Source organism: Athene noctua, chromosome 7 (genome assembly GCF_965140245.1).
Source record: "Athene noctua chromosome 7, bAthNoc1.hap1.1, whole genome shotgun sequence".
Classification (NCBI taxonomy): domain Eukaryota; kingdom Metazoa; phylum Chordata; class Aves; order Strigiformes; family Strigidae; genus Athene; species Athene noctua.
This window is the reverse complement of record NC_134043.1, coordinates 35233753-35375136: the sequence shown is the minus strand read 5'-3', so window position 1 is coordinate 35375136 and position 141384 is coordinate 35233753. Positions and strand designations below refer to the sequence as shown.

Sequence of the window (141384 nt, the reverse complement as noted above, 5' to 3'; positions counted from 1 at the left end):
AAAAACTAAATCTTAAAACACCTTCCCCCCCCGCCTCCCATCTTCCCAGGCTCAGCTTTGCTCCCCATTTCTCTGCCTCCTCCCCTTCAATGCCACAGGGGGATGGGGAATGGGGGTTACAGTCAGTTCATCGCATGTTGTCTCTGCTGCTCCTTCTTCCTCAGGGGGAGGACTCCTCACACTCTTCCCCTGCCCCAGCAGAGTCCTTCCCACGGCACTGCAGTTCTTCACGAACCGCTCTGACGCGGGTCCCTCCCACAGGGTGCCGCGTGGGGTCACAAGTCCTGACAGCAACCCTGCCCCAGGGTGGGCTCCTCTCTCCACGGGGCCACAGGTCCTGCCAGGAGCCTGCTCCAGTGTGGGTTTCCCGTGGGGTCACAGCCTCCTCCGGACATCCACCTGCTCTGCCGTGGGGCCCTCCCCGGGCTGCAGGTGGGCATCTGCTCCCCCGTGGGCCTCCCTGGGTGCCGGCACAGCTGCCTCGCCATGGGCTGCCCCACGGCCTGCAGGGGAGCCTCTGCTCCGGGCCTGGAGCACCTCCTGCCCCTCCTGCTTCACAGGCCTTGGGGTCTGCAGGGCTGGTTCTCTCACGTATTCTCTCACCTCTCTGGCTGCAATTGCTGTTGTGCAGTAACTTTTTCCTCTTCTTAAATATGTTACCACAGAGACGCTACCACCATCACTGACGGGCTCGGCCTTGGCCAGCGGTGGGTCCGTCTCGGAGCCGGCCGGCACTGGCTCGGTCAGACATGGGGGAAGGAAGTTCTAGCAGCTTCTCACAGATCCACCCCTGTAGGCCCCCCACTACCAAAAACCTTGACACGCAAACCCAATCTGTGATTTAAAGAAATCCTTCTATGCGTTCATTCAACATTTGGTTGAAATCTTTGCAGCCAACTCTCTGCCAACCTACATCAAACATACATAAACAAACTTCTCTTAGATGCCCTTTTCCAACAGAAACCAGACCACTGAAGATCATCATTTGCTACTGGTTTTACTCCTCGGGTTCAGTAACTTACACAAGCATCCTTCTAAGTACCAGCAAAGAGGCAAATGGCATTTTTATTTATGCAAACACTGACAAGTCCCTCTTCCCATTTTTAGTATTACAGTTGCTCTAGACGTTTGAATCAGGCTTGAACGATTTTGAAAGAGTTACACAACTTGGGAATTGAAATCAAAAGCACAAACCAAACATGATGACAATATTTAGTATTTTGGAGCCATAGTATGATGTAAGGAACTACTGGGAAAATTTAAAATGAATATAGTTCCTTTGCTGAACTTTGTCCAGGATACTGACATCACTGCCAAAACCAAAAAATATAGGAGGTTATTTGAGAAGCAAATAGGACCATAAGGAAAATGTATGAATTTCACCATAGCAAGACTCTGATTAATTCCAGTCACCACTCACAAGCTACGGTCAATGTATTTTCCCTTAATTTCTCAGACTGTCTCCTGTTCTTAAGGAATGTGATTGAAAATTGTAGGAGAATAGATCTTGAAAATGTTTTACCCACACAAATATGTGTAAGCTACATATTTGCTATATGCCTGCAGTCAGATTTCTTAAAATAAGTGTTCCTTTAGGTGTTTACCCTCCTTATTGCTTTATAAGGGTGGCAGAGCCCTAAGTGCACTTCAGCAGTGTTGGTTGGTTGGGCTTACTTTTTTTTTTTTTTGGCTTAGACTTCAGAGTTTTGAATCTATATTTCTTCAGCTAATTGGGATGGAGGGGCGGTGTTGATGTCAGAATGAGGATCATTTAAACTATACACAAATTTAATTTGAAGGCATATACATATTTCAGCATAAATAAGATTTATTCCCTAAGCAATTGCCCACACAGATTCTCATCTATGTGATTAAAAGCTATTCTATGTTGACCTTCAAGATAGAAAAGAGCTATTTAAAGAGTGAGGAGAGAGACTAACAATTCTTTGCACAACTCTGCATCAACAGGTAAAGGAAATTAATGCAACAATCTAACTCTAAACAGCAATACCTGAAAAAAACAAGGAACTGCTATAGTTCCTAGGTAACCAGCAAGGACTGTCTGAGCCTCAGGTCAGAGCTTTAATATGCTTCTTGTTATTTGATAGCTAGTCTTAATATAGTTAGAAGAGTCTGAAACAGATGAAGGCTGGCTTTATATCAGGACAGGATTGATAAAACTGATTATTTCTATGGAGCAGGCACAAAGACATGGCAGGTATGAAAAAGGTCTTGGAAATAATGAAAATAATTAATTTTTCTCTACATTGAACCACAAAAACCTTTTCACACAGAGCATGTGAAATTTAGCGTGGTTCAGAATGAAACATGGGCTTTGAGAGGAAAAATAGAAGATAAATCATTTGGTTACCCTGGAAGTCTAAAACTACCTTTTACAGAAACTTGAGAACATAGCTGAATCTTCTTGCAACACAGGATAGGAGAGATTTTTCGCAAGGTCCTTTCCACATCATCTCTTCCAGCTGAAGCAATAGCCATAAAGAAGGCTATATTAGAGTTCCCCATATTGGGTAGGTGGTTTCTCAGTGTGGGTCCAACAACACAACAGACACATGAGGCTCCTTACAAGTTCCCAGCCTCTGATGGCACTGTGGCTTCCCAGCGGGCAGCCACTGGGACCACAAGATGGTGCATCGTCCAAGCATCCAGAAAGGACATACACTGATCAGAGGATAAAACAAAACAGGCCCAAGGGAAGAGGAGAGCTGTTTGGGGTACATAGATGCTCTGCATGACAGAGCCAAGAGAGATAGTAATGCTCAAAAGGGATTTGGTGCCAGAACAGCTCACGAAGGAAAGAACAGGACCATTAATGAGATGGCTTTGCAGTCTGGAACATGATATACTGCAACAGTGGGTTGGAGGAGGAGAAGATGATGTGGTTGATGCTACTTATCTTTAGTTCTTCAGATACAAAGATACCACAGGGCAGGTGGTGGCAGCATTGTTTGAAATAATCAAACCCCACATCTGTAGCACTCACACACACAAAATTATATTAGCATATATACTAACACAAGAAATTTCATATTTCCACCATGAAATGCGCAGTACTATAGATTTATATAAAGGTTCTCTGCATTTTTTTTACTTATTTCAAATTACATCTTCAGCTCTTGGTGTGCAAGAGCATCACAACACACTCTTCAGTCACACAGACTTTGTGATGGGTGCTGAAGAGCATGGCTTCTCTCCAAGGTAAGGCAAAGGACTACATTTTTAAGGGAACCAACAAAACTAATTTAAATATGAGAACATTCTGAGGAAGTCATATATACAGATCATCATCTTTATAAACGATTGAAAGGAAGAAAAAAACCCCCTCAAATCTGACAGAATGTCATAGTGTGAGAAGTTAATAGAAAAACAGCATGAGATAACCCTGAATCTCCATATTAGCAATTCTCTTCAGGTGATTTTCTCAGTCCAGTAACTCTGCCAAGGCAAACAAGGAAAATGGTACAACATAAAACAGTTACAGGTGTCTAGTTTTGCTCCTGGGCACACGCAAGCAGCACAGCCGCAGCTGACACCCCTTCACCAGTCATATGCTTCATCTGATGTCACAGATGGACTCCAAGCTGGCAAAGGAGGAAAAAAACCCCTCCCAAAGTCATGCTCTGCCATGCATCGATCAGCACAAGAGCCAGAAGAGCCACAGGGGGACTTGACTGTGCAAGAAGCCCCAGCCAAGCTGCTGCTCCCATTCTGTGGTTGAGGGCTCGGCCCGTGGCCGCTGCTTGCCCTCAGTGGGAAGTTAAAATGACGGAGTGGGAAGAAACAGGAAGGTTTTGCATTATGCTGTTATTTGTGGTGCCAGCAACAGCCAAAACAGATTAGTCGGTGTCCAAATTCATGAGCACGTGCTTCAGAGCCAGCTTCCCAGTTGTTCACCATTTATCTACCCCTCATCTCCTCCTAAGAGAGCATTAACTGTTTCAAAACTTAAGTAAGTCACCCTCAAATTATTTATCTCAATTTCAGTTAAACGGAGTATTCCTGGTATGGCTGGTTTCCCCAAGAGCACAACGAAATTTTTGTGTAAATATCCACCTGTCTCCACAACCAAGTTAACAAAATATTTGTGAAAAAATGGCATTTAGAGCAGTCATTAAAGACAACATCCCATAATGATGATGAATTTTTGGAGTATGTACAGATATTGCTGCAGTTTCATGCCAATGAATGGCAATAATAATCTACTCTTCTGGGTAGACGACACAATCTCCTAAATATGAGGAGGTTGGGGCTCTGTGAAAAATTGCTTTAATGCTTTTTAAAAAATTTCTAAAGTATGTTTCCCACATTGAGTAGGACACTAGTACTGAAAAATATTTCTTTAGAAAAAGCTTAACGCAAATCCACCGAATATTGTACATATTTTAGAATATTTAATTATCAGACTGTGTCTTTAATTACATGCAACCACAGAAGGGAATTTTTGAGTTTGGAATGCTAAAGACAGGTTGAGAAAGAAGAAAAATGGTATCAATGAGGGGAAAAAAAAAAAAGAAGAAATGGATAGAAAACACTGTGGAACAGAAACCCTCCCTTTTTTCAACCTTACATATGAAAGCTTCTACTGAGTTTTACAAAATTGAATTTATAGTGCAATAAAAAGGCATTTCTAATTTAATTAAAGTTGTTCATGAGAGCAGTGAGTGCTGGGCGGAAAGAAGCTGTAGATGGAGAGTTTAAAAAAAACAACAGACACTTGTGGGTAACAAAAAAGAAAGAGCAAGAGACAGTGAGAAAGTAATACATGAATAGAAGAAAAGAGCACATTTCTCCTTTTCAGAGGGAGAGGATGTAAGAAGCAGCAGCAGCAAAAAAACAGCAGAGAACTTACTGGAGAAGAATAAAGTCTGATAGGTGAGGGGGGAAAGCACAAACTGCAGAGACTACTTGCTGAAAGCGTAGAAAATCAGAATGAAAAAGAATTCCAAATATAGATGAATTTAATACATTGTTCTTTGATATTAATTTCTGAAGAATTAAATTTGATACTTCCATTAATGGAAAATAGATACTTAAAAAGTTACACCACAGTGTGAGGTAAAGAAAAAAGATACAAGTCAAGAAAAGCTAGAAAGATCACGGATACACAGAATTATGGGATATGCACATCCACAATATCTAGCTGTGAATAATCTTCTATGTAAATAAATCCTTCGCTGCCTTATTCTATCAAATTACCTTTACCTAAAAATATTACTCAATGAAAGAAATGTTCCTATAGTATTAAAATACAGAGGGATTTTTCTACATGAAAGTTTCTAGGAATTTGTGTCTCATCTGGCAAACAGAAGCTAGTACGAAACATAAAAGGATGATGATTTGCCAAAGTTCAAACAAAATAACATAAACACTTTAGGATGCTTAGAAGACATGAGTGCATATGAAGGTTGATGGCAAGAGAGAGTACATTGCTCCTGGGCCTCTTAGGAGACCATCACTGTGAATAAAGCTATTTATATTTGTTTACACATAAACTAATTGAAAATAACACATTTCCTTCCGTAAGAGTGACAAACTAAATGTATATTTAAACCGCATTGGTAATGATAACTATAAACAATCGGAAAAGAAATGCTTCATAGCACAGCCCTATCTTATGGAAGTATTTACTATTACATATTGCAATTAAAAAAGCATATTCTTAGAGGCTACAGTACTAAACTATACAGCTTATTTCAATTCTAAGTGGAAAATTGTTTTTAAGTATGAATATGTCTGAATTGATCATAGGCAAGAGAACTAAATTTCCTATTCCAAGTTAACGTCCATTAAAGCCGCACTGAATCGGATTATATAGGTACAGTTCATATTAACATCTGACTATATAGTTAGTATAGGCTCCTTTCTAAGAAATGAGCAGTGGAGCACATTGAGCTAAATTTGGTGTCAAATATGTAAGCAAATTTATTTAAGCTTTCATCACAGGTCAAAGAGAAAGATATCTTATGTTTATAATAGTGTAGTTTTTCACTGAAACACAATGAAAGACCTTGACAGGACATTTTAAGCTTCAGGCTTTCAAACTTATTGTATTATAGTAGACAGATTTTTTTTTTAATTTTTTTTTTTTTTTTTTTTTTTTTTTAACATGAAGAAGACTCTTTTCTGTTTCAGGACTGGTTGGTTTTGGTCTTTTAACCTTCCTCAGAAGCAGCAGAAAGTGACTGATGCCGGGGTCAGGATGCTTGGAGATTTGCACTGACTTAGAAAGCAACATTAAGAATCCCCTCGGGAGCTCAGGTAGTGCATCATATTGACTTGTATAGGGACATATATTGATTTTTGCCCTCTGGGACTGGAAATACATTTCTTGTGCTATCGGACAAGTCACCTGCAAAATCTTCAACTTTTTCAGCATGGTGAGTAGCTCACCTGCTTAGACCACCCTAAGACATCTCACTTAATTAGTGAGGACATTATGGTGCTGATGAGCAGTGATCTTTTGTTTCTGTAGCCTATGTGCTGATGTTCTAGAAGAGAAATACCTGACATAAACAAATATTTATGATTTACACTAATACCAAGTGAAACGCCTGTCATACCACAGACCAGACTAAGTGATCTCACGAAGTAAAAGTTTACTTCACAGATTTCCTATGTAGCGCATTTAGGCTTGGTATGAATCACTCCATGAGTGAAGAGAGAAACTAATGTTAAACTAACCACAAAGATGTCCCCCAGCATTGCTTTATCCTATTCGTATTGCAGATACATGATAAGCAAATCTCACATTTGGAGAACACTGTATTTGAAGCCTCTCTATATTTGGCACATACAGATATTTTCTATCTTGTTAAACATTGAGTATGAACTCCATATCTGTCTGCTTACAGGCAACGTTTAAGTTTATATAGAATCAGTATGCAATATCTTTAATAAAAATTATAGTGTTTTTATAATAAAAAGCATTATAGTATAAGAAGTGGAAGAGTCACTTTCAGAACATGAGTGTTTAGATGCTGCACTTACAACAGAATCCCTAAGTAGAGGGAACATTATATAGATGTGTATATATATATACACACTTCACTATAGACTTCAACTGAGGCAAAAATCACATTAGCCTTACAACATAGTTCATATTTGTCGCTTTTGTAATGAACCCTTTAGGAAAGCCTTCCTGTGTTTTTAGTTTGGGCTGTTACTTCTTCTTTCTAAAAACCCCTGGGAAGAAGTTCAACGAGGAACGAGAACAATTGTTGATACCATCTCATTCCAGGTCTGTCACACACAGTTCACACACATTCAGGGCTCAGATTAGCCTAGTCCGTTTTAAATAGCAGATAATTAATAAAAATTAAGCATCATAAATTACATTTCATCCAAAAGGCTCTTAAAATGCTTTATGGGCTCTACACACAGATCACTCCATCAGTCACCGAAAGCAAGTACCTCTGGGATGAAATGCAACAACTGTTCCACGGGGCATGGCAGAGGAGAGGAAGTGAGGAATACCAGCACATCGAATTGCAATTGCAGGGGGAATTTAGGTAGGAAGAATGCAATTACTCCGTTTGGAGCCTGGCCAGACCATGGGGGTTAACATCTTATAAAGAGCCCTATGAGAATTTTAACAACCCCTAGTGCTCAGGACCTTTAATTTATATTAGCCCTCAGGAGCAAGGCTAACAGCTCGGCTCAACTGGTTTCATATGCCGCTACAGGAAGCGGGCAAAAATCAACTTCTAGTTGTTCCCTGCGGTTTCCACCCAACTACTGAGCAGGTTAATACTACTTAGTCTGCAATATCTGATGAAAATGCAGCAGAAGGCAATATGATTGAAAGCTGCCCTGAATCACAGCAATTCTTACCGATCTTTCAAAAGCCATACAGGAATAAAATGTTTCCTACTCCAGCAAGTCCTAGGTCCTCATAAAGCAAGAGTTCAATATTGTCTCAGCAGGTATAACAATAAATCAATAAAGATGCACAGATAGGAAGGTAGCATCAGAAATTCCTATTCCCTCTCCAATCTCTGAGAAAGAGCAGGAAACTAAAGCATGTGTACAGATCAGTTTCTGTCATATATGAAGCAAGCAGTTGTCACCAACTATGCTTACTAATATTTCTTATGTTAGTAGATATATGTGTGTGCATTTTACTTCTTTTTACTTAAGTAAGACTGAAAATTAAAGGCAACAATGAAAGTAAGAAAGATGAGCAGGTAGGAAGAAATATAAGCATGCAGCTCATCTTTTTTTCCACTGTCACCTTTAAGCAATAAAAAAAAATGTAGACTTGCTTCCAAGTTTCCTTCATCCAAAATAAAATACCAAGTGAGGCTATAATGGAGCATAGCTTTTCACTCCCATTGAACTGAAAGCATTTGGAGCAAATTCCAAGAGACTGCCAAATACTCTTTGAAATTGTTTACATTATGTATCCATACCCTACAGAAGTATCTTATTTCTTCAACTAGGTTACACACAATTTAGAGCCATTTTACATTTTTACCATAGTCTAATGTAACGTACCACAGATATTTTTATTTCATTGTTTTAAACTTCTGAATGTCCACAGGGGTGCCTTTTATTTGCCTTTGGCTAATTTATTTTGTTCACATTGGATATGCATAATAATAAAAGTATCATGGTATTCTATATGATTTTCTCTTAAAGACCCTTATTTGTTCCATGTTATAACCAGATTTACTCGTTAGGATGCAAGAAATTGTGAAAGAAGAAACAATGTAAGGCTTCTCCAAATCCAGCAAAGCGAAGCATTTTGGGTTGTAAATATTCCTTGGCCACAGCAGAGATGCTGTATATCATACGGACAATGCTACCGCTGCAGGAGCTTTGTGATTTATGCTAATGAGAAAAGCCACCTTGACGAACAGAAAACAAAGGACAGAATAGTTCAGCGCTGATGCAGATTTTGAACATTAGGTTTAAGTTTCACAGGAAATACCGAAGACCAGTGGTTACAGGAATCTCACAACGCTGGTACGTATCTGGGAGTCTTCACTGGCGAGATGTCAGTCAGAGGCACAAATCACTTACGAGTGATTTGTACCATGCAGTTTTATCCCAGGTCTTATCAGCTCACCCGCGTGCTCTAGAAGAGCGGATGGTCCCTGCCTTTTAAAAAGGATTCACAGACCAGTACTTTAACTACAAAGACACCCCTGAAAAAGCACATCATTCAGTCTTCCATCTAAGACCATCGTGCAAGAGTGCTCCATACCTGTAAGGGAGAACTTGTCTTGGTACAAGTTTATGTTTAAGCATGTCTCAGCACTGGATTTGGTGTGATCCTCTCCTCCTCCCCAAGCAGTTCTGGTACTTTTTTCAAGGGCTAAGCAAATGTTTAGGAGCTTAATTTTCCACTGACTTTCAAAATAATCTTTTCCGAGTCCTTAAGAACTGGATTTTGAAAAGCATTTAGGCACATGCAGTTTTCACATGTGTTCATCCCTCACTCACATCTGAACATTTAGGAAATCCCCAGCACTGGTTTAGAATCTGCATGTCCTTACTATGTTCAAAGATGACCAAAACCAACAGTGCAAGGTCTTTGAAAGGCCATAAAAGGTAGAAACTCATACTTCATGACCTTAGAACTTGTGACGGAAGACACAGACCTGCTCTGTTTGAAGGTCTGAGTTCATTCTATGGAAACTGATCCGAATAAGTAGAGTACTTTTAGGGATAATGTGTGTCTTTTTGACCATGTAAAGAAGCAGTCTAAGTTACAAACTCATTTCTTGTCCATACCTGCTATGTGGAGATCATTTCAGCTTGCTGGCAAATAAGAGCCAAATGCAGTGACTCGAAGAAGTGGATTTATTCCTTTTATAACAATCACACTGTGCAAATTATCACGTCCATAAATTAATCTCATGCTTTTACTTTTTACTTGACTAAGCAGCATCACAGGCCACGGAGCAAATTTTGTCCTCCTGATTACTAGAAGTGCTGTCCCCCTCCAACACCTCTAAGGAGGAGACCTGTGCTCACATGTATTGCTTTCAAGCTATTTGTGCCTCACCTTAAATACAGATAATTCTACACAAGTAAAGAAAATGCTACACAGGTAAAGACAAAATACAAAACCCCTATGCAGACAACTCCAGGTTGGATTCAGGAGGAGTTCCAATTAGGCTTCCATGCAGAAGACAGCTAATAAGTGTTCCTATGATCAGGAAATGGATCTTTAAAATAAAACCGATTAGAAAATGTAGCCAAACTCACTCTGGCTGAAGAGGCTTAAACTGTAGAAATATTTATGCTGTTGAAACACAAGTAAAATGTTTTTCAGACAAAACAAAAAAAAGAGCATTTGTGTGATTTGCAAGGTCAGCACTGTTAATTTATAGCACGACCATGGCACACTGAGGACCCTTTTTGTATTTCTTTAAATACATACTATCATACAGATGCAGCGCACTGCATCACGTATGCACAATAATTTGAACAACACAGACAGTTTCATCTAGTTGTTTGCTATGACATATTAAAAAAAAAAATAAAACCCAGCAGTTTTTTAAGTTTATGGAGGAAAGGTGAGGAAAAACAAGGACTGTATTTTGCCCCATTGGTTAAAGTGAACAAAAGTGGTCATGTATCTTAACACCTGGGAAAAGTCAGGGCATGCACAGCTGGCCGCGAGCTGGTCACACATTCCTGAGGTTACAATTACGACCAGTGTTCTCAAACCAGGCTCATTGACAAGCAGTTGCAGATGGCCAAAACGCTTATGTATGGAAATAGCTTTACTCAGCAAAATCTTAGAAAAATAACGTATCAATAGGAACACTTGTATATGTAGATATAGCACTTTCTCAGTGATGTTTTCTTCACTTAGCCCACAGGTCACGTCATATAAACTGAAAACAGGAAATCTTTTGTGTTGCACATCATATATATCATTTGGTACCAGCATATCGTTTTCCCCAACAAGTAGACTTCCAATGTAGTTAAAGTGGGGAAACACTATCAGCCTGTTAGGTTCTGTTCCCAGATTTTCTAAGAGTCAGCTACATGGCCAATCCTCTTTTCAATATGTCACTTTAATGAGGGGGCAAATGGGCATAATATGAATCTCATTTTAGTTTATAACTTCATGTTTCTGACACTTGGATAAACAGCAATGAACACTGTAAGGTATTTTATAATCTCCGTAAGTAACATGAGAAAAAAATGTACTCAAGTTTTCTCTCTTCAGTAATGACATTTAAAAAAAAATACACTTACATGAAACTTCTCTGATGCTTCCTGAAACAATCAAAATTCAAACATGGTAAAAACTGAAAAATGCCCTGTTTAGATATGAGAATATAAAATAAAAGTTTTAGTTATTTGCAAAACAATCCTTGCAAGATAATTCTTTAATGATGGCGTGATCACATGATTGGGTGACATGTTTTGTGATGCTGAAAACATGGACACTTAATATAGCAGAAAGGACAACAGTTTAATAACGGTTAAAATACAAGAGGGAAAAGATATTTAAGCACAACATATAATATGGTCTTAATGATTAGTTTTCAAACTCCTGGGTATTTGGCAAAATCTATACCAGAAATCATACAGTAGAAATTATCAGACTTCAGACCAATGTGGCCAGAGCCAGCAATCAGGGCAGAAATATCAACGGATACTTTGAACTAGGGCACTGATGTCTATTTGCACCACTAAGCGAACCCTTTTTCATAAGAAAAGAACTAATATCTTTTCCAAAACAGAATACGCAAAAATTGAATCAAGGTGTGATTATAAACATTTTAATTGCAAAATTTTCTCAATAAAAAACACAGTAGAAGAACAAATATACAAGAGTGTTGCTCATGCCTGCTATACCCTGAGCAAGAGCCCTGTTACTGTGCTTAGTACAGACCAACAGATGAACATCTTTATGCACATGATCGGCAAGACCAAAAGGTCACTATGGTTTTAATTTACTATTTGCTCTAAAACTTGTATCTTAAACTGACTTTCAATGCGTTTTTCAAATATTAAACATACTTGAAGTCAACAAATCACAGGTTACATTACAAGTCACCCAATTAGCTCCTATGAATACCAGCCCAAAGTAGACAAGACCTCTCCAGAGCTTCTGGCTCTTCATTTTATTGGGCCTTACACTATACTCCTTGAGACAGAGAAATCTTCCTCTATGAAGATTAGGGAATTTTGCCAGGGTAAAGAGTGCAGGAGCAGACCTATTGTACAGCAGCAATCATAATCTTAAAACTATTAATGTTTGCACACAACACTTCAACTCATTAAAAATATTTGTAAATAAAATAACAAATGTGGTTCCCAATTTGGCAGGTTAGCATTTGTGAATACGCCTAGGTCTCTTGAAAGAGAATTAGTCACAAGGTAAATTTAAACTTGCATATTCCATTCTGTATATTGAGCTTTTCAAAGATTATTTTATTCAGCTTGTAACTACCAGTACAAATGCTGATTCTAAATATATCTGCTGAACTCTAAATGACTTCTGTTTATAGAAATAGGACATAACAAGCTATTAAATCTTCCTTACAACAAACTGTGCTATGCCAAAATACTTGCTTCAGATTTTTGAGCTACAGTTAAAAGACTTAGACCAGCAACCAGAAGAAAACTGGCAAGACGGTTGTTATTGCAATGTATTTTATCATTTAAGCTCTCCTTAGATGGACTTGATTTTAGTTTTACTAATTCTGCATCCACACAGATTTAAAAAAAAATAAATTCATTACTTTACATGATTAGAGAATTCTACAGAACACCATTGCGTCCAAATACATTCAGAAGAAACGAGATACAATAATAATGAGAAACTGCATAACTTTTGATGATTCAGAGCAGTATAGAGTCAGAAATTATACAGTCCTGAGGACTCCATAAGGAGTTCATAATAAGGCAAGAATAAACTGCACCTACCCATTAACCATTAGGTTCATGCTCATCATAGTAAAAGTGCAACGGTATAAGATGAATTGCAGGGTTCAGGGTTTTTTTCCCCATGTAAACACTGCATCTGGCTCAAAGCTCAAAGCTGACTGAGCTGCTTCTTCAGTTTCCATAATTTAAATGTGGTTGGTGCACTGTTAAGTGTTTTCAGGCTCTAAGTGAAACTTACTAATAGTATAAAATACCACTATTCTAAAAGGCCAGTATCCATTTTATTGCTGTTCTAGTTGATGCATAATCACATTTATTTGCAGACATAGACCAAAATTGGAATTTCAAATTCACACATTTCCTAAAGGAGTTGGCAGCATTTTCAGTTGCTCAAAGGTCATTGTAAACAAAGCACAGACAGTATGGCTCTCCTAAATGGCAACAGGATCTTGACCAAGCAGTTTTGGAAAAGGGGACTTTAAAGCTAAATGTAAAGCTTTAAATGCAACAATTAAGAAAATGTTCTGTAACAGAGTAGGCTACCTTGTGAGAGAAGTAACTGTATGAATTCCTCTGATGAAGGAACTACACGTATATAGTTTCACACATCTTAATAACTATTAACAGGTTCTTGTTCCAAATTACACACACCTAAGCTGTCAGGGAACGTCAGGAATGTTAACTGACTAAATATTAGTCAAACTCTGCCTGCCTAAGTGAAGAACAACAGAAATCCAACAGCACATTGCTTTGAAATAAACTACTTCCTACTAGTGAGTTTTGACCAAGTCCGACAAGAATTATACCTACATTTGCTCCTCACAGCTGAAACTATTTGCCTTTCAGCAACTACTTCACATGAAATAAACTGAAATTATTTCAAAAAGAATTTGTGGCATATTCCCGCAAGAACTTTCTTTTCCATTTTCTTGAAGTGAGATGAGGGAATCTTTTAAAGATACTTAACAAACACAGGAGGGTTTCTCCCCTCTCCCTCTTTGTTTTTAAATTGAGAAAATAAATTATCTTACCTTTCATCAGGAACACTATCTCTGATTTATCTACCATAAACAGGTACCAGGCTACAAGAACAAGGAAAGAAATAACCTCTTTGCTATTTTATATCAACTTAGATAATTTTACCTGACTAAACATCTTTAAATTCCTCCACAAATAGACTGTCCTGACATTCGAAATAAGGTAGAACCTTGGTTCTACCAATGCAATTTTATTACTGCAATGACCTGACAAGTGAACACTCATATAAATGCCTCATACAGCATTCTTCTGTCAAAAGGCTTATTCCTCGTGAATATTGTAATTTAAACAGGCATTTTAAGTGCTGAAGCAAAAAATATCGGTGATCTAAAATATCTAAAAAATGTAATGATTCAACTAATGCTGAGTTACTCCATGCATGAATGAACAATTTGACCTGGGCTTGAATACAGTATTTTAATAATGCAGCTGCCATATTCATTGGTCTCTACATTTCCTGAAAACTAATCTGCCAAACAAGTTATACAGTATTAATCTTCTGTGCTTCCGTTCTTGGAGTGCTGAGTTAGTAATGCTCCACAATTGCACGTTATTTCATTGAAATGCTACATTTTTGAGAACAGTCACAGATACTAAGACATACATTTTCCAGTTGAAGAACTACTACTGACACCTTTGAGCATATGAGTGACAGGTACAGGTTTCTAGGAAACTTCAGGTCAATTTTGGCACTAATTTTTAAATATTTTGAAATACTCACTTGGGTTTTTTTCCTAGGTACACTTCCAAGAGGCTGTCAGAACCATAGCTGTTCTTTACTTCTAAACCTTAGTAGCACAACACATTTGTCATAAGAAATACAGAAAGTGAACTAAGATTAAAATTATTCTCACATTAAAAAATCCATGCACTAAAGAAGAATCTCTTCTGTTCCACCTGATTGGTACTGCCTCAATATGCAGTGCTGGACCTGAGTGAGCATGCTCTGGCAAAACTTCACCTATATACCAACCAACTTCATAGGGAGTTCATATGAAAAGTGTGTTAGCCTGGAACCTTAAGAGCAATTTTTTTCCCCTCCCCTTATGAATACGGCTTGTTTCATTTCAGGGTGAAATTACAAATACAGAAATAACCTTTGAGCAAATTCAAAGTCAGGGTCGCTTTGGCTGAGTAATTCTGCCCAATGAAACAATCAATAAAATTACTGGTGTGCAAAAAGGCTTACGATGGGTTAACAAAAGACTACAACAACTTTGGATGAACATTTACAACCTCAGATACAAAAGTGATTAAAAAAAAAAAAGTAATAATTCTGTAACTGCAAATGACAGCAGCATTACAGTCAATATTTAATCATGATATTGTGAGAATGTTCAGTAGTGGAAGACAGGATTAACATATTGCTTTAAAACATTCCATTACTTTCTGCATCTGTTTACTGATAATAAAAGAAACAGCTGTTCTAAATGTAACATTAACAGGTGTAAACTGTTCATTTGAGATTTTAAAACAATAATTCTCCTCCATTTCCTCCTTAGCTATTTTAAAATGACATTATGAACACTCCTCCTATTAGCTTACACAATTAACTCGTAATGTTTAACCTCTCCGCATGTCCGCAAAACGTATACATGTGGAGTTAGCTTCCTTCTCATTTTGTGCAAAAGGCTCTGTTCTTCTGCACTGCACATCCTGAACTAATGCACCAGATGTGTCCCATAAAATGGTTGGTCACACTATTCAGCAGCTTTCCTTTAGCAACTGTTCTATATCAAATTTACTGTAAAAAAGCATTGTAATTACGAAGTAACACTGTATCAAATTCACAGACCTAATATCTCACTATGTTCAGTTAAACTATGAATGATAATTGAGCTTGAAATTGTATATTTACTTTAAATAAGTCCTCCAAATCATCTGCAACAATGTGTGCTTAATTCGAAGCCATTAACAAAAGATTTAACATTTCCACATTTATACTCTCCGTAATTTCAGATATGATACTCTGTACTTAGAGAGAGAGGAAAAAAAAATAAAAGCTACTTCTGGTAGCTTTCCATTTGCAAAATTAAATGGATGTACCTTAAGGTTCTTACAATTGCTAACCCAGCCGGTTAAATGCTGGGTACAAAAGAAAGGAAAGCATTCAAGAATCCTTCAATATTGCTTTTGCAACCAAAAAACTAATTCAGAATTATAAATTTGTTTAACAAAACCAAGCCCCTCTATCAAGCCAATACTAGACCTACTTTACCGAAGATAAAACAAGTTCTGAAGACCAAATATTCCAACCCTTTCAAAAACCTAAAAAGTTGCTTTTTGATGCTTACTTTCATTAAAGTAATACCAATATGTAGGGAAAAAAAAAACAACAACAACCAACCAACCCACAAATTAAACCACTTGCATAAATTGAGACTGAGGAATGAGTACTTGTATAACTGAATAGAGCGTTGCTTGGAAGTATTGATTCTAGTCCTAGATATTTTAAATATTCCATATTAGAATATGGAAAACCAGAAGAACCCATTTTAACAAATCACAAATTACATCAGATTTTACTGTTGCCAGTGACTGCTAAGTGCTCCTGAAGTAAGTTAAGCATTCCTCTGGTTTTGCTATTATTCTCTAAACTGCTACTATTCATACTAAAGGAAGAAAAAAATCCTCAAAACCACTCCAAATCCTTCCACAAATACACAGTTCTCGACTGAAAGGAAACAGGAACTTCATTATTAAGATTCCTAATACATTCAGAAAAGAAACATGTAAAAGGCACTACCTTCACTTCATGTTTATATTCATATTTATATGCAGAGAAATTTTTTGTTTTCAATGAGATTTTCCTATCTTTTAAAAAGAAAATTGATATTCAATGTTTTCCTCTTAAAATAATATGCAACTTTTCAGGATTTGAGGGAGGTGAACACCTGAACTGCAAATACATCACCAGAACTGAACCCATCCAAACCAGCTGTACAAGTGATCCTCTGAATAATGCAAAGCTATGTACCACCAGAAGGGCTTTTAAGTTTTATTATGAGATCACACTTTACTCTGGAAAGCTCCTGATTATCACTTCGGGAACCCTGCTACCTGCACTAGGCTAACATGCACACCATGGAAAGCATCATAAGCAATAACTGACCTGCTGGTGACTGAAGGAAGGAACGATGCTCGGTCGTGGTCAACCTCAGACCTGCCTACCCATCATTTAGTGGTCAAACTTGTACAACAACAAAATGCCAGCAGAGGGCAGTGCAAATACTAGAAGTCCCCCAAAATGCCCCAACCTGGCCACTCGTGGTGCAAACAGCTGCGTGGGTCCACGGTGAGGGGTACAACGATGTGGCAGTCTGCTTGCTCACTGCTGGGCCATGCACTTGCCAGGTCCTGCCCCTCTGCTTCTTCCTCTGAGGTAAGAGGTAAAGCACAACAATAACACGCCTACTCATTGTTAGAAAACACATTTTAGGTTTTCTTCTTCCTCTCAGACAGCCCATACAGCTATAAGGACAAGCAGCCTTCAGGTGCTCTCAGAGTCTCGTAGGGTTCATTACTTAACGAAACACCTGAGCGGCACCAGGTGGTGATGCAACGGCAGTAAGTTGATGCACCTTCCTTTTCAAGAGCCATTGAACCAAGTGCACCATTTAACTTCTTTTAAACTTGTAAATCTAGGACTGGTGTACTTTTATTGTTTAAAAAAGGAACAGAAAATGGATGCATCACCAGAAGCATCAGTAAGAGCATCTCTAGACACAGCAAGCAACATTTCCTTCTGTCCACACTGGATAAAGTGAGACCCACCCTACCAGAAGCCATCTCCCATCAACACAGTACCAGAGCAACTCACAGTCTCAACTTGCACGCCCAACCACGCTCACCAAGGTGAGGAGACACCCAGACTTACAGCTCTGAAGCTATGCTACAGCCCTCGCTGCTGGCACCCAGCCACATGACAATCTCCAGTATCCCACAGAGACAGGAAACAAACTGTACATACGTGTACCTAAGGAAGAAATCCACAGCAGCTCTCCAACGTAAAGGACAGCAAACCTAGCCAGAGGGAAGGAAGGAGGGAAGGGAGTAGGGAAGACCCAGCTCCCAACTGCCTAACGTGGTGCACCTGCACCCACAGCAATGCCTGACACTAATTTGCTTCCATAGCAAACTACGCCCACCTCGGCACCCACGAATACCAATTTACCAATCATTTTTATCCTCAACCAAGGGCCTGAATACCTGCTTGTCCTCTGCAATGGTACTATTATATGAAAGCACTTGATGCTGTCTCCAGTCTTATAAAAGATAATAGCGTCTGCTCCGGTATAATTAGGATACAGCTATTTTACCTTTTGGAAAAGAACTAGCAATTATTAATCTGATTAAATACTACACATAATATTCCCAACTGACTGAAGTTGGTGCTAATATTCATTTAAGTTCCAGCAAACTTAGTCTGGAGATAAAATTTTATTCTCCAGCTTGCCTTTGGCTTTTCTCACTGTAATGGCTCCTCTCTAAACTCTCACAGTTTGTATCCAAACAAGAATAAAAATAAACAAACCGCAAGGCTGGGATCTTGTTTCCCCCTTGGAGCCAAGAGTCACGTCTCCTTCCTGTGTCTCCATCCACCTTCTCACTTCCATTCTAAAAATTCACATCTTCTGCACCGAGTGACATTTACAGCCAGCTTTCCAGTGACATTCTCATCTTGTGCCTTGCTCACCAGTTAAGTTTGGAAAGACATCCTGCTTGTGCCCTCTGATCATCCCTGCTCTTTATGAAAAGGATAAATTTACTTTAATGGCATAAAAAAATAAATGATTACTTTTCAGTTTAGACTTTATACGTTGTCATGTATTGCTCTGATGCGATTTCTTAACTTAGTTCACCAGTTCAGCATTGTTTAATACAGAACAACAGATCAGCAGTTTACATTTTCAGACTGTACTTTTGTTTGTCTGGTCCGATACTCCTGCCCACAAACTAGCTTGCACTCAGGTCTTTCAGCAACCTTCAACCTAGCAGCCACAGAAATGCAACAAAGCTAGATTATCCCACCACATTTTCATAGTGCCAAGATTTGCAACAACAGAACAACTGGGGATGGACAGGAATTTTCAGGTGATCTTTCTTGAAACTTTGAAAACATGCTCTTTCAGAGACATTGCATCTGCTACGCACAGAAGGCAGAACAGGGTAGCTTTACAGAAGTAGGCTACTACTTGAAATAGAGGAGTAAACATTACATGCTGGTAGAAGGAGAATGAATGAGTTGACCAGAATCAGGAGCTCTCTGTAAAGCAGGCCCTAGGTATGCCACATTGTCCCTGCATGAGGACAGTTTATGCTTCCCATCCCCAAACAGTTTGTGTACAGCACTGCACCCACACACAGGTACTGGCATCTGCTTTCTGTGCTAACCTGTGCTCCTGTGACTCTGACCCTTTCAACTTCCAAGTCATTGATCAGTTTTTGCTGATTTAAAGTTTTAAGAGCACACTATACTTTTAAGAATCACACTTTCCTAAGTGTGTAATAAAACTTTTTGGAGACTGGACACTAGGACTTCGATATTCATTTATGTGAGTGAACGTTTTCCAAACAGAAATACAAGATCATGAAAGTGTAACTGTAGTAACTGCATATGGCAATGCCACATTTAAATACCTACAGCTCTCTGGCATTCCTTTGAAAATTAGCATCTCATGTCCTTAGTACAATAAACTTTGCCAGGCTGTGTTGAAAGCAACTTCTAACCACATCTAAAAAAATTTGACATATTGGTGTTTTCTAAACCTGCAGCAAGTAAGAAAAGCATCAAACCAGTTGAGAACATATCTTTAATAAATTCTTTTAAAAAAATAGTCATGAATTGTTTCTCTATAATATTTATTTCCAATTTTCAAGCAGCATTTGGATTTAAATTAAAAAAAGTCTCTAGGAGGTGAACATACGATAACGAAAAGTCATTATACAAAAGCTTTGCACAAAACATACTGAAATTACAGATCAAAATTAAGCAAGAGAAATATGATCCCAAACAAAATGTTCCATTTACTGAATAATTTCCGTGGAGTTGTGCTTGTCAACTTCTGGAATATCTGTCAAGTGATGAAAAAAAGGGCGACCATGAACACAGCCTTTATTTTCCTTTCCAAGCTGTTGCTTCATCCTGTAAATTGTGTTTTCTACATCTTCTTCTGACAAATGTAAGGGCAGCTGCCGAGCTAAACGTACTGCTTCTCCCTGTGGAAAGGAAAAACAAAAACAAACCTCCAATAGTTTTAAAGTACCACTTTTTAACACATTAAGGGGGCTACCAGAAAGCAGGAGTTAAGCACTCGACTGTTTAAAGGTTACTCTTCTCTTTTCTGCTGATCAGTATTTTGAAATCCAGAAACCCAAATGTAACTCTTATCTTATTGGTCATTTCATAACACTTCTACAGTAGTCACACACAGTCTCCTGGTCATGTTTGCACTCTTTTTCTTTTAAGGTCCACTTTTGAAGATGCTTTTTGTTTCTGATTATCTTATTTCCTATTGGCACCACTATCTGCTGAAGATGTTTACCAGTTCACAAGAAACATTCTAACCACAAACTTCAGAACTAACACAAACAAAGTCAACAGTCATCAAAACAAAGTTTTAAAAATACTATAGTGACATTTTAGATTAATGTTGTATTAACATTAACATTACAACCAGTTACCTCACAATACTAGAAAGCAGAAATGACTGCTAAACACAATTACTGAAGCACCCATCCTCAAAGAATCAAGCAACTCCAAAAAGAAGTTGTCAGGTTTTTTGTTTCCTCCTCAAAGATGGCCTTGTCCTGCTACTGACTTCTCTTCTGTACTGTAGTAATGTTGCCTAGACAGAAATGGATGTAGCATAGAATCTCCCTTCACACTGTACAAACCTGAAGCAGTGTTCATAAACATTTTAATCTGAATCTTCTCATTCTGTGTGTCTGGGATTTTTTTCCCACTCTTCCAAGTGGAAAAGAGGTCACTGTGGACTATTCCCTCCCTAGGAAGGCTGCTTCTTTAACCATTACCCTATTCTTTCTTCTGGGTCTAGCAAAAGACCCAGACACGTTTATATTTGTATGTATATTTATCTCTATGTATAATCAACTCCATCCCACTCAATCTGACTGTTGAGTACTTTTAAGTAGAGCAAATAAAGCTTCTGCTTCCAAACCAAGTTACAAAGCATTCTTGTCTCAACACTTAACTCATCCCTTCTTTAAGCTTCTTTCACGAGTACACAAGAATGGTTCAGTAGTACACAACAGAATCACTCACTCCAAAGGCAGCTGTAAACTTACTGCTCCAAAAAGACAGGGAAAGATTTGTGTAATAAATGTTTAAAAGATAAACCACATATTATGTGTAAATGCCTAGGTCCCACTTTGAAGTAGCCCAATTCAGGAAAGCATGTTAGCAAATGCTTAAGGAGAGACTTAACATGTATTTGGGTAACCTATTTGAACAGAGATCTTAAGAACTGGGATTAAATACAGCATTAGTGAAACATCTAGACAAGAAGTGATAGAAAACTACTATTGTTAGTTACTCCAGCTTTAACTTGTCCCATGTATATTAGTTGTCTCTCATTCATGTCCATTACTGTTTCTAGATGGACAATTTTATCTATTTGCATATCAAATATTAACAAGAGTCATTCCAGTTCCAACTGTTGCAAAAGTAACTTCTGTAGGAAAATAAAGATTCTTTTACTCAGGTACTGTATTTCTGGCAACCAATAATGCTGGCTGCTTGTGAAAAACACAGTTTTCTCTCTGTCAGTGCGCTGCAGAACTTTGTTGCTACTGCCTTGAACAGAGTGGACTTACAAGATTGTTGGTTGTCAGTTATGTGCTTACTTTAACTGCAGAAGTTATTGTTGTTAACTAAATACAAGCATTTGCAGAGGCATATGGGGTTCACCCTATGTGAGACTTCATTTTTTTACTTCAATGTCTTAATTCCAGCGACAGCTTGCTTTTCTGGCAAAAGTTTCCATTTGTCTATCTCTGAGCTTTCTTTGAATGAATCATAGGAATTTTTTTTCTTTAAGTGGAAATGGTGTGCCTTCTGATTTACATGAGAATAAGCTTCAATTAATGCCTGTTTTTCATAACTATTACCTTAAATAATTTTATAGCTTCTTCATAGATTTATTTATAAAGGATTTAAATCTTGATGAGTGTTCTGGATTTGACTGCCTTCTAGACTTTGTAAGGCAATTTTATGGCAGTTCTGTATTCTAACATGGAGAAACGCCTTTCAAGTCTGAAAACTGCCTGTATAGAAACACTTTGTGAACATCAGCTTTCAGCATGTATTATATCACATTGGACAACTGGTTTTGGATACGTCTGATTGGAGTATTTTGGTAAGCAATGCAGAAACCATACATTTCAGAGAGGATATGACATTCTTCTCAAAAGAAACTTCTGTTTAGAACAGAACTACATTAATTAAAACAGAAAGCTGAACAAAGATTTTCAAGCTGCTTAAGAATTTATTGTAAGCTTAGCTGACAATACTTAAAAGCAAACTTCTGTCTTACCTCCAAATAATTGATTACTTTGAGAGGCCTACATTCATATACTTCCTTTGCATCTTCATTAACTACTGCATTCAGAACTTCTTTCAAATCAGAAATACCATAATATGGCAGACAATTTGCCATTCCTTCTATTTCCATATGACTTTCTGTAGCTGAAGCACCTGAAAATACGAAAAAACCCCAGTAACTTATACACCGCTTTGATTTCTGTTCTGGAGCAATTCAGAGAAAATTAAACATGTAAAATCACTTAAATTAGTCTCACAAATTCAATACAGTTAGGAAAGTTTTTTTGCTCCTCCCTTGGAGTGAAAAGCATTTATTCTTCCAATGTTTCATTATGATTATGTGTGCCTAGTCACATCACAAATGTCTCAGCTTATTTTAATTCAAATCTTAGCTGGCACAGCTTAAATGCTTAAAACATTGTGTACCATTCCCAGTCTTGAGCACAGCTTTAATTAAAGCTTCTATGGCTTTAATCAAACATACATGAAATTAAAGTAGAAGTTAGTAATAAAATACAGTTTAGTTTGAAAAAAATTAAAACAGAGGGCACTATTTCCTATGTAATTGGTTTAAACGTCTGTAGAGTTCAAATGTTACCATAACAAATTCAGCTTCTACTGAAATAAAAAGCATTTTTTTCTCCTAACACGGCAGAGGAGGAACTCAAGCCCATGAAACTAAGGGCTCTGTGACAGACTTCATACTATCATTCATATGACACCACTGCTGCAGCAGGTACCACTCTGATAAGGAAGGACAAATAAAACATTTAAACAACCTTCCAAACAAATCCCTATTCAATCTTTGAGGTGTAAGAGATTTCACTTCTTATTCACACACACTACTTTCAAAAAATTTGAATGAAGCTGCTACTGTACAGCTAACTTTTCTTCCACTGCTGGTCAGAAGCAAGCTCTCTAGGGGCCAGGCTCACATGCTCTTGTGCAGTCCTTCAGACCTGCTTCTCTCATTCATGTTGGACACACAGAAATCTCAGCCCAGCCTGCATGGTACCTTTAGTTCTTAGACTTGTAGTGGAGGAAAAGGGAAGAGCTTCACAAGGAGAGCATGGAAGAATGCAATTCATAATGAAAGTAAATCCACTCTTGTGTAATGGCCCCAGGTAGGATAAATTACATTCAGCCTGAGCCATGGTTTCTGCAAAGTCCAAAAAGCTAGAGAGAAATAGATTGCTACAAAGTGGATTAAACTACAAACTGTGATAAGGGATCATTTATCAGTTCCTAATCTAAACAACATGAAAGATTTCAGAAGTGAGAGGAAAACATATATGCAATATAAGTCACAACAATGTACTTTCATTTGCTAGTAGAATGAAGCTGTTAACCATGACCAGGGATTGTTTATGTAACAGTCATTAAATAAAAGCACAGATGAACAGGACGACTGCAGGTTGAAAATTTTTCTAAATATGTGTGTGTCACCAGATGAATAATGCTGTTGGCCTTTTTAAGCTTCATGGCAAGAGATACTTTGACCAGAGTGGGAATTTGATATAGGGAACACCCCCTACCCCAAAAAGTCACATAACCTCCTTCAGCTACACATTTAACACTGCTATAAATTTGAAACTTTATTTCCTTTTTCACACCGCATTGCCTTCCTTCTCTTTTTCAAGCTGTCTTTCCCTAATCATGGCCAGCAAAAACAGACATATTTTTTATGTACTGCTGTAAGCCTGTGATCAGATTCAGCTTAAAGCAGAATGTTAAACTATCTGAAAGTTCGCCAGTTATTAAAGGTGAGATAAGATGATGCACTATGCCAATATTTCCCCATGGGAAAGGCTGCCAGTAAGAGACAGGAGCAAAAGATGAAGTCTGTTTTTAATCTCCTTCAGCTCTTTTAATTTTTTTCTCAATTCTGCTGTAATGAAAGACTAGATTTGAGTAACTGTTCCAGCTCATTTGATGCTGCTGCTTTCTCTCTAAAGTGAAAACTTAGTCTGTTTGACAACCTTTCAATAATTACCTCTCTATATGCTACCAAAAACAGGACACAAAATTTTGTTGAAGTTCCAAGTGTTAAGATTTCCAGTTAAAAAACTTGTATTTCCAGTTCTATCCTCTTAAAATTTCATGACAGTCAGATTCTGGATTTGCAAAATGTGTCTTTTTTTTTTTTCCCCCCCAATCCAGTAAACCAATCATACATGCTTGCTAATGAGACTGCTAATGCCTGAAACTCTTTGGTTTTACCAACAGCAACCTGTCTGCAAATTTTGACAGCCAAATTTGACTTCACCATACTGCTCATTAATTTGAAAGTCAAAGGGGGCTTTAAAGAGTCCAACATAAGAACAAACAATACAAATCCTGGCTAAGAGAAGTTTTCTTCTTTGGGATTTCTGTTTGTCATTCTTCTTTTGTGCTTACATTCCTTAGATTGCAAAGTAGCCCACACTGCATGCTGATTAACATATATTTATCTGCAAGTTTTTCCAGGAATTCCAATATTGGCAACATTTGATGATATAAGCAGATGTCTGAGCCTCAGTGTACTTGTAAATTTTTGACAAAATATACGTTAAGATTTCTGAGTATTCAAACAGCAGTCTTCAAGCAGTTTCCATGGTAGTTTCTACAAAATGCTTTGCAACTTCCAAGGAAAATATTTCCGTGAACAAATAAACTAGCTTTCAATTGCCTAAAAATGTGGATTTCTCATTGCTACAAATTTCCCCTTTCTCTTTCCAAACAAAGCATTCACAATCATCTTTGGATAATTCCTTCTTGATGGCCAGGAAAAACTGTTCTCTTCCAGCTGCCACCTAGATTAGGTGACACTATTAAGACTGTATATCTTCCAGTCTATGGTCAAAATCAAACTGAAATTAAGTAGCAGCATGATTTTCCACTGGTTGGTTACAAGAACTGAGGCAGCTTATATTGCCAAGGAAGATGGGTTATTTACCTATTACTGCTCTTTGAGGCCCTGTAAGCACATTCTTTGTATATATGCATTTGGGTAAACATATTCTATCAGGCAGACGATTCTACCCTGAAAGTCTGCCTTAGAAGCATGGCCCAAAGCCCATTATTGTTACAAAAACAGGTTAGATGTGTTCCTTGCTCTCAGATCCTTTCCAGCCAAGAATTTGCATCTCTCTAGCACTTTCACAAAGGCAGATGTGCAGTGAAGGTATATATAACAAACACAGCGTAAGAAGAACTGGACAGAAAGTAATCCATCTTACTTCTTGAAATGCTTCTCTATGTGCAGGGGTCATTGCAAGCTATACCTAGTAAACAAATGCCCGGCAGATCCCAGAATACCGAGTTAAGTAAAAGCAAACAGACTGCTCTCCCAAAGGTAGCATCACTTGAATCCTCAGTAAGGCCAGAATATGAGGGGGCGGGAGGGCAGTGGAAGACAGACTGGAGTTCAGCGTCACAGCTTTGCAAATCACAACAACTGGCATGTTCCACAAAGAAACCATTGATTTTGCCTAACTGACATACTTACAGCAAGAAGTTTTTTCTGAGCTATTTCACAACATGTTTTTCACTGTCAGCTATCCAGAGAAAAATCCAGCTGAAAACTCCTTAAGACTGCTGAGCAATCAATATAATGGGAAACAAGGAGACATTACAAAGATCTTAAGTCTACCAAAACAAGAAGACAGGGCACGTCCAAGATCTAGGATATTTGGAACAACTTTGGCTACAGAGTCTTTGAACAATAAGGAGCAAAGGTAAATTACATTCCTGTCTTACAACAAGAGAACAACATTCAAAGGACAGAGTTATCCTCAAATGAAACAATAGGCAAGTAAGGCCTGAAACTCTCACACTCTTGTAAAAGTAACTGTTGAAAGGGTGCATTTGTGAAAAAGGAAAGCATTGCCAGAAGTTCTAACAGTTTTCTTACCAGAATGACAAAACAAGAACAAAACTCAGTAGTCCTTGTTAGGAAGAAAAGGCCTAATTACACCTTTCAAAAACCTACTAGGAGTAGTGCATCTGGTGTCACATGGTGCCAAGGGGTTCAGAGTGAGGCATGCCCATGCTATGCCTGTGAGAAAGACTCCTGGGAGATTATTAGAATAATTAAAGTTCAGAACCACCCCACTAGCTAAAAGGTCTTGGCCTTTAAAGAGTGTAGTTATATTTCTACGAATTCCAAGTACTGTGAGGGAGTAAGATTCAATTTCTAAGTATTAATCCCAAGACCTGCCAAATTTAGTGAAAAACTAATGATTTTTTTTTTTTTTTTATCCTATGAGCGTTGTCCCTTACAGACCAAGTCATCCAAATAAGGAAAAAACAATACTATGTGATTGGTTTTTTTAAGTAAAAAACTATCAGAATCAAAATCTTTATAAAAAGTTTCTCTGTGCCATAAGTTGCCAAAAGGTAGGAATTTAAATTTAACAAAGACCAGCTGAGATGCAAGTCTAACACAACAAGGGAATTACCAAAGTCACCTTTCAAATTAAGGCAGCTGTTCAGATTTTCTTGTTATTAAATAATCAGTCCTGTAAAACACCCCCCCACCAAGAGCAAATAAAGAATGAATCTATGGTCCTATATTCAAGTCACTATACTTATCTAGGAAACAGTCCTAGTGAGATGCTCAATACCAAAGCAAGAGGTCTTGCATTCCAAATTAATATCTGAATATTATGGGTAGACTTAATATATGACAATGGACAGCAATACTTAAGGTCCTTCTCACCTCCTCTGGACAAATATGTGTGGAGATTTCAACAAATAATCAATGCCACCTACTAGATTGACAGTCCTTTTCAGAGATCACCATAGGTCAATGAAAGCCTCTTCTGCAGACAAAACCACCAAACATTGAACTGGAGCATTGTTTTGGAAGGTATCTTAGAGCTATTGATGCCATCACAGACTTATCCACATGGATCAACAGAAAGTCTTGGGTTTTTTTCAAGAAGAAATTACTAGAAATACCACTTTCACATTCAAATTCAAAGCTAAAGAAATGGAACCTTTGCTTGTGACATAAAAGATGATATTTCTGTTAGAAAAAGGAAATTTTCTACTCCAGAAAATAAAACTCTTAACCCAGGATGAAAAAGGAAGCCATATACTAGTGGCTATTAATAAGAAATCAACCAGCAGTCAGAAAGGGACATCTAATATGACCATGTCAGGGTTGAAGTTCCAAAGGGAAGTATAGACCTTCAAATATACTACAGTGGACCCTCACAGTAAGAAAGAGTCGATAGTTCAGTTGAGAAACAGCAAACTAGGACTGATCCAATTTTACCCCAAAAGATGGGAAAAAATGAGTTATAAAGGTACATGCACAGCAAATGTGGTTCAGGTGTGCTCCTATAGATGCTGCTAAGGTGAAACTCTTCAGCTACCATGGGTTAAATGCACATTTGCATTCTGGACACCTCTCCGGAGCAAGCTGTGACTTTATCATTCACCATGCAAAGTAGCAACTCCTGTCTAAAAAATGATATATCCTGAAGACACAAAACTTTTGAGGCAACTTCTAGTTCAACATCTGAATGTCCCCCTTTGAGGCTATTCCTGAGTTTCCAAACCCCACAAAAATAGACACTGGATTCAGACAGCAAACAAAAAAAAATGCTTCTATAAGGATAGTGAAGAATGTTTTATTAGACAAACTTGTTCTCTCAAAGTTGAGAAATCCTGTAGAATACTCAGGTATAAGTGGGACAAATGACTCCTGGTCTGCAGGTCACTTTCCGTAAAGATTATACAAGAATCTAGAAATTAAAGAACCTCAAAGTGCATAGTAAAATTCCCAGAGAAAGACATGTATTAATTATTAATACCTGTGTTTGTAAAAATCGGCTTTAATAAGTATTTGTAAGAAGATAGTAGCATATTTGTAGAAGACAGCGTATTTCAGGGATGAGTTTAAGGAAAAAAGAAAAAGGAGGGACTGATGAAGTATTAAGTAAAAATCCTTGGGTCAGCTGGAAAAAAGGCTGGGAGAAATTCCATTCATTTGTTTGCTGGTATTTCTACTTTCAAATGCAATGGTATGCTCTTTTAATAACAGAAGCTGTAACTGCTATAATGTCATCAGCAGAAGCTTATAAACATGACTGACAAGCCTCAGATGTTATTAATGTTGTAGTTAAAATATAAGACTGGGACAAAGAACTGAATTAGATTCCCATTCTTCATATGGGCTAGCTGTATGGTACTGATCAAGTCCATGACCACAGTTCACTGACCTGTATAGTGCATATAAAGTATGTTTACTTTCACTAACTGTAAACCAAATGAGAAGAGTTTCCTCACAAGATTTCATTTCCTTAATTTTACATACTTAGGAACATAGGATTGGAAGACGGTTACTACTTCCCAGTTACTGTGTTGTTATATTGCACAAACCTGCTCTTAAACTAACCAAGCTACCTTAAAACTAGTTTCCCATCTCCAGTACCACAAGACTGGTCAACAACTCTTCTCTGTTGTTACCTAGACACTGTTTCAAATTTTCACATTCAATTTATTCACATTCTGTTTATATTAATTAGATTTTGAGCAAACTGACAGTATCAGGAGGTGAAGGGGGGGGGGGAAAAAAGTATGTGAGCAAAAAGGCTAAGCAACAATCCCTTTCTCCCATACTTGTCTAGAGGCATATCATAGACCTCAGTTTTTCATCTGCTGGACTGAATAAACCTTTTAAAAGCTGCCTCTTGCAATACACATTTTATTTCCCTAATTATTCAATCTAAGATTATTACTATGAACACCTCTTCTACAAAGTTTTTGCTACGTATGTAGGGATTTAGCCAGTGTAAAATAAATTTTCTTGGTTTTGCTGTGCATGATTCAGTAAAGAAAACAGCTTAGACTCTGTTCTTCCCATGAGGTAGCCTCTGAGTGGAGTTGCTCTACATCCCTTTTTTGTACCTAACCTTAAAAGATCCCATATGTTACAGTAGATCTGTCATCACTGTACATATGTGGGGATCTGTAACACATGAAGCTATAGCATTTCTAACAGCTCTTATAGTGAAACTTTTCTCTGAGCTGTCAGCTAGGTACTACCCCCAAAGACGTTTGCTTTTCTTGGAATTCTGCTAGAGAAATCCTGATCTGCAGAACCAATGCTGAGTGGGTTGCCCCTGGGTTTCCAACAGCATCCCTATAAATTTTTCTTCAGAAAAATATAGAACCATTTGATCTCTCTTGCTAACATATGAGGATCTTAAATGAAACAGGTTTATTCTGTGATCAGCATAGAGGCATTAAAAGTAGGCTGTCTCAAAAAAAAAGTTCAAACTGAACTCTATCTAAAGTTGCGACGGTGATCCTGTCACCCTCTCTTTACTGGCCCCTTTGGGCTCTGTTAAAACTCTGATGTGAAAGTAAGTCAATAACCAGAACCAGGTTCTTACTGGACCTCCTCAACAGTGGAGGAGTAGTCAGCTAAAGCACGTACTCGCAGAAGCTTCTGCAATACCACCTTGGAAGAAGCTGCCAGGACTAAGAAATTCTCATCAGTTTAATCTAAATTCTGTCAGAATGGCAATTAAGGATATTGACATCTAGCATTTTGAGAAAAGAAGAAAAAACAAAAGCCAGGGAAATGTGAATTTCAGAGCATTTTTTTAAATACTAGTAACATTTTCTGTTCAGTTATCAGTTTCCATTACTCAGTGTTCTATGTAGGAGATTACACTCTTGGCCAAGTAATAAAATCCCAGTGTTAAGGAAAGCAGGATGTTAGTGCTTTAAACGTGGAATAACATGATCTACATTAACAATAATTTAAATCGTTAAATCAGCAGAAACAAGCCCCGGTATGACTAAAATATTTTAAAACTATCATACCTTCTATCACTTTTATCTGGAATCCATTTGCTACAAGCCTTGGATCTGAGAAATAACCTGATCCATTGAAACTCTGGTAATCCTTTCGCATTTTATAAAGAGCGGCCATATACTGAGCTCCACCAATAAGACTGAAAAAAAAAAAAAATCCCCAAAGTGTTAAAACCAAAATCCTTAATGTGGAAATTAAAACTGTGAGAAAAATACAGGAAAAAGTAGTAGGCAATGAGGAGTGATCAAGATTTTAAAAAATATTCTGAAAAAGCAATTTGTTTAAAGAAACATATCTTAAAGAGTGACTGAGTTTAGGTATATAATAATAATTATATCAGCCATTCCCTAATCCATGGGAGAATGTTAGCTAGAATGAAGTTGTGAAAATGTGGAACATATAATTTTCCTCCGGTGGAAGAAATTTACTGCCTTACCAATGAAACTGGTCAAAAGTCATACTTATTTCAACTGGAATATGACCAGGCCTGCTCATTACTATAAGGTAAAAGTAAACAAAACATAAATATCTGTTCTTACAGATAGATGAATGTACAAATAATCACAGAATTAGCAAACAGGCCCTTACCAGAGTTTACTGTAAATAATTATCAAAAGATACTTGAAATAACATACAAATTTTTGCTCAATTGTACTATACCTGTCGGTTAACACAATTGGCTGGTCCAGTTTCTCTACTGGAAGCTTATGATTCATCAGTAGTCTTTTATGTAGCAGGGCTTCTTCCAATCTATAGGGATTCAGCAACATTAGCTTTTTTTCAGTAGCAAATATCCAGACATCAGGAAAACTCTGACGACGGATCAGGAAAAGCTCATGTTCATCCGAGTCATTTTTCTCATGTCTCTGAAGCTGATGTCTACAGGAACTCAGAGAAAAAGGCACTGTCACAATTTTTGTAGGCTGTTCAGGTTTCCGCTTCTTTTCAGTTTGAGCATGAAATATCTTGTCAAGCTTCTGCTGGTCGGATAGGGAAGTTTTCAGTTTGGGTTTCTGTTTTTCTGCCTCCTTTGTTGGCCGGTGCACTGTCTGTCCCATAGCTTTCTTGACCTCTTTGTTGTACCGTTCCACGTCTTTAGCAGCTTTTATTTCATAACTTAAAAAACAAATCAGTAGCATAATCAGACAAAAATCCAAATCCCAACTCTGAACTTACTAAAACAAAAGGCAAGGTAACCATTTCAACAGACAAGAACAACTCCCATGGCTCATTCAAGTAGCCACATCAATATGCTTTCCACAATGATAGAGGTGGAAGGACATTGGAGATTGTGCCCGTATTACATTACCCTTTGAAGATGATAAGTTGGAAATTTTCCTTCATCATGACAGCCAGCAAAACTTGAATTACTGAAGGGGGAGGAGTAGACTGCATCATACAAAGAGCTACAGCAAGTTATTTTTGACCTCAGTCCCAAAGACTGTATTTAAGCCTAATTTGCAGTCAGATACACAGTTTTGGAAGGAGTTTTGTCACAGGCACATCCAGCCCAATTCACAAACCCATTTAAGTTTCCAGAGCTCTACATACTTCAAGGTGAGGGGGGGTGTCCATGTGGTTAGGTAAGAATTTGGAGTCTAAATAACTTCATGAGACTCAGGCTTCACTTAAAGAACTACATTTGATTTCAAACGGCCTATAATTAGTCTCATAAATAAAAAGTGTGAGGATACAGAATAGATACGATTATCACAGAATTCTGTAACTAATAAACTTAGAGATTTTTTCAAAAAGTAGTCAACTACTACTAGATGCTGTCTGAATGGATAAAACATTACTACATAATAAATCTCTACAAAATGAATGGATTCTTGATGAGTTTACTAATGTGAAGAAGATAGCTAAACATTTATAGATGCCAGGTTGCCTACTGCATATGAATCTTACTTTTTTGAAGGCCAAAGGAGTGATTTGCTGAACTCCCTCTTTTTGCCCTTATTTGATATTCTGAACTGTAGCACGTAATTCAAACCAGTCCAGTCTTCAATAAGAAAAAGTAGTACTATCATATGTAAGTATTGGAAATAAATATTTTAGCTGGTCATATTTATTTATTGCTACTTGCTGGAACAGTTTGATTCAATTATGTGTATGCATGCTGGAAAATTAAGGTCAACAAAAGGGTCACCATTTGCAATTAATTATGATGTGCTAGCGTTCACATATGGTACCAATATTTAGTTAACTAAAAAAGTCAGCTTAAATAGTTTCTTGCAATAAATCATGTCCTAGAAAATATGGAGTAAACGTTAAGATAAAAAACATCTGCTCCTTTTAAAATGAATGGATGAAATCACTTGAACAGAAACTTTTTAAACTCAAATACATTTATAGCTTTGACCAGATCAATACTTTGTTTTGAACACCCCCAACTGTAACGCGGAAGAGTATTTAACTATAAGAGAACTGAGCTTTCGGTGATACCCTGATAATCCAAAACAAAAGCAACTCCAAAGAAAGTCCAACTTGCCTGTCATTTTAGGCTACCATCAGAAAACTCTAGTCTTAAAAGCTTTGATTATGAGAGTCTTGCAAATTCATATACATCACTATCAGTGATTTGCTCAGAATCAAAGAAAACAGCAAGTTTACAAACTATGAGGGAACATCTTTGCCTTTTCAAAAAACCTTCCACGGAGGCAAGTATAATCAACAAGTGCTACAAGAACAGTTTCTCTTCTGCTTTGTGAATTAAGAGTGTAGATTCAGGATCCTTTCCTGAAGCTACAAAACCTAAAGCCAAGGAAATGTGCAAAACTGGGTGTAAGGAAGGAGTGGAAGACTCGAATCTGGAAGTCTAGTTTCAAAGGCAGCTTTGGTTTAACTAGACAAATGGATCCACAATTTATTATTTTTCCCCCTGCATCTTAAACCCGAATTAAATACTTAGCATGTAACAAAAATCTTTTGATAAAAGGTCTCTCAGACCTTACAAGAAAAATAATCTGAATTTGACTATTTGGAGTAAACTCTGACGGGAAATGGCCATTTGTGTAGAATCATATGTGTCCAGAATAGAGGTGCATCACATTCTGAACGTTAACACTTCTCAGCATCAGCCTCTTCATCTAAAGAAACGAAATCAACTCAAATTATCACCATGAGTATGTATTACATTCTACTTCTGTGTTTCCCTGCTTTGTGAAGAGGAAAATTAAAAAAGCTTTTAATAGCCCCTACCAGCTTTTCAGTTTGTTTCTAAAATGCACAGGTTTCAGGTGATTAGCACTGCTTCCTAGGAGTGGACAATACAGACTGACAGTTATGACTGAAGTGATGCTGGGGACAAGCATCAGTATGGGAGGACTGATACCAATTATTAATATCATTATTCATGATTAATATCTAGCAGTATAGGAATGGAGCTGGCTAGAGATACGAAGGATGACCAGTGACCAGACGGTACCACCAAATGACCACATTAACTAAAAGGTTAAAAGACAGAAAAAAAGATTTTTTCTGGAATTCCTAAGCAAGCATACTTATCCCAAAGTGAAAGAGGTGCAAATAATGCATACACCCACACACAAGCCATGAGATAGCACAGAAAGTTTATCAGGCAATAAAAAGCTACCATACATGAGCTTGTTACTACTACCCACTAATGACTGCCTATGTGCATGCTCTTGTCAGCTATGCACTCATGTCAGCACAGGCCATGCTACCTGAAATGATGTTTCTCCCAAGGTACAAATATGCTCATGAAGAATTATTATAGAATACTGACAAGGTAATTTGTTAGTCCCATGATAATGTGCGTGTAGTTCTGAACCTTTCCTACACCTTCAGGGTAACTACTGCTGCCACTGCCATGGCCCTTGGAGGGATTTCTCCCACTCCTACCTATGCCTGATATACAAGAAATATTAAGGCCAGAAACGTACGTAAGCTGTATTAAGTAAGAGCAGAATGAGAGCAAGAAATTAAATCCTGGCTTTGCAAAGCAGGAGGATACGCAACGCTGCCAACATGGACATGCATGGAAGCTTTCCTCTTCTATTATAACCTAAAGACCATAACATTTTACATTCCGGTTGAGTAATAAATGCTGGCTTGTTTTGAAAAGGCTATCCTATGTCACTATGAGACATCTGTTGGTTGTACTGCTCCCAAAAGGGATTTAAACTCATTTAGACCTGCTGGAGAAGCCACAGAGAGAAACAGATATGCTGAAGCCAAGCACACCCATTGTAATATAAACACATAACTTTATCACAGAAGGATGGATGACTAGAGAGAGCCCAGTAAAAGTGGTGTCTTGCCAGCAAGGTTGCAGGAAGCTGGAGGTATAGTGTGCTCAGCAGAACTGTGGCACTTTGGCTGCCCTGTTGTATATACATTTGTTGTTACCTCTAGGTGGCCCAATTTATCCAGAGTATCTGGTAGTCAAGACTTATGTTCTCTGCCAGACATACAACAGTTCTGGATTGTTGCCTTGGAGGAAAAGATGTCTGTGTATCTCTTCCTCTTTGTTATTTTCTGAGGCAATTTTAAAAGATTAAAAGCAGAAAAGAGATACACCAAAGCTGAAATGTATGGACACAACCAGTGGTAAACTTTTTATTCACTTCAACATCCACTGGATCATACTGCATTCAATCCCACATAAAAGGAAAACTTCATTACGTCATTAGCTCAGGTCTCCTTCCTGAACTAATACAAAGTTAATCTGCAGGCACACTCTTAAACATAACAGTTGTACCAGGAAAGCAACCATGAAATCTCAAAAGCTAAAGCAGAGCAAATTAAAATTTTCTGAAGCAGCTGGCAGAACCTTTTGTTTCAGTTCATTAAAAGCATAATTATAATTGGAGTAGATTTCTACTATTACATTAATATTTCTGCTAATGCAGATAGACAAAACACTTTCTCACATGTATGGTTTTGTGATCATGGCATGTTGCTTGCTTAGTGAGCTTTAAATTAATTAAATTGGAAGCTAGATTAAAAGGTTTTACTTAATTCAGATATAGCTGGTATTCAGAACAATGCAGATGTTTTCAAACAAAGCTAAGTAGTCAAGGAAAAAAACTGGTACCTTACCAGTAATTCATAGGTATAGCTTCTCTTTCTTACCGTTCTCCTAATCAAATCTCCCATTAGTGTTAAAATTATGCTGTTCTGCCTAGTATAGTTTCCTTTTCAGTGGCCTTTCTTAATCCCCTCTCCTTGCTTCGTAACATGAAGAAAACACATTTTCACTACACTGCCAATGAGTTTGTTCTTCAGAACCAAAACTTCCTAAACTTTCTGCCACAAATTACAATATGCATTCAAAACACTACATGCAAAACTATTGAAGAACTTCTATTTTCCTCATCTGTGTGATGTTCTACAGTGTTTTACATTTTATAAAATGACAAACAACATGTGGAAGGTTTGGTATTTTTTTTTTCTTTAAACTGTCTTAGAATGTCTCAAAACCTGTTATTCTAATTAATCGTTTACTGTAATACAACTTCCACATAAAGAACAACACATGATGTTTTAACTTATCCAACCCCTGCCCCAAATTAATCTAAAATATTTCCCTTACTTGTAGATGGATTTAAAAAACTCAGTGATAATCAGTTTTAGAAAAATATGGACTTTAGCTATTCAGATTGCAATCTAAACAGAGATTTGGTTTTGGCTGAAACAGTTTCTGTACCATACTCTCTGAACCAGCACTGAAATAGCTGTTTAGGGGAAAAAGAAATTCCCCGTGTCATTTGATTGGGTTTTATAAATATAATTCTGAGGAAGCCTGGATTGGGATACATACTAAATTTAGAGGAATGTTGGAGTACTAAAGATCCTGAAAAAGAATTCTCACTTTGTAGAAATAAAAAAGACCTGTTCATTGGAAAAGCTCCGGAGGAATTATACGGTGCCTCATCCATCACCATGCTGATTTTCATTGACAGTGCATCAGGAATGACAACATACAGGCAGATCTTACAGAACAGGTTTGCAGGATTCAAACAGTAGATTTTCTCGCCTGTTATCTCTAAATCGCAATTCAGCAAAACTGTCCCTCCATAACTGTTGCACGTCACAGTGGCAAAATGAGTATCAGCAGTGCATATCTGCACACAACAAAATGTTACAACTCATAATACTAATGCTGATCTCGAAAAGTCAAAATTAATTTTCTGTTCTATTTTTTCATAAGTAACTGGGAAGTTACCCTTTTTTAAAATCACTACAGGTGACTCATCTCAACTAACAGACTTAGAAGCAAGTCACAGTCTGAAAACTTACTTCTTTTTTTCCTCTTCATTCAAATTCTTCCACTGCTCTTCAATTTTCAGCAGGATGTCCTCCATGCTGGCCTTTGGATTATCAGCTATCAGTTTTGGACGACATTCTTGTGTGAAAAATCCAATTGCAGACTTTGGTTTTCTTACTATTTTACTACTAATTAAGTCATAAGCTGACACCTGTCCGAATTTATCACTTATCACATTTCTTTTCTTTATGCTTTGATTTAAGATTTGTGGATCATTGCTTTGCTCACCAGTATATTCATTTTGCTTATTAATTGTTCTTCCAGCTTCAGGAATCAGAATCTTAACAGGTTCCAGATTGTCTCCTAGATGGTTTTTAAATCCACTTCCCATACTCCAATTATCAGCAGCGATTTCAGCTAAGTCTTTAGGGACTAAGACTTCCTCATTTTTTTCTATTTTGTCAATATTATCAGAACTCAAAAGATGCTCATTGGCTTTTTTAGACTGGGGGTCCATGGGAACACTGTTACTTTCAGTATCAGTTATATTCTGTCCATTCTGTTCCTCCTCACACAATAAATTTAAGGAACTGTCTGAAAAGGCATCACTCTTAGAAACCTCTTTTTTGTCCAGGCGACTATGTACATTATCACCACAAAATGTCTGATGACTTAAGCAGATCTCTGTGTTTTTTCCTGCTTGACAGTTTTGCACATCACTGCTGAATGAAAGGAATGAAGTATGAGCATGTAGATCATCATTTCCAGATGGTCCCATTTCATTAACAACCACATCTGTTTGTTCTGTTCTATGAACAAACATGTCTTCTGCAGTAACATCTGTTTTATTACTTTCACCAGGGACTGTAGCAGGTAGTGGTCCATACAGTGATTTCAACACATTTTCAACAGCAAGTAAGACAGATTCCTGAAAGAAAAAAAAAAAAACAAAAACAAAAACCCAACCAGAAAAGCCACACACACAAGCACACCTTAAAATGTTACTGACAGATATTGAGAATATAGAACAATAAGCAAAGTGATGTTATTCAGAATATTTTTTAAACAAATCTGGACACGTTATTGCACACATGCTCAAAAAGACTCTGAACTGAATGCCTTTAGCCTCAAATATTTTGTGACAGGTATTTTGCTTCACTGGTTATCACAAAACTGAGTAACTACAGGTAAAGCTATTCCCAACTAACATGGACTTAGAAGCTTATAGTCAAGACAGATGCACCAACAACATCCATTTCATGTAAGCATGTTTGTGTAGGTGCTTTTATGGTGCATGCCTTCAACACAGCTTTGCACCAAATGATGGAAATGAAAACCAGGAAAAAAAAAAAAAAAAAAACAGAAAAAAAAAAGAAAAAAGAAAAAAGTAAACCCAACCCTTTTTCTAATGCAAGGAAACCTTTAAATTAGATTGAATGTGAGAATGTTGTGTTAATTTTCATACAAGTGACACTTAACAGGCAATACATTTACAAGATTATCATAGATTAAACCAAAACCTTACAGTGAAGAAGAGGATTAACATACTGGTGTGACTACCTATCTATCTAGCCTTTCAATTTCTGTGGCATTGTTTTTCATATGAAGTACTAACTAAGTGAAAGTGACTTTATGGAAATCTATTACTACACATCTTTTAAAACATGGACATATATGGTCTAAATTTCAGGTCTTGATAGTATGAACAAGGTATCCTGAAAGTTAAGTGATGTAAAAAATAATCTATACACATAATGGCAAAATATTGCTTTGACCAGAAATTAACTCCCTCCACACCCCCTTAATGTACATGGTGTTTAAAAAGCAGTTACTTAGTGTAATTATGAAGATAAGCATGAGAATTATGTAGGGACACACATCATCATTCCGTTTAGCTTCTCTCACTATTAAAGCCATTGAAAAACAGTGACACACACATGTATCTGACAGCGTAAAAAGTGATCTTGGAAATCAACTGGGAAACTAATTTTGAATAATCCTCTACTTAGCCTGTTCAATATTTTTCACACAAAACAGTCCTGTAATAAAGGCAAGCTATCATATAACTGAAACAAAACAGTGGCACTGTTTACCTTCAAACATTTCCGTAGTCCCAGAAGCCCTTACTATGCTTACATACCTAAAAGGTTGACAACTCAAAACCAGATTAAAATCTTAGTTACCTTATAATGCAGTAAAACTTGAGTTTTATCAGGTGTTAAATTCACATCCACAGCAGAAGCAGGTACAGTAATATTCAAAAAGAAAATAGGATATAAACGAGTACAGTCCTTCTGCATCACCAGACTGTAGTACTGTCGAATTAACTACGGATTGATTTAACAAAGAGATGTCAGTAAAGGCAATAAAACAGACACAAAGGTAGAGAAACAAAATTTGACATTATAAAAGCATAACTGGTTGGTTTGTTGATTTTGGGGCTATTTTAACTTAAAGGAATGCTAAAAAGGTTCTCATGGGTATACATGTATGCTGGAATAATCATCAAAAGGGCAGTTATGGTGGTTTCCCTATCTTCACAGCTAAATTAAAAAAACCCAAAAAACCAACAAAACCCACAAAAAGGAACCAATTCTAAGACACTAATGGTAGCTATTTTGATTTTCTGAGTGAAAGTATTGATCACACTTGGGAGAAAAGATACGATATGCCCAGATTGGACTGCAACTTCACTACTTACTTCTTCAACTAACACAAATACTATTATTTGTTTGTTTTTTAAAGAAAATCTACTTATATAGCATGCCAGTACATTGCTGTCTCTTTCAGCCAAATTAAAGTCTGAGAACATAGCTTTGCACCACAGACCTGCCTTTTACTCAGAACAGGATTAATTTGTTCCTTTTATTAACCCAATTATAAATTTACAGCTTTTCTTGAAAACTCTGCTTGCCCTTACTATTTTCTCTATAATCCTCCCAAAAACTCCTCCAAAAGACTACAAAATTTAGTTTTTTCAGAATTTTGGTCCTGTTTACTAGAAGGATCAAATAAAGATCCTTGCACTTCGCTCTATTATCAGGGATCCTTCAACATACATATATACTGGAGAAAAGAATACATTAATAAGAAAAAAAAATTGACATTATAAAAAATAAATGTTGCTGCAGATTATATTTTTTAATTAATTTTTAATTCTTAAATATTGTTTACATTAAACTTATTTAAATATTTTCAAGTTATTTTAACCTTAATATTCCCACAGACTGTCCTCAGAGGTCCACCAGCACTTCTTCCCCATACATAGCATGGAAATAAAAGGAAGTGACCTATAGCTTTGTTTGCCAAACCCATAAAAAATGTGTTTGTACAGATGTATTGTTATCCTCACCTGGCCAAAAAGACCAATTGAAAAACTGGGTGGAAATAAAAAAAAAAAAAAGGCAGTGGAAGATTACACTTGCACTACTACAGAACACCCCTAAATGAAGGGCAATGTATTTGTACTTTGTATGACAGTACTACGAATCCCATCTTGAATCTAGGCTTCCGTGCTCTGGTGAAAAAGTTATCCCTGTCATGGGATTCAAGCTGAGCTTTGAACTCCCAGAACCAGGCATATCAAATACTGAGTAGAGATGTGCAAGCCTCGTTTGGCACTTAATGTACCAAAACAAGTTCAGAGCTTCCACCTACAAAGCTTTGCTTGCCAACTGAAAACTCTTTCATTGTCTCCACTTTAAAACCTACATGTACACTTTGGCACAAATATGATTTTCTTTTCTGGGGAGGGCAAGGATTAGGACAGCAAGGCTGCTCCAAGTGAGGTGCTGCAAGGTTCAGTAGTGTGAGAAACCCAAGAGTATCAAATTCTGCCTACACAATGCCTAGCTGTAGCCAACGCTGCTGCACTATCACTTTCATTTTTATCCAATGCACACACAAATTTAAAGGGAAAGTATGCGTATTTGCTTGATAAGCCCACAGCAAGGAATGGACAAAATCAAAACTTTATTTTCAGAATAATTCTCTTACAAGAAACTACATAAAGTTCCCTCATGGAAAACTGCACAGGTATATTATGCAGGCTAATACAAAGAAAGAATAGACTATTCTGGTCTCTCACATATGAGTATCTGAAATTACATTGTTTCTAAACAGCCATAAACAAAACCTCCAGCTCTGCGGTTGTGACTGCAGCAAACGGAATAGAACTGAGGCACCAGGAACATCAGACTTGTGAGGAGTTTTCTGTTGTAAATGCTACCTAGTATCTTCACCTGTAATACTCTATAGTTATTTTATGTGGGGAAAAAGGTTGTAGATTGGGCAGGTATCTCTGTTCTCAAAGAGGTCACATTTCTTGAATAAAAAGCTAGAGAATGTTACCTTCAGTATTTCCTTCTGATGAACTGGACGATTATTTACAAAAATGAAACTCCTTTCTGAACTTGAAAGGCTTGTCAAAGAACTGTCTGACTCAGCTTTCGGGAGAAATCCAGAAAGATTTATCTGTAATGATAAACAAATCCAGTACAAAAGTCTTTAAAAGAGAACCCCAAAAAGGTTTTTTAGAAATTGTACAGGAGTCCAAGTCATTCAAATGCATGCACTGCTTCTTTAAAGTTATGATACAAAAAGTAAAAGCATTTAAAGAAAAAAAAAAAGAGATTGAGAAGGATGGGTTTGCATCTATTTTCCTTGACCAGTTTATTGAGAAATTTCCCATTTGGACTGCCAGTTGCACCAGGCTGCTGTCTGTAGCTGAGGGCTGTGGAGAACACCAGGCAGCTTTATGCTTGCTGACTGTAGGGCTGTGAACTTAGCCCCTTTACAAGCTAAAGGCACACACTGCTGCCCAACCTGGAGAAGGCAGTAGTGCTTTCTCTATGGGGAAAGCCCAAAACACACAATCCCTCCCTTTCTACATGCAGGGTACCTTAAATAGCCTGTCATAGGGCATGTATTCAGGGCACCTAAATTTACCTACACCACCTGTATCCAAATCATGTGACACTCAGGAGTGCTGAGCACCCGCGATTCACAGACTGCATCAGAACCTGTGAGCACACAGCACTGCCAAGGAGCCTCTGAAAAATCACACGATTCAAGTACCTAACATTAACTCCAAGTTTTAAGATTTTTCTGTTCAGATTCTTTACCTTAGGTTTTTTTAGGTCAAAATGAGGCCGATGACTTATGCTGCCTGTCCCATCACCTTCCCCCTCTCCCCCACCAAGCAACTTTGAAACTGCTGGATCAATTTCAATTCAATCTGGTGAAGAAACAGAAATCCCAAAGATATTATATTTCCACAATTTCTCTGATAACTGACAGCTGTTTGGAGAGGAGTGCCTCAAGATAATGACCTTACTGAGGAAAAGGCAATTGCAGCTTTTCAAAAGCTGGGATCCATCAGCATGTAAGAACTGACATGCCAACCAGCCCATGAAGTGCCCCACACATCGCCCCACTGCCACGTGCCCAAACTAACAGAGGAAGGAACACCTGGGGCATCGTGAGGATGGAGATTTTGGAGATATGGGCAAGTCTGGAGAATGTTCTGGTAGCAGGGTGGATCACTGAACACAGAAATGAGACCTTGTTAGCTTTGCTTTTGGCAGAACCACTTGTATTCACTAAAATCCAAATTATCATGCATTTGAAACGGAATTTAAAATCCCTGGGATTTGGCCTATCCTTCCCATTCATCTACGTCACTCCAGCTATCTGCTCATGTGCTCCCTTATTCCCTCTTGACCTTGTAATAAGCATTCTGTGCTAAAGCTGGAGTGTTCTGGTCAGCAGCGTCACACATAACCAAACACCACTGGTCAAGTTAAAGAGGTGTCAAATATCTGTTGGATGATTATCAGAAAACAACATGCAGCGCTTCTAGATTTTATTCTGCAACTTTAGCACATCCTCCCTGAATGTCCCTCCCCTATGTTTCAAGCTCCTTTTATAATTCCCAAATATTTGTGCAAGTCTTTCATTTCAAACAATGCTTTTAAATACAGACAACATTAAAGAAAACTGAAAGTCTCTAAATAACTCATTTAAGAAGTTGCCAGATTTAGGAATGGCTGACTGCTATTACTATTTAAAGACACAGAGAATATCAGTATGCTCATTAAAAGTCGGCCACAATTTCTAGAACTAGCCTTAATTATTAGAATTTTCATATATGAAAGTATATGAAGCATAAAGACAAAATTACAGACTGGAAAATATTACAGAATTTTTGCTTTTAAATTATATCAGCTGTTTTCAAAACTAATACTTTAATATAAATCAACTTCTATATGTATTTAAATATATCTGTGTTGAGTGAACAATAGAATGTCTGTCTTAAGCACTTTTTTCCCAGTGTCACAGGTATCTGTTAACCTCCACAAAAAAAGAAAAGCCTAGGAAAATTTCCTTTGTTAAAGTTTTCAGCCAAAATAGATCCACCCATCTACAAGACTGGGGATGTAAAAAGCATAGTTGCTCTTTTGTACATGTAAAAAGTTGTGCCAACTCTTTATTTTCTGTTTTCTTTTTATTTACAAGTAGTTCCTGAGTTTGCATGTTTGGAGTCAGCTTTAAATGTGTTCTTTCATTCAGTGCTCATATGGAGATGTTTTGAAGAAAGCCAGTCTTTAAAACCCCTGGATCACTTGTTACAGAAGTTTTATCTCCACAGTTAGTAAGATACAGCTTATAGAAAGTTGTTTATAGCAAGATTGGTTTTGTCTTCAGAGTAGACTTTTCAGCAAAGGAGTATGAAGCTATGTGATGAACAAGTAGGAAAGAAGAATTAAAGAGTTGCTCTCTGGTCTCTGTACTTGAATGAGGCATGGACCTAATGAGACACAAAAAAGTAGCATATGCTTTGTCATTAGATACCTATCCCAATACCTGCACACTAAGGATCAAGAAAGGGTTACACAGGCAACCTTAATTCCATCATTTCATAGTGTTTGTCTGCTTAATTTAAACATGTCCATGCTTTCTGAACGCAGATTTGTGTGAGCAATAAGCAAGGATCACTTATACACCTATAAATGATGCACGTGGTATTTTACACACTATTTAGAGACAGAGAGAGAGATGGAATGTTCCCCAACTTCTATTCAAGGAATATGGATGCCTCATGATATAGCAGAGAGGTAATGTGAGAACCTGAGTGCCTCCCCTTCAAGATAGTCCCTTCTAAACACCCCCATGTCTCCCCTTTGGAGCCCCCTGCATTTGCCCTGTGGGGCACATCCAACATGCATTCAGGTGAGAATGACTCTGGATGTTCTGTTCAGCAACAAAAACTTTGTAAGCTACAAGAAGCAACTCTGCTTTCTTTCTCCTCATTTCCCTGCACACTTGTACTACAGGCACCTTGACAAACTCAAGATTTAAGTCTGAATAATGCTATTAAACTTTATTAGAATATCCATATATGTATTAAAGTCTGAATAATGCTATTAAACACAACTTACCATGCTGAATGCAGCATGGTAAGTTGTGTCTAATAACCACTGTGACTTTACAGATGGTGATTCATCTCATCTATGTGACTGGCCAAAATTTATTACAAGATACAGGAAAATGCAACTTTGAAGGATCAGAAGTAGCAAGACTCCCCTTCATAAGAATGTCTCCAACAAAAATGGAAGCAGAGTAAACCATTTTCTGAAAATACTAGACAGAGGAGAACATCATGGGGAACTCCCTCAATTTCAAGAAGGGTAAAGCAAGCCTGGTAAAGTACACTGAGATTTTGAAAACTAACTAGTGTTTCCTTGAAATATATGTTCAGTGGAAATTTTGCATAACTTGCCTTCTAAGCAAGTGTTTCTTTTGCTGCTCAGGTGCCCCTCACTGAAATCAAGGGGATATTCTTTAGAGTGTAAGGCTAAGAGGCCACGAGGATGAGAACGATATAAACGCTTACATATTAATCAAAGCACAACCTGCCTGTGGGCCAGGAATCCCAACTTAGACAGCTCTGAGCAATCAGCAATTCTGCATTTGTCATCACAACTGTTTTTACTGCCATTTGATCAGTGCCACATGAGTACTGACTAGATAATTCTTGGAGTGGACTTTCAATCACCTAACCAATTAATTTTGCAGAGAGGACAGTAATAGAATCAAATGCATTAATTGGATGTCAATCTGGAGATAGTATTTCATTTTCAAATTCTCCTTCTTTTTGAATATTGTTTTAGCTCTCTTCATTGACAGGCTTTAAGTAGATTTGGGAGAAGGAAGTTTAAACTCACCTCAGGATCTTCACAGCAGTGTTGAAAAGGTACCATACTGCCCATAACGGCTGTTCCCAGAACTGACATACAGGCCATTTTGTGATCCGACACCCTCGTCTTCTGCCAAATAACTGCCTGAAACAAATGGCACAGAGTCAAATTTTTGACATTATATTTGTTGAACTCAAGTCATGTCTATGAACATGCATATGCAACTGCACACATACTGTATATGTAACATTCTGTACTTTGACCCTCTTACATTCACAACTTTCAGTGTTAACACACACGATATGGTACTTTTTGGCATGTCTTCTCATATTGTATTACTTACTTAGACTCATAGCGATTGGAAAATTAAGCAACGCTTGTATTTATGGATGTTACACAGCTAATCTGAACTTCTACACCTGAAGCAATTGTTAAAAACAAATCAACAAAAATACTACTTCTTCTCTTAGATATATAGCAGTAGGCTTTGTGGTTTTACCAAGCAAATAACGTCTCTAGCATGGTGGTCAACATCTGAAGGCAGGCACTGCAACACTTTTGGTACTTATACTGAAGAGCCAGGCTATTTTGCTAGAAATCAAGCTATTAGATGTCCATTCATAGCTCTTCACTCGATACTCCAGGTCTATGACAAGCCTGCTATTTAGAAAGGAAAGAAGTTCTAAGGAAGTATAAGGAAAGCAGCTGCTTGTCTAATGAAAACTTTCTAAAAGTTGTAAGGATATTAGCTACATATCTTCCATTTAATAAATACAGCAAGGCAATATGAACTGCAACTTGGATCAGAAGTTAACCTGTCAAGTCCACTTGCATAAACAGAAAGTATCAGCTACTCTGGGAGGTGAAACTGTCTCTCACTAATGAGAAGTCCTACACTAAACAGACACAAATTTGAATCTGGGGACTTTTATTGCTGCGTATCAAGAAAAACATTTTGCTTAGTTGGCTTTCTGCTTCTCGGCAACTGAGACTGCTAGACTCAGATCCACTTTATTTCTGTCACTGTTGGCTGACTGAGGGTATTTCAGTGTGCAACATTCAAACACAAAAGAAAAAAAAATGCAGCAAGTTGCATTTTAAATCTGATGTTACATTGCTGTTAAAAATTGATGTTTTAAATAGGTGCTAGGTGTCAAGTAAATTCAAAATGAGTTCACAGTATTCTGGTACAGGACATTATGTGAAAGCATGGTAAGTGAACAAAGAATACACATGCACCCATCTCAAGAAATGCAATACATAGCCTTAAAATTCCACCTGTCCAGTGGAATATTTGCTGGCCTTGAGGGGTGAATTCCACAGAAGAACACGGTGCTCCTGTAAAATGATATTCCTTTCCTACAGGACAGGTGGAATTGTAAAGCTTTGAGACTCTTGAGCCTAAAACTATTCCCCAAATCTTTAATTTTGCATTTCCAAATGCATTTCTATACATTTGCAATGCACGCTCTGCAGCATTTGTGAAGTTGGGGCTTTTTAGTCCTGGCTGAATCTAGACACCAACCAGCCTGACAGCTCTAGTCTTGTACCACCTAGACATCAGCCTGACAGCCCTTTTGTACATGCTGGATAACAGCTCAGTCATCCTACAGCCAGAGTAAATCCCTCAAACATAAAGGACAATTTACATTGGGGAGGACAGTAAATACAAAAAGGGGAGAAAAAGAAACAAGCAAGCAGAGCCATGGACTGGGTGTCCACAGCTCTGGCAGGAAGAGTGCCCACTGTCCTTTGGCAGCAGGCAGAGGCAAAGGATAGCTCGGGGCTGCCCAAAGCATGCAGCCTCTCAGCCTCTCTCCTCTACACCTGCTGTAAATCTCCTCAAAGACATTTCAGAGTGATGAAAGAATTTGTCCTCTTCTTTAGAGCTCCTCTTATAAAACATATCCTGTACTGCTTCTATTTTAAAACTGATTACTTAAAATGGAAACACAAAGTGCCAAGCAATTTTTTTCTTTACTGGATATATTTTAAATTAAATGCATGTGACCAAACTGAGAAAGACACTTGTTACATGACTAACATAAACATCATGCTGTTTATTTTAGGTTATACTAGTGTGATGCCGCAGGTACAGATATAAATCTTAGCTGCTGATTAATGCAAGGTTATTACACTTCTTGACCTGTTGAATAGCTGATACTCAGGACTGTGAAAGATCACTTCAGTAAGGTGGTTTTAAGAAAGCTGTGGAAAATGACAACTTATTAAATGCAAACAATAAAAGTAGATATTTTTAATAAGTTCAGGAGTATTTTTTAACTAGTTATATATTTATCAAATATTAATACTCATAACTAAAGACAGAAGTTTAGGGGTAGGTTAAATTAAAACCTACATACTAAAGAGGCCAGGCCACTCTTAAATTTGTATACTACAAAAACACAGAATGGATTGTATGTTCATTTTGAGCCTTGACTGCACATTATGAAGTAACATTGGAATAGCTGATAATCTAAAGAAAATTATTTTTCTAGACTCTCCAGATGTATCAACAGGTATTAAAAAGTCCACAGAGAAACAATGCCTGTTCATTTAATTTATTTTAGAAAATGCCTGTTTCGATGAGGTTCCCGCAATACTCTATTTTCTTAACCTTGCTTATACCCTTTAGTTTAGCTAAAAATACACACCCACACACACCCCCCATATTTTTTTCTAGGTCATATAAAGCGGGTGTCCAGGATGAGCCAAGGAAGAATCTGACTCTAGTCAGTATGATGACACTGCAGAAACAGCCTACTCAAAGATATATTATTACATATGGCCCATCTTAGGTTTTGCTAGAGCTAGTCAAATATATCCCACCTCCCTCCTTGTTTCATTGAAGGGGACTACATGATCTAGATCTTACAAAATGTCATAAAGTCTATAAAATGTACTGCACATATATGGAAGGTAAGTATGTGTATGTATGTCTGTATGTATTTCTCCACCCCCATCCAGCCCTAGGACATATGCATACACATACTTTTGTGGAGGATGACAACCAACAATGTACATGCACACATGGAGCAGGCATCTCTGTTATTTCAGGATGCATGCACATAGCCCAGAAGGATTCCTTGAAAAAAATGCGTAAAGAGTGGAGAAAGAATATGCAACCTCTTCCCACTGAGTCCCTGGTATATGGCACCAAGGAGAGTAAGAGCTGCTCATTATTTGTCTCTTCAAAGACACCATGGGATGATAGAGAAAAAACACAGTCACTCCTCATCCCTAACTATCCTTCCTAGTTTAGAACTTAGCAGCCACAATGATTAGCATTCAGAGACAAAAGAAAAATGTTAATTAGAGCTGGGGACTGGATGTTGTTGCTGACTTTGGTTGTTTCAGTGCAATAAGCTAAACAGATTCATATTGTTTATCTTATTACTACATAATGTCAGTAGCTTAATAGAGTGGACTTTTACCACCTAGAAACCATCTATTTTCTTTGTTTTGTGATAATCACGTTCTTTATCCTGTAATAAAGTCTGAGGGTGTAAAAGTCATCTGAGATCTCACTGCAGATAGTTAACTCTTCAGGCCAGTATGTTACTTAGCTTTCCTTAAAATCTAATAGTTTATTAGGCTCCAACATAACTGAAAACATCACTGCTGACCTGTTAAAGAGTATAGAAACAGGAACAAAGCCAGGCAGCAATATCCAAAGTTTGAACTGAGCCCAAGGGCAACAAAAAGACATCACCTTGTACTATGTATATAACCTCTTTTGCTTATGATGCACAGACAGCTAGCTGCAAGAGCTGGCACATTCTCTGCAGTGGAAGAAAGTCTATCAGCTAAGATCAAGAAGAGATCAAGATAAAGTCTTAACCACATTCTTTAAAAACCCAGCCTTGAAAAGTGTTCATGTTGTTTATCAGCTCCATGTCATAACTGGTGTCTTGTTTTAAAACCAATGGGAAGTTATCTTACTGAAAGAGAGCTCTTGCAGAATCTTCCCCTGAAAACAGAAGTCACAGCCATTTTTCAATTTAGCTTAAAGAAAAGTAACACAACTCTCTACATACTCATAATTATTTCCCCCATATGTTTTATACTTGCCCGTGAGGAATCAGTTGTCCACCCATTTCATAAGTGATGGTGGGACAACTACCAGCAGAGGTATGCAATAAGGAAACTTAAGGCACAGTTTTTCCCCACATCAGATGCAGCTGACATACCTGTCTATCCCATGGGCATCAGACATGACAGCTATCAAAGGGATTTGTTGAAAGACAGTAATGTTCCACAGCCACTGTTCATCCTACTAATTCCAACGTGTTTCTTGCTCAGATTTCCCTTTTGTGATAGGAGAGCACCCACTCAATGAAAAGGCTTTCTTGAGCATCATGCAGGGGAAAAATACTTGGATTTGGGAGCTGTGAGGTAAGTTAGAAGAGGAGCTAACAGATATTACAAGGAGCCAAGGACCTTCATCTGGTAACACGTGTCTCCAGAGCCTTTCAAAAGACTATATACTATAGTGCACTATATATACTATAGTGTACTATAGTACACTATATAGAGTACTCTATATATACTATAGTACAAAGACTATAGACAGTTGTATGTTTTTTGGCTGCTTTAACCACACATGTTCAGCTGTGGGCATTTAGAGAAACTCCACTTCCACAGCAGAAAAAATAAAATAAAAGTTCCCAAACAGTTAAACTACTATCAAAAAACACACTCTCTAATCCTAAACTGTCATTTAGAGGATGTACATCAACACAGTGAATTCCATTTAAATAAACGGAGGTTTAAAGTCTTTTGTAAAAGAGTAGTTAACAAAAATAACATGCCTAACTTTCACAAAGTACATTGGTAAGGAGGAGGGAAAATCCCAGGCAGCTTTGGAAATACCCTTTTTCTGCTAACCTCTAAGAATACAAAGTAAGCGCGAAAGCCTTGCAAGAGCTAAAGGCACATCTCAGATTCTGCAACACACACTGCATATGTGAAACAGTAATTGTTTTGAGATTTCAGACATATACTGTGCTGTCATTTGAAAAAAGTGATGGATGAGAAACTGGAAACCTCAAGGAATTAGTAATAGGATATAAAGCATTTCACCTCTAGGTCACCAGTTCAAATTCAACCAGGTTGGTAGTGACCAAAAGTAGTTACCATCTGGCAGCTGTTCTCTGGCTGATGTAAATTGAGTGGAGGGTCTCAGTGCATTTCCTAGTGGACAGGTGTCCTCAGCACAAAAAACACCATAATTAACTCTCTGTTTGGCTTTCTCAGCAAAGCCACTGAACAACGAATGGAAGTAAAGACTGAGCTATATTCCAGGTCAGCATGAAAGCATGTTGGCTGCAGAGCACTGCAGATTCTTAATCATAATTCCTCTTTATATTTTAAGACACGCAGATTAGGGAGGGACTTAATTTATCATCATTACATTAAACGGAGTAGCCTTTCCAACTCAAGAAAAAGCTTATGTGCTGCTGTTTCTGCTCAATGCAGATTTCTTTTCAACATGCAGCTACAGCAGCAGAATTTGGAAGCACAATAAAAGAAAGCAAAATATAATACTATTATTAAAATTAATGGGATTATATACCCTAAACACCTCTATCTCAAAAAACCCACACTTATTACAGAGGACTCAGACACAGAAAACAAACTGGGTTTGGACTATTGGATATAAACTGTAGGTTGAGATTATCCAATTTTGGAAGTAAGAGGAGAATTACTGTAAAAAAAAAAAAAAAAAAAAAAAAAAAAAGAAAGATGGCTTCCTTTAGGTCAACATGAACCACAACCACAAAGGGGGTTTTGGGGGAAGAATACCACCCACAGTTATAATAGCTTTAAAGTGGACCTCTTGCATCCAGAAATTCTGACCCATGACTCTCTTAAGAAACAAAAAAGACAAAGCTGCAGGCAGAACTGTGTGTGACCAAGGCTTCAAAATATTATGCACAAAAAAACACTGGAAAAAAATATTCCCCTATACAGATTTTTTTCTCAACAGGAACTGGAACATGTATTGAGTCTACTTATGGCCCACCCATGCTTTGCACAAGACACGGGACCAGTTGCATATGGTATGACCCGCTGATAGGCATCACCTAAACCACCTGTTGCCATAATTTGTTTAGCCCTATTATATCTGAAATTGTTAAAACAGGTATAGTTATTTGGTATCCTCTCTCATTTGGTGTTTCTGGAAGAAAGGCAACTAGAACAGAATTGAAGTATACTGTATCATCAGCCTTTCAACACAGAAAGGTGCTTCTTGAAAGTCAGTGGCTTGTAAGACTGAGTCAAGGGCTACTGGTGTTCAACAGTGAAGAGTGTGAAAACTGTTGTTCCAGGAAAGAGCCCTACACCACCTCAAGAAAAATACAGCCAGAGCTCATAGGTGGCTAGAACATGGCATTTCAGGCTGAAAAGTTTGACGCGGTTCAAGCGGTAGCTGACTTTGGAATGTTCTGAGCACGCCTTCAGATAATGTTAACTTTAAATATACTTGCTGAATACTCATGTAAATTATTTCCATTTGGCTGTCTCATTATTCAATATGCTTTCAAGGAACATGGTGATGAAAGAAGAAAAATACCTCTTTCTAACATAACCATACTGGCAAGAGGATCAACATTATCAGTATTCAAAGAATGTCTTGGCAGGATAAACCTTCATAAAAAGAAGGAGCACTAGCTAATCCAAGTTGTCAAAATAGCAATAGTACTTCAAGGCTTGATCTGCAAAGTGATTCATTATTTATTGCTAATGCAAACAAAACATTCTAAGCAGAAAGCGCAATTAAGTATTTCCTATCTACAATAAACAAACCCTAGGATGACTGATAAAAGGATATCTATTTTCTTACTTACTAAAAAACAACCTAAAGGTAGGAAGAGCATTGTGGTTCTTCACAGAAATCTGATGCTTAATGGTAATATTTTACAAACTAACACAGTTAAGAAATGTGGCAAAACAACAGGAAAAATTTCTGAAAATTTCATTCAGAAACACAAGACATAGACCTTTAAAAAACAAACAGTGGAAAGAGAACATTCAATGTAGTGTGCATCCTAAAAACATATATATATATTCAACAGCTCAGTAAGAAGCCTGACTTGCCAAAATAAGTTTCTGCTAAATCAATTAGGCAACCATTTTCAGATGCCTACACTCAGACTCTTCTATGAACATTTCAGCCTCCTTATATTTTTCCTCAGTAAAGCTAGGTCTATGCTTTCTTCCATTCTTCTTTAATTACTTATAAAACACAGGACTTTAAAGACTTTTTGTGGGGGTTTTATTTGTGGTTTCTTTTTAATGTATTGGTTTTGTCATCTGTTTTTAAGATTTCTTTGAAAACTTTCATTTACACTTCTTTCACTTACCACCCTTTACATTCTTTTGACCCATCTTTCCTTGTCCTCTTCTGTAATACCTCATCTCTGTTACCTTCTTGCTCTTTTAAGCCTTGGAACCTGATCTTACTCCTGACGTGTATCTTCTTCCATTGCAACAGAAAGTATTGGCTCAGCCTCAAGAATTTGGGATTCTAGGAACTCCTCTGAATAATTGCATATACAATTTTTTAAAACTAATATATAATCTATGAGTTACATGAAAAACAAAGCCATTCTAAGAAGTTGACTCTCCTAGTACATTTCAAATAGAAATATAATAGCCAGCACAAAAAAAAAAAAAAGAAAATAATCACAGACAACCCTATTCAGTAGAGTATTATTCTAGTACTGATATACTGTAGAATCACTATTGGAAAAAAACCTTCTGATCTGAATCAGTAATTTTAATGACAATAATACTTAGCATGCAAAGTAAAAAGAGCTAATGAATATTCACGTTCTGTGATATTGTGGTGAAACAGAAGCACACAGACCTGCTGAAAGTTGTTATGCATTGGAATTTCAGAATTTCAAATTTCATAAAAGGTATGATGCAATAGGCAATTTTTTATTTTTCAAGGAATGACAACAGCAGTAGAAACACGGGTATCTGCATTCAAAGTTTTTTAACATTTTCAGACTATTTCAAACCATTTACACATGCACAGAGACAGACTATACCTTCTGCATGATTTCTTAAGACTTTAAGTCTCCCTGTTCAGCAACAGCTACTGAGCGACCTCTCGTGTTGAAATGTTTGAGCAGTTTTCTTTTTTCCTAACTAAATTAAATGAACATAAGGTTGGCAGTGCATAATGAAGATCCTCAAAAATCAGCACCATCTCTGTCGTTATAATGAATAATTCTGCCCTGTAGATAGCAATTGTACTGATTATTTTACCTACTCAAATTGTGTATTGAAGACTTCACCTCTGAAGCTAATACGATGGGTAGTCAAAATCAACATGCAATAGCTACTTATCCCGCCGCTCTCCACACCATTTTTGCAGTAAGTATTGTGAAAAAGACATGTGATCAACTTCTGGCACATTATTGCCATTGTATTAAAACAAGCAGAGAAAAAAGAAAACCAAGATATGTTATAGTCTAATCAAAGGGGATGAAATCAAAATACTATTAAAAAAAATATTTTGCAACTTGTCAGAGAAAAAAAAAACACCAATAAAAGAAAATATTCGTTTTATTAACCAACATTTAAGACCAATACTGTGAACCACTGCTAGATACGTCAAGGAGATTAACACAATCTAAGAAGTTCACACCCCTGAGATCTCTGGTTTCAAACTTTCTGTAGTCCCAATGAAATAAGACTGAGAGTAGCTACACTTTCTCAGCTTTGGAATACTAATTCTGTAGCCACAAGGTTGGCTTTTTTTTTTTTTTCCCAAGGTATCTACACTTTGATAGTGTTTTTTAGACATACATAAATATATGTATTTTAGACATACATAAATATAATCAGATCATGTTATACAGTTCCAGAAAAGGATGGGCAGTCTGTTTCAATTTCAAGAAAGCACAATGTCATTCATCATTCCCATTGAAAAGGAACTGAAGTGTGACTGCTTGGTTAATAAAATAACAGATCAAAATTGATCCATGAGCAGGCCAAATAGCAAGATCAACAAACAAAATTATTTTAGAACAGAAAAAGAATTGCTGAAGGATCTGGCCACGAGATGTCACTCTCTACTTTGTGGCAACTTGGAAAATCATTAGCATAGCTTTCCTCTCAGAGGTGTCAAAAGCAGGAGTACAGCCAATAACGTTGCTACGTTAAATTGGGGTCAGGTATAGAACTTCTCAAGGTGTCATTTCTGTAGCTGTGATGTATAATTACTGTTCAGTATGCTGTGAAGTCAAAGTAGCCTGCAAGCAGCCTCTGAACCTGTTCCCTCACAAAACAAAAAACAACTAGCTCAACTAAAGCCTGTTATAACATACATTACTCTTCCATACATCAATATAGTAAATTGTTTGAATTTTTTAGCCTTTTTAAACAAAACCATCATTATGTATTGAGCTCTAAGGACTAATCATACAGCAAGCTACCTGTATGTGCTATAGTCTGTCCAGATAGCCTAACCAGCCAAGTTTTGAGTTTTTTCAGTTGCCTAAGGTTAAACTTGATCAGGCCCCCTGGCCTAGTAAGGTCTCACTTCTTTGTTCTGCAGAACACCACCACCATCTTTACTAACCACTAGCATATAAAATCATTCTTATACCACTGGCATGTAAAATAATTTTTACACTTCATATATCTAACCAGGCATCTGCTGAGCCTCCGTTTTAGAAGTTTAGGCTCAAAATCTGTAACCATCATAAATACACATCTACAAAAGGAAGAAAGAAATGGAAGTCCAAAACAAACCTATGATGAAAGAAAATTTCTAGGAATTAAAAACTTTACATAAGTACTAGATGAACTGCATAAATTCACCAGAAACTGATCCTTAAGATAGCTGATAGAGAAGAACTCAGTATTACCTTATTATGTGTTAAGGTTATCCTCAGATCTGGTTTTATGATACCATATGTTATCAGTAGATCTTGAACTTTTTTCAGTTCTTCTTTACATTTTCTATTTGTTGAGTAAAACTGCTTTCTTACAGGAAGGTTCTTAAACAACTTTAGGACTGTTACTGTAGTACCTGCAAGCAGATGACAAAAAATAAGCAGAAATTACACTGAAAGCATACCACTGACTGGATGTTGGGAAAACTCCAATTTTACTTGAAGAGACCTGTCTGTATGCTGCTGCATACAAAATAAACCCTAGTAACACTAAATTAGATTGTATTAGCATGAGAAGAAATGTATCCAATCAGCAGTCACCCTCCCCAAAACAGTACCTATAGACCTCAAGAGTCACAACTCCCCTCCTTTAGGGTTATGATTGCAGCATTAAGCTTTATTTTGTACACACTGACAATAGCGAGAATCAGCACTGAATAAAGCTGAAGACTCTTTCAGTGCATATTAAGTTAACTCTCATTAGTAAACTGATTAACAGACTAGAATCTAATCAGACATATCTGGATGCAAAGGAACACTGTGCTCCATTAAGGCCCTTCACAAGCATTTGCTTTAGGGTAGTACCTCAAGAGCCAGATACCTCTCTTTAAGGCACAGTACACAGCAAGAGGAGGAATATCCATTTACCAACATAATCACATAAATTCCTAGCCCATAAGGATATTGCTAAGTATTAAATATATGTCACAGAATTCAGTCAATCATTCAACTATTCTGACAAAAGACAAGGCAATGCAACCCACAGGCTTTCCAGCTGTGGAAAATCCAACAGTCTAATCTTTAGAGTTCCTGGTTAAAATTAGCTAAAATTAGGAGTTCTCAGCTTCATCTCTTTCTTCAGTTTTTGCTCACTGACTAGCCCTCAGCAGCTTCTTCTGGCTTAATGACTCGTTTGGCTAGTTAGCGCTGAGGAGGGAGCGGGTCATGACGCAGGCAGCTCCTGTTGGTGTACGGAGCACTGCAGCCAGCTGGAGGACAGCTTGCGGGTGCAATATTGACAAGCAGCCGCTGCAGTACAGCTGGGAAAAGCTGAGCTTTATAGAAAAGCTGCAACTGCTTCCTCAGGAGCACACCCTTGTCAGAAGAAATGAGCACACCTCTTCCAGGAATACACACCAGCTGGGGCATGTATGTCAGGACACAGCACGGTCTTAACGGTCCTTGCTGAGCAGAGCATGAAGCAGAGCAGATGCTACCTCAAACCTACACCATGTCTGAACCACTAAGGCTGCCTCTGAGGTGAGGGCAACCTTTAATCTTTCACACAAGCACACAGAAGGATTTCTAGTGACACACCCTTCCTGCAGGTTAGAAAGAACTGTGACTTTGTCTGGTCCTGCGGCCATGCTGTTTACAGCAACTCCTTCATATAGCATCAGGGCAACTCTTCCTGCTTTAAACAAGGATTCTGCTATGTACAGAAACATTATTTTGGTCCTGAACAAATTTTTTTGTATACTTACATAGTAAGTCTGTCTGGACCTGGGGCACTGAATTTTTATAGCTTTTATTTCTGCTGTCAGCTTGAACAAGTGAGAGGAGAAACCAGTTTATAGTTACTATCTAAAGCAACTTCCAAAGCATATTATTGCTTACAATAACAACAGCACATTCTCAGTTGACAGACATAAGGCAAGAAATGTTTACAGCTGCAAAGATTTCATACTCAGCCTTCAAGTAGAGAACAGGTATTTCAGCATCAAATAGAGCCTCAGAGAAATATAAAATACTACTGTCACAGCACAACACCAGAACAATGATATCTTACCTTGTCCAAGATGGGAAGGCTTTTTAGAAGTTACATGCCCATGGCTATCCAAAGCATACTGAGTGCTGAAATCATCATCAGCTGTCTTCGTTGTGATCAAAACCTGAAAAGAGTGGTTTAAAAAGAAAATTATGTTAATCAAGGATTTGCAAAGTTCAGAATGAGCTTAGATAAGCTTTGCTACCACTCTTACTGTTGTGTTATTTTAGTCACCACAATTACATGTAATTAGTTTATAAAATTTTTCTTCTACAGGTGTTTCTTACAGTCACAGACACATTCTGCATTATTACTAATTTTTCCATCCATTTAACTAAAAGCCATGCATTTCTATCACACTAATACACAAAGCACAGCAATCCCTACTACCTACAACACCCACCCCCCACCCCCATATCTTCTAACCCAGGTTAAATAAAAACTAAATCAATCAATAATTTTGCATTTTCATCCTTCACAAAAGGCAGCATACTATGACAACTTCTTAAATTCATGTGAGATTCCACAAACATAACAAGTACTATCAAACAAACAGTGTATCTCTTCCCACACCCAAACATATCTAGCAATCAGTAGTAGCATGTTTTGTAAGCTATTAAGGTAATACATAGATTTGCTTTAGCAAGACCAGTCATAAACCAGAAGTTCAATAAAACTACAGGTCCCTGAGTTCAGGTATCAACATTTTGATTAATTGAACCACTGCACTTTAACCACCTGAAAGATATAAAGATTATCACACATACAGAGCTTCAGGATATTTTGGTTTATTTTAGTGTCTCATATGAATCATTAACAGTTCAGCCATGCCTCTAGAGAGAAAAAAACAGTAATTGATTAATTGGAAATTATATTACTGACCTACTTAAGGGCCAATAGTAAAGTACCTCTTAACTAAAACTTCAGGGGGCAGTTTGGGTAGGCAGAATGCAATTTAATTAACATAATTACTGATCCAAGGATTAAAGTAATACCTAGTAAAGTACTTCATACACTCAGGCCACCTCCCATCTCTTATGAAATGTACCACAGAGCTGATTAAAAGCTCAGAACAGATGGCATCCTGATTTGACAACTCATTAAAAGGAACCAGTGATTGAGGTCTGTCATCATCTGTCAAAACACTTTTGAAAGCATCTTTGGAAATCTCCATCCAAACACACAACCCACTCCTGCTTAGTGCAATGTGAATATAGTCCAAGGCAGCAAGGAGTCAAGCTCTACCATCTTTCCTGACTTCGACAGTTGATGGTTCCAATGTGACACAGGTATTGGTGTCTTCTTGCAGGTTCTAATACTTGGCAGACTTAGAAAGAAGAACTTGAAAGAAAACTTGACCTTGGCGCAGCATAAATACAGAAAGGCACAGCACAATGGAACAGATAGATGATGTGCCCTTAACAGCCATAACAGTTTTCAAATTGAACAAACTTACTCACTTTCAGTCAACAAGTTAAATCCTAAATATCAGTACACTGTCAGTCCTCTTAACACAAACACATGGATCAGACTCGGATAGGCCAGGGAGCAGGTTGCTGTTTACTCATACGGACAACACAGCTTGTGCAACTGCAGTCATATACATGTCAAGGAGCAATATGAAGCCCAGCATGATCCCATGACTGCCCCCACCTAGAGATCATCAAAGCAGAAATTACTGGAATGGTGGCTATGTGGGCCATCAGTTCCCTGAAAGGATTTCTCCTGGCCACCACCTGCTGTTCCTCATTTTGATTTTCCCTAATTCAAGTAGCAAACTCAGCCATACTTTTTGATGTTGTATTTAATGATAATATGAAAGAAGATAAGCCAGTGTTCTAATGAACCATGTATCTGTACATGTATGTGTAAGGAATCATGTATCTATACCCTGATTCGATAGAAAAGGAAACACCAAGCAATCTGTCTCTGACTTATTCTGACTGAGGAAAATGAAGAAAGCATTACTGTGACTAGGATGACAGAAAGGCAGGACTGACACTAATAAGAAAGACATACTGCTTCCTAACCGTATGACATGACTTCTGGTGAGGAGGGTGGAAAGGCAGCCTACACAAACCAAACTGTTCAGAAAACGTATCTCTGGCAGGCTGCTGGAAAAATTTAAAGTTTTTGCACTGATATTTTAATATAACTTTCACAAACACACACACAAAAAAATCACAACACAAAAGACTAGACACATTTATAGCAACTGCTCACCTCTGATATGCAGCAAATAGAACCCAAAGCTTCCCCACGGAAACCATACGTCGTCAACCTTTCGAGGTCCTCAGAAGAGCTTATTTTTGAAGTGTAGTGTTTAATTGCCATAACTGGAACATCAGCAACCTTGATTCCATTGCCATTGTCTCTTACTTCTATTTTGTTAAACCCATAATTCTCCTAAAAAAGAACAAAACATAACAGAGCACTAAAACAGCTGAGTGAATTAAGACACAAGTCTGAAGCAGCTAAGGTTACAGCTTCTAGACATCCAGACAGAAGTGGAAGTTTTGCTTATTTGGAGAAACTGAGCAACCATTAAATGTGTCTGTTTAAATAAAACAAACCAAAACCCAACTAACATATTAGGAGAGAAGTGGTGGTTTCTCTAATTAAATAATGTAATTCATACCCTGTGGTTAGGAAACAGCACGTTAATATAAATACAGTAAAATTAAAATGGGAATTAAGTAAATTTTTTAAAAACTATGATCAAATTTTCAAAACCTAAGCTCAGAAAGAGATCTATAGCTGGAAGGCTAAAGACTTTTTCACCTCTTTTCAGCTCTCTTATCTATTTGGTATCAGTTTTTTTGAAATCACCCTGCATCCAGTAAAGTCAGAGGGCCCTCACTTACAACGGTCTTCAATTTCAGTCTTGCTTTATGTGATTTCACTTCTTCAGTAGTTTTCCAGTGTCTATATTGTGTCTCAATATACAGAAGCTGAAATTGTAATGGGGACAAGGCACAAAGGAGGACAAAAATAAGAAACCTTGTTTACAAGGTACAATACTTTACAGAAGGAAGTAAAGGTTCCTCGACGCTCTTTTAAAAAACAGCTTTCAAGGAAACAAAGTTCAACCCTTGTGATTTACATATATGCAGTACATATTTTACTGAATTCTAATTTAAATATGTCATTTCAACAAGGACCAAGATCAAGAGGGTAGAACTCTGAAAACCCAGATAATTAGGACAGCTAAAGGAAAGACAGAATTCAGGTTCTACAGCATCTCAAACAGGTGCAGCAACAGAGTACTTCCTTCCAGCTACATTATGACCTGCACATGTAAATCGCACCCAAGAGAATCACAAGCCAGGAGGAGAAAGTAATTAGAGCTGCAGGATCACTAACTAAATTTTTTTTACAGAAGCATGCCTGGCCCTTTGAAAAGATTATGATGTAACAAACAGAAAAATGTGCTGTAGTGTGTAATACATCTAGGCGACCTTAAAACTGGTTTTGCTTAGAAAGAGTATCTCGAAGGAGTGGCTACTGCCGCTGATGCTGTACTGCGCATGTGATCCTTGCTCATGGAAAGCTGATTAAACAGAACTTTGTTGTCAACAGTTACAAAAAAATATAATGTATTCCTAGGGTTATTTCTCGCAGTAAAACACTAACGCAGTTAAAAACAAAAGGAAGGTATCTAAAGGTACTATCTGTATTCACACATAATCTGCATTAGGAAACATCAAAAGCCTCTAAGGTAGACACAGAACTATATATATTTAATTAACTAATACATAATAGAACTGTGGGTACATTTCACTTTCCATCTTAATGAATGGTGCTAAAGCTAAAGTTTTCTCCAGGTGAAAAATAATGCTTTTGCTAATACTTGAGCCAACCGCCTCCTGGGAAGCAAAACAGAACCTAAGCAATACACCTCAATGGAACATAAAAACACATAAGAGATATAAATGGGAAATCTTCTACCCTGCTGCTGTATGCACTAATGAAGGGTTTGAGCATTTTACAACAAACTCCTGTTTTCCACTCTAATTTTTACTTCCAGCCCACTTAACTGCTTAGGAAAAGAGAGATTTATCTTCTTCAACTTGAATCAAAATGTTAAATGAATGATTCTCTATTTCTTTTCTAATATTATTCATTTTTACATGTACATATTTTACTTAAAATATTGCAGTGCTTAAACTTCGTATTCTGTAACAGCTTCCACAATGCTACGTGACCTAAATACTTCTGAGGTCATGATCCCATGAGATGTTTAAGCTGCTCTATCAGATCACTGATGCCAACCATATGGTTCAACTCCTTCTTTTACTCATGAGTGCACAGTCCCATCTATGTATGCTTCAGCTACAGTTCTGTTACCCATGAGAACTCTAAGGTCAATTCAGCTTATTAAACTGACACAAATAACGCACTTTTCTTGCTGGGTTACTTTTCTTTTACATTAGCAAGATGAATGGATCATCAGAGGCCAAAATGTCTAGCAATGCTGTGCAGACTGATGTGACTTCACTCTCCAGGTGATGAGAAGGATCAGGTGTACAGCAGAACCTCACCCTGAGCAAAACTTCCTCTGAGAATGTCCCAAGGATTAAAGCTCCCACTTCATGCATTGGAACAAAAAGGGTGCAGAAATGAGTGTTTGACGTTTACAACAGCCATTTCATATAAGAGTAGCAAACCTGTAGCTAAGATCCTAGATAGAGAGAGCAAAGACACTCAATAACATCACCTATTAGAGTCTGGTCATCTAAGAAATTAACAAGCATAAAACACTAGCCAAAGCTTCCCACTACAACTGACCACTGCCACAGTTTCTACCTGAAAGTTCACTCCTGTCCGTCTCCAAAAAAGCCATTCCTGTCTTTGTTCAGGCAAACTGGGTAACAAGGCTGAATGAAACAGCTAGCCTTCCTAATCCATCTGGAAAAGGTTAAAACAATGAAACTGCTGCAAGTTTCAGGTAAAACACATCAAGCTGTAAAATGAAATTTCAAAGATTCTGTTCTCTATTATGCTTTTGAACTAATCCAGAGTTAATGTGGTCATTGAGCTCTACTATGTGGTCAACCTTATTTAAATTTCATACAATAAAAATAGTAGTTTGATATAAAAATATTCTTATCACAAAAAAATCCCAGGAAAAAATAAATCCACTGTTTTATAGTATTACTCTCTACAGTTGTGCAAAGTGCAGGTTTTCTCTTCCCCCTTAGTACTCACAGAAGAACAATCAGCAAATGTTGTTTACTCACTGACAACCTGTGCAAAGCCAGGTTGGTTTGTTTCTTTTAGAAATACAGTGATTTGGATTGGGCTGAACTGACAAAGAATGTAACAGTAGTGCAGATGACTCATGCACTGGGAAGGGTTGAAAACGCTTTTTAATTGATTTGGGACCTCTCACTATGGAAACAGCTGGTTACTGCACTGTGAAACCCATGCTGATTAGAGGGCTTTCTCCTCTGGCTGTCTGCACAGGTCTGTACCAGCACTCCAGTAAAAGAGACGAGGTCTGTTGTAACAATTTTTGAAGGCTCCAAAACCTTCTGTTACTTCTTGCAGTTATTGATCAGCTCACAGGATCTGATTCCGATACCCTTACGCCCAGAACTGTGCACACTGTACTTACTTTGGAGTTACTCATGAAGCAAAATACTATGCAGTCTAAATATTGAGAAGATAGAGGTCCTCACAGACCATAGTGAAGACAGAGCATCTTCAGCTCACTTAAGGCAAGTAACAAATCCACATGTTCCTTGGCATCTCCAGGAAACCATACTCAGATGGAAAACACTTAAAACTCATTCAGAAAAGAGAGCAGTGACATGGACAAAGAAACAAACAGAAACTGAATTGCCCTCCTAATCAAGAGCATTTGTCTAGCACTTAATTCAAGAATAGCTTTCACTGTTATCTGCAGGAAAGGAAACTGGATGCAATTCTGTATGCATCTGTCTATATAGGCTGTAAAAACACACTTTGTTACTAAGTAAGAGATACTGCAACCATGCAGCTGTTGACAAAATACTGCAAAACCAGAAATACTCATAGCAGCAAGAGAAGCTGATCAGTCAGCCATTTTACCCAATTTGGGAAAAAAGTACAAGTTTTATAAGCAGTATTTTTTTTTTTTTCAGAAATTATCCTTCAGTGATATGCCATCTTTTTTTTAGCATCTTATAAAAATAAAATGTTAGAAGTAGCCAGAGCTCACCGTGATAATCAAGGACCATGTAGTAACTTATATTACAAAAACATCTAGCATGGCCATTGACCTTTTCCATTGCTTCCATTTTCACCTTCCTGACAGTATTTTGTAATGATCATTAAATATGCCAGTCTAGCAGTGGAACTTAAGTCCAACATCTTTTAAAACAAACTATTAGTCAGAAAAAGTAACCTGTAAGAAAGCAAAAAGTATTAAAGAAGTTGACGGTTTTTCCCCACAATATACCCAGGAGCATAAATATGCCTTACTGTTTGTTTCAGTGGAGCCTGAAACACATTAAACAATTTTGGAACATTTTTATTTGAGGTTAAAATATATATCCATAAATATTATTAATACTCTTCTACTCCCCCAAACCCCAATAGCCTAAAAAATACATTTCCAGTGGAACGACTTTCCTTGCATCTTATTTTATGTCCAACTCTTTGTGAGAGAAAGAAGACTTACCAGTTTAATATCAATATTTGTAGCACTGGCATCCAAGGAATTTTCTATCAACTCCTTCACCACGCTGACAACTGACGTAATCACCTGAGAACTTGAAAGGAGACGAATAGTCTCTGCTGACAGCTGTTTCATAGTGGAGTAAGTTTCAGAGAAGCTGCATAGAAAGATAACAGAAAAAGAACGTAAGGCACACTACAAATACACATTTCTAAATAATTGTTCCACAGCAACTTTTAAATGTAGGTCAAACACAACATTACAGCTGAAGAGTAAAAATTTTAATATACAGTAGGATCCAGTTTGCTCTGCAGTCAATGGGAGTTTGACTTGCGGAAGAAACAGAACACAGGTCTAGACTAGAAAACACTAAGTACATTAAACTTCTAATGAAAAACTTTAAGAATTCAGAGATATACTCAGCAAAGCTGTGTATTATCTCACATTTATATAGTCATCTCCTCTAAATTACTACATGTGGTTGTGATCTTGCAATTACAACAGAGCAGACAAAACAGACAGTAACACGGAGTGCTAGTCAGAAACATCTTCAGCAAGGATATTTACCCAGCGCCAGGCCTAATTCCAGTACTGATGAAAAAAACCCCAGAACTTTTAAATCCTTTACTTCTAAAAACTCCTCACATCATTTTCTCCCCCTACACTTGGATTTCTGAGCTCAGCATTGCTGTGTTGTGTGTGTAATTCCCAGTACCTAAAAATTCATGGAAGAAATATGACATGAAGGTAACTGTTTTGGAGTTGAGAAAGAAGGAGGAAGCACAACAGTGCTGAGGCTAAAGTCATATTCAATGGCAATGTGATCTACTGGCAATAATGAAAAACAAAACAAAAGAAACCCAAAAAACTTCTGAATTATAAACCTTGCCCTTCTGATCTGAATTACCGTGCCCTCAGGCAGGTCAGTTTTATTTCTGTATCTTCCACTTGAAAAAGGAGATGCTTCATATTATAAGCAAATAGAGTTGTTTGGGTTTTTTTATCCCTGAAAATACTTACAAAGGATTGTATGATTCCTGCTGCATTACAGAGACACTACCACAAAGAGATTGTAAGTGAATCTGAAAATTTTTGCATGCCTTACTGCTTCAGTAGACACAATTAACCAAACTCCAGGAAGAATCTTTGTCGATCCTTGTAGCCTGATATAAAGAACTCAGACACAGTTTTTCAAGCATATGAGAAGGGGGGGAGAAACAACATTGCTAGACGGTTCTTTGCACCTTAAGAATGGTTCAGACTTGGGCTGCTTCTCCCCACAGCAGGACTCTTTATTGAGATATGTTACATAATATTATTTGCATTGAAAGGCAAACAATCCTGGCAGTTCTGGCTTCCCCATCGATTCAGCCCAAGTATCTGCTGGAAAACACACACCGCACACTCAGCACCTGTCCCAAGGGTATGAGCACATGTGGAGGAACAGAGCAAATCCAGATTTCCTCCTGACACAGTAAGGGACTGCAGCCAACACCCCAGAACACTGCTATCCTGTAGGCTATATTCAGCTGATACCACAATTACAGGACACTTTTCTGCCTCGATATCCTTCTAAAGACTGCCTCTCTTTAAAGATAAAAGACAAAGCAAAAACACAGTTAGTTGGGGAGTGGTTTGAAGAGGAAGCAGCATTAAAACTTTTCTAACAGCTACAAAGCTGTTATTTATACTTGTTATTTATATTCCAAAGGGAGTTTGCCTTTCAGGTGTGGTATAAAGATCTGACAAATCAGTTTTCCACCAAACAAACTGGAGGAGCACGGGAAGACGCGTGTTGTTGCCGACAGACCAACATTAATCACGTACACGCGTTCGGAGAGGCAGGTTTCCTCATGCATTCACGCGTTATACAGGGCTCCCGCGTCAAGTGCTTCATGATTTACTAATGACGAGTGCTAGATCGGAGCTGGTTATCAAAAGACACTGACTGAGACAAGGGAAGGCCTTAAAAAAGAAACGTTGCAGATCTCAAAGACAAATTTTCGATGAGATGTGACTGATGCAGGCGGTGTGGGAGAGGAGGCAGGTACCGGGGTGCCTTCCCCTGCCCTGGACCCGACCACCCCGCGCAGGGCTGCCCCATTACCACTCTCCCGCTGTAGCACTTCGCTGACTGAATATATTATAATCCGCGCTCAGGGGGAAGCCACAGTGTTTTCTGTGTCTGAGCACCACCACTGCTGCAATCCTTTTACCCCTCTAAACGAAGTCAGCCAGCCCAGCAGCGGGGCTCTCCTGCAGCGGTGGTACTGCGCGCCACCGGGGAAGCGCCCGCCAATGAAACTCCTTAAGTTTCATGGCTGCAGCCTCACAGATTTCTGGAGCAGCACCCAAACCCCCCTCCAACCTTTCTTCGGAGTCCACCACAACACGTACTCAGGTCATTCTTCAGTTTATGAGAGAAAAAAAAAAAAAAAAAGCTGCAGATAAACCTGCAGACAGTCACCCTTGAGTTCACCTAAAACCACACGAACGGTCCCCGGTTCCCGGTTCTGCTTTTCGGCGAGGGAGGCGGAGGGGAGGCGAGGGAGGGCAGCCACGGCCGCGAGGGACGCGCGGCTCCCGCCCCAGCCATCGGACCTCCCTCCCCGGCAGGGCCCGGCCCCGCTCCAGGGGCCGCCGCGCCGCGCCCTGCCAGGCCCAGGCCCAGGCCCAGGCCCAGGCCCAGGCCCAGGCCCAGGCCCAGACCAGGCTAGGCCAGGCCCGTCCCGCGCAGCCCGGGTAGGGAGCGGCTCCCGCCGCGGTGCCGCCAGCTGCCCGGGGGAAGCAGCGTCCCCGCCCCGGCCAAGGCCGAGGAGAGGCGGCGGCGTTTCCCGCGGCAGGCGGGCAGCGGCCCCGCACCGCCCCTCACCCTTCCGCCCTCTCCGGGCGCCCGCCCGCCGCAGCGCCCCGGGGCTGCGCTACCTGCGCGTCCGCGGCGCACCCGCTCCCGCCGCCGCGGCCGTGGGCGGTGCGGGCGGCCCGGCCCGGCCCCTCCCCTCGCCGGCAGCCCTGCCCACGGGGCAGCGCCGCGCTCACCCTGCGGCCGGCGGCCCACGCTCCGCTCCCGCTCCGCGGCGGCTGCGGTCACAGCGCGGCCGGCGGCGCTTGAGGCTGGGGGGTCTACGGAAAGGTGGGGCCGCGCCCGGGAGGCGGCGGGCTGCTTGCGAGCAGGCCCCGGGGCGCTCGGCGGCTGCTGCCAGGCCCGGCCCTGCGGCGAGCGGCGGGGCCCGGCGGGCCGGGGCGGCGGGAGGGGATCTGCCGGAGGGGGTCTGCCGGGAGCCCGCACGGTGCGTGGCCGGGAAGGGAAGCCGCTCTCCGGGGAGGCCCCGGCTCCTGCGGCGGGGTCTGTAGGCCTAGCATCCCGCCGCTTCGGTGCGGCTGGGCTCCTGGCGATGAGAGGGAAAACATGGGGGTACAGCGAACCGAGAGAAGGTGCCGGCTGATTAGACGAGAAACATGAGGGGAAAACAGTAAGAGGGGGTAGGTTATGTCAAGATGTACGTCTGGGTGGGTACTGGCTCACCGGCCAGGGAAGTCTCCCTTCACCCCTCTGGGGTAGCGTGTTACCGGCACGTTTTGAAATACTTTGCAATAAGTATTGATTAAAATCAGCATTACCCCTGTTCAGTTTCAGGTTGTCGCATCTCTTTTTATTCTATAGCCTGCTGTTAGTATTGAGATATACTTGAGTATCACATCACAGTGCTTGACAGCACTAAGCAAGTACAAGAAGCAAACTTCCCACCAAAAAGCAAGCTAGTTTTGCTGGTTAAACAGTGCTTTTGTAGACTGATTCAGAAGGAAGTTTAAAAGTCTCCATCCCTGTCTCATAAATGAATATAAATAGTCTCACAGATCATGTGAGTATGAAGTATGCCATGATTCTTTTTTAAAATTATCATTACAAATTTTAGTGCAACAGGATAAGAGTGTTACCTCCAGTAAGTTCTGTCAATCTCCTGAAGAAATCAGTGTTACTAAATTCTTCTGTGTGTCTGTCAGAAAACTTTTAAACGCCTTGGCTAATTTCAGCCAGATCTGAAAGATGGAAATGTCTGTCTGAAGACTTAACAGATGGGCAGAGGAGGAAAAATCTGCACTCTGCTGCTGCAAGAAAAGCAGGCATAAATTAGTCCTTGTTCGTTCTTTCTAGCAGTAGGTGGCTGGGCAGCTGGTATATGCAGAATTCTTCACTAGCCATTACATGAAGAAGAAACAGGAAGAAAATTGATATGAGAAATGGAAAAGAACTGCAGATATTGTTGTGGATGGAGAAAATAATTTAGAGAACAAAAGTTACAAAGCTTGGTTTCTTACAGGTTTGCAACTTCAGCTTCTAACAGCATGGCTTACTATTCTTTTAAAATGTCCCTTCTGTAGCAAGCTTGTGGGTTTTATTTGTCTGGACTTCTTTTAAACAAACAGTTCCCAACAGCCCCTTTGTACTGACTTCTCTACAAATCATACTTTGAAAATCATAAGGTACATCTTGGCTTATGCACCGTGTTCCTTCCAGACCTGCTTCTTTAAAACATCCTTTTCCCAGGTTCAAAAATTGCATGTTAAGTACCTCTCCGTAACAGTAGTCTCAATCTTCAAATAGATCTGTTTTATAGGGTAAAAATGAACGTAGGAGTTGCCCACAGCGAGGTAAATCCAAACACGCGTGTGATGAACAGTCGTGGAATGTGGCTGACGTACGCGCTGGGAGTCGGCATGCTGCACATTGTCTTGCTCAGCATTCCTTTCTTTAGTGTCCCTGTCGCCTGGACTTTAACAAATGTGATTCACAACCTGGTAAGCACCCTCTCTTGTAACAAAATTTGAAAAGCTGTTCATACATGTTTAGTTTTAGTAGCAGGAGAAAAGTAGCTAGGTTGTATGGATAATGAAATCCAATCAGCCAGAAAAACACCTTTACTTGGCTTATCTGCTGTTAGATGAGTTGGGTGTTTCTGGGAGGAGGAGTGATACATGATCACTTTGGGTTTAAGCACAAAAGACAGGAAATATTCCTTATATAGTTTATGTATTCTTTCAGAATGCATCTAATTAAGCTAGAATCTTAGGAACATAAAATCATCATGCCAACTGACTTTTACAGTGGTTTGTATATTATTAGAGTGCTGTGCTGAATGCATAAAATATATTTTTAATTCTTAGATATTATCTACTAATGTTTCTACACAAATCTGTTAGTACCCCAAAATGTTTCATTTTGGCATTTTACCTGTTTCCTTGGACAGGAACATTTCTTTTTTTCTCTTGCGTTGATTTCTGACCAAGCTAGGTAAATTTCAGCTCAGAATGACTTCAGCATACAACTTTGTCACTACAGACACAGGAAAAGTCTTACTTGAAAGAAGTGGAAAAAACTGGGCTACCTTGACCCAAGCCCTGAAACCATTTGTTATTCAGTGGGCTGTGATTTGCATGATGACTTTTGTATGCAAAAGGATTTGGAAGCTGAAGTTCTTGAGAATCTTTCTGCCTTGTTTCCCCAGGATGCTATAATTTTGTTGTAATCATTTAAAGTAATGCAAGAATGTATACTGCTCCTGCCAATCTTAGAGAAAAGAGGAACATAATCCAGTAATTTACATCATACTTGAGGCTTGCTAACTCATCTTTGTAAGATTAACAGCAAAGAAGTCTTGACAAAAAGATAGCTTCTTCCTTATTTAGGAAAACAATAGCTCATTTTAAAGGCTGAGGTTGGATAACATCCTCTTAAATCAAGCTTCTTATTTTTGAGGATCTGCTTGAAAATGACAGTGTGAGTGTAAACATCAGCAGAACATTTTGTACGTCAGACGCACCTGACTTTGGGAGATGTTGGCAGAGACAAGTATTACTAAATATTTCCCAAATGCCTTACCAAATTCATTACAAGTAGCTATAATGACAACAGGGATGAGAGCATGCACGGCAACTAGTTTTCTAGTGGAAGATTGAATATAAACTTCACTTTTGGATATTCCAGCATTTCAATGGCACTTTTTGGGAAACAAATCCTTGAATGGTTTGACAGACAAAAAAATGTTGGATTTCCACTAATGGAAAACTCTTGGTTGACCTTGTAAGCATTTTTGGAGGCCCTTTCTGCCAGTACTATAAGATGTGTAATAGGCATTTGGACCTGTACTAAAAGTGCCTTTTTGGTTAAGTTATTAAAACTGAGATGCTGGAAACATCATGAATTGGAGAATTAATCAAGCAAATTAATTCTCTTTAGCTTAATAGGCCTCTGGTCAGGGGACTGTGTGAAAAAGAAGTGGAAGATGATGTGAAGTGACTTGCTCAAATTTCACCTCCTTTATAAGAATTTGGAAGAAATGTGATTTTTCTATATGAAACTTTCTAGAACAATTTCTGTGTATGCATAGAAAATAACCTGAAAGAAATGAAGGGAAGTCTTTGATACTTTCTGATGGAGACTCTTGCTTGGAGTTGGTGTGCTCTCTGATAGAAAACAGGTGTTTTTTCAAGCTGGAAGAGGACGCACTCCCCTATCTGAAATCAGTGAGCCCAAACTGATCTTTTAGAACAGACCAGCCATGGCATGCTCCTATCAAACACAGTCACAAAGTCCAGTGTGGTTAAGGAGAAGCAGCAAAGAGATGGACAGATGGTGTTCAACAGATTACTGGTAGTCTACTTCTAATTATTTGAAGCTGGGAGGGGCGAGAAAGCTTTCAGAAATTCTCGTAATATTGCTAGTATTTGTAGGTAGATTTTTGTTTTGTGCAGACTCTACCTCATAACTCAATTAGCACTGTGTTAGGAAAGTGGTCATATAAATTGGCAGCCCTAAACTCGCTACTGTGCTTATTAAAATTCTGTTGATTTCATGCAATTTTTGCAATCTAATGTAGAAGACGAGGCGGTGGATTGGATGTCTCATAGACTTTGGCTTTAATTCTGACTGTGCCACTAACTGCACAACCTCTGGCAAATCATTGTCTCTTCCTTGCTCTTTGATAATTTGTCATTGCAGGCTAGCAGCTCTTCTGGGTGAGAATTCGTTTACTTTTTTTTTTTTTTCCACAATGCATTGAACAATGTAACAATTGCAAAAAAAAATATAGCTAAAAGTGCCACTGTATTCACTTTTATTTTTCCCAGGGAATGTATGTGTTTTTGCATGCAGTAAAGGGAACTCCTTTTGAAACACCTGATCAGGGGAAAGCTAGGCTACTAACACACTGGGAACAACTGGATTATGGAGTACAATTTACATCTTCAAGAAAATTCTTCACAATCTCTCCTATAATTCTGTGAGTTCAAAACTGTATTATGGATTAATTGAATCATAGAACAATGATGTCAAAAGCTGCAGCTAAATGGGTTGCAATTTACGTTCTAAGAGCATTTTCTCTCTTTGCTTGTTTGTTTCTACATCACAGAAGTAGGGAGTACATATTTACAGGCTGTATAATCAACAATCTTATTGCAGCTTGGGTTCACATACTGAAGTTAAAGTTTGTAAACAGATATTAATGGGGCAGGTTATAAAGATTAGAAAGGATGTGAGGAACACTTACTGTTAACTCTTGAAGTTCTTTAAGAGATTGTGAAGTCATAAATACTGAAAATCTAAACTAATTGCCTTTAACACATTACAGCATTTATTAACCATTTTGCAACTTGTGAGTTCCGAGTAGTGTGGCCATCCTCACTGAATGGGCCAGGATTTTGCATGTTGGTTTTCCTTTGTACAGATTGTCTTCTGTTTACACTAGTTAGGTAAATAGATTAGAAATTCTACACCACCTGTCTCTGTCAACAAAAGTATGGTTGTGCAACTAAAGGAAATCAGATACATGTTTAACATGCAACTCTAAAAAGTCTTTCTGTTTTTCCCTGAAGGAAGTTGTCCACTTGCATGGCAGGGTTGGAGGGGAAGGGAAAGATCCTGCATCGTGTTTAGAAAATTGGTTCACAAAGGATAAAAACTGAAAAAATATCTATAACTCCTCAAAAAAAAAAATCTCTTTCTTCAAAGATTGATTCCCACTTTCCAGTGGGAATTTTATATTGATAACTCTTGTGTATGGTTCTCTTCGTTCACTAATAATGTGTAAGTAGCTGAATAAGCATCTCAGTTTTGCTGGGAAAAAACCCCAAAAACCTAACAATGTGCTGGCGCCATTTCTCTAACTAGTTTTTGCAAAGAACAAGATTAAATTACTCAAAGCTCAAGAAGTTGGTAGTGAATTGGATTTTCTGAGGCACATTTTCTTGTTCTTGCAGTTGAACAGGTTGTGGACTAGCTTAGAAGAAAAATATGCTGGAAATATCTGCCAGAATGGAAGCATTTTAAAGTCACACCAATCCCAGATGTGCTCAGCACTGAAAAACATCAAGTGCTTTGTCCCTGAGCTTGCTAGGGTAGCAGAACTGCGAGTATTTTGGTAACAGATCTTACACTATTTAAAACCTGTATCATAAATCAGGCTTGTAGCTGCAGAAGTCAGAGACTCCAACTTGAGGGGCAGGGAGGAGTGCTGGAGGGATATACTAGCTGAGAGTTGCTTTTTAGCACCTTGAGAAGTATGGGAAGAAGAGACTTAGTCCATAAGTTTGCTGTAGATATTCTAGAACCTCAGGTGAGATATTTAATACAGGAATAGATCAGTTGTTAACCAGTAGAAAATTAGTGATTACTGAAGCACTTTTTTCAGCTGTGCTTTGTTTGTTTATTTTTTAGACAAGGATTTCATCAGCTAAGCTTGCTCCCTTTTCTCCTGCAGGTACTTCCTGGCGAGTTTCTACACAAAGTATGATCCAACCCACTTTATCCTCAACACAACCTCTCTCCTGACTGTGCTTATCCCCAAGCTGCCACAGTTGCATGGTGTTCGAATCTTTGGTATCAATAAATATTAAGCAGGAGATCGGATGCTGACTGCCCCTGATGTGGCTACTGCTGCTCCCCAGGTGAAGGAAACGAGTAGTCTGCTGTGCCAGGTATCTAATCATATTCATGAGGGATGCTTTTACATCTGAGATACAATTCCCACGTCCTGCAACATTGTCTGGGATGAAAGTTGAGTTTCTGAGAAGATGCCTTCAAATACCTAAATGTGAATCGGAAACCTCAAGAAGAAAGATTTCCATGAACTGGGCATGCCCAGCTCTAAAGCCTAATCCCCACTGAGGCCATGTGTATTCTGGGCTGATGCTAGTGACTTGAAAGGAAGGTGCAAGTAACAGCTGAAGTGGAGAGCAGGGTTTCACAGTCAACCTGATGCAAATGGTAACTTTACATATAAATCCAGGATCCTCAGTGCCAAGGACTGGTGAGGCCTCATTCTTAGATTAAGTGGCTAGTTTCTGCTGTAATGGATTGTAGGTGGTTGTGCTTGTTATTGCATTGTAAAAGTATGTCTCACAGTAAATACTGTGACAGCTAGCATAAACTGATGGTGTAATTCATGCCTTATCTGTTCTTGTTATTTTTTTTTTGTCACAAAGACTGGATAAAGTCCTTAACTGTCAGCTCAGGGGATTTCTACATCAACTTGTTAGCTCAGTTTATGTACACTTTCACAAGTTGCCACTGTTGTGTTTATTTCATTTTGCTTACCAGATACTGACTTTTCTATGTGTAAATGGGACATCCTGAAAAATTGACATTTCTTTTAAGGTGTGGATTTTTGACTGTTTCCTCTAATACCTGACTGATGGGTTATTTTTCAGTAGTTGAGAGGCCTGTAACGGTGGGGGAAAAGGTCACTGCTGTTGGAGGAAAAGCAGCTCCATTACAGAGCAACAATGTCAGAGCACGTAAGAGAAACTGTGTAGGTCACAAGTTAGAATAGAAGCCGAAATAGAAGTAGGTGATAGGCAAATCACATGGACTAACTGTATGCTTTTGCAGAAAAAAGTATAGATAATTTGCATGTCTTGGAAATGTGGAGGAATGCTGTGTTTTAGGGGTACCGTGTAGTACTGTGCAGTACTGAGTAATCTTGTATATTGTCAATTCTGGAACTAGAGTGTAGGAGGTACATCTAGAGTTCTGAGCACTTATTTCTCTATCATCTTGGTAAAAGGATTAATTTTGAAGTGTACCATATGTCTGCCAGCCAAAACTGGCTCAGATTTAACAGAAGATTCCATTTAAGACTTGATTTACATTTTGGTTGCAGTGACAGCCAGTGAGCTGGAAAAAAAAAAAAAAAAAAAGTGCAAAGACCACAGTGGCACACTTCATTTCTTGCTAAGAGAATTTTCTGGGTATTTACTTTCTTGATAATGATGCTATTAAAAGGAAAAAGTAAAAAGGTAACGAGTTATGGTTGGGTGTTTGTTGGAAGCAATTCCTTGTGTGATTAGTACAGAAGGCGGTAACGGGCTCATTTTTAAATACCGGCTCTTCTCGCCGTATTGTGTACAAGTGCGGGAACCGACCGGCAGAGAGCGGCGGCGAGGCGGGCCGGGCAGCGCCGGGACCCGCGGTGAGGGGGCAGGGCTGGACGGGCGAACGCCAGCCGCGGGCGCGGCCCGGCTGCCCCTGCCGGCGGGGAGGCGGGAGCGCGGCCGCCCCGCCCCGCCCCGCCCCGCCCCGCCGCTGCCGGGCCGCTCGCCGCGCCTCGCGCATGCGCGGCCGCGGGGTGGGGCGGGTCCGCGGGAGCCCCGCCCCGTGACCTGCGGCGGCGGGCCCGGCTGCCTGCGCGGGGGTCCGGCGGCGCGGCAGGCGCGGGGCACGGGGCGAGGGCGCGGCGGCCGAGGAGCGGCCCTGGGCGGTCGGTGCTGCCCTGGCACAGCCGGGGCCGCGGCCGCGGCCGCCGTGACCCGCTGCCCGTGGGGCTGGCGAGGGTGGGAGCAAGGCTCCGACGACGAAACGGTAAAGAGGGGGCTTGGGGGCAGCACTGCCAACAGCCGGGCACGGGTGGCACTCGGGCCTCCGCTGTGGGGCTGTGTCCCTCCCCCCGGGGCCGCAAGAAGCGCCGTACAGAGCAAGCGGGGGTCAAGAACTCTCTCGAAGAACGATTAAGGTAGAACAAAGATAGTAGTTTCTATCACGTAAATTATTTTTCTTCCTTAGGGAACATCGTGTGGGGTCATTGCTAATTTTAAAAGTAGTACCGCTTCTTCAGAAAATCAGACCACAGCACATGCTTGAAAACCCTCCAGTAAAAATAAACTGTACAGTTCTTTCTTAGACATAACTACCAGATCCATTTTAAACAATGAACAGCATTGCCAAAAGACTTTTGAAACCAGTTAAACGTGGCCAAGCTGTGTGGCTGAGAAGCAGCTCTGCTCAATCTGGAGAACAGCATCTGCGGCAACTAGTTCTGGGGATAGAGACGAGCTGTGACGACACCGGTGCTGCAGTGGTGGACGATGCCGGCAATGTGCTGGGAGAAGCGCTGCACTGCCAGAAGCAAGTCCATTTACAGTAAGAATACACTTCTCTCAGGCTTTCGCCTTACTAGTGTTTTTATTGTTATTCTTACCTGTAATGTCATCTGTATAAGTCTTCTCCAGAAAACTCCGTAGGAAGTGGGTAGGTGTAAAGACCTACCCCTTGAGCCACAACACAAGCCACTGCTTGAGATATTACTAAGGGTGAGGAAGGCAAGCTGTGCACATAGCAAGTTTCCTCCAGTATTTTCTTTCAAAAAGAGACAGATTACTTATCTAGCTTGAATTAAAGATGAAATCATTATTACTATTAAAACCACCAAATGTCTCAATTTTTTAAGGGAAAATGAATCAAATATAGGCATTGGTGGCTAAGTACATCAACTGACAAGTGAGGGCTTGTGAACATTAAGTTACAAACATTGGTTTGGAACAGCATTGAGATACATTTAAGAGGTATGTGTTACCAAAAAAGGGAAGTTGCATCCTTTTCTGACTTCCCACTAATAATTATTACCCTCTTCAGTGCATAATGCCCTTTTAAACAAGGCATTTGAAAATTTACTAAGGAAACGGGCAGGATATGGCAAGGTTAAGAGGTGTTTGAAATTATTTTTATGTCATTCTATCTGTTATGGAATGCAAATGTATTGTAATTCTTTGTTTTTATAGAGCAGGTGGAATAATTCCAGTGGTGGCACAGCAACTTCACAGAGAAAACATTGAGCAAGTAGTAAAAGATGCGCTTAGTCTCAGTGGAGTTTCTGTACGTGAACTTGCAGCTATCGCAACTACAGTAAAACCAGGACTTGCGCTAAGCCTTGAAGTGGGGCTGCAGTACAGCTTGACCTTGGTGAACAAGTACCAGAAGCCGTTCATACCCATTCACCACATGGAGGCTCACGCACTGACCATCAGACTCACGCACCACCTGGAATTTCCCTTCTTAGTTCTTTTACTCTCTGGAGGCCACTGCATCTTGGCAGTAGCACAAGGAGTTTCAGATTTCCTTCTGCTTGGACAGTCTATAGATATAGCACCCGGTGACATGCTGGATAAGGTTGGATTCCCTTACTTAAGTGCATCTGTTATTTTTTTTTCTTATTGCAGTTAAACTACGTAATGGTAGTATTATCATCAGCCTGAGGACAGTAATACAGTGCAGTATGAGCTTTACTTTGTTTTGAAATACCATCGATTTGAGACACAGGAGGCTGTTAAAAATCAATGCATAGCATCAGTTGTAACATGTCTGTTTGCTAAAAATATAATTAATTTACAACATAAGCAAAATTGGCGTTGGAAGTTTCACTGACACCTGTTTTACAAATGAGCTGTATGAATTTGAGAAGACTGATAGCGATATTTTAAAAGATACTGTCAGGTTTAAAGCAATACATATTAAAACGTTTTTTACCTGTTTTTTTTTTTCACAGTTTGAAAAGCCTGGTTTGACTTTCAGAATCATCTTAAGTTTTCTGGGTCAGCAAGTACAATCTGTAAAATTGGTCACTTACAGTTTTGTTTTCAAACACAAGCAGTTTTTAAACAGTGTTTGTGTGTGTATTAATTAAAAAAGTGGGGGTGTGAGTGAAGTCAGAAAGGGTATTGTTGAAAGTTGAAACCAACTTTGTTTATCTGGTAGTACAGCATGGCACTCTGTGTGCTTCCTATAGCATAAAAATTGGTAATTAATGTTTCCTGCAAAATTCATTGATCCTCATGTTTGCCCAAATTGCTCAAGAATTGCACTTCTAATTACTCCAGAAAAAAAATTAAATCCAGTCAGCGTATGTCTTGTCCTTATTGTGCCCTGTTTGTAATCTCAGGTTGGACTGGATTTTTGCTCCATTGACTACAATACAATGGTGCAGTTACGGGAGGAATTCACTTAGCTCTCTGTTCCAAGTCTGTTGTTTATTACCTCCTTAGGTAGCAAGGAGACTCTCTTTAAGAAAGCATCCAGAGTGCCACAGCATGGCTGGGGGGAAGGCGATAGAGCACTTGGCTCAAACTGGAAACCGGCAACAGCACACATTCAGACTTCCCTTGCAGCAATATCGTAACTGTGATTTTTCTTTTTCTGGACTTCAGAACCTTGTCAATAACACCATTATACAAAAAGAAAAAGAAGAAGGTATTTTTAAACTAAGTCAGATATAGACTGTGTTTTTTGATGACCTATACCCCGGAAACCCCATTTGATCATACATTTTTATAGGTATTCAAGAAGGTGAGATCCTATCCTGTGTTAAGGATATTGCTGCTGCTGTACAGCATGCAGTGGCTGTACATATTATCCAGCGGACATATCGAGCCATGCTGTTCTGCATAAAAAATAGCATCTTATCATCAAGAAATGCAACTTTGGTGGGTATACTTTTTTCCCTGTTTATATTTGACTGTATAACATTTGAAGATGCAGATACCTTGTACTTTCTCCCTTGACAGGTGAGGAAGATGTCAGTATGTATTACATTGTTAAAATACCAGGATTAAAGTAATAGTCGTATAAATATTTACAATAAAGTCTTTCATAGTTTGTTTGGTTTTAAGCTAGGAAGAGATTTTTTTACCATCTAATCTGACCTTCCGTAACAATTTAGGCCACATAATTTGACCTAGTGCTTCTCGGTACTTGACAGCTGTTCTAGTTACGCTTTTATTCAGGAATCTCTTTTAGCATAATAAGCTTACTTATTGTACTTGTTTCTGTTATGTGTTCATCTTCAGAGATATGTTTTAATCTTCAAATGCGCTATTTATTGCTGTCTTCAGAACTGCATTTGATGACCTGTTTTTAAATAGGAGGGTAGTTGAGTGTAACCCATCAGTACTTTTGAGTTAATGCCTTTTTTTCTTTTGGAAACTGCTCTCAGGTTGTATCAGGAGGAGTTGCAAGTAATCAGTATATCCGAAAAGGTCTACAGACTTTGGCAGATGCAAATGATTTTGCTTTTCTGTGTCCTCCTCCAAGATTGTGCACTGATAATGGTGTTATGATTGCATGGTAAGAGTTGTTTCTCTTTACATGTGTATTTAAAGAATGTTCTTTAAGAGTTGGTATTAGAGTCAAGAACTTCTGTTTATGGTGACTGAAGCACATACACATATTTAGACAGGTATGACATTTTACATAATTGCTTTCTTACTTAGGAACGGCATTGAAAGGTTACGTGCAGGACTTGGTGTTTTACATAGTACTGATGGCATCCGTTATGAACCAAAGTAAGTGACCCAGTTCATTCACAGTCTATTTCTCCACTTATTCACCATGGGCAATGAAAGTGAAAGGAGCTGTAGGCTGAAAGGAGCAGCAGAAGCTGATGAGTGGTGTCTTTGCAGAGCATATAACCTTTAAAACTTACCAGCACTTCCTTTTCAATGTAGCTGTGAAATACAAATGATCGTGCCTGGCACTTATGTTTGTTTTGGCTCAGAAACTTAAATTACGGTGCACGGTAACAGTTTTATGGATTTTCCTATTCCATTGTGGTATGGGAAAACTGGAGCAAGTTAAACTGCAATACACTGCCCCTAGCTTCTCCGTTACTGTAGACAAATCAAAATGCTCCAAGTCAAACTGTATTCATAGTGAGCTATCAATTTAAAAAAAAGAATGACATACAACATCTGATTTTTTTTTTTTTTAACTGATAATACTGTGGTTTTTTTTAATGACTTGTTAGGTAAGACTTGTTCTATGGATTTAAGTAGATCCCAGGCTTAAGGTGAAACAAATTTCAAAAGTACCAGCTGGTCTTAAACTTGTATTTTTTTCAGGTTTTTCCCCTTTCCATTTTCAAGAAAACAGACTTGGAAGGTCTCAGGACAGAAAAAAAAACAAACAACTTTTTTATAATTTTCCCAAGGAAAAATGATAAAATACTCTTCTTGAAAACTAACTTGCTTTATGTATCTCAGTGAATAAAATACTAAGTTTTATTTGCTGTAGACTCTATATCCTTTATCACAGAAAGAGATACCTGTGAATCTCTAGTGTGTCTTGCATTCATCAGTGACATGTATAAAGAATTACCAACTAAAATCTAAATCTAAATAAAACATCCCCAAAAGATAGCTTTGAAATCACAGCTGTGTTTCCTGACTTTGGAATGGCTACAGATCAAATATTTCCTCAGTGTGAAGATGTTTTCAGGTCCAGCTTCAGATGGACCATTTCAATAGTCACACAGTCTGAACAGTGCAAGGAATCTGCAAAAACAGTGACTCCCATGCTCATTGTAAAAAAGGTCTGTGAATCTGCACATCTGTGTGATACAGCCATAATGTTACTTATTTTTAACAAATACATCATAATTTTATTCTTTTCTAGAGCTCCCCTTGGAATTGATATTTCAAAAAGAGTTGAAGAAGATTCCATCAAGGTGCCAAAACTAAGAAAGAAGATACAATGGTAACTAAATAAACAGGAAATTGTTCAATGAAAACTGTTAGATTTACTGACAGTACTTGGTTTACAGGTGTTGAAAATCACCTGTCAGAGGAATAAATGCTGTGGGGTATCACCAGAATGATTCCAGTTACTGTTCCACAAATGCCTAACAGTTCTATGTATTAAAACAGTAACAACAGAAAAATAAAAGTGCACTTTCTTATAAACTTACACAAGTGAAAATACCTTCATTGTTTACACTTTATAACTTATAAGGTTTATATATTTAATATATACCATATTATAACTTAACAATATGTAATTTACACAAGGTTTATAACTACTATGATTGAAAAGTTGCAGAAAGTGGACACAAGAGCACAGATTTTTCAAGATCTCAATATGTTAGCTATGCCAGTACTACTCAAATTTTCAACAGTACCTAATTTTATGCTGCTGGTGTGAGAAGCCTGTTCTTAATTATACAAAACCAAATGGGGGGGGGGGGGGGGGGGGTACAGGGATAGTGCCTTTCAATTTTCTCTTTTTTTTATAAACAGCTCAGTAAAGCTACTAACAGTGTAAGCTGTTAAGATGCAAGTTCTGAATTTCCATCTGAATAATGGGTTATCTGACCTTGCCTTTGATAATGAGTATAATATGCTTTTACGTTATTATTCATTGCAGTGGTATTCACTGGAATAATTACATCCAAGTATTAAGCACCTCTTCATTTTGGATGACAATAAAAGTTTTCTGATTCGTAATGCACATATTTGTTTCCATTTAAACACAAACAAGGAACTGTGATTTGTGGGACAGTTCTAAGCAGATAAACAAGTTGCCTGTGTTTTCATTTTTTTTTTTTTAACTCAAGGGCAAGATGTAACAAATTAACAAGGTACATGCATATTTTTTTTTTTTTTTCCCAATAGTTAATTTTTAGAAGGAGGTTAAGATCCCTCATTGAACAAAAACCATTGGAACAGTACGGAGTATTTACATTTTGTTACGTCTCATTTCTGGAGTCTTATTTTCATGGGATTTCAGCTACAAGTAATTTATCTTTATGTAATGTATCTGTCATTAAGCAGTTTATCTTCTTGGTAAAGTAATGTATCATTTAGATAAATTTAACTATCACATTTCATAGGCCCTGCATCATCCAGCAGTATGTTTATACATCTGGCTCACTGATTTCACCACAGATGAAGGATGGGAATTTGTGAAACTAACAGTGAGCAAAACCCTTTTTCCTCCATATTACACCTAATCTCTTAATTATCCCAGCTGGTCATACCTTCCCTGGGATCAGTAAGCCAGTCAGGCTTGCTACTCAAGTGTCTCTCCCTGCTGACAAACTTTCTGGACCTGAGGAGGAAGAAATCCCTCAAGAGCTGTGTTTTGTGATAATGTAAATGCTAATAAAATCCAATACCAATTTCCCATCCAAGACCCAACCTTATGAACTGGAGGTGGACTGTTTCCAGTAGATCTCATGCCTTCCAAAACTTAGGTTGCTTGGACCGGAGATCTTGATTCTATCACAGCAGAAACTTTCTCGCATGATACTACAAATACAGTTAACAAATCACTATTATGTTTCTCTTATCTTAGTTAAGTGTTTGAGAGCTTACACAGCAAAAATGATATTTTTTTTTTTAAATTATAAAAACTTTAAAGCTCTTCCAAAATAAGTACATAGGAACAATGCCCCAGGTAATTACATTAAAGAAGATTTGAAATATTGAAGTGGCAATATCTTGTTACAAGGAATTAGAAACAGTCATGACAATTTCCTAGTCTAGCTCAGTGAATCAAGTAAAACAGATTACACAGTTGAAAAAAAAGTTTTTGAAATATGTTCAGTAACTGCAACAGTCAAACAATTGCTAAGATTTTAAACCTAAAAATAATTACACCTTGAAATTCTATCTTTGTGAAATATGTCAGAGTAAGTTTTAGAGTAGTTTGTACAACTGAAAACATTTACTTGGAATATATCTATAGCAAGACCAGCAGTTTTCTTACATTAAATAATGCAACCACTGCCTCCTATAGGACATTTTGAAGTTTTACAGTGCTCAAATAAAGGAAGAAAAAACTAACCACAGTCTGCTTGTTTACAATTTAAACCTTAGTTTTACAGTACTTTTGTAAGAATATTTTCACATGCTTGACTTTAAAGCATTGAAAAAAAAATTTTGATGAACAATGCTGCTTTTCATTTGTTTCTACAGAACTTCTATTTCACTATTTCCAGCAAAAGTAACTCCATTATACAAAATACATGTTGCACAGTACTTAGCCAGCAACACTGTATGTTGCCAGCAACTGTACATGTGCAGAACTTTAACTAGTATTTGATAGTGTTGTTTAATCAATTAAAATCAAACTGTAGTCAAAATATGTTTTCTCTCTTAAACTAGGAAAATCTTTATTCCTCTCAAAGTTTCCTAGTATACTCAGCAATTTCAGTAAAGTAAATGCCAATCTGAAATCAGAAAGGATGTCTATTATTTTAAAGACTATACCATGGTATCTATATTACTGTGTACATTCTTTACCATCAAATTCCCTGACTGGAATGGGGTAATGTTCTCTACCTGGCAAATCCACGTCAAACAAACGAGCCTTACAGCCTGATAGACAGCCCATGAAAAAACAGTTACTAGATCAGCTGTAAGGATTGTTTACATCAATATCTAACTGTTTACGTCAGTAAAATGATGCTCAGCAGACATGGAAGCTGAAGTACAATTTTGATTTCATTTCATGTGTAAAAGTGCTTTGCCTCTTTATACAGATCATTTGCAGACATCCTGGCAAATAAAACCCATATTTGATGATAAGGTGAATCTCTCTTGATCATCATTCAGGCTGCTGTTGTGCCACCCAGAAAGGCCACCTAGAGGCTAGGCTGCTTTTAGGGCAATGCTGTCCTTATGACTAAGGGATTTGTGCCAGCTTGTACAGTTCAGCATTAACAGCAAATATTCTTACAGCATACTCATGTGAGAAATAAGAAGTGAGCTCTGTATTAGCCTGGTCTATGAGAACTACTTAGATAACCAAGCAATAACAGTCTAAACAAACCTGGAACAAGCATGTTCTTTCCTTCTCTCTTATGCTAATTTTAACCAAATACACTATTCTCTCATATATTAACTGCAAAGACATATACATGCATGCGTTACAAGACAAACCCACTTTCCCCATGGACATGAAAATATTCTTTGCGTATTGAAAATGTTGACAGCCGAAATTTGGTCCAAAAAACCCGCCCAAACAGTGACAGTTCTCTTGTTGTTTTAACTCCACAGACATAAAAAAAGATGGTTTTTTTCTTCTTTAGAAGTAGCAAAATGACAACAGTTTAAAAGACTAAAGATATTTTAGTATTTAATATGTAAAAGATATAATTTAAACAAAAAATCGACAAGATATGCTATCTGGAAAATATAAAAATATCAATGCCAAATTTGAATTTATAAAATGAGTATATTTACAGTTTTCTTACTAGAATATGGCTGAAGACATTTACTTAAATTTTGGATTTTCATCTTTTTAAACCCCAGTATAAGTGGAATCAGAGTTCATTAACTTGAGGTACTCTATATTCCTGCAGATAGCTTGTGATTTTTTCCAGTTGTTTCTTCGGAAAATTGTGCTGAAGAGCGAATCTCTCCTGCACATGTTATTGTATCTTAATAGGCCTCTGTTAATCTTACCACATTGGTCAACCTCTTTACCACATCAAACCTAAATACATTTTCATGTAGCTCAATTTGTGTAGTGCCAAGTGTGAACTTAAATAGCATATTATTGGCATACTGCATAAAAGACACTTTTGTTTTCTGTAGTTTGGATTATAAATTGGATCTTCATTTGTATTTTCATCACAGGTTCCCTCAAAATCATATTAGTGAAAATGCCAATTAGACCTGCAAATCAGGAATGAGTACAAAATTCTACAAGGTCAAATGAAACCTTTTATAAAACTATGGTTGTCTGCCACAACAATCTGTACCACTAAAATTGTAAGCATTCTTCAGTTTTAAAAATGCATTTGTCAGATGCACTTTGCTGTTGCATATATAACCTGACAGTATTTTTATTAATACACTGGGAATTATTAGTTATATGTTAGTTAGTTATATGTTAGTCTCTAACACCTTATATAGCAAGGTGTTACAAAATTAATTCTCATGTTTCTCTAAATATCAGAGCCTTTTAGTTTGGAAATTCTCTAAATATCAGAGCCTTTTAGTTTGGAAAATATTTGCCCAGGTATAGAAAGCACAACTTTTTTCTTCTTAGGGTCCGTAACTTGTAGGAACACTCCAACAGATATAAGTAATGAACGGTAGTCACATTTCATCAGCCTAATGCTCCTCTTGGTCCAGTCTCCACCTGCTTTAGAGCACAATGCAAAAACTCTTGCACACATCCCAGGGTATGGTACTAGGGAGTCAAATTTCCTCAAAAGCACCAGTAAGAAATCTGCCAGTGCTGTGAACCAGTCTGAAACTTAAATTTTTGTAATAAACATTTCTTTACAGACTTGACAAATTGAAAATCTGCACCCTTAGAGATACTTTGTAGGAATAGATATATTGTGCTCTGCATGAAAATGGATTTTTTTTTTCTGATGTGACTTTTCCTTTCTATGCTTAATTGGACAAACAGAAAACTAGAACTGTAAGGTAGCACATTGAGTACAAAGCTCTGACCTTACCAAAAACACTGGAGAATATGTATCCAGTTTTTCTTACAACATTAGCTTTGCAATCCTTCAATACACAATCAGAACAAGCTAACTCAAGCTCCTCTTCAGAGGAAATCCATTCATATTTCTATTTCAATCTCATGATTGCATCCACATACTCACCCAGAGTACCTTTTTTTTTTTTTTCCCTTAAAGACCTTTTTTTGTTTTGTTTAAAAGAGATCTTCTTTGAAGTACACAGAGGATGCTTTGCAAGTTAAAAGTAGCAGAGTTAAAGCTAAAGGAGAGGAATCATGCTAGGGGAGCTAAGGAGGGACAAAAAACAGCCTGAAGGGAACTTCCCAGTTTCTCTGGGAGCAGAGGGGGCCCCAGGCTGGGGACCACCAACCAACCCAGCCCTCCAGAACTGGCCAAGGACTGGGAGGCTGCACAAGATGGCCCCAAAACATCAAGGAGGTGTGTGGGGTGTCCCTTTCTCAAGTAACAAAAGGGCAAGTGTGATACATGGTTGGCAGATGTCCAAGAGGCAACAAGGCCCGAGATCCTCAGCTCTTTTTGGCTCTGGCAACCTAGGCCAGCTCCTCACCACGCCCTCCCTTCTAAAACCATAACCTGAGCTCTCTTGTAAAGCACAGCTGCAAGACCAGCCCTGTTCTGTAACAGGAAAATCTACTGTACTAAATTCAGTCTATGTGACAGATTGGACAGACAGAACACTCTTTTTGCAACACTGACATCGGTCAGGAAGGGTGGGAAAGCCAAACTTTGACTATCCCCAGAGCCCAGTATTCCCTTCCCACAGATGCATTCATAGTGAGTCTCTAGTACAAGTACAGATCTAAACATGTTACTTTGATGACTAATAGTAACGCCCAAGTGTGTAAAAAAACCAGACCAAGCATTCTAAGAAAACTCCAAAGATTTACTGGATTTGCATATGCGATAAATGCAACATCTCAACATGTAGCTTTATAATTAATCTATAGAAAATAACTTCAGTCTGCTGCACATGTCAGATGCTTTTTCACTGTTGCTCTCTAGTTTTGCAATCCGAGATCCAAACTGTACAGCCCTTTTTGGCAAAACAGTTGAGGCTGTAAGGCCAAACTCCTTGGCTGCAAGGCGCAGAATCAATTTCTCACCAATTCCTCGAGGTAAAGTCAAGTCTGCTTTTTCTGTGATGGGCAGAGAATTGAGGAATGAAACAACATCTTCATCAAGAAAAGGAAACCTAAAGGAAAGATATACATGGGAAAAGACCCTTTAAAAACTTCATACAAATAAGTCTTGATTTTCCCCTTCTCCAGATGCAAAAACAGAGTCTGTCAATTCCTAACTACAGATGTACCTTAAATGTTAATGTTGGAGTACTAAGGCAAATCTGCAAAGCAGTTACACTGTCTTGGAGAAAGAAAACATAATACATCATGTTTAAGCTTCAGAAGCCTGGATTTTTTTAACTCTTGCAAAAGAAAAGACTAAACACCAGCATCAGAAATGTTGGGTTTATACAAAACAAAAAATTCTGAAGAAAATCAAAAGTACAATGGAAGAGCCAGAAGTTTAAAGTAACAATTCTTAGGATAACTCATAAGTATTTAAAAATACTGTATGAAGATACACTGTAACTTTGAAACATAAATATTTACACAATTCTGACAATGTTCCAAATTCTAGGTATCGCTATCTAATTGCAAGCACGATTAACAGCATTGCTTGTCTACCACTGCACCCACTAAACTGAAAATGTGCAACTAAGAACAGATTTCAAAAAACATTGGTACAAAGATCACAGGAAAAGATATTTCATGCACCTGAGCGGCCTCTACTACTGGACAACACGTAAGGAATTTTTTTGCAAGTTGGCAGTTGCATGGAGGAAGTAAACACAAATAAAATGATTCTTTAACTATTCTGACTTAGCAACCAGGAAACGCAGTGGATATTGATCACACTTTTATTGTGTGGACAGGAATATGTGACTTCTGTGTTGTGTTGTCATTCTACAAAGTCACTCCCCAAATGACCACACCAGAACACTTCAGAGCTGTGCAGAAGACTGTTCCACTTAAAATAATTAAACCAACTTGATTTTGACTATTTCAACATCTGTTGCTGCTTCTTAAAACTTCCAGATGGAAATCCAATATTCAAGTTGCTAAATTTCCTTAACTCTTCCACAGTACTACAGAACACTTAAAACAAAAACCACAGTACATATTAATGAAACTGCAACAGAACTTACAAGCCAATAAAATGCATAGAAGTTTCAATTAACCTTTCTGCTGGAGTGTTAAAAACAGAATCTAACTGGCAAAACCAGTTTTGCTTCATGTTAAAACAATAATACCTGGCTTCTTTTCCGTGATCACTAATAATCCTGTCATCTCTACCAAGATTTCTAGAAGAAATGCGATGCAACTCCATTTCAAGTTCTTTATTCAGACCCTCTAAGCCATACTTTTTGAAGCAAACACGATGTCGAGAATATCCTGCAAGCTGTTCATCTGCTCCAATTCCTGTAAGCACAACCTAAACAAACAGAATAAAAGAAATCTTTATTATCTATGCAAGCTAATAGTATGTAACAGATCTTAAATGTTTAACTGCATCTTAAGGAGAATAACTTCAATACACATCTTCTAAATATACTACCTACCATGATAGGATGTGCCTTACACATTTACAGAGCCTGAAACAGTTCCCAGTGATGTCACTGGGAACCTGACGCAGGTTTACAATCAGACCTAAAAGCACACACAAACACTTCTACCAAAGCAAGGAAAAAACACCAAAATAATGTTGTGTTTATCACAAATACACCAGCACCTTTGAAGAATGTCTTTGTTAGTTTCTATTACAGTAAACAGCATTTGTTAAGCACCAGCATTCATAAAAAAAAACTGTTGCTGCAGGTGATGCAGTATGTTGTTGGTTCTAAATAGTTATCAGAATGTACACTGATTAATTTACCAGCTACTGGGTTAGTAACAACTGCATTACAGGAAATAAAAATGTGTCATCGTTCTGTCTACTCAATGATAAGCATATAAAATGTTACCAAGAGAAAAACACTACTACATCCAGTCCATTACTGTGCCTTCAGCAGCAGTTCACTATAAAAGCAGACGTCTCAACACAGAAAGTCAACTGTGTTTTACTGATGTGACACCAGCTGGTGGTCAACTAATTTTTTACCTGTGCACACGAGTAAATAACTGATAGGATGATGACAATTTCACTTCATGTTTTATTAACTCATGACTCATTTCAACATATTCTGGACCTAATATGAATCTGTATGTTTCACAAATCTGACACATGCATCCTGAAGTAGATCAGTCAACTGCATCAACTGCATTCTACAGCAGTAGTTTTTACACAAACTGTTGCATTTGTTGGGGTTTTTGTTGTTGGGTTTTTGTGTTTTTAAGATCTAGCAATAGCAGAAAAGTAACAGAAGCCTCAAAAAGCAAAGGTAGCAGTGAACTGCAAACTCCTAAAATTATAGTTATTCTTCCCTACACAAACCATCAGGAATTGGGAAGTGAAAAATAACAATCAAATTCCCATGAAAATAATCTAGTTACTAAAAAGATTTTACTTAAAACTACATACGTGAAAATAAGTTACAAAAAAGACCTATTTTTTGTAGTTCTGTCATTCAACAAGACTCAAATTACAAAAGATTCCAAGTAGTAATCTTTTCTACCATTATTAATTGCAATTTTGTCACTTAGTGTGCCTAAGCAACAAGTTAGTAATTTTACAGCTGTTGGGATGGTGTCACAAAACAATATTACTTAATTACTTCATTAATATTTATCTCTAAATTTATTAACCTATTCAGTTTGGATTGAATAGCAGTTACCCACTACTGAACTTGAAACACCAAAAATGATGACTTGTTATTTTTTTCCTAGTCACACTGGTGCTTATTCAAGCTTAATGAAAAGCCATACACATTACATGACAAAAGAACTGAATGCGGTTTTTAACTCCAGAATTACACAAAGACTATCAGTACAGAACTATTCTATATTCTGCCACTGAATTGCAGAAGCCTTATGAATATTAAAGACCCTTCTGAAACAACAGAACTGTTTGTATATTCACAGGTCAAGCATAGGGCAGAAAACAACCAGTACCTTTGCAGGACTTTTATATGGTCTCAGTTCTCCTTGGTTACTAATAAAACCCTCTCCTCTGGAAGCAAACCAAATTGCACAGCCAATGCTGTCATCCAAGACTGTATGCAGTGGATAAATTAAGTGATTAATGCACTGTTGTCTCATTTTTTTCAATTCCTCTAGTGTAACATTAATTTCCACAAAGTTCCAGGTTCTTGAAGGGTTAATGGCTTCCAATTCTTTCAGTCCTGCCCTACCAGTGATTCTGTCGGGAACAGCAAAGCAAGATAAATCAGCACCAGTTTTAGCATCAAGATCTTTACAACTTTCTTGAGGAGAAAGCAAATCAAGTTGTACTTCCCGGTTGGTATGGTTTTTAGTGGCACCCTTTTGCTTAGTTTGTTCTTTCATCATGAAAGCTACATTGAGAAGATCAATTGGTTCCTCCAAAGGCACATGTTTATCAGCAAGGGCTGCAATAACCATAGAATCAATGCCACCAGAAAACAGCACTGCAACATGTGCCTTCCTATTATACTTGCTTGGAACTTCTCTTTTTTTCTGATCTTCATGTCTGAAGAGAGACAAAACCCGTCTCTTCACTGCTTCATTTAAAACATTAATAAACTGATGGACTACTGTTTTCTTGTGTTCCTCTGCAAGAAATCCCTGAAGGGTTTCTACAGAAACCACATGGGTAATTTCGCTAATGTTAGCGCCTGGACATTCACCTGAAGCTTCAGAAATGGTTTTATTTAAGGGGCTAACTGGTGCTCTGAGACATAGTTTTGATTCATTCATCATGAGAGGTATGTGGTTCGGTAAGTCTTTTGAAACTTGGTCCAGAACATTAACAACTATTTCTTCTACTGCCTTCTCTGTGCAGCTGTACTTCCATGGAAATAACGTTAAAGACAAAGATTTAGTTGTTGCACAAGCTTTGAGATCAATTTTGAAAATTCCAGATGCTGGGACTTCTTGCCATTGGTTACCTGACTCGGAATAAACACTTACAGATGTGAGACAGAAAGCACTGTCAATCTCATTATTGAACTGCCAAAGCAAACTACGACGACCAAAATAATCTCTACCAAACCACAAACTGTGTGTAGATGCCTGATAATAAATAAAAGACCACGGACCCCGAAGTGATGAAAAGAGTGACAAAATGTCTGCTTCACTACTGCACAATGCAAGATGATGAAACATTACTTCAGTGTCATTCTCTAGATCTCCTACATGCACTCCACTGAAAATTTCTCCATTCCAAAGAAAAATATTGTTATTGGCATCTTCCAGAGGCTGAGGAGTCACCAGTCCCCTCAAGTGAAGTACGTGGCCAGAAAACAGACACTCATAAGAGAGATCAGATGCAGTTTTTATCAACTGTTGGCTACTGTCTGGTCCTCTTCTTCTAAGACGGCAGAGTATGTCTTTGTTAAAGAAATCATGAATAGCACGCTGGCTACGCAAGGTAACGATGCAACAAATACCACACATTGTGACTCTGAACTCAGCCGGACTATTTCTTGATTTTAGTCTTTTCTGAATTTTCCATCTCCTGATGTGCCTTCTTTAATTCATCTAATGTATCTATGTAAGAGAAAAATACACAAATAATCAGTTTCATAATCTGGTAAGTTAGTAAGTTAGTTTAAGACTGTATCTAAGAAATGAGTAATTCCAGCCATTTGTTTAATTAAAGAGATAAACACGAAACGCTAACAAAAGTTCTATAGTATTCATGTAACACAAACATAGCTCACTGCAGTCCTCTTCAATTATATAAAGATTGTGATTTTTTTTTTCTCCCGAAGAAAGCCACACTACAAGAGTTAGGGGAATGGCCAACTATCGCCTATATAATCAGTATAATTCACACAGTTGTAATAGTAAGAAAAGTGAACTGTCAATTAAAATGTCAACATTATTAAATTGAAGAAAAAGAAACTAGCAATTGTTCATTCCAGGAAAATTTATACATTTATACATTTCTAACACTTGTTCAATCATCAACTCCCTTTATCATCCATTCTCCTATCTTCACAACCCCACAGATCCATTCTTTCAACTACCTAAAGATTTCCAGCTTAGCCTCCAGTTTAACTTGTCATTTTCTTCCTACTCATCCCATGCAACTTTTAGACTTTTCTTGTTTAAAAGGGACAAAATGCTATACAGCTTCCCAAAGGGCACCAATAGCAACTTCTCTGTGGGGCAGGTGTTCTCATTCTTCCTACACCTTCAGCACTTGCTCTTTTATCACATCCATGTATCGAATGGAAACACTTTCACATTTACCAAACCTAGAAAAACAAGCATGTGTCTTGAAGTCTCCTTTGCATTGATACACAGTTGCCAGTTTTTCATTGTAATATACCTTTGAAATCATTAACAGCTACAAATGCACCTTCAAAACAGTGAACTATTTGATCAACTTTTACACTGCAAACTTACTTTTGCATTGAGACAGTGTTTCGGTTCGGTCTACAAGAAAGAATATGTTGCTATTGGGCTGCTGCCTATAAACTTTCTGTAAAACAAAAACAAGGCTGCATTAAGTCAAAGCAACAGGCTCTGGCAACCACACTGCAGGAGACACTGGTGTGGGTCCACTGATACACCCCTTCACTTTTATGCCAGGAGGATAAGTTCTGCCCTGACAACAGCCACATTCTAATGTCGTATCATCAAAAACATTTCATGATCAACCCATGACTATTCTGCGTTTCTCTTTTCCTCATACCTGAGGGATCACATTCTATTTTAAAACTCATATACATGAAAAGTAAGAATACCTCACAAAGTCTTCTGATCAACCCAAACATTTTAATGAAATAACTCAGATAAAACACAAAAAGTTCCAACAATGCATTGTATTACACTGGACAAGTGTACACCATCAAGTAAGTTGGAGGACAAATTGTTCTGAGAACAGCAGAGCACATCTGTACTAACATCTGTACTGGAACAAATTAAAGACAGTGTGCTCCAATTTTGTTTCCCCTCTTGTCTCCACACTTATTTCTCTGATGCTAAAATGAAATAGCCAAAACCAAATTTGCAAATACATACTTACCCGGTTCTTCTTCAAATTTGAAAGCTCATCAACTACAACCTTCTGCTCTTTAATCTGAAAGGCAAAAGATGCACCTCAATTTAAGTTTTAAAAATAAACTACTGTATTATAACCCTGATGGTGAACAAGCTTACTAATATTTTAAGACAGCTACATGCAAATATAGTTGTGGTTTTCTGAAGGGACCACTGAAGACAAAGTGGCAGTAGATATAAAAATGAAATACTAAATAACTGTTCTAGAAATGGGTTATCTTGCATGGATTGATATTTCTCCTACCACTGAAAGCAATCCCTACTGGGAAGGCAAAGTATCTCTAGCTATTTATAATCAGAGATCACATTTTTCCCCCAGAGGAAAAGAAAACATGCAAAAATAACTCTAGAAAACAAAATCTTGCATCATATCTACAACAGACTTTATACTCATATGTATTATCATTATTCAAAATGAAATCAATAAAAAACCCCAAACCCCTAAAATGGCATTAAGAGCAATGGAAGCCTTTCTATTGCTCTGGAGTTCTGCACAAACTTCTTTAATGGGATTTACCACTCTGCACTGGCAGTGGTGACAGGTATTCCCATTTTCTTTTTCAATGACAGCTGTCAATGCTAAAGAGCAATCAGGAGGACAGGAATACAAGACAACAAACAGAACAAAATCTGGTCTGCGGGCACTTAATACTTTTTGTTAGAAACAAGCAGTATGTATGGCTTTGTTCTTTCTTTGTGTCTCCTGGAACTGGTGCAAGAGTAGAAAGCTGCCACAGAGCCAGATTAGCCAAACTGAAGGTGGTATACAGAAAACACACCTTTTCCAGTAGCTACACTAGTATCTTGTACTTACAGTTCCAACAGACCAAACGGACTAAACCAGGCACTTACACGTAACAGAAAACACAACCTGCAATACAGTTATGTCATAGCTTTACAGCTTCCCCGGCAAGCAAAAATACCACTGACTTTATACAATGTGACCATATGGAAAGGAAGCAATTTTTTGAGAGAAAGCGGTTCCATAGGAACCGACACGTCTCGCCCTCCTCTTCTTCGCGAGGATGACGCCCGAGGTTACAGGCTTCGCGGAGCCACCACCCCTCAAACCAGAAGCACGGTCCCGGCCGCGCCTCGGCCCCGCGGCCGCCTATCTCCCGCCCGCCCGGCCGGCCGGCGGCAGGCCGCCTCAGCTCACCCTCCGGCCCAGCTCCTCCCTGAGGCGCAGCTTCGCGCTCTCCCCGCCGTCCACCTCCTGTTTCTTCTCCTCCTCCTCCTCCTCCTCCTCCTCCTCGCCCCGGCGCGGCGCGCGGCCGGACATCCCCCCGCCGAGCGCGCCCCGCCGGCGGCCGCGCGCACACTCCCGGCAACGGGGAAGCAGCCCCGCGCGCGCGCACCAGCTCCCAGCAGAGCATGCGCAGACCGCCCGGCCGGGGTGCGCGCGCATGCGTGCGTGCGTGCGTGCGTGCGTGCGTGCGTGCGTGCGCGCGTGCGTGCGTGCGTGCGTCCGCGTGCGTGCGTGCGTCCGCGTGCGGCGGGGCCGCGCGGAGCACCAATCAGCGGGCGGGCCTGAGCACGCGCCAGGCGGGAGGGGGCAGTGGGCGGGGCTATCGCCTTCGCCTTCGCCTTCTTCGCCTTCTTCGCCTTCTTCGCCTTCTTCGCCTTCTTCGCCTTCTTCGCCTTCTTCGCCTTCGCCTTCGCCGTGGTAGCGGCCGCGGCAGCCGCTTGTGGGGAGGGCCGAGGCCTGATCGCTGCTCTGAATGAGGGCTGGAAACTGGGCCTTGTAGGGTGTGAGGGGAAAAGAAAATATAAACCAAAAAAAAAAAAAAAGGAAAACAAAAGGGTAGTGCTTTGCCTTGGAGCTGTTGGTTGTGCTGGTGACCCTGGGCCAGAGTCAGGCAGCTTGCTTGAAGGCATTCCAGAGGAGCTATGAATTATATAATATTTACAGATATTAGGATTATATGTTTTCCTCTTTGGCAGGATGGTAATGTTTCTGTCTCTTCCATTCTACTGTAGATATATCGCAGTGATGCATCTGTCTTCCTGTCTTTATAAATACATCAGGGAAGAAACTGTTTTAAGTGGCAGGATGGCAACAGCCCAACAAACAATATTAGGATGATTTGCTATAATAAGTTTAGGCTGAGAAATGGTAAAAGAAGCCAATTAATGTGGCAGAAAAGTTATGAAAGTGTCTTCCATGAAAATGTCTTCCAGTAGCACAGATGAGGAACAAAAATATAATTTATCGTAAGATAGAGTTTGATTTCATTGTGGAAGGAATGACGTGTTCTGACCACTGAGTTAACTGATGAACGAACTGCGTATCTCAGGAAGTTGGAAGTCTGATTTTCATGGAAAATAGATCATATATTGATTAATGGCTGTTAGTGGCTGCCAGTGAGGAGTTTGGGTAAAACTTTGTCAAGAGGGTTGATGTAGGAGGATTACAGTTGTTCTTTGGTCTCGTGTTATCCCTTCATCTCTTTTTAAATATTGTTGTGTAATTATTCTAAAGACTCAGGAGTCCTTCCAAGCTCACAGACTGCTACTGATGGTTCAGCTGGGTTAGAAATCTAAGAAAACCCTACAAGTTCTTGTGCTACTGACTGCACTGCAAGTATTGTGCAAATCTTCATGAATTATTTGAAATATTTGCTACTTTAATAAGTGAGGTAGGAGTGTTGACTTCTGCTGCTTTGTGATTTGTGGCTCACTTAATCATACATGTTATGTACTTTGATAATACTTAAGAGTTTGTGAGCAAGATTACACCTTGTTTTGGTGGTATCCATGAGCTTGGTTGGAGTGTCTGTGATGTTGAAGGAATTTTTGGCAGTGTTGCAGGGTGAATAAGGATTTTGGCTTCTAGTAGAAGCATGAAGAAAGACAATTTGGCTATAAGAGTATTTAACAATACAGTAGCTTGCAAAGGCTTATTTGCCTTTAACAGGAAGAAAAACTGGGTTGCAGTTTCATAAAAGGTCCATCTTGCTCTTCCTTCCACCTTCAGCCCCACCCTTCTGCCTCCACATCAACACAGCTGCTGTGGGGCTGTGTGGCGAGACAGGGCAGGTACCTGATCCGGCTTTCTCTGCAGCGTACCGGTACTTATGTGATCCTGGCTGTCCCAAAGCAGATTCACTGAAGCTGCTGAGGAGCTGTTGCCTAGGGGTTGGAGAGGTTCTGGGGCTTGTCCTTTGGATTCTAGAAGGAATATACATACCTGGGGCACGTACAACAGTTTTGGTGCTAGTGGTCGGTGTGCTTTGTAGTTTGTCACTCTTGTTTAATCGGAGTACCTCCTGACCCTCTGCTGCCTCTGTATTTTATCTGCTGTTGATACGTTACAAAGGTTGATGATCAAGTAACTCAGTAGTCAAAGTATAATTTCTGTATGATGATCCTTTTCATGTTCCGTAATAAATACTGTTAATGTTTATTAATCAAAAATTCATCACTCTGTTCCAGAGAACGTTTCATTGGTTGGTTCATAAGAGTGATGATAATGGTCTTGAGGCATAATAGGGAATGTGAAATGTTTTCAACTTCTGGTCTTACCGCGAATTGCTGATTCTCCTACTGATATAGAACGTGTGTTTGATAAGTCCTTTTTAAAACGAATGGATTCCTGTGACACGATTACTTGTGAAATTACCCACATCCATACCTGCAATAAGAACAGCTGTGTTTAAAAGTCACCAAAGGAAAAGGTCGGCACCTTTTATTTCCCCATGCAGAGTTGCAACATCTCAGTTCAACCTTATTCCAGGGCTGCCGTAGTTCTGTGGTTTGCGATGTGCTTGCACTGTTCTTCATGAGAGGTGGTGAGGTGACTCAGGAGCTGATCCGGCTGACAGCTAAGTGGGCAAGGTAGGTCGGTGATACATCTCTGGTCAATCTGCTTGTGTCTGCGCACTTCTCTTGTGCCAGCTCAGATGGTCTGAACTACTAGCATAAAACTAAGTTGGGGAGGTTATTAATGCTTGACACGATATTAATAAAGTATCAAGGAATATTTCAGAGCCTTCTTCACCTTTTCAGCATCTGGGATCTTTAAAAATATACAAAATAACACAAATTACCCAACAAGCAATGTTGTTACAAAACAGGTGGCAGTTACTGATGCCAGAAAATATTTGAAGTTGCCATCACCTTGTTCGCAAGCACATTACTAAAACAGCATCCTCAAAAAACCAAGCTCAAGCTCTGACAAACTGTTGTGAAAAGCATTCTGAAAATATTAGGCTGTCCTCCTGAATACTGCTGTCAGTCCTGAAGACCTCTTTTCAAGATGTTGGCAGGACATTTTTGTCAGATGATTTTACAGATATGAGAAGTACAGGGCAGCATTGATAACGCCTTTGGGGCTTACCAGTACCAAGTTCTCATGTTCTGCTGTGCGTTAGAAATCTGCATGTACTCAGTTCTCTATCTAAGGTGATGCTTGGTAACATGTTAAGCCACAATAACTTGATTGTGGGTTCAAACCTGAGTCATTTACTAGGTTCAAGTCACTTACTAGCTGTAAGTGACTGTCATCTGAGGAAACCTGTTAATGCTTTAGAAGAACACTTGTGAAGGTCCTTGGAACAAGAAGGTACCAGGATAATTGTAGCTCTAATGTTGGCCACAAGAGAGCAAGCCGAAACTGTGCTGGCTGTTCGGTGAATCCAGAGATAGTCAAAGAAAGAATGGAGCCTAGGATATAAGACAGGTAGATTGGGTCTCTAGAAGGGGGAGAGTGTGGTCAGAGGGTATTTGGACTTACGGTTTTTTGTCTTTTTTGGAACATTTTCAGTTTTGATCATAGGTTACTTTGTATTCAGACACTGTAACGTCAGAATCCATGTGAGTAAATTCTGAGGTGTAACATTGATCTCTACATTAACTTCTCAATTGAACCTATATTTTAATAACTTATGAACTCATACCAGTCTAAGAAAATTCAAATTGTTGAATTTAGTTGGGTTCGCTTTATGGTAATTCTTCTGCTAGTTTGATTGAGACATTAGGATTTGAAGGGAGTTAGGTTAGTTTACACAATCAAGGATCTCGATCTGTGTACTGGAATCTATTTACATAAAGTCATTACTTGTTTCCTTAGGTTAAGTATCTAGATTATCAATTGCACAAGGAATCTTGCAAACCTTCTAATCATTCTACTTTAAAAGTCCTATTACTGCAAACAAAACAAGAAGTCTGAGCACTCTCATGAGCTTGAAGTACAGTCGGGTTTTTTCAGCATTTACTTCTGATACACTATTAAAGCAATCTGAGAACACATTTGCACAAAATTTCTGCATAGGTGAGATGCATAAAATTCTTAATTTTCCAAGTAAAAGCAGAATTTCTTCACTTTCTCAGGGAAGATTTTAAGGATGTTGTAAAAATAGCTAAGAACTTTTGTAGCATCAGTCTATCATTAGTTTTTACCATCTGATTGCTTTCTGTAAAGCTTCTAAAACTGCTGGACCGAGCAGCTTGTTTGTAAAATACTCCCAGCATAGTCTTTTGTCTGATGATTTTAAAAAGAGTGTTTGAAAATGGACTTTTCCAAGTCCACTCTGTGTTCTTCAGTGTAAAACTGAAGTAACTCTAATGAATATAAGGGCCTTTCTCCAGGTCTTATGTTGCTGTAGCTGAGAACACAGTTTGACCTTTAATTCTCATAATGTTTTCTTCCCTAGTGCATAATGCCTTGTTGTGCTCTTTGCTTAGAGTTTAAAAGAGTTGAGACATTCATGTGAGTGGTAGTTTGACTTGGAAAGGTAGAGATAAATGATTTGTCTCTTGTTTGCGAACTCTCTTTTGTTATAGAGAGTTCATACATAGCACAGCAGTCCCTCACATGGCTTTAAATAACCAATGCACGTTTACTGTACTAACAGTCTACTCTGAATATGGGATCAGACTTCCAGATATATATTTTGAGCAGTGAATGTTCAGGTGTCTTAAAAAATCAAGTGCTCTGTCTTACAACAACAAACAGTTTTTTGCAGTATGAAGGTGGAAGCCCTTCTGTTGATTCTGCTAAAGACCAGGAGTGTGAGTGGCTTAGAACTGCTCGAGGAACACCAGATGGACCTATGCCTCATTTGCATCACCTTGGACTGGGGTGTCCTGATGCAAAATCAGAACAGTGCTAATACTTCTGCCTAACGAGAAAAGGAAAAGAGAACTGCACCAAATACATTCTGAGTGAAGAGACAGCCTGCCCAGTAAGTCTGCCTTTTGCAAGCCGAGCTAGGAAGCCTGGGGAAGGCTAGAGGGATAATTATGTGCTTGCTTCTATTTCCTGATGGGAGTGCCTCCCTGACAGTAAGTACTGTGTTTAATACTGTGTACAACTGATATTTTCTTGAAGATAAACCACAGAGATTATATTGCTTTGAAGGAGCAGGCCAGCCTGAGCAGGGTGGGCTGAAGGTACAAAAGTAGCAGCCTGCTTGTGTCACTCTAATATGGGTCTCCTAGAACCAGGGACGTGGTCATTTTGGCTGAGATAGGTTACAGTCCCATAAAGCATGTTCCCACAGACAAAAAATGGACCAGCCTAAGTGTGAACTTGGGCAGACCAGAACATGTCTGAGTCTGCTTTAGGCTGGAGAATGGGCCTAACACCTTTGCAAGGCTCTCTGAGGCAAGAGTGAAGGTAAGGTTGTTCGAAGACGTCCAGTTGGATTAGGATCTTACCTAGGTTGATTTATTAAATGTTTTGCTCTCGGGTGCTTTTTGTCACTTTGTACTCATTGTTACAGATGTTTGGACTTAGTGCTTGCTAGTTAGCAAATGTAGCCACTTGGACACCAAGGAGGGAAACTAGTTTTTCCAGGTTTGGAGAAGGGAGTTATTTGAAAGGACACTTACGTTTTCAAATTTTAATGTGCCAGAGACCATGTTATCTGATAGTTTGTTGGGCTTCACTTATTTTTATACTCCATTCTTTGTGTCTTAGCCTATGCTGAGGACTTCCCATTTACCCGTTGTCCTTATTCCTCTTGAGCTTTTTTTTTTTTCCTCCCTACTTGAAGTTTTGGTACCAATCAGGCTGCACACATGGCAAAAGAGTTTGGGATCCAAATAACTGAAACCTTATTAGAACTTTCAGTCTTGAGGGTTATACTTGTTTACCATCCTTTTAAGATGAGTATGATAGTGCTCCGAGTGTTTTAAGGGTCCCTATTGCTCAGAATGCCTGACTGGGATAGATAAATACAGAGAGGAAATCTAAACTGTGTGAGATGGCAGAGTGAGGAACAAAACTTTGAGGTCCTGACTTTTCTTCACATGTTCTGCCTATGAGCATTACTATTTCCATGTTTTATGTTACTATATCCATATTTAAAATGAGGCTATTTTTGCTTTATGCAGTCACAGTCAGAAAATACTCAATACAAAAAAATTCACTGAACTGAATGGTGAATTTGTATCTCTTTTATTGAAGTTTTTATGTTGACTGTTATAAGCCATCATGCTTGCTTGACAGCCTAGACACTTCGTCTCAGTAGTTGGAAAGAAAATACTCTGTTCAAGTTCTCATGGGGCAGCAGACTAAGGATTCCACAGCTAGGTGAGCTCTGACAGGAAAGCTCACAGAATAGATCTCATGAAACATTTATTTTGGAATATCACAGGAAAAAAGCATCTTCCATTTGTCATGTTGACATATAACCTGAAGAAAGGCAAAACTCACTAGTTGGAGGTTGCTGTGTACTATGCATTACTATGAATGTAATCTTATTTAAAGTCTAAACATCCCTGAGATTTAACTGTTTTCCCCAGCTATCCTCCTGTGAAACACCATCACTGATCCTATACTCTTTCCCATGTTTACCACAATTTTTGGAATAATTACAGCTGTTACAATTAAGGAAGAAGGATATATAGTATACAAAAGGGCTGTAACTACTGTGAGATGTAAGAACCTCATCTTTTAGATTGTATAATAGCCCTCAGAAGGTTTCCTTCTCTTCCAAGGCAGAACCACTAGAAGCTAAGAAACCAGCAGTGTAAATGTTGGTAGGCTTTGAATGTTAATAGTTAGCATTATCCAATATAACTGATACAGTTACTTGAAATCCAGTAATCTTGACTGAGTTCCTAGTATTCACAGTACTGATTTTTTAACACGATAGTTCATCATTTGGAGCAAGAATAACCACAGGGGAGGGAAAGGCATTTTACCTGGTGGATTTTTAGCAAAACTTTCACCATGGCTCAGAATTTAACAGTAGTTTAGATAATAGAAAGCTTAAAAAAGGTCTTTTTGCCAGTGACATATATTAGCATATGTGAGAGAGGTAGCCTAGATAAATCGTACGGTTTTGCAACGTTGAACATTCAGGTAATATATCATTTTATAACTATTTCAACATTCCTTTAATGAAAGATAGTGGTATTTAACTCTTCTGAAATCAAGACAGTAAGGTAGCTGTCTGGAAGAAAAAACAACCCAAAACTAATATTAGATACCTGTAAGTTAAATTCTCAGCCTACACACATTGTAAGATCAGTTAATGCTGTTAGAGCAAACTTTTAAAGCCTTTTAAAAAGAATATGAGAGTATCAGTGTAATTTGACACACATAGTCAGAAGTAGTGACCTTGCTTAGTAGTGGAAGTCAGAAATAAGAATACTGAATTTAGAATAAACAATCTTTGCCAAATTTTGCTCACAGTCTCAATAGGTTGAAGATGATAATAATGTCACTTAATTGATAATAATGTCAATTTACACAGAGGAAAATCTAGTGGCCTAGTAGTAGTAGCATATGAAACTAAACCATGGAGCTACCCTTTCTTGGTAGAACTGCAAGCAACATGAGCAAGATGTGACTACATTTGATTATTTCCAGACCAGAACAAAATAAAGAGGTATGACAATGAATTATAATGAAGGAACATAAATTTCTGAAATTATTCCAGCCCCAGAGGATGAAAGTTCTCTTAAAAGAAGGGAAAACTGGCAACTGTTTTTCACTCTGTATCTTCTTAGCCTTCTCAGCTGATTTCCATCCTCAAAATGTTGAATAATTGTTATCAGGGAGATAATGAATTTCAGCCCTTGATATGGAAGCTGAAAATATGTACTTCAATGTAGTAGATTTTTCTAATGTGGACTATGTGTATGTTATATGGATATGGCCCTTTGTTGTAATGCACCAAAAATAGTAATGTTATCTCCGTCATAAAACTATGTCAGTGTCCTATCTGAATTACAGGACCAAATTGGTACAATGAAAATTCTGCTACTTTTGATGCATGGCACTCTGAGGGGAAAAAAAAGTAGGTTAGAACGTAAGATAACATGTGTCTGCATGGAGTCAGATCAAAGGTCCTTCTACCTCTATAGGCTGTCTCCATCTGTGTTTGATAAATGAAGCTCAGGAAAGAACATGCCAAGAAGTATAAACAAGAAAAAACCATTTGTTTCAAATGATGATTATACTAAAAAAGGTGATCTGTGTGGCAGAATTAATTTTTGGTTTTTGAAATCATACTGCTGCCTTTAACAAGATGAGGTGGATTTGTCTCCAATTGTTTGCTGATCAAGGAGGAGTTGGGTGTGTACTTTTGCAGAGTAGAGAAAGAAAGTGCAGTATGTAAAAAAATGTCTTTGGAACTTGTTTCTCAGTTGTTACAGGTGGACAGCTAAGCATTTGGGAGGAATTTTTAAGGAATAAATGTTTCCTCCTTTTAACTTATTAGAGTAGGAGAGCTGCAGTTTTCTAGCACAAGTGCATGGTAAAAAGAAAAAGCAAGACACATTTTCTTTCAATAACAATCTGCAAAAGAAGTTATATTGCAGTAATAATGTGTGTTTAGAGTATGCAGAAAGTAATAAGTGGTAGTTTATCCCCAAAATGGGTGTTGGAGACCACTTTAATTCATGCGTAACATAGGTTAAATAGGGGACTGTGGTAAATTGATCTGCCCCATTCTCACTGTTCTTGTCAATGCCACGATTATAATTTGGTCCCTGGATGATGATGATATGTAGAATGTTATATGTTATTATTATAATCTGTAGAATGCACAAGGCTGCACAGTATACTTCCTCTTGAGGAAGTGTTCAGACTTCACATTTTGTAGTCTGTAAGTGTGGTAAAATCCTCTTTTTAAACAGTGCTCAAAACTCAAAAGGCAACTCAAAATTTAAAGCAATCCTTAGGAATAAAGAGTATGGTTAAATGTTGACATTATGGTTAAGGTGTTGACAGTTGGACTGCAAGGATTCTTGAGGCACCTGTCTCAGTGAGAAAGAAACCCACACACACCAGCCCCTGAACAGCAGTGTGACAGGCTATGCCTGGCTTATTGGTGAACAGAGTTTAAGTGGTAAGTTTGTCACAACTGTTCAAGAATTTATACTGTGTTCAGCACAATTAAAGTGGAACAGACAGGCTAGGCAAATACCTGCTGAAAAGGCCTCATAGCCAGCCCTTGCGACCCTCAGATTTACTTTTATTAGACAAAAAGCTTCCACAGGAATTACATTAAGATATCTGATGAAAAATTATATTAACTAGGAGGTCATGATCTTTTTAAAAATCAGAGAAATATTATTTTACTTTTTATCTGAAGTATTTAATTGACTTTTAATCCTCTGTTAAATAAGCCCAATAAATACAGTCTTACATGGATTGTCTGCTACTGAAATGAGTGCAACAGCTCCTTAACAGTAAACAGAACCACTCAGAATATTTTTGGATAAGAAATGTAGACTAGCATTCAGTTACTATGCATGTAACTTACACTTAATTGTTTACTGTGTATTTACACAAAGTGTTGCCAGGAGATTTTGCCATGCTTGTTTTCAATCATGCACTAGAATAGACTCCTGCAGACTGTATGCTTCCTCCTTTAATGTTCTACCTTTATTTTTTTAATAAAAGAGCTACCAGTTAATACCTTGGAGTATAAAATACCTATCTGTATGACTGAAAATTTGGAAAATTTTGTTCGTACATGATATTGAGAAATAAAAAGCATTTCTTGTTCTGAGTAATAATTGGGAAATTGTTTTACTTTTAGTTTGCAGTCATATTTGGTATTTTTAACTATAATAAAAGTCATTATCATCTTACTATAAAAAGAACCTGGACACGTGATCTGCATCTTATGCATTTAAATGAATAGTGGTCCACAAAGCCAAATTCTGCTGCCCTCCTCTTCTAGGTAATTTGAATTGAATGTTGATTACAAAGCAAGATGAGCAAGACTTAGCTGCTAAAGAACTATTTGGGTGACTACATTCTTTCTGTAGGGAGGATAGGCAACACAGTCTTGAAAGTTTCACTGATGTTAGATTTCCATTAGCTTTAATGGAACTTCATGTCACATTTGTATGCATTTAAGTGTGTGCAAGTGTGTGTGTGAGTACAGAAACACAAGTTTATATATATGTACATAACCATACTGTACTAGATAATAATAATCCTAAATATTCTAATATTCCTAGATATTCTAATTATTGTTAGTAGCATTTCTTTGTATTGTAGAATCCTGTTTCATATGTATGTATGGTGTCAAATAAGGAGTTTGTAGTTAAATTCTAAAAAAAAGTAATTTCCAAGTTAGCGTCATTCCTAGGAGAGAATGAAGCGAAGATAAAATATTGGAAGTGTAGACGAAAAAGCTTAAAAAATTGTTGGTGAAAGCCAAACATTCTTGTGGAAAAATTGGCAAGGGCTGAATCATCTTTGAGAAAAATTTGGAAGTTGAGAACTGTGTATTAAAATTATACACTAAAAAGAGTTTAGGACACTCTTTAGATAGCAAAGCAGAGATGATGATGTAATACAGATGCTGATTTGGTTTGTAAAACAGCTTCCCTACTTAAATAGGTCTGGATTTTTGTGAATTTTTGGTTGGGTCCGGGTATAAATCACTAGGAATCTGTAGAAAAGTGCCCCTAAGTTTCAGCAGATTCTTGTGTTGAAACCCATACTAGTTTCAGAATTAAGTTTGAACTTGATCAGAATCTGTTGATATGTATAAAAAGCAAAACTACTGTAAGCCCTTTGGAAAATATTGTATGGGTAGTGGAATATATGGGAATAATTGGTGCTTTGCATAGGTGACAAGGTCAGACTTATCCTTGAACATAAATTTGTTGCAGGATGAAGCCCTAAGTGACAAGAATAGCTGTTCCCAGGGTGGAGAATCTAGAAGTTACTTATGAGAAGAGTCTGGATTTTTAGTGGACCAACTTTTGTTGGTATTTAATTAGAAGTTAAAGAAGGAAGTTAGGTGATTCTAAACACTTAAAAAAACCCCAAACAAACCATCAAAGCATAAAACACTTAAGGAGAATGGGAAGAATTTAAGATAGTTTTATACCTCAATAGATGTTCTTACTCCACTTATGATCTGCCTTGCCTGCTGATAAAACATTTCCTCTTAGGCTTATGATCTCTGAGGATTCAAGATCCTATTTTGAAAAGGATTTTTAAATCATCATGGATAACTCAACTAATAATTTTTTCAAGTTTACAGAAGTCATTAAAACCTAAACTCAGTTGAATTAAAACACTAGTAGAAATGGGACAGCAAAGGGGGCAGTTTCCACATCACATGTAATGAATCAGACCGAAGTGTGCATCTAAGATCCTTGCAGTTTACTATTTTCTTTCAGGCACTATTCCATTCGAAAACCATGCAGAATGTCTTAGTATTTGCTTGATAAACGTATTCAGTATTCTATATATACCTCAATATATTATCTTGATAATATATTCAGTCTTATTCAAGCTGCTTTTAGATTTTCAAAACTGAAGGTATTTTGATTGACAAGGCTGCATCATGCATGTAACTGATGAAGAAACCTGAAGATTTGACTCCAGTTACTGGACAATTCAGTTTCTAGCCATTGCAAAGTTGTGCATGACTCATATTCTGATGCTGAGGACAAAGCTGAGGATACTGATGGTAAAGATTTTCTCTTCTAATATGTAGATAGGGAAGTGATTTTGGGGATCAAGGGAGGAGAAGGTTTGTAGTATTCAGCCTCTTCCCAGCAGGGCTTCTACTGACAGGTTGCGCCATCTATGCTGCCTACATATCCGGCCCCACACAGAACAGCAGTGAGGAAATACTTGCTAGATATTGGCAAGATGATTGCTAACAGTGTTGACATTAATTATCTTTCTGATCTAACACTTCACCAGTACTATATGGTTGACATGTGGGAGACTTTATTTACAATCATATCAGTTAGAACTGGAAAAATGGTTGAATGAGACATCCAAGTAGTAGGGATTGTTACCTCTTTTAAAATCAATTTTATGACATAAAAAGCACCGATGTGAAGTGGGGTTGTAATATATTTAGAACTGGAAATACTGATTTTGAACACGGTGGGTGAAATGTAATGCCACAGAAATTTCTAGTTTAAAATACTGATTTGTTGGGTTTTTTTTAATAGACTAATTTTGTGAGCATTAATGATATTTTGCATCATATTTATATATAAAATAATCATATTTTTTGTCAAGGGTACAGTAGAAAAGGAGAACCAAATGTCATGCTTCAGCATATAAGCAGGTGTCAGAAAGGAATTGGTTTAAGCCCTTAAGTCTCCTTCTACACTAGTGTGCAAATGCAACAGTGACTTGCACATCTACTGAAATCTGTAGTACGGGCTGTTGGTCAGAGCAAGGCCAGAATGTCAGACACTTAGATGAATGCAATAGCTCTTAAGCTTCAGTATCAAATGTTCCTTTTAAGAAGTCAACAACAACAACTAAATGGCACAGTATCTTGTGCTATACCTAATTACTGCTACCTGTTAAATAATAAAATAGTTTCACAAATGCCAGCAAAGTTGTCGTCTTTTATGTGAAGATAGGCACTTGGCAATGCCAGCCTTTGGTTATCATCTTTAATTTAATAATTAGCATGATTAATTAAAACCAGCTGGATTCACTGCAGTTCTTTGCATTTTCATTTTAACATTAGAATGGTTTTTGTTTTGTTTTTCCACTGAAGCATTAGCTACCATTTTTACTGAGAGATACAACAGAAGGGAATTCTGCTTAGGCATTAATATTACTAATTTTCAATGGTTTTCTAACTAGCTCATCTTTAAAAGTACAACTCTATAATACAACTGTAGATGGTAGGTCTTTTTGCAGGGGTTTATTATATGTCTGTCAATTTCTGACTAGCAGACCAGATGGCAGTTGTTTTCAAATAGTACTGACCTCATGCTTAGAAAAATGATTCAGCAGCATTTCATTATTTAATTCTTAATAATTTGCTTCTCATCAAACAGAGTCTAGTGCATGCTTAGATCAAGTAGCTCTTACTGCCTGTGGAGCAGCTTCTGCATGATCGGATAGCAGGCTAAATATTTTTGGTAAACTCAGCAGTTGAGGTAAATAGGCTGAGGATATTTTTATTTTTTCCATGTGTTACTGTCATTTTAAGTTAGACTGTACTTCTAGTCCTTCATATCTGAAAGTTATTAACCAGGCTTCCTGCTTGACTTTGGTGCCATTGCTTCATGTATTTATTTACTTAGCGTTTTATTGTGAAATAAAACTTTACCTTTGAGAATTTTCAAAAATCATCACCAGCTCTGCATTAATATGAAGTAATCTCTGTTTCCTGGCCTAAATTATTGCGTAGTAACACTGTGCATGGTGGTGGAACAGCTGCAACATCCTGACTGAAAATTTTGTATTTTGTTTGAGGAAGGAGTGTTTTGTAATTGGGCCAATATTCTGCCCTTGAACACAGTGCAGTCTCTACAGATTTACCCAAAAAGCCACCTTCAAACAGGAAGGATCGTTAATTGGAGGAAATTTCCTGGGTAACCCAACCAGGTTTAGAGTGTGCATTATGAAAGACTCTCCTACTATGCGGTAGCTTTATCTAGCAAGCTGTTTTCCTGCATATAGAGATTTGATGAAAGACCAGGGTGCCACACCTCTGTGCATAGGTGTGGGAAGAACATTTATCATTGCTTTGTCTGGGGCACAAATGATGTTGCTGATTTTTCATTCTCTGAGGTGATAAGCATACTGGCCCCTGTCTCAGAAGACTCGTGCATACCTCAGAACGAACAAAAATCTGTATCATAGAGTATCTTGCTGTCCTTTTCTATTTCCCTAACTACTTCTTCCACAGCTGTTGCTCTCACTTTGACTCCCTCCAGTTCTCAGGGTGCAAAATATACAGCTACTTAATCCAGTTACTCTTAGTTACTGTTTTGTTGATTATTTTGGCAGGAATGCTTGCACAGCTGCTTCTCTTCTTTCATAAAACATCCCTGGGGACTGAAATCCTTGTTCTGATGACAGTGAGAATGTTTTCAGCTTTTACTGAAGTCAGGTGGCAGCTCCTAATATCGCTACACTAGAGCCTTTTAGCCTACAGAACTTAAAGATACCAGCTGTGAGACTGTCCATAACATGGCAATGCGCTCTGCTAATGCTTTACAATCCCCTGAACAAAGGTGGGTTTTTTTAAGTTTAAGGCGCAGCATCATCTCCCTTGTATTGTATTCTTGTTGCATTGCCACAGCTCGTACTGTATGAACTCTGTAAAAAAAAAAAATAAATTCAACTAGTTATGCCTCCTTAGCAGAATAAAAGCAATTCCAGAGTGCCAATATCAATGAGGGTGAAGCAGGAGCTGATCTAGGGGATATTTGGCAACTAGAAGCATGAATTAATTTCTCAGATGAGATAAGAGAAGATGCAGATGAGGACAGTGAAGCAGTGGAACAGGTTGCCCAGGGAGGTTTTGCAGTCTCCAACCTTGGAGGTTTTCAAGACCAGACTAGATAAAGCTTTGAGTAACCTGATCTCATATCTGACCTTGTTTGGAGCAGATTAGACAGGAGACCTTCTGAGGTCCTTTCCAACCTGAAGTCCTATTATTCAAATCTTTGAGATCAAAAAAAGGTTGAAGGTGTCTAGCATCTCCCAAGGCCCATAAAACCTGCCACAATCTGGTCTGCTGTTTAATTGCCACATCTTCCTTTAATCAATTGCCCTTCTTTCCAGTGAGGTTTCTCACATCTCCTGCTTCCATTAGATGACCTTCATCTGTGTAGAATGCTACCTAAAACCCATTTCCCATGCCCACTCTCTGCCCCAGACTCCAGTAAAAGGACTGTACTGACCAGTTTTTCCCAAGGCTGCAATGGAATTTCTGTTTAACTTCCATGAAGTTATACTGGAGAGAGAACAGGACAAGCACAGTGTGTACCATATTCATTACATTTGCAGAAAGTCTTATTCTTTTGTATGCTTAACTACTGAAGTTAATTTCCTTACCTCTTTCATGCTGGTAATAGTACTGTATGTGATCAATTAACCTGTTTCCTACCTTTCATGCTTTTATCACTCTGTTAGAATAAACTTTTTGACCTGGCTAGTCAAGCCATTTTCATCCTTTTACTCCATCTGTTCTTTTTCTATCTTCTAAAATAAATGAATCACATCTTGCATTTCAGATTTTACTTTTATTAATTCTACTTCCCCTCTTGTCCCCTCCACTCAACAGATAGGCATTCTTTGCTCCTCCAGCTACATTCTTCACTGTACTGCTCCATAGTCACATCTGTAACAGCTGTACTTTACCCCATAATTCTTGTGCACATGGGTCACCATAAAGCTGTTGCACATCAGAAAGCACATGGCAAACACCTTGGGAGTTTGCAGTAGTGAGAAGGCTCTGAAGACCTTCAAGTAAGGTGATGTCTGTCTGAACTTTAGCACCTCTTCACTGTCTACGTAAGGATCTTCTTTCCTTGGGAAAACTATAGTAAGGTTAGATAGACACACTGGGTATTAGCTGGTCAATAGTTTTCAGTGTGACAAGTCCAGTGCTGTTAGCTATATTTTTATATATATATATATATATATAAAATGGTGATTGAATCACATAAACATCTAGCATAATATATATCTATCTCTAGTAAGGAGGTGAGGAAAAACATAGTGGTAGCCCCAATACTTGGCATTGTCCTGCTCCTTTGTTCCCTGAGGATCACCCAGTACTGTGGACAGTGTGTAAACGTATGTTTTAGGTGTTAATAGTGTGACTTTTCCTCCCAAAGAACAAATCATGACACGTGAATGCTGCAAACTGCACGCTTTCCACTGGGATTTTTAAAAGTGCACAGCATCCTGTCAGAATTAAACCTACCTGACTGGGGGTCGAGCTCAGCTGAGTTTTAGCCCTTTTGAATTTCTAATTTTTTTAGTATGGTAGATCTGTAAACATAACTACACATTTTTTCCTGTACAAACAATTCTCAACAAATAGCCAAACACAATTAGCCCAGAGAACTGACTTCATTTTTATGATCTCTCTGATTGATAATGTCACAACTAATAGAGTACTGGGTGCTAAGCCTTGGCCATTGTTCTGTTCAGTTGATAAAGTATCATCAACTTATAATGGTCATTGTTCTAATATCACTCTGAACACAATAACATCACTGTTCCCTGCCTCCTGCTCCTCGGCCTCTCAGTAGAGTTAAGCTTTACGTAATATGCATGTGGTGAAACTAGTAATAATATTCATTGAATGCTGCTTCCGTTTTCAGGTTTTCAGAATACTTGACCGACATTCATGAATTTAACCTCTTATTGACCCATTAATTGTAACACAAGTAATCCTCATTCTATAGATGAGGAAATTGAAGGATTAAAAACTAGACATGACTGCATAGGACAGCATTCTGAAATTACTGTTCAGGACACCATTCATCCACAAATTTTAAAAGACTTTAAAATATCTCTCTTTTTATAGCACAGAGAACTGAGATAAAATATGCACTTGTTTAAGAATACACAAACAACCGGTGATAGAACCAAAAATAGGCTCTGACCAGTGGACTGTCACTCTACAGCTATCAAGCTGTGGATGAAGCATAAAGGAAAATGTGACATGCTGTTAATGTTTTTCCTGGAGTTAGTAGCATGTGTGGTATTAGTTCAGTATCAAGTACCAGTAGGTATGCAGCGTAAAGCTTGACATGGACTAACTGTCTGAGCATGTACCCCACTTCCTAGACAGACTGTGCAGCTTCTGCTCCACTCAGTGCTGCCAGAACTAGGCCGGTGTTAGAGGCTGCAGTATAGGTGCACCCTGCATCAGTGACAAAGCCCAAGATTACTGATTAACAAGCTGCTATATCATTTCCTTTTGGTATCAGTAGGGAGAAAGCAAGCAGTGAATTATCAGTGGTTCCATCCAATTTTCAGTTAAGCCACTCAAACCACAAAAATATTGTTGTTTTTCTTTCCTATTCAGATGTGAATATTTAGATGTAATGTCACTTTTTGCAGCTTCTCAAGTGGTGTTATATGTGGTGTTCTTGAAATCGAGTCGTTGTATGCTATGGTTTGGAGACAGAGCCCATGTTTGTTTTTAAACTAGCTGTTACTTTGTTTGCTAAATAATTACTACTTTCTGTCTTTTACATAAATTATGTGTCTTCCCATTTGAAAATGGGCTGGACAACCCAGTTTTCTTTTTGTTTGTCAAATAAAGCTTCCTACGTTGTAGAGAAGATCAATTATTTTTCACTGGGTTGCCCAAAACTAAAAATGTATTAGGGCATAAAGGCAGCTTAATTTGTGCCAACCTTTAATAATATTTTGGTCTTTCAGCAAGTTTTCTTGTTCTCCTTAGACTGAAAAAAATGGTTTACTCACTGCTTTGGTATAGGAGAGGCAGAAGTGGACTTATCACTTGATTAGTATGGCGTGACTGGATTTCATATACTAATACACAGTGAATAGCAGTCTTTTCTACTCCTGTATTAGATCATGATAATTTACTTAAGTCAGTGGCAGTACCTGAACCAAACACAGCAAATTTTAATTGGCAAGAAACTAAATATATAGTTAAAAATGTTTATTAAATTATCTGTTTTAATAGTTTACGCACAAACTTTATTTAGGTGTGGCTAGTGAACGTGCCCAACTGCGCTTTCTTCTGTTATTCAACATTACTAAATTAGGACAAGTTGTTGTGATTTCGTAGATAGTTGCATATATAAAGCCTGACATGCAAAACTTCAAATAGACTTAAAGAAAGGACAGGTATATTAAGTTGGATAGAAATTACTGTTGACTTCTGGTACCCACAAGATGCTAATGGCCTAACAGCTAAGACTGTTTTGCCTTCCTGAAAGACCTCAGCCTTGAGTAGAAGAATCATTAGGGAAAGTAAGTAACCAACATTTTACCAGCTCAAAATACCAGTCTGCTTCTGTCTGATTGTGACCAAATAAACACAAAGCTGCTGAAGATGTAGTAGGCTTTTGACATTAGATTAAATAATAAATGTATCCTATAGTTTGATGTGGGTTTTTTTTAAAAATATATTCCAATAATTTAAAATTCTAATGAACACTCACCATCAACAGTGTACTTTGATGCTAAGGCACAAACATATACCTTAAAAATGGTCCCAACTTCAAAGAGCTGATGACCAGTGCTAAGTGTATTTGTCACTTTTTTATAACTTACCAGCTATTATTATTTATATTTGAAAAAGTATTTATCAGATGTTTCTGTAGATTTATGATAAAAGACATCCCTCTACACACCATTTAGTCTTGGAATCTAATCTGATAATCAGCTGGGCACATGATTAACTTTAGCTGATAAATAGTTGTACACATATGATTTGCTTGAATCAAATGTTAGCTAAATATAGAGTGTAAAGGTCCTGATTTCAGCTGGCATAGAGTTAATTTTCTTCCTAGTAGCTGGTACGGTGCTGTGTTTTGGATTTAGTATGAGAATAATGTTGATAACACACTGATGTTTTCGTTGCTGCTAGGTAGCACTTACCCTAAGTCAAGGACTTTCCAGTCTCCCGTGCTCTGCCAGCCAGGAGGTGCACTAGAAGCTGGGAGGCAGCATGGCCAGGAGAGCTGACCTGAACTAGCCAAAGGGCTATTCCATACCACAGGACATCATGCTCCCTACAGAAATGGGGGGATTTGGCCGAGGGCCAGATCACTGCCCAGGCATTGGCCTGTGGGTGATGAGCAATTGCATTGTGCATCACTTGTCTTTTCTTGGATTTTATTTCTCTCTCTTTTTGTTAGACTCCTTTTCATTACTACTATTATTATTACATTTTATTACTCTTATTATTATATTTAATTTATTTTAGTTACTTATCTCAACCTGCGAGTTTTACTTTTTCTCCTGATTTTTTCCCCTAGCAAGTGGCTGCGTGGTGTTTAGTTGCCATCTGGGGTTACACCATGAGAGTAATCCTAGGTGAAAATAGGTAGAGGAGAGAGTAGACAGCAGTTACAAATCTGTGTTGGCATTTTTTGCATGGTTTCTCTAAGTATAGACTGTTTTTGCTGAAAAGGAATGAGCAAGTCAGTTTGATGCCCTCCTAGCCATTACTGTGAATTTGGCCTTTCACCTTCAAAGTACTTTCCAAACATTTATTAATTATCTTTACAACATTCCATGAGACTAGTAGATAAATATCACCTTGCTTATGAGAAACTGAAACGTAAAGGCGGAGTCATTAGTTTGCGGTCACATGGTGAGTCAGCAATGAATCTAAGATCAGAATCCAGAAGTCCCTGGCACCCAGCCTGTTGGTCAGTCACTGGATTTAGTCTCCTTTTCAGTCCTGTTTTCTTGTGTGCCAGAGCCTTGTTGGGTTTTTTTCTTGCTTTCTTCCCATTTGCCTTTTTCCTACAGGCCCCACTGGAGATCAGATCATGTCCACATCGGCAGGTACAGTTTTGAATTTTCCTTCTTTCCCCATTCTTTCCTACTTAAAGGAAATGTCCAACCTTCTTGTTCTCTCAGGTCCCATCTTTGGCCTGTGCATTTTAGGGAAAGTAATAAACCTTGAATTGAATGTATCTTGCATTTGTTAATTTTATGTATCAGAGCATAATTATGTAATTTCACTAATTAAATGTCTGTGCCTAACAAAGCTGAATCACAGGAATGAATCTCATGTCTCGAATTAGTTAATGAAATACTTCTTTTGATGGCTTCCTTTAAATCTCCAAGTCTAGGCACCTATAAAAAATGTTAAGGAAATGAACCATTTTATTCCAACAGTGGTTCCCACAGCCAGCATCCATGTATTTAATTATCTAAAGAATAATAATTGTGAAGGCATGTTCCCCTGGACAATTCAGAATGATTCTCACCTTCCTAGTGAGTACCTTCTTTAGTTACTACCACAACCAGCTATTGACTACAGCAGCACAAGTTCATGAGTTGTAGAGCCCTCATTTTCCCCTTTCAGACAGCCTTCTAAAAGTCATTCAGGACAAGTTCCCCATGAAGACTCCAATCAAGGGTTCTGATGGCTCCAAGCAATCATCCTGGAGAAAATTATATAAGGCCAAACTCCCACCATCTGAATTGCAACTAAGTGATAGTGTTTCAATTGTTTGGCTTGTGAGCTTTTTCAGTGGAAAATGCTGGATACAAAGACTGAAGTAGAATCTGGGAAAACTGAATGTGGCTCTCAATCTCCTTGAACCTCTGTTCTTCCACAGTGTAGCTGTAATACGTAGTGCAGAAGTGCTGCTGAGTCTCAACATAAAAATATTGGCTATGTACTCTGAGGATAACATACCAACCAAAATCTTACCATATTAATAAACACACGCTGTCTCCAGATTTAGCATGTCTCCAACAGCCTCAGTAAGGTTTTCAGAGAGTAAGAGTTTGATCTGTTTTTCTAAATTTAGACATCTACTATCGTCTGAGATGACAGAGGGTATCCTGTCTGCCACCCAGTCAATACACCAGAAGAGCACAGGTCTCTTACAGGACCTCTGTTGTATTTGCCGTGTGGGTGTTTCAGACACAGGGGTCTCTCAGACTAGATACCTGTGTTTAGGCAGCTTCTTTTGGCCCTATGTTGCATTTAGTCACTGTGCAGTTTTTCAGCTAAATTAATCACCATTTTGAAACTTGTTATGCACAGCAGCATAAACAAAATACTTGTTTTGCAACGGGAGGTATGAAATTGATTGCTGACAATAAGAATGTGGTCAAAACAGAAAGACTACAGAAGAGAGGAATTCACAAATGAAAAACCTGTGCTCCTCAGGATGGATGTGAATATTGTGTAAATAGACATTAGTTAGAGGTTTAATTGTGTCAATGTTTTCTTTAATAATTATATGTTACAGCAGCTCTTCTGTTTGTTCGCAAGGTTAAATACATCACAACAATGCTTCTGACCATGTCTGACATCCAGAATTACACCTTCACTTAAGAAACATCCTCTGTCTGTTTATCCTGTATAATTTCCCAACCACTTTGGAGCCCTGCACTTAATTGATGTTGGCATGGGCTCTCATCCTGAAAACACTTGGAAGCACGTGCATAATAAATACTTGACGATTTCTACTGAATGCAGTAATGGGCAATTATGTGTTTTTATAGGACTGAAGACATAATTAGTGAGCAGCCCATAGATTTAAAAGACTACTTACTTGAAATTTACCTTGAAAGGCAACTTAAGTCAATCTCTTTTGCAGTGAAGCAAGAGCCCTGCCTTAGCCACAATTGAGGTCAGAAAAAAAAAGAAAAAAAAAAAAAAGAACATACTGTATTAAGACAGTTTGAAATCCATTGATCTTGCCATTATTTTACTTTTTTGATGTGCAAACCCATGCAATGTAGTTTAAGAATATAACTAACATACAGCTGTTCTTTGCAGTACCAGTAATACACAGACTTTTTTTCTCATAGTTGTTTGAAGTTGTTTGAAAATATTTGCTTGTTTTCCTGACACTGATATGGCAGGAAAGGTTCCTTGCTAGCTCATGTATGACTCACATGCAGGATTCAGATGACCAGGACCCCTATGTTATTGCTAATTTGCCATATCAGTTCCCTTAATTTATTCATGTTTGATCTCCTAACATTCAAAATCTTAAAGATCTGATTGTGCTTATTATATTTAACCCCGATTTAAATTGAATTGACTTATGAGCACTTATTTTTCATGAGCAGTTCTTCTGGTAATATCTAGTTATATACAACCCTTCCCCAAATTCAAATCAGTGTTGCCTCTTCAATCAAACAGTATCAGTTTTTTGGCTATTTCTTCTTCACATACTCTGACTCTGCTTGGTGGATCTGTCATAGGATTAATTTACAGGTCCCACAAAGAAGAGGTCCACAGCCTGCAGTGTGAGAAATTGAGTGCTGAAGGTGATAAAGTTTCTGTAATCATAGAATCATTTAGGTTGGAAGTGACTTCTGGAGGTGTAGTCCAACGCCCTGTTCAAAGTAGGTCCCAGAGCGTGTTCCTTGGGGATTTGTCCAGTTGTGTATTGGACACCCCCAGGATGGGAATTCCACAGAATTTCGAGGTAATCTGTTCCAGTATTTGACCACTTTTGTGGTAAAAAAAAATAATTCTTGTAGCTCTTGGAATTTCGTATGTTCCAACTTGTGTCTGTTGCCTCTTGTCCTATTACTGTGCACCTCCAAGAAGAGACTGGCTCCATCTTCTCTGTATCCTCTGAGCGTGTGAAGATGTGTCCTTAGCCTTCCCTCCTCTAGTGTGAGCAGGCCCTGGTCCCTCAGTCTGGTCTCCTCTCCTGGTCTCCTCTGATGTGGAGTGCACCAGCCCCCTGACCATCTTGGTGGCCTTTTGCTGAGCTCACTCCAATATGTCAATGTCTGTCTTGTCCAGAGGAATCAAAAAGTATTCACAGTACTCCAGATGCAGTCTCACAGGTGCCAAACGGGGGAAAGAATTGATTCCTTGGGCCTGCTGACTACACTCTTGTTAAAACAGCTCAGGATGCAGTTGGCCTTTTTTGATGCAAGGACACACTGCTCCATGTTCAACTGAATCATGCTCCACTTGTGTCCACCAGGCCTCCCCGATCCATTTCTTCAAAGCTGTTTCTTACAGTTGTCCCCTACCCTGTACTCCTGAATGGAGTTATTCCATCCCAGTTAGAAGACTTTGCATTTGCTTCTGATGAACTTTTTCTTGAAATGTTGACAACACTTACTTTTCAAATTTTCAATGGGCACTTATATTGAGACTTGTTTTCCTTAATTATTTAAATGTATCACAGTTTGTGCCATTGAGCATAATTATTCCATGAAAAATTGTACTTTAGCCAGCTATCTGGGTAAGGGTAACAGGTCATTCCATCCATTTGGGAGTGCTAGCCATAATAATAGGGTGGAGAAGTAGTATAGCAAGATAACAGCAAGCTATCAGTCATATTTCTGTTTTCTTGTTAGCTTGATCTAAGCTAATTAATAGATTTGTGCTTAAGATATCAGAAAAAAAGAGCTCTGCAAATACTATAAGCCACATTTTCAGCTCTGATAGAGCACTGTATGCACAAAGCTGGAACAGTGGGCTAAGACCACCGTTGTGGCCAAAGACTATCTCTTTGAAAAACATCCTGAGGGAGAGGGGTTTGTGTTTTGTCCCTGAGCACAGCTACCTAAATATACTGGTGCCAAAGGATTCTACATACTATTTTAGATACTGGGGGGGTTCCCCAGCAGTATCTCTGTAATATTATTCAGGCCACAGGTATCATTAATGGAAAAGAGAGGGAGTGCTTCCCTTGGTATTACCTTAAGTTTTACTTCAGATAAATTAGAAAATTAACACAACAATATTAATATGAATGTTCTTGTTAGAGCAACTATAAAAGACATTTTAGAGTAAACTTAACATTTTCAGGTTTTGTTTTTGATTTTTCAATTGCTTATTAACGCTAAACACCTTTTAAGAAAAAAGCCTGAAGGTAGACAAAACTTTCCATGGGAACAGCTTTACCTGACTGAAAGAACAGTTAGTTGATGTTTACTGGTGTTTGTGAAGTTATGTACCATTGATGACAAGAAGGTATTAGGTCGAGTCTGATGGGTAAACTACTCTTAGAAAGCTAGGGCTAGAATTTATGAGAATTGAAAGCTAAGCAATTGTAGAATGATGGCTAATTACTAGATGGGTTATTATGAATAATCAATACAGCACCAACACCAAAGGATTATATTAATGATATTGCAAAAGGGGAAAAGACTAGCTAATTAGTTCTTAATAAGATACAGCAACTTAGTTAATCACTGTCTAACATCAAGTACAGTCAGATGGTAGTACAAGGTTTTTCTCATACCTATAAATGCGTGCCAGAATCATCTGTGCAGGTTTTGCTAAGAGTCATGCCCCAGTGCAGAGCCCTGTTCTAGGATTCTCTATACAGGCAAAGGGCTCCACCAGTATTCATTCACCTGCAAAACTGATGCCTTCAAAACTGATGGCTGGTGAGGTGGATGTTATTTGTATAACTGAAGAACAGTTCAAATCATTTTATATGCTGACATATACTTATGTCATTGTGTAATTTTAAGTACTTCTTGTACTTTATGCTTTACCTTCCAAAAAATTACTTAAAAATTATGGCTAATTTGAACATGAGTGAATACTGGCCTCCAAAGACAAACATGTTTTTATAAAGACTGTTCTGGGAGACACCCGGGAACAAAAATTGATAATGCAACTGAAACTCTTCTAAGGGGTTTCCCTTTTCCTGCTGTGGGATAGCTGATATCTAGATTGTACAGTTCAAACTAATGGCAGGTCAAAAGAAGCTTTTATTCCCTGGTTCACTGCTATTCCAAGAAGTCTTTCAGTGCTGTCTTAAATCTAGGATTTTTTTATTATTATTATTTCATTGAAATCAATGGAAACTAAACATGTGCCTGAAGTTAAAAATGTGGTTTTAAGTATTTTCTTGGAGTAGAATCAGAATAAAATATTGTAGAATGGTGAACAGGGATGTCAAAATCTGATTGGCTTAAAGAGGTCAACAGTAATCTTTAGCAGGAGTTGTTCAAGAGAAGAATGTCTTCTACTTATAGCAGGGTTTCTTTTTTAAGGGATACAAGTATTGTCTGACTTGCTTTCACATTTGATTTTATTGTATGTATCGAAATTCCTGAACACTGAATTAAGAAATGAAGGCAAAATTCATAGGTATTAGAAGGCTGTGGGAAAAATAACAAATCCCAATGTTTTCCTCTTGCAATACACACAGGAAACAAAATACTGTTTATTAAGCATTGTTGTATTGTTTAGTAACAGAATGATGACACCCTGTAGGAGAGAAACTGCAGTAAATTCTAATGAAGAAAACAGACAAAATGAGCTTAAATGTCAGAGAAGCTGTTATCTTACCTTCCAGGCTCATTTCAGTCTCTTCTGCAACTCAGTGTTCCGATTCAAGCCAATAATTCCCCCTCTTGAGAATGACTTTCAGTATGATATGGGGAGTTTGCAGAAAGGCTGCTGTTGACATCTGGGTGTGAAACGTCCACATGTTCCCAGTAGATGTGATGTTTTTCTTTCTTTTAATTATTTTTTTCTCATTTTGTACAAGATGCTTTCCTTATTTCTGTTTTGGGTACACTGTTTTATTATGACTGCAAAAGATTGGACAAAAAGAGTCTCTTACTGAAACAAGGTGTCGTACATAACATAGGATTTTAAGCAAGTTGTTTTGCTCATTAGTTATCGCTTTAGATTACAAACATCTTAGTTTGAGCACATGAGCACAGAGCTGGAGTTCTGTATAAGCTAGATAATTCTAGCCTCTCCAGATAAAACTCTGAATTCTTAATTTGCTATAGCTTCTGGATGGTTTTGCCACATGAGTTTGTCACAAGAGTCTAGCTCTGGTCATGAAAATTATGATTGTTTCACATTAAAATTACTTCAGTCTGTCATTTAGCCCTGAGAGACAAGAGCTGTCACTTCTGAAGTCTGAAAGAAACAAATCTAAGAGAAAATCACACTATGTATCTTAGAGAAAGTGGGAGGGAGTAGACATTTACATAATGAGGATTAGCGGGTAACTGACATGTAGCTGAAATGAACAGTCCTGGAGTAAAAAGCATCTCTTTTGAAAGGAAGCAGGAATCCTAAAAAACCCGGGAGACTTTTCTCCACCCCATCTCTGCCTGTTTCCCTGTGCAAGGACATTGCAGACTCTGAACTCTGAGCATCAGCTGATACGGAGACGGTAATTTGGATAGTTGAATGTGCGGGGTTATGAGCAACAGGGCCGCAGCTTCCCGTGCCCAAGTCATAGCAGGGGTCAGTTCAGTAAAGGCTTCTGTGCTTCACCCTTCAAAAGACACAGATTACGTATCTATTATTTTCAGTTTTGCTAGGCCTTGTGTAAGCTAAATGAGTAAAAAACCCACTGTTATTCATGCCTCTTTGGTTAAACCGTGATGACGTTTGTGGGTAGCATTTTGTAAAATTGCTATTGCTCTAGATTCAGCAGCTCTATTACAAGCACAGTGTTTAAAGAAGCTGCCACTGATGTGGGCAGTTGTTTAAAGCCAAAACATATCCTCTCTTATTTTTCAAGACATGTCTTTCCTGGAAGTGTATTGTTGAATATTCTTGGCATCATAGTTATGCGCTTACCAATAACTATTCTCAGTTGTTTACATCTTGTAGTTGAATTGTTGCCCTTGTTGCCTGACAAGTTAAATATACTATAACTTTTTTCAGTTCTAGACAGCTGTCTCATTAGAAACATTTTGAATGTTTCTGTCTTTCGAGTGAAATTATTTTTATATTTTAATTTGAAAGTTTAAAACTCTAAGAACTAATCCAGTAGTTACATTTCTTCCCTCAAACAGTAACTAGAGAGATGACATCAGTCACATATTTTTAATAAAGCACAAGGAATTTATTCTAGCTTTGGCTAGGAAGACTATAATGTAAATACATGTCTTGTTAATTCCGGTGCATCTCCAGTGATGGGCTATAAAGAATTAGGAGATTTATGATGAGAATAAAATGCCTTTGTGGCAGCTACAATAGCAGTAAATACAAATTCTGAAAGATTTTTCCTCACATGAAAAAAGACATGAAACAAAGATAAATTGTTCTATCTAATAATCTGAAAAAGTAGTAATAAAATAAATTATTAAGCCTTCCCACAAAAAAAAGCAGAGATGTAGGTAGGAACAGGAAACATGAAGTTATTAAGTAGGAAGCTAGGACTGGTCTTGTGATAGAAGAGGCTATGGGGCTGCCCACAAACATGTATGTCCCAAACAGGGGTGGAAATCCGGGATTATCTGCATAGCAAGGTTGTCTCACTGTTTTGGTCAACACTTGCTAACATAAGCCAGGGCTTCTGCACATACTGGTCGCCCTTGTTGTAAAGGAAGATGCAAATCCCACTGAAACTATTACCTCTGAAAACTCAGAAGCTCTTATTTGCAAACTTAAACATTTAATGTGGAAGCAGATTTTCTGAATCTAAAGACATCTTTTGGCACCTGTGTTCAGACAAAAGAAGTATCTGGTGTCTCCAGAATCCCACTTTTTTGTCTCCACTTCCACTCTGCCAGTGACAATTAGTCAGACCTGGGCTCAAATCCACAGCTGGTATGCTGTCCCATTATGTAAATTACTGCTGTGAGACTGCTGAGTCGGGTCAATACCAAGTAAAACTGGTAACTCCTCTCATACAGCTTCCAGCTATTAAACACCTCCCTAAATGCATCAGAAATCTGTAAATATTGCGGTGAAAAGACTCCGGTGAGCCAACCAACTTGAAACAAGAGCTGCATCTTTAAAAATATTCACAAGGGCTTCACAAAGCAATCTAATAAAATTTGGATTTAGTGAAGTATTAATCAGAATATTTGGGACTTCTTTAGCATCATCTTAGATGTAAAAATCAAAGTGCTCAAGCTACTGTCTTAGGTTTAATATCGGTCTTGTAAGGAATGTTCTGTTAGTCTGTGTTTGACAGGGAAAGAAAGCTGAGCACAGGCTTATTTTAATAAGCATCTGGGGAAAGATCATGCAGCCAAGCAGTGGCAAATTTGGGAGAAAAACGGTCAATTTCCTCTCCCTACAAACTCCACTGCTTTTGGAAGTAGACAAATGCTTCATAAGTCAGCTATGGCCTTTTAGCTATGTGTCTAGGACCTCTGGACATTCAGCAGGCAAGTTGTTCAGAAAGGTGCTGTTACTGCCTTCAGATATGACAGACCCTGGGTGGTACCTACTGTCCCTATCGGTAGCAGGTACCCCATATCTCATGTGCAGTGACTCTCGCATGTCTGGGACGTGCGTGACCTACAGTGTACGAACCTCAGAGTTTATTTGCATTGTGCAAATTGTATGCGTTGGCCATTGTGCACTCCAGACAGGCTGACTTCAATGCATGCAGATCGACCCTAGGTTGCAAACAATACAACCTTTCACTGACATCCAGTACAGTTCAGTATTTCATAGTCACATTGTATTCACTGTGTACCTACTGGACAGACTATACGTACTTCTGTACGAGAAATCCCAGAGAGATAGAGAGACTGTTGCTTTTTAAATTCTAAAGGATGGTAGGTATGTTTTCTGGCCTTTTCTCATGCCTTAAATGTCACAAAAAAGATAAATCACCCAATAGGAAAAAATAACGAAGACGATGATTTCACCTATAAAATCCAGTGCACATGTATGAAGTACAATGAGCATTCAATCAGAAATGATTATTTAAACTCTAATTCATCCGAATTGTTCTCTAGTTACAAAAAAAGGTCTAACCAACAGTGCTTTCCTGGTGTTCCTAGTGTTGCTGTGTGGAGAGTAAATCTCTTTAGAATGCAGTCGTGCTGCTGCTGTATTATGTATGTACGGTACCGGACAGGCTAGATCAGATCCAGATCCACCTAGTCCAGTAGCCAAACTGTAACAGTGGCCAGAAGTGCCACCAGGGACAGGGCTGGAAAAGGTGCAAGTTAAATGTGTGGGCCTGTACAGCCCACCACAGGCATGTCACAGTGCTCCTCGAGATTGCGTGTTGCCTTACTGCCTGAGATAGGAGTAAGCCTGACACCTGTCAGGGCCTTACTGCAGAAGAAACCCCAGTTATCTCAGTGTATCCGTTTGTGCAGTACACCAAAATTGTCCGTAAAGGGGCAGGCACTGACAGTTAATAGGCTTAAAGCCAACTATCGGTTGATTTTGATCCACTGTAGGTTATTTAATATGGGGCTAATAATATTAAAAATGTTAAGTTTTAGGAAAAAGAATTCTCTTTTTATCTGTTAGTAAAGAAGAATATGGTTTAAGCAGTAAGGTTTTATAAGATGAGCCATCAAGAACCTTTTCTCTACTTTTGATGCCAATCTGAGTAAAGATTTTGTGCATTTTCTAAGGAACACACCATAAGAGGAAACACTTCACTGATCTAGGAGAACCGATCCCATTAAAACAGTAATTCTAGGCTTCCTATGTTTATGTGAATTTTTATTTCTGTAATATTTTTTTCCCAAGGTATAGTTCCCTTTATGCAAAGGATAAACGGTGATTCATGCATAGAAAGTCATCTAATTAATACAAGAAATACTTTGAACAAGATCACAGGAGTGGCAAAACCAGAACAGATTATTGGTCTCTTACGTCAGGCATTTGCTTCTGGGATGGCCTATATACCGGGGGGGGGGGAGGGAACCCAAACCCAACCAAAAGCAGTTTTACACACACAGGAGGGAACTTTGCAGTATCACATGATGAAAAAATTATCTCAGCCCTGGCAGCCAAGAGCACTCATGTTTTCTGAAGCACAAGGAAAGATACTTCTTAGTTATTTTCATAGTATCCTGAAAAATGTAGCCTATTTTGACTGGTTTTTAAGTTCTGTAAAAATGGGGTTTGCTGGCGGTCAATACCAAAAGTAGGTCACACAGGGTGCAAAGAAAATATTGGTGGTAGGAACTGGGATACCTGATGTGAAACGGACAGCCTGAGCCAGCATCAAGTGAGCAAATTCTGCACCGTCGTCCCTAGATCAGAAGGTTACTTCAGTTAAATGGCTTAAATGCTGGTGCCTGGTTTGGGGGTTGTTTGAACGCTAGGAGCTGGGAGCGCTGTCACCTGCAGGTGCTTCGGGCAGTCTGGTGGCGTTTGGTGCTTGTCCTACAGCCCCCGCTGCCTGCTCTATGTGAACGGCGAGAACGACACTTCAAGGTTTGAGGCCGTCCGAAAGGGAGGAGGCGGCAGAAGCGAGCGCAGCCCGGCGACGGGCCCCGCCGGCGGCCGAGCAGGCCGACCCGCTCCCCGGGCGGCCCCCGGCGCGGCCCGCGGCCCACCAGCGCGGGCAGCGGCCCCCGGCGGGGCGGGGCGGGGCGGGGCCGGGGGCCGCCCGCGGGGCGGGCCGGGCGGGGCGGGGCCGGCAGCCGCCTACAAAGGGCGGTGCGGGGGGAGCACCCGGTCCGCAGCCTCCGCGCTTCGGCCCCGCGCAGCAGCTGGGCAGCGCTCGGCCCCGCTCCGCGGCGGAGCGACCCCGCCGCCTCGGCGCATAAGGCCAAGGCTTTCCGACTTCAGCTACAGTGCTGGCTAAGTCGGGGAAGGCAACACGGAGAGAAGCCGCGCGTCCCCCCGCCTCCTCCCGGCACCGGGCTCTGGCAGCGGCGGAGCGGGCCGGCATGGCGCGGGACGCGGAGCTGGCGGCCGGGCGGCGGCCCTGCGGTCAGTGCGCGGCGGCGGCGCCTCGCGGTTGCCGGGGACGGGCGGGAGGGCGGGGGGCGAGAGGCCTCGCCGGGGCCGCCGAGCGCCCGGGGGGCTCCGCCGCCCCCAAACGCGGCGTGTCCCGCTGGCGGCTTCGCTCTGGCAGCGGCGGGGTCTCCTCCGCGGCAGCGCCCGGTGCGTGCCGCCAGGGGTGGAGGTGCCCGAATCTCCTCAGCGTTTGTTTCTTGTTTCTTATTTAGGATCTGTGGTTGCCTATTTTACGTCTGCAAAGTTTCTTCTTTATCTTGGGCATGCACTGTCCACTTGGGTAAGTAAACTGTTGACCTGGTAGAAGTGCGAGTTTATTCATCTACCTGTCATTTACCTGAACGTTACTGGTACTTCCCAAAAAATCTTCAAAAAATAGAACACCACCACAAAGAGAGAGTTCTCATTGCAACACCTTGTCGTTAAAAGCCTTTGTAATCTTTACATGATAGGCTGCAGTTAGGTTCGGTTTTCGTTAGTACAGAGCGGTTCAGTGCTTGGTTTCCTGGGGGCCAGCTCCTGGACCTCTTGATGCTTTTAAGTAGCTACAGAACAAGTGACTCCTTATGGTAGAAGCTCTGAGTGAAAGAAATGAAGCATAGTCCCTAGCAGAACGAAAGACAGACCATTGCAATGTGTATTTGAAGGACTTAGGTACTTACTAATGGGAAATATTCCATGTTTACAATGCCACTCATTAGCAAACCTTTTGAGAGTGTAAGGAGATGTCTGCTTACGGCAAAACGCTTGCCTTCTGAAATGTTTCCTTTCTGTACTAAAGCAACTTACTATTACCAGTTTTTACTTGCTTGAGGGATACTAAAAAATCTTAAATACGCACTAAAAATAGACAGTTGAGTTTTATTCCATAGAATAAAATTTAAAATATATGTATCTTATAATACAATCTTTAGTCTCTGTTCAATAATTTTAATCAAAAAGAAGTGTAAAGTTTCCTCCCCAGTTTTTCCTGTTTTGTTTTTAGTCCTGGATTTGGACTGGTTTAATGTGTTTTGTATAGCATTGAACAAGTGGTGGATATACAGTTACAACATTGCATGCCTAACTCTGGCAGCTCTTCTAACCTCAAAGGTCATATTGATGTTTCCCTTGATGGAAGAAGGCTTGAAGTGATGTCAGATGCTTGTTTAAGCAGCTGCAATATTTTAGCAATTATTAGTATTCTTAAATGAGCTGAAGGGTGATGTTTCTGTTTGGCTCATTGCTTCTCAGAGGCCGGGGTTGTAACCTGCAACAGTTCTTGTTAGTAATGCCCACAAAGTGCCTGGCTGGCAATTTGGCCAACCCTGCTCACTCCTCTCTGAAGAGTGCTTCAGAGCTCGGCAGTGGGACTCAGAGCAGATGAGTAAAGGTGGCAAAGCAGCGTTTGAAAACACTGTTGCAGATAATAAACACTGGACTGCAAGATGTCTATTCAGCTGTTTAGCAATAGTAGTATACTCCTTGTTCCAGTGTGTTTTCTTTTGTGCTGAAAATATTGACTAAAAAAACCAACCAAACCTGCTGAAGCAACATAAATACAGCTTATTCTGACACAACTGGCTGCAGGACTACACCTTCTGTATCTCCTAAGCTTTAGCATTCCTGTAGTCTGAGTGTTTTTGCTAACAGGAACAATAAACAAGCACCTTAATCTTCAGAACTCAAAGTAATAGATCATCTTTGTTCTGAAATGGTTGTGTCCACAATGCAAAACCTGATAGAAATGTGGTTTTGGTGTAATTGAGAGAGGTTTCTGTGTTACTAAGTCCTTCCCAAATACAGGGAGAAGCTGTAAATGATTAAATGTGTCACGTCTCCACAAATGTTCAGATTTGAACAAAGTCTAGACTGTGTCTTAGGCACTTGTTCAGTAAAGCATTTGTGTGTTTGGCCTCAGGGATCTGAATAGGCTGGGTGGCACTGTTCATCTAAAGTCTCAGGCCTTCAGCCTTTATGCTTTTAATTCATTGCTGTCTGTCATTCGCCGGTAAAGAGGAACGGAGTGAAACTGCGTTCGCCTTGTTGGTACCAGGCCTAATGCTTGCCAGGAGGTCAGCTGCAATGTCCCAGCCTTATCTGTGCCACTCAGACCTCAGGAGGCCTGTCAGTAGGTTGTCGTCTGGCTGCTGCTGAACTTGTTGGCTTCAGTTCTGAGATGGGATTGTATAAATTCAGTCTGAGGTGATTATAAGGATTATTATAATGACTGAAGAGCAAGAATCACCTTCAAAAGGATGGTGAGGCTAAACAGCTGTAGTTTATTAAGAGTTGAAATATCCCTACTTGGAGACATTTTAAAGTGGGATTAAGTATATGTGATCAAGACTTTGTTCATTTCTGAAGGCAATATTTGCTATTTGAATGTCAGTAGATCTTAGCTTGAAATTACATACGTGCTTCAAACATCTAATTCACTATTATTGTTCTTCTGTGACACTAATTTATCTTTGTTTGCTCTTTATGGCTTTTAATTCTTGAAAGAACTTTATGCTTCCATGTTGGAACAGCTTTAGTTACTCTAAAAAACTATCTGTGTGGATTGGCCTGATCAAAATACTTCGGGTAAATGTGTTGGATAAAGTTGTACAGAGTTCACAGGCTCCTTAAATGAAGTATATAGTGAAATCATGATCTCACTGGAGTCAAAGTAATCTTCCTATGAGTTTCAAGTGAGATCAGATTTTTTCACTCTGACAGTAGTGGCTGGCACTGTCTTTCATATACTTAAATTCTTCTGAAATGCCTTTTTCATCTTGTCAGAATTCAGTAACAAACATCTCTGCATAAAGAAAAAAACCCCGCAAACTTCTGTTACAAAATTTGAATGTGAAAATACTCCTTTGTCTTATTTTTCTAGTTTAATAAACAGTTATCCAGGCCAATCAGAATTTGGTTAATCCATCTGCGTGTATTTTAAGTGAAATTCAGTAATGAGGTAACTCAGGTTATTTGAAAATTAAGTGAATGCTAGTCTTGGGAAATTATATCCCTGTGTTTTCATTGCTGGAATATTTTCTATGTACTTCTACTAACCATGGAATAAGTGGAACATATCTTACAGAAGATTTTAGGTGTCTCTGGACAGTGAAAATCAGTTCATTATATGAGAGGGCACATCTAAGTTGATCATGCTTATATTTGCATTTTTTCATTGGTTTTGGTTAGAAAACATACAAAATACCCAGAGCTTTTTCCTTGAGCAGGTGAAATTTTTCTACTCACGCAACTGGGGTGTAATTTTTTTTCTGCTTATGGTTAAGGAAACAAATATGAATGCTTACACATGACAGTGTCTGAAGAAACGTCCTTCCGAGAACTTCAGTAACATCAAAAGGCAAATTCTTTCTGTGTGTCTATACTACACTGAAGACTTTAATCAAACTGCAATTATTTTGACCCTCCAAACAGCATGTTTTTTATGTATCCCTTGATTGCTGTGTTATGTGGTATGTTAGACTTGGCAGACTTTGCTTTTTAAAAATGCTTTTACGTTACACCTCCCCCAGCCCTTTAGAATATTTGAGGTCCTTAGAAATTTGTACTATTCACTGTATCACATAGCAATTGCTTATTTAAGATAAGGCAGGACAAGAAAACAGTTTCATGTTTGGTTTATGAAAGACTAACACTAGGGACTCTTGTTAAACAAACTATGTGCCCTAGGATAGTGTGAATGATTTCTATTGACCTGTTATTGATTACATGAAGTGTTTTCTGTAGTGCATTTCTTGCAATATCTTTAAAAATAGTGAGATGTGACTCCCCTCATATGACAACATTAAAATCTCGATGTATTATTAGCAAGCTACAGGTCTGAGTGGTAGCAAACCTAAAAATGTTTTGAATATTATGAACATTATTTCATTTGGACATGTTTAGTGTTTCGGACTTCATTTTTTAAACATGTAGTAAGTGGTATTAGAACATGAAAATGTTGTATTCTAAGCACTAGGTTAAACTAGCAATAAACTAAATAGGCTGAACTAGCAATGTGCTTGCAGTAGACTAAACGAGCTCTGATAGTCTACTTCTTAGTAATATGCCAATGCCTAACATTATTGAAAAGAACTTAAATCTGTGACTTCAGAAACTTCAGTTAACATTTAGAATACTAGCTTCCTTGACTTACCCTATCTGAATTGTCTATATACTGAATTGTATTATGGCTTGCTTTGGCCTGGCTGGCTCTTGTGTTTTAAAGCAGCATTTAAGCTTTGGTCATCTAAGAGCAAACTGCTGTTTTATTTAATAGTATTGGTAATCAATAATTCTGTTGTTAATATTCAATCTGTGCTGGAGAATCTATGTAAGCTTTCTGAGGCTTGTTGGATGTGACTAGTAACAGACTTTGTCCTGTAATGTTACTATAGAAAATATCTGGGATTTTTGATGTGGTATTAAAAGCTGTAATGATGCACTTAAGACAGATCATCTTAGTGATACTGGTCAAAACCAGTGATGATAGGATGTAGTCATCAAAACAAAATTCCCTGAAATTAAAGAAACCTCCACACAGGAAAAAAAGCCAAAAGCCAAACAACCACACTCCCACCCACCCATGCATGTGTAACAAACCTTTATTTTAAATAGACTTTTGTCAGGGCATTAGTAAAATAGTCGATGTGTGCTTACAAAGTGCAAATAGTAATGTTGTCTATGTACTCTCTGTTAATCTTAAAGGGAGATCGTATGTGGCATTTTGCTGTGTCTGTATTCCTGGTTGAACTTTATGGAAACAGCTTACTCCTGACTGCAGTCTACGGACTGGTTGTGGCGGGATCCGTTCTTCTCCTGGGAGCCATTATTGGAGACTGGGTGGACAAGAACTCCAGGCTCAAAGGTTAGATGCCTAGAGCAGGTTATTTACTTAAGGATTGATAAAATTAATGTAAAAAAAAAAAAAATTCTAGTTAACTCCTCAAGTCAAATATGAGAACAGGGCTTGCTCAGTTCTTTTTTTTAAGAATGGTAGTGTTTGCGTGGTAATGATTGTCCAGAGATGGTGTCAAAGACAGGAGAAAAACAGTTTTACATCATGGTATGTCCACTACTAAGGCTAAACCTATATGATACATAGATACACGGAAATGCAAAAGGTAAAACGCACATAACTTTAAGGACTACAGACCAATTTCTTTACAGTCTAACACCAACATACATTCATGTTATTTGTTGTCTTCTATCTGGATACAAACATCTACCCCTTAAATGTAAATGTGCACTACATCATATAAATTTAAATATGTATGCTCTAGCCTGTTTTATAAATAGCATGCCGTCAGTTTCTTTCCAAGAGTTTGCAAAATAGCATCACTTCCAAGGTATGCTGAAGATGAATTTTAAAGATTCAAGCTAAGTCTTGTTTTTACCCTTTCAAAAATAGTGTAATTTAAACAAGTACAGTTTATTTTTTGCTTAAGGAAAGACCTATTTGGACTGTAAATTGTTAAGAGCTATGAAATTACATCAGACATTAATTTGTTTCTCTAAAACAATGGGAGATTCAATCTATTATGAAGTATTGTTTTACATTGGGGGGGAGAATAGGAAAATTTTAAAGAATCTGTGAATGTTCCTTAATTCTAACCTGCTTATAGTTGGCTCATTGTTATGTTCATAACTGTTGCTCTCTACTTTGATTTAAAACAGTGGCCCAGACATCCTTGGTTGTACAGAATGCATCTGTCATCCTGTGTGGTATTATCCTGATGATGATCTTCTTGTTTAAGACACAACTTTTGACCTTATACCATGGATGGCTTCTTGTGAGTGCTTGAACTTGTTAATAAGGAATTAACTTACAAAAGCTTTGGGGAGTGTGGGAGACAGATGAATTTTTATTCTCCCTAGTCTGTTTAGACATTCCTGGGAGCTAAAAGTGGCAAATGAAACTTGAGCTAGTTGGGTAAACAGAGGTGATTGTTTTCTGTCAGGAATTGTAAAACAGATTTGGTCGTCTTTTATCCAAAGAATAACACTAAAGTGTATGGATTCAAATGTAAAATGCCTTTTCTGGTTGCACAGGGTAGAACTGGTGATCTCCCTTCATCGATTTTTCTCACGTTGTAACTCTTTCCCCCTATTTCTCTAGACGATGTGCTATATCCTGGTTATCACAATAGCAAATATTGCCAATTTGGCCAGCACTGCCACAGCGATCACAATTCAGAGGGACTGGATTGTTGTGGTTGCAGGGGAAGACAGAAGCAAACTGGCAGGTGAAATATGTTGCCTTTTAATACCTCAAATATCTTACTTCTCAAGCTTGATTTTTAGACTGCTGTTTCACAGAGGCCAGCACATCTTTGAGTTCCAGGTATTATGAGAAAATAGCAGGTGAAAAGGGCAGCCTTTATGTTCTTCCCTGCTCTGGACCACACTTACTGAGATTAGAAATTACAGTTCAGTGAGGCATCCCTAAACTTGTTTTGTCCTACTGCAGCTTTGTCAGGAAAACTTTATTCTTGATGAACAAATAAACTTACACCACACTCCTACATCAAATAACCAGTGTTTAATAGGAAAGTTATTTAACTTCCAAGCACTTAAAGCCAAATGTTGCAATACTTTATTTTTAGGTCCCTGGCATGAAACAGAAGACTGTTGTGTAACTGGGCTCCTCACATAGGGATCAAAGAGGAGGTACATGAGAATGAAGTCCAGGAGAGTAAAGTAGGTGGATCAGGAAACTGCCAGTAGGAACTGCTGTGCATGCAGATATATTTGAAATCTTGCATCTCTGGCATTAGATGTCTGACTCAGAGCTGTGAACACTTTTCTTCAGTTGGAACTGAAAGCTCTGTATTCCTTTGACATCTGATACATTTGGTATTAGATTACAGGCTTAATCTTCTTTCTTTGCCTAGTAAATATTTTTTTTCTTTTTCCCCTTCCTTGCACAGTGGCTTGACATTATTAAGAGAGAATGAGTTCCTTGGTAGTCACAACACTACTTGGATCTGAGAGATTGTTTGGGATCCTCCCCAAGGATACATTGAACTTGATTCCCCTTTCCTGTGGGTAGTCCTAGCCACAAGGCCATTCACATCAAGGGATGTGTGATTGATCTTTGACTGTGCTGCTGCTCTGATTGTGACAGTGTAGGAAGCAGCATTTTTTGTGATGAGCTTGGCCAGGCTGTGTGGGCTCTGAATCAACCCTGTAAGGGGACTTCAGCCCTCTGAGGTAGAGGAACTGATACTGAAGTGCAAACAAGGCACAGAGCAGCTTAACATTGCCAAGACATTTATAGTTCACTAAAGTAACTCTAGGACTAATGTTTTAAGTCTGACACTTGTGGAGTCTAGATACCTTCAGGCCGAGAGCAGCTTCTGGACTGTGATTTTTTTTTTTTTTTTTTTTTTTTTTTTTTTTTTTTTAAATGAAGCTGCTTACATTGCCCATAAGGTTCAGTCTATGTGCCAGAGTCCTTCTTGGGGATTTGAATCCTATATTGCAGATTTATTCTTTATCTCCAATGAAGGAATCTTATTTTCCCATCTCATTCAGGAGAGGCTAATTCTTAATTAGACACACTAAGTGTCTTGCTTTCTTTTCCCAGTATACGTATTTTCCACCATAGTCATCTTTTGACCTTGCAGTGCCTTTCTAGGTCATGCCTTTTGTAGAGCAGCAGTACAGTTAACTTTCTTTATGTGTGTGAATCACAGCAGAAAAATATCATCTGTCTGTAAAAGCCTTAAAGTTCTGATGGTTCTCATTAACCTTTCTTCTTGTGTCGGATCTTATTCAGCAAATGATCTCTGCAGTCCCTGTACTGCTTACTGCACATGAGATAAGGTCCAGACCACACCTGCAGAGAACTGCTGCGTGGTAGGCAGTCCTGCCTCTGTACTGCTTCATGATCTCAGACAGTTGTGTGACCGTTTATATTCTGTACTGAAAAATCAGGCAACTCTTAAGTTCTCATGCAACTGAAATTAAAAGCAAAAAACCTGTTGAACTAAGTACCTCAGTTCAGCAGATCTATCTAGAGGATGTCTTCCAGGCTGAATAGGGTTGTTATGTGTTTAATCATAATATAACTTGGCAGCTGTTGAAATTCCTTAACAGGAAATACCATTGCAGCAAATACTGTTTGTCTCTGCACAGTTACTTTTCCTCAAAGATGACCCTTAGTTAAATAAGGTAGTGGAATAGGGAAATATGCCTTGGCTTCCCCTTCTTCATTGTCCTTGGTTAATTTTTCTATTCACTCTTATTTTGTACTTTTCCTGGGTGGAAATATTGGCCTTCCTCAAAAAATCCAAAGCTGAGTTCTTGGAATTTCTAATGCCAAATATTATGCAAGTATCTAACTTACCTTAGTTAACCATCAGTCAAATAGTTAACATTCTACTTAGAATTTAAAGTCAATACAATAACCTAAATATTTTTTTTGAATGGCAAGGAATAATTTGCTACAGATACAGAAAAACAGCTTCATAATGGTATACAATTTCACTTGCCCTTCAAAAGCCCTAATTTCCTGCTAGGACTCTAAAATGGGTTTGAGATATACTTCAAAGCAGCCTGAAGCCCTGATAGGCAAAACTATTGAGCATCTAGCAACTTCTAGAGATGGAACAATAGCACCATTAATTGGAAAATTACAGGAGCCCAGAGGGTGTAATGATACTAAAGACTGGGGAGGGGGAGGCATTCCCTACCAGCAAATGGAAGATGCATTTTTGTTAAGAGTAAGCTGCTTGTTTTAACCATAAACATCAAAGTGTGGAACAGAAAGGAGTGGGGACTTTGCTCAGTAAGTTCTGAGAATACCTCTAACTGCCATCAACCAATGTGACTTGATAAGGAAATTTAAACCCATTTCAAAGGTCTGGTGCTATCATGGTGGGTACTGTGGTCACCAGTTATTAGAAGTAAATGGAGGAGATTAAGAAATACATGGTCCGGTATTAGAGACAGTAGTTGCTAAAATTATCTTTACAGGAAAGAATTCTACCATATGAGATTCCTATTAATGTCTGGAGTTGCACATGCCAGGTTTGAATGTTGCAGAGATAGACTCCGAAGTCCATAATGTCACTAGGATGTAAGGATAGTCTGATCTCATGACTAACAGTTTTACCTGCAGGAGTACACTTCCACTGTAAACCCCACATGCTAAACCTGGAAGACCTCATGCAGGCAAAACTGGCAGGAGTAGACATTTGGCTTACAAACACCTTGGTTGGTTACAGTAAACGTTAACGTGGGAACATTCTAAAGGTGCCTCTGGTTAGCAGTCTAACTCCTGCTAGAACCACTTAAAGTTGGAGCAAGACTTCTTAGCTTGACTGTATACATGTGCAATCCTCAGTTATGTTATTGGATATTTCACTGGAAGTGTTCAGCAATTACTTCATAGCATCAAATAATTTCTGACAGATATGAATGCCACAATAAGAAGAATTGATCAGTTGACCAATATCTTGGCCCCGATGGCAGTTGGTCAGATAATGACATTTGGCTCTCCCATGATTGGCTGTGGATTCATTTCTGGCTGGAACCTGATGTCAATGTGTGTGGAATATCTGCTGCTCTGGAAGGTTTATCAGAAAACCCCTACGCTGGCACTCAAATCTGCAAAAGTTGAAGAATCGGAACTGAAACAGCTGAATGTAAAGAAAGGTACCAAAAGCACAAAAGTAACAGTTCAAATTCACAACATACTCACTGTATTGCTCAAACTGAAATGTTGATTGTTGTCTTCTACAGATGCTACTTTGAGGCTACATAGCTTGCTATTCATAGCTTGAAGGTTTCAGGTTTTGGATATAGATACTAGAGAGTCTTAAGTAACAATGTTTTGTGTAGCTATTTGAGGAATCCCATAATATGCAGCCAAAGAATGAACTCTCTCCTCTTAATTAATCCTTTAGAGTAAGTCTGCCCTGTTACTTCGAGCTGTGAGAAATGCTCCTATCCATCTATAGCTAAGAAGCTGGACAAAGCTCTTTGCTTGTAGACACTACAGAGTGAAGTAGCCTGTGTAGGACTTTCTTGCTAACTCATCTCTAATTATGCAGTGGTAACAGACTTTCAGGGGGTAATAGAATAGGTGGCAATATTTCTAGTCTGGCATGCTTGGAGTTCCACATGCTGCAGGAACTGGGGAGAAAAATCTATTTTGACCTACTCTGCTTTCTTGGTCAAGCTGAACAACTGGGATTTGTAGTTTAGATGGCTATGACTATAAGCAGCCTTAAAATTGATATTAACATTGCTTTAGACTTAATATCGGAAATCAAAGTTGTTTCAGAGGCAGTTTTTTTGTTAGGAAGTATTTAAAATGCCAGATACTGGAATAAGAAACTTAAGCATTTTTCCTATTTTTAAGGCAACAGTATGTCATTACTACTGACAACTTATGCTGTGGGATCCCAAATACAACATGTTGAGGGTTTTTTTTATGAAAGATTATAAAGAATTCCTGTTTTTTCTTTAAAAGCTAGCAATCTGTTCTTTGAATATATAGCGAGATAGGAGGCTGCTGTAAAAAGTGTTGAACTGTATCTTCTTCCCAGCCAGCAGATCCATTGTGGTAATAGCTGGTCCAGTAAGCTGTTGGACAAGATCAATGGCAGCCTAGGATATGGGAGTGAGATGAAGTGTGGAACACTATAGCTTTTGAAGTGGCTCTTGAATGCTCCTGAAGAATGTCAACATGTAGGAAACATTTCTTAGTCTTTGCTATCGCAGTATTCAGATTTCAGTAGAAGACCTGCACTTTTAGAAGTTGCAGAAGTACTTCATGTGTCTTGCTGTATGTCGAGTTTGTTTCAGACTTGACACTGTAAAAACACTGCTCAGGCATCCCAACATTTGTATAATTTTTAGCCACCTTGCTAAGATAAATACTGCTGTGAGTTTTGTAGATTTCTGTTTGTAACCAGTGGAAGTGCCTTTCTCCTATATTGGAGTGAAAATGGAATTATAGAAAAGCATTGTCTGAGTTTAAGTCACATTTTGAAAGCTGTTGGCTTTGGTAGGCTTCAGCAGGCATCTTTGCCTTGGTTTTTCTACTGTGACATGAGGTATTGACAGATAAAAGTATTCCCTGCTTTCTGTGGTTAGTGCATTTAAACATACAAAACTATGATAAAATGACAACTAACATTGGCATTCATTAAGCAAATAATTTCTTGATGGAAACGGAGCATTCAGTCACAGTCTATTGAAAAGAAGCAGGCTATGCTTTCTCCTACTACAGTTTAATTAAACAGGAGTTTAAATTGATAGAGATAAACTTGACTTGATCTTACTATACAGGTGGGGTTTAAGGACACTTTAAACATTTAAGTAATTAGAGGAAGGTTGGTTGAAGAATTTAACTGATACACTGCAGCTTGCGACCTGAAAACAATTGTCCTACAGTTTATGTTCTGCACTTTCCAGCCAGGAGTGTCTAACAGTTACATTTCTGTTTACAGAGTGTGACATGAAACCTGCTGAAGGAGTGCAGTTAATTGTTGAGAAAGATGTAACTGGCTTTGAGCCCCAACAGGAGAAAGAAATCAGCTGCGCTGCCCGGATTGCTGAACCTTTCATCACGTTTCGTGATGGATGGGTTGCATACTACAACCAGCCAGTGTTTCTTGCAGGCATGGGTCTTGCGTTTCTGTATATGACTGTTCTGGGCTTTGATTGTATTACTACAGGCTACGCATACACTCAAGGTTTGAGTGGCTCTGTGCTAAGCCTCCTGATGGGTGCCTCGGCAGTCACTGGAATCATGGGAACAGTAGCTTTCACTTGGCTTCGTCACAAATGTGGCCTGGTTCGCACAGGCCTTATTTCTGGAGTTGCTCAATTGGCTTGTCTGGTCTTATGTGTCATCTCTGTGTTCATGCCTGGAAGTCCTCTGGATTTGACTGTTTCCCCATTCGCTGACCTCAGTGCCAGGCTGTTTGAAAGTGAACCGTTACCTACTATAGTATCTCCAGAAGATAAGTCTGAAATGGTTTTTGCAACTGGAATGCCCAACTTGTTAAACGGGTCTACTACTCCTGCTAACAGTGACCCAGAGATGAGTCCTGAGCCTGTGCCTTTAATCTCTGTTAGTCTCCTGTTTGCAGGAGTCATTGCTGCTAGAGTTGGTAAGTATTATGTCTCCGTTAAAAACTGTTCTATTGACTGTTTTTAATACTAAAAATTACAGTGCCTGTCAACTAAATACAAACTTGAATATTTAGAACTGTAGGCTACAGTTTGTTACATCACATTTCTAAGGCTAATTCATTGCACTTTATAAAAATGAAATGATCTTGCAGTAGTACTGCCAGTGCAGAGACTGCAGTACTAATTCCTTGCATATCATATAGCACTATAGGAGAAAAGGTAACACATTTGCAGACGAATAACTTGGGTTTTGAATGCTCATCTCTAACAAATGGGTTTATTTGGTTGTGAAGTTAATAGGAAACAGAGCTAAACAGGTCTGCTATGAAAATCCTCAAATTCAGCAGCTTACTAAATTCATTAAGTAAATTGTCTCATTTAAGCTTGTGACCAGCAAAGGAGTTTAGGTCAAACTTTGATTTGGATGACAGCTTAACTTTTTGAGAATTGCTGGGTAGCATAGTATTTGTATCTGTCAACAGAAGAGACAGTCAAATACATAGATGTAATTAACAGTAATTCTCATCTGTAGAATTTTTGTACTCAATTTCTGCAGCTTTTTTCTGAATTTTGGAAGAATATAATACTTGATTCACATGTATTAAGCTTGTTTGCAAGAAACATTTAAAATTTAATTATGAATGGACTAAAATAGTATAGAAGCTAGTATGTGCTGAGACTGTTGTAAATTATGTATTCTGCAAAAGTGATTTTTTCACAAGCATGCAAAATTTAGCACTTATAACTATTTACAGTATATTCATACTAGCTACAAAATGGCTATTTAAATAGGAACAGATAAGCAAAAAATTAACTTGATAGACATGTTGAAGCAAGATTTGACAGGCAAGTTAATGTGTCAAGGTGTATGTATTATTTCCCCCCATTAGTAGAGGGAAAGTAAATGGCTTTTAACTGTCAGTGTGAAATCCATTCTAGTTTGACAGGAGGCTAGCTTGTCCTGTGCAGTATTGGCAGAGGTGTGTGGTGAAGTATGAATTGAATTGTGCCACCAGGGGAAGCTTACCAAGAGAAGCCCGGTTGTATGGTTAACTGTTTTTTCTCTCCATAGGCCTTTGGTCCTTTGATTTGACTGTCACACAGTTGCTCCAAGAAAACGTGGTAGAATCTGAAAGAGGCATCATAAATGGTGTCCAAAACTCCATGAATTATCTTCTTGATTTGCTGCACTTCATCATGGTCATCTTGGCCCCAAACCCTGAAGCTTTTGGCTTATTGGTGCTTATTTCTGTGTCTTTTGTTGCAATGGGCCACATAATGTACTTCAGATTTGCTCAAAAAACCCTGGGAAAACAACTTTTTGTTTGTTGCACTCCTGATCCCAAAGCAGTCTCTGACAGTTCACCACCTGGTAATACATCTACTGTCTGAAAGGATCCTCTTCTCTTACTAACATGCTACAGAAGTATCATGGTTAAACACATATACTGTCTTTTGTAACCCTGTCTAAGGTGTTTCTCTAGAGTTGAATGCAGAACTTAGCTGTCCCAAGAGAGCTAAAATCTGTTTCATGTTTGACAGTGGACAACCTAGTTGGATCTTTACAGCTGGTGTTTCAAAGGGCAAGTCATATATCTAGTATTTGACTGCAAAAATAATGTTGACTTTCTGCTGCAGACCCCCACAGTAATGCTGTTTAGTGGTTATATGTACTCAATTTGTTCATTAATTTTGAACAATCCTTGTGCTTATTGAGTAAAATGAGGGTTGCTTCAGAATAACTTGATGTACAATATTTGATTTTTTTGTGGGGGTTTTCAGTTTTTCTGTTACCATGAATAGTCTTGCTCCCCTGTCTTTGCAAATTGGTATAAAAATCCTTTTTGAAGTCCTGAAGTGGACTCTTTAAGTTCTGATGCTTTCCCAGAAGAAGTTGTTTTGGTATTCTATCTGTTTTGGTTTAACTTTATAGAAACACCTTTGTAGATTTTATTTTTTGCATGTTTCCTTACAAATTAGATGAGTGCTAGGTACAAGATACTGTATTACACTTTTGTAGCACTTCATAAAGTAAAACATAGTGTCATTTTATCAGAAGCTATTGTTATAACATTATAAAGCATGGCTTTTTTAGTTGCAAATAACAGGTCTGCTCAGGTTTGTAGCAGAAAGCGCTACGGTCAGGAGTACTGGTACAAAAAGATAAAGTCTAGGGCTAACTAGTTTTTGCCTCAGTACAAGCAGCTTTAGTTTATTTTTGAATGCTATTATTTTCAGAAATCCTATTAAAGCCCTATTGGAAAATTATTAGTGTTCCAGGCAAAAGAAGTCAAAAGTGGATTACTTGGATTTATCTGTTTTGCAGGTGTGTGAATTTTGACTTAGTTTGTTCTAAAATACTGTTAAAACAATGAGATGTTGGACTGTGGGACTGTAAAGCAACTTCAAAGCAATGAAGAATGATATATCCCTCTGATTTACAAGAAGTTCTTGCATTTTTTTTTACCCTGCATGAGTACTAACACAATACTTCCATAGTCATTAACCGTATGTGCACTTTTGTGGAAACTATGCACTTTCCTTTCTCAGTAGAGTTGAGCCTGGTAGTGTTCTGAGTTTTCCTATGGCATGACATGTGACTTCTAAACTGAAATCTTTGTAAAATGCTTGCAAAATAAGGATTGTTCAAAAACATACATCAGCAACTTGTGAAAAGTATCCTCTAACTTTTAAGGTTGTTTTATTTTAGGTACTGTCCTTCACACAGTCATCTATGTTGCCAGACTTCAACCCTGGAATGTAAGTGGGTGAACTCCATTGACATTAAAGGCATTACACCAGGGCTGAATCTAGGTGCTTCATTCAAAAATTTGTAATAATCACCTTATATATCAAACTAAACAGAATGTAAAAAAAGTCTAGTGGCTTTTGTCTCAGATACAATATTTTGTAAGAGGAGTGTGAATGAATGGGAATCCAGTGTACAACCAATGTACTTGTAGCCCTCAGTATTCAATAACTGGATGTAACAATTTTTTTCTTCAAATGGACCAAAACTAATTACTTGTATGTTACTGAAAGTCTCTCAGGGATGTTTTCACTAGGTTTATAAGTGTTTATACTTTGACCAAGCTTTTGGGTTTTGTTTTGATACAATAAAGTAAAATAGACTAGCTTTAAAATTTGTGACTCAATGCTGAGTAACTTTTTAAGAAAAAGGGAATTTTGCCATCAGCAGAGCTTAGAAGTCAGAACACAAATAAAACAAGCTTATCTAGATTTGTAGAATAAATATGCCCAAAAGATATACAGTATGTGATAAGTACACTAGTAAATAAAATACCTCTGATTTGCCAAATATGTTTTCTCATGTGTATCTAACCTAAATTGGGACCAGATTTTAATACTGATGAATATAAATAAAGGTAGACCAGATGTCAGTGAATGCATCTGTACTGCACTTTGAACATCTGAATGCCAATGTATATATTGGACTCACTGGCTGTCAACAGATGGAAGTGACAAAGCTGGAAGTGTGGCTTTGTGGGGGCTGTCTATAGCCTAGAGAACCCAGTGTGCCTAAAGCTTACTGCAGTAGCACTAAAGCACCAGACATCCCAGAGAGCATGTATTCCTGAAGTAGAGAGCTCCAAAACCATAACAGACCTAGAAGCATACCATGCGTCTGTCTGCTCTTGGGGAAAAAGACCTGCGGAACAATGTAGTCCTTTTTTTTTTTTTTTTTTTGAGTTCAGTGGCAATTGGTTTCATAAATAGTTCCACTAGGTAGTGCAGTCTGGATCTCAAGCCAAAAATGTAGTGTTGGGAGGGGACTGGACCTTTTGTTTTGTATGTATAATGTTGCTAGTATTCGTATGTGCGGATACACAGCTGGAAGGCAAGACAATCCTAAAAGAAAGAAGAAAGGTGGGTGCTAGCTTTAAGAGGAAAAAAGAGATCTAAACTGGAAATCTTGTATGTATTGGTCTGAGTCAGATGTCAAAAAATGCTGCTTGATCACAACTCATTTGTGTATGTCTAAGATGTATTCAGACACCTGTACTGATAGTGCTTGGAAGCAATGTGGAGCCTGAAGTCTTACTTAGCAGGATTTTCATTAAGTAAGCATTTTTGGCCTTGTATTTATTTATTTTTTTTAAATGTGTCCAATTTGGATGAAAAACTGCCCTTAAAATGTACGCACTAGAAATCAATCTTAGTAGAATAGCATATTTTATTATACAACCATATGCTGGACATAGTATTGATTTATGTATTACTATTGTTAAAGCTAATGAATAAATTTGCATAAAATTTTACTTGTTGTGTATTGCTCAGTTTGTGGTCATCTCTGTATGCTATATTTAGCATGGATCCTACAGAAGAAGGTTTTCTGTAGATGGGATGGAAACAGCCATGAAACACAAACAGATAGCATTGAGGGGGAAGCAAATGACATGTGTAGTAAAAGCCTTTCAAAAACCCTATAGCTGTGTCTTTACTGAACTGATTTTTATTTACCATCCACAGTGGTAACTTAAGACATGGCAACTGAAGGTGAAGTTGTGGTCTTAAGTCTCTGCCCAGGATGGGCATTGGTGATACAGCAGTTCTGTGTGTTGGCTTGCTGACCAACAGAAAGCAAATGACTTTATCTTCCCAGTCATCTTTTTACCATATTGAATTTGAGATAATGGCTGTAGCTGCAGCCTGTAGGTGAGACAACTAGGCATGTGGTCACAAATAAATGAAATTTTAATATTCTGTCTTCAGTCTTTACAAGTTCAACTGAGTATTTTATACAGGACTGACTCTTGTTACGTGTGTTCAGGATATGCTTATGTGATGACTTGATCTGTGGAAGGATGTGCTCATTCACTAGGATTTCCCTGAACTGATTCCTCTGAATTAGAGGTTTTCTTAGAAAAATACCCTTATGGGTTGTCCCCAGTTATGTTATTACCATGTTATTCCCTTAGAGGAATTAGAATTAGTAATATTTATAATTAGTTATTCCCATGTGGGAGTTACAATGAGGTGAGTTAAAACTATAGGCTTTGTTGCATGTATTAGACTTGGTAGTGTTAGGGTAGGTGATGCACTTCTTTAATAGGAGCCACCAAAATGTCAGTGTTAAAGTCAGATTACCAGTTTTCATTTTTAGGAATCTTTACCTCCTTTGCTGTCACTTATGAATTTGGGAAAGTATTAGAATACTGACTTGAAAACATAGTTACACTGATACCGCACTGTAGGTACAAAGAGAATTGTGAATAGTATTGTGTAGTATATTTAATGGATAAAGAACACCTTAGTGTTTGAAAAAGCCCTTCGCAATTTACCATTCAATGGTTTTGGTGTTTTCCTTAGGTGTTCACATTTTGGAAAGTTGTGGGTTTTCTAGGACCCTGTGGAATTCAGTGCTCACCAACCAAAGGTAGAATGACTGAAGATACCTACCACTGTTTACTTGTTTGCTGTGCTACTGTGCTTGTTAAATAGTTAAGATACCAACCTTGCCTGTGTTAGGTAATGTGTGTTGCATATTATGTATTTAATTGCTTTTATTTTCAAAAGGGTTTTCTTAAAGTGAGCACTGATGATATGGGGACTGAAAATTGAATCTTGATAAAGGAAGAATGGTGGAGTGAACTGAGTCCCTTCAATTTAAACTATTTTGTTTCTTTAATGAGAAAACTGTCTCTTAGAAATTTTAAGAGAGTAAATAGGTTCATATCTAGTAGTTTTAAAGTATTACAGTTAAAGTTATCTTTCCTTCTACAAAGCGTACGCATATGTCCCAGGTTAGCAGAGCTAGCTCATATCCTTCATAAGTTGTCTGAGTGTCAAAGATCACATCTTTTCATGTCATAGTGTTACACTCCTTTCTTGCTGGACAGAGGCTTCTTTCATAGCCTCCTACACAACTAGTTTGGCAAAGCATGTATTTCAACTTTTAATCAACAAAGGATCACAACTTGCAGATAAAGCTTCATAAAGAAACCAAACATTCTTTAATAGAAATGAACAGGCAATTCCAGACTCATAATAATTTCTACTGCTTTTTAGTATTAAAAACTAGCAGATATTACTGAGTTAATGCCAAGTCACAGGCTCGTCAGAACTTTGAAACAATAAAACATTACAAGCAAACCTGAAGTTATTCGGGGTAAAGAGTGCTACTGCTAGTGAAGAGTGCAAGTAAATTTTCTAAATCTAGCACTGTGGATGTGATAATACTTTATCTTCCTCAAGATTGACCTATTTTCAGGTCTTCTAGGAATATTGTGCTGTAGTCTGCATTCATACCTTTCTGAAGTACTTACATACTAGTAGCTTCTCTAGTACTATTAGAGTAATAGTCCTTACTATCTTGCCCCCTGTACTAACACATTCTTTTTCCTGATTGGGGGTGCTGTTAACTGCATCATGTAATAATCACAGTCAGGTTAAAAGTATTTTATTCCTGGAGTAAGACTATGCCTCTTGCTTTAAGACAGACTATATTTTGCAACTCTGAAAGGCTGAAAAAACTGGACAAGGATGTTTGCTTAAAGGCTTGTAAAGTGCATGGACAAAGTGCATGCTGTTCAATAATGCTTTTTCAAATACTTCAGCTTGTCCTTGTGTGGGTCAATATTTCTTTCTAGTTAAACTTTATTGCATTGGGTCACAAGAGAGGCATGTAACTGTGTGCCTTCCACTCTTATTCTAGGTATAGAGTGATGGAGCAATCTGTTCTCACACATGCAGAATTCTTAATCCTTTGTAAATGCATAGGTAGTTACTAATGTTTAGAAAATCCAATTCTCTGACTGGCAGATAAGGGAAAGGGAATGTACAGTAGATGCTGCTGTTAGAACTTCAGTAAGTATCTAAGCATGACTCATGAAGACCAGAAAAAAAAACAAACAGCAAAACATTTGTTAAAGCTGTGCAGATAGGCTCAGAAACACCACTGCTTTGTTCATGGTA

General features: G+C 38.5%; 6 protein-coding genes across 16 annotated transcripts; 3 read left to right on the top strand and 3 right to left on the bottom strand.

Annotated features, from left to right (window-relative positions):
• Positions 1–19759: 19759 nt before the first annotated feature.
• Positions 19760–66091, bottom strand: PMS1 (PMS1 homolog 1, mismatch repair system component). Of its 6 annotated transcripts, none has more exons than XM_074910599.1 (13): positions 65989–66091; positions 63067–63220; positions 58626–58808; positions 56424–56526; positions 54608–54771; positions 44748–44864; positions 40873–40995; positions 38706–38849; positions 36555–37450; positions 30951–31406; positions 30299–30429; positions 22470–22630; positions 19760–20133 (listed from the first exon to the last, which is right to left on the bottom strand). In XM_074910599.1, exons 2-13 carry the CDS (start codon positions 63196–63198, stop codon positions 19942–19944), a joined length of 2802 nt encoding a protein of 933 aa, XP_074766700.1. In that variant the 5' UTR covers positions 63199–63220; positions 65989–66091; the 3' UTR covers positions 19760–19941. The 6 variants fall into 6 exon arrangements, with proteins under 6 accessions (XP_074766700.1, XP_074766701.1, XP_074766702.1 ...); XM_074910600.1 differs by lacking the exon at positions 65989–66091 and adding an exon at positions 65543–65643; XM_074910601.1 differs by lacking the exon at positions 65989–66091 and adding an exon at positions 65531–65547.
• ORMDL1 (ORMDL sphingolipid biosynthesis regulator 1) lies at positions 66079–72702 on the top strand. Of its 5 annotated transcripts, none has more exons than XM_074910606.1 (4): positions 66079–66196; positions 67683–67863; positions 70192–70343; positions 71820–72702. In XM_074910606.1, exons 2-4 carry the CDS (start codon positions 67690–67692, stop codon positions 71953–71955), a joined length of 462 nt encoding a protein of 153 aa, XP_074766707.1. In that variant the 5' UTR covers positions 66079–66196; positions 67683–67689; the 3' UTR covers positions 71956–72702. The 5 variants fall into 5 exon arrangements, with proteins under 5 accessions (XP_074766707.1, XP_074766708.1, XP_074766711.1 ...); XM_074910607.1 differs by having other exon boundaries at positions 66103–66196; positions 67670–67863; XM_074910610.1 differs by lacking the exon at positions 66079–66196 and adding an exon at positions 66227–66353.
• Positions 72703–73736: 1034 nt separating this feature from the next.
• Positions 73737–79345, top strand: OSGEPL1 (O-sialoglycoprotein endopeptidase like 1). The gene is made up of 7 exons (XM_074910605.1): positions 73737–74476; positions 75115–75502; positions 76375–76579; positions 76664–76812; positions 77322–77452; positions 77599–77670; positions 78779–79345. Exons 1-7 carry the CDS (start codon positions 74265–74267, stop codon positions 78861–78863), a joined length of 1242 nt encoding a protein of 413 aa, XP_074766706.1. The 5' UTR covers positions 73737–74264; the 3' UTR covers positions 78864–79345.
• A 5123-nt stretch (positions 79346–84468) lies between these two features.
• ASNSD1 (asparagine synthetase domain containing 1) lies at positions 84469–89197 on the bottom strand. The gene is made up of 3 exons (XM_074910950.1): positions 87716–89197; positions 85918–86099; positions 84469–84798 (listed from the first exon to the last, which is right to left on the bottom strand). Exons 1-3 carry the CDS (start codon positions 89195–89197, stop codon positions 84543–84545), a joined length of 1920 nt encoding a protein of 639 aa, XP_074767051.1. The 3' UTR covers positions 84469–84542.
• On the bottom strand, positions 89157–92151 carry ASDURF (ASNSD1 upstream open reading frame). Its single transcript, XM_074910951.1, has 4 exons — positions 91971–92151; positions 90777–90830; positions 90155–90230; positions 89157–89290 (listed from the first exon to the last, which is right to left on the bottom strand). Exons 1-4 carry the CDS (start codon positions 92091–92093, stop codon positions 89220–89222), a joined length of 324 nt encoding a protein of 107 aa, XP_074767052.1. The 5' UTR covers positions 92094–92151; the 3' UTR covers positions 89157–89219.
• Positions 92152–111447: 19296 nt separating this feature from the next.
• SLC40A1 (solute carrier family 40 member 1) lies at positions 111448–138728 on the top strand. 2 transcript variants are annotated; one of them, XM_074911329.1, is made up of 8 exons: positions 111448–111515; positions 122535–122602; positions 127006–127165; positions 127975–128090; positions 128417–128543; positions 131716–131958; positions 133761–134426; positions 135521–138728. In XM_074911329.1, the coding sequence occupies exons 1-8, from the start codon at positions 111500–111502 to the stop codon at positions 135838–135840; spliced, it is 1716 nt and encodes a 571-aa protein (XP_074767430.1). In that variant the 5' UTR covers positions 111448–111499; the 3' UTR covers positions 135841–138728. The 2 variants fall into 2 exon arrangements, with proteins under 2 accessions (XP_074767430.1, XP_074767429.1); XM_074911328.1 differs by lacking the exon at positions 111448–111515 and adding an exon at positions 122055–122295.
• Positions 138729–141384: the final 2656 nt, after the last annotated feature.

Excerpts from the sequence above, each read along its gene's own strand:
- PMS1 (XM_074910598.1), bottom strand. The coding sequence starts at position 64,922 with ATGCATGAGGAAACCTGCCTCTCCGAACGCGT. Across the intron at positions 54,772-56,423 it reads GCCTTCCCATCTTGGACAAG|GTACTACAGTAACAGTCCTA; the intron begins GTAAGATATCAT and ends ATCTGCTTGCAG. Across the intron at positions 37,451-38,705 it reads AAGTTTTACTGCATTATAAG|GAATCTGTCTTACTTGCTGT; the intron begins GTAACTAAGATT and ends TTTTTCTTTCAG.
- ORMDL1 (XM_074910606.1), top strand. The coding sequence starts at position 67,690 with ATGAACGTAGGAGTTGCCCACAGCGAGGTAAATCCAAACACGCGTGTG. Across the intron at positions 67,864-70,191 it reads CAAATGTGATTCACAACCTG|GGAATGTATGTGTTTTTGCA; the intron begins GTAAGCACCCTC and ends TATTTTTCCCAG. Across the intron at positions 70,344-71,819 it reads ACAATCTCTCCTATAATTCT|GTACTTCCTGGCGAGTTTCT; the intron begins GTGAGTTCAAAA and ends TTTCTCCTGCAG.
- OSGEPL1 (XM_074910605.1), top strand. The coding sequence starts at position 74,265 with ATGAACAGCATTGCCAAAAGACTTTTGAAACCAGTTAAACGTGGCCAA. Across the intron at positions 75,503-76,374 it reads CCGGTGACATGCTGGATAAG|GTAGCAAGGAGACTCTCTTT; the intron begins GTTGGATTCCCT and ends TTACCTCCTTAG. Across the intron at positions 76,813-77,321 it reads CATCAAGAAATGCAACTTTG|GTTGTATCAGGAGGAGTTGC; the intron begins GTGGGTATACTT and ends AACTGCTCTCAG.
- ASNSD1 (XM_074910950.1), bottom strand. The coding sequence starts at position 89,197 with ATGTGTGGTATTTGTTGCATCGTTACCTTGCGTAGCCAGCGTGCTATT. Across the intron at positions 86,100-87,715 it reads CATATAAAAGTCCTGCAAAG|GTTGTGCTTACAGGAATTGG; the intron begins GTACTGGTTGTT and ends CTGTTTGTTTAG. Across the intron at positions 84,799-85,917 it reads GATCACGGAAAAGAAGCCAG|GTTTCCTTTTCTTGATGAAG; the intron begins GTATTATTGTTT and ends TCTTTCCTTTAG.
- ASDURF (XM_074910951.1), bottom strand. The coding sequence starts at position 92,093 with ATGTCCGGCCGCGCGCCGCGCCGGGGCGAGGAGGAGGAGGAGGAGGAG. Across the intron at positions 90,831-91,970 it reads GGGAGGAGCTGGGCCGGAGG|ATTAAAGAGCAGAAGGTTGT; the intron begins GTGAGCTGAGGC and ends TTTGCCTTTCAG. Across the intron at positions 89,291-90,154 it reads AACACTGTCTCAATGCAAAA|ATACATTAGATGAATTAAAG; the intron begins GTAAGTTTGCAG and ends TCTCTTACATAG.
- SLC40A1 (XM_074911328.1), top strand. The coding sequence starts at position 122,253 with ATGGCGCGGGACGCGGAGCTGGCGGCCGGGCGGCGGCCCTGCG. Across the intron at positions 128,091-128,416 it reads TATACCATGGATGGCTTCTT|ACGATGTGCTATATCCTGGT; the intron begins GTGAGTGCTTGA and ends CTATTTCTCTAG. Across the intron at positions 128,544-131,715 it reads AGACAGAAGCAAACTGGCAG|ATATGAATGCCACAATAAGA; the intron begins GTGAAATATGTT and ends AATTTCTGACAG.